Here is a 129171-nt window from a genome sequence, read left to right as displayed (position 1 = left end):
GTGTGTGTGTGTGAGCGTGATGTGTGAGTATATGTCATGCCGGGTGGAGGAAGGGAGGAACCGGGGAGGTGGTGACTGTTTAACATGATCATTGAGCAGCCATATTCCCTTCCCCCCTCCAGTCTCAATCCATCCACACTTCTGTTCTCTCTCTCTCCCGGCTCCTTATACCCCCACCACCATGGGTAGATCTATTACGTTTTTTCCCCAGTCCCCATAGTGCATTTTTAGAAGTAATTAAGCTGATATGTGAGCACACTTTTTAAAATGGCCAGGATAAAAAAGGAAGCCAATGCATGTGTAATTGCATTCACTCTTGACTAATCTGCCAGTGTTTAAACCGGCCCTCTGCCTCCTCCTTCTTCTCCTCCTTCTCTCTCTCCCTGCTCTCTTCTCTCTACACCTTTCTTCATCTTTCTCATCACCCATCTGTCTTTGAAATGTTCTTATTTTTCTTATCTCCGTCCCAGTTGTCCTTCAACTCACTCGCTCTCCCTACTCGTCTCTCTCTCTCTCGCTCTCTCTCTCTTCCTCTCTCTCTCTCTCTCTCTCTCTCTCTCTCTCTCTCCTGCTGTAATGACTGAGAGTCTGGTGGTAGAGCAGCATGGAGCAGCAGACAAGAAACACACAGTCACTCATAGTAATGCTCTGAAGGGGCTGACTGGAGCATATGCGTGTTTATGTTCATGTGTGTGTGTGTGTGTATGCGCGCAGGAGTAAGACTGATCTCCCGGGGGGCCAAGGTTGTTCCGAGGGTCACTTAGGAAGTCACCATGGGAACACAAGCCCCTCCTTGTTTTCATTGTTATAGGCCCTGTAAAAAAGGACATAACATAGGCCTATGTGTATGTGTGTGTTTGTGTGTTTTCAGTCCCAGTTGTCATTCCCTATTCTAGCTTTATGTCATATACCCCCCCTAGAATAGTTAATATCGCATGTTATGATATGCAACCGGCGTGATGCTAAAATGTTAAGGCATGCAACGGGCATAACCGGATTGGTTGCAGCTCGGGCGAACAGACGAACAGCAGAGAAACTCCCTGGTATCAATCTGAGTAAAAGTGCAACCTTCAGCCCCCTCTGCCCTTGGGAAATTAAAAGGGAAAACCCACATTAAGCGTCTTGGTAATGCGTTGGTTTCACCACGAGCCTCCAGAGCCTCTCTCTCTCTGTGACTCATCAAAAGGGATAAACAACACCAATCCGCACTAAAGATATCCCTGTGTTTTGTTAAGATATGGTGAGGCCCCACTGTGGCATGTTGCTAACATTATCTTCAGAGACACTAAGGTCCCTATGTGGAACACATCTGCACATATTGTTTCCTCTTCACTTGTTTAGTTTTTTTACTTAAATTTGTCATCCATTTGTATTTGGACGGATTTGGTTTTAAACTTTCGAGCGTAAGAAGAGAAGGTGAGGCCTTTTAAGGAGACTGGCTCAGATAAACTAAATCAAAAAGTCCAAATCATGCTGATATACACACAACAAAGCATAGTAAAGAATGATCAGTATTCCCTCCTTTGGTAGTTTAAACATAGAGTGGGCCGTGAACTGAGGTGGAAATTTGGACCGAAGCGGCACTATGGAGTTTTGATAATCTAACAGGTAGGGTATGATGTGTGATATGCAAGGTCGAGGTACAAACTATGGGGTGATCGTGCACTGCAAAAGGTAATTCGCATCACAAACTTAGTTCTTTTTAAATCTTACCTAATTTATGTAAAGCATTTTGGATACCTGCTGGTTGCTGTTAAGGGCTACATACACTGTATGAATAAATTGATTGATTGATTTTGATATTACATGGTGATTATTATTTCTGTTGCATTATTTAAAAAATAAATCTTAAGCCTTTTCCATCCACTACAACACCCAACTACCTCTTCTACAGAGAACTAAGGTTTATGCCATAACTGTTTCCCATCATAGGTGAATGATGACTCAGATTTTAATGATATTTTTATTAGGCAAGTTATTATTTTTTTGGGTCCAATTTACCACTACCCTGTGCCATTTTTCGAGAGAGCAAATATTTTGGTTTATCAAATCCACACACTGGAGAAGAGGCTGCAATTCGATCTCCTCTCGGCTACACCTTTGGGGTCACAGAAAGGTTTGGTTGGGGTATTACCTCATCTCCCCTGGTGTGTTTCCAAAACACTCAGTAGGTTGCATCCTGTTTGATTCCTATTCTGAAACACTTTACCCATTTTACCCACATTCATCAGGACTGCCTTCACGTTGCACGGCCCCAGGGCTGTTTTAGATGCATTTCCACCCTGCCTCACAATATCTGGAGCAAACAGTTCAGATATGACCATGGCTAACAGCTGGTGACAGTAGCAGTGGCTCACAAGCCATGCTGTTTTGTCAGCATGTGAGCAAGCCGGGGCCAGCCAGCCAGTCTGTCATACACAGCCCCCGAACCTCTCCTCCTCATCTATCTTTCAGCCTGTTTGTCTATCTACATAATATCTGCTAAATTCTAAACTACTGTATCTTGGCCAAACGTTCATTCAGGCCTCTAGAAACACACTCTGCTTCCTGAAACATTTTACTGAATGTTGGGTATACGCAATATTATGAATTATAAATGTTCCGGGTGAAATAAGGAGAAGAAAGGCAGGATCCAGTTTGGTGCTGTCCATGGTCCTGAAATGAGAAACTCATGAAGCACACTGCCCCCAGCGCAAGCATCTATCTATCTATCTATCTATCTATCTATCTATCTATCTATCTATCTATCTATCTATCTATCTATCTATCTATCTATCTATCTATCTATCTATCTATCTATCTATCTATCTATCTATCTATCTATCAACCATATCCATTTTGTTACAAGCAGCAACAGTTAACTTCTTAATTGCATGCATAACTCAACATGCAGATGTGTCAGTTTTTCCGCCATTAAAAAAGAAAGAAAACAAAAAATAGTGGATTTCCCAGAAGGTGAAACCAACTCTCTATTGGGTTGGGGGGGGGGGGGGGGGGGGGGATCTTACCTTCACAGATAAGAGGAATTCACAGGGTCACATCTAGGGTGGTGGTGGCTCCTTGGAACTCAGGTTCCAGAACTCTGCTGGTTGTAGTCTGTGTCGATCTCAGTCACTGAAAAACTAGCCCAATATCGAAAACAAACAAAACCAAAATAAAGGAAAAAAAGCCCCCAATGTATAGGCAAAGTAATCAGCAAAACACTGAAGTGCCCGCTATCGAAGTAGAGATGGAGGTGGACCCGCTGGGCTTGATCCTGTGTAGTTTTTCATTAGAAAAAAAAAATCAAATAGCAGATGCGTCCTTGGAAAAAAAAATCTAATAAAAAATGTCCACGCTTGTATTCTTATTTTTCGTTCCTATAGATTACTTTTCCGGAAACATTCGGTGTCAACCGCGTGCAAAACATTCCAGACTCACTGAAAGAAAGAGGGGAAAAAAATACACACTCCAAAGACGAAAAAAAAAAGCTGGGGCTCCAACAATGATAACAATTCTTACATTAAAAATAAAATATCTGGAAAAAGATGCGTTTGGAGCAAGCAGCTATATAGCCTCACACTCATCAGTTCCCTCCACCGCTTGCCTGGAGTTGTTTGAACAGTCGAGAGGGCTGCTTTAGTCAACGCTTTAGGTCCGCGAAATAAAGCACTCCTACGCAAACATCATCACCAGCCTCAGCAGCAGCGTGCGTGTTGGAAGAAGAGGAGGAGGAGACGAGAGGACGGAAGAAAAAATCTCGACATCTCCATTTCAACGACCAGTTTTTCCCACCGTTCGAGGAGGTCGAGGTCAGATATTTGTCTCCGGATTCCTCGGCCAATGTATGCGGGGCTCCTTCTTCTCTCTCTCTCTCTCTCTCTCTCTCTCTCTCTCTCTCTCTCTCTCTCTCTCTCTCTCTTCCCCTCCTTCTTGCCTATTATCTCTATCAATCTATTTCTCTATCTACTCCTCCCTCCCTGCAGGCAGCACGTTTCTCTCTTTTTCAATCCCATGTTTGTTGTGCCGAAAAGCAGGCTTGCCAGTCGCTCAACTACGGCTTCAATGTGTTTGCAGCTTAGCCCCAAAGAATATACTACTGTACAGTATATTTGACGCACGGCAGTTTGTGGGTTTCCGTATAGCCTGTATTTTTCGCTGACGTCCAGCGCTGCATGCATGCGCGCGGAGACGAGTGAATTGCGCTTTTAATTCCGAGGGGGCTCTTTGGTGACTGCAGACAGTGAGTGAACGCAGCCCTGGAGTGTGCAGCGTGAGATATGCCGCTTTAGTCACAGCAGGCTCAGATTTGCTGTCGGGGGCTATGGGGAGACGAGAAAAAAAGAGTGGGGCATGAGGATGAAAGAAAGAAAAAAGGTCAGAATGCTGGATTAGGTCCACTTTGACTACCGAGCAGAAGTCTGTGAGCTGTGATGCAATGGGTGCTGAGTTTTTATTCGGGGTGATGTGGCTGGAAATATGCAGAGGTGAAGAGCTCTTGGCTTGCACAAACAATGAAAAATGAGTTGGGTCAAACAGTCACCATCACAAGTCTGGAGAAAACGGTGCAAGAAAGTGTGTGTCCTCAGGGACTCTTCAACTGTGTCTCTCTCACAGCCAAACTGAAGTAAACAAGTCAACATGTCCAAACTGAAGAAGCCCCTGCGGCATTAAAAGAGGGAATTTCCAGTAATCTTTCCCACTTAAAGAGTTGATCACCCGGGCTTATATACATACTGTGTGTGACACAGCAGCCAACCTCTATAAAGATACATTTAAACAAAAAATACACCTGTCCTCTATGCCCAAGGTTCAGCCAAGGTGGAAAAACAAACTAGCTCTCTGACCGTCTGGAACAAAACGTTTCATCAAATTCCATTAAGGATGACGGACACAACTCTCCCCGGATGGGATCATTTTTCTCCCCCAGTGTCTGTCTCCTGTCCCTTTTACTCACTGTCTCTGTCGCTCTATATACCTCTGACTACAGGACATGTTAGGAATAGGGCTGGGTATTGGCAAGAACTTCACAATATTATACTTCATACATCACATTACATGGATCACAATATGACATATTGCGACATTACACATAGTTCGCTGAAAATGTAAAAACAGATCTGAAATACAAGTTGTGTGTACAATCTGGGTGGTCTTAATACATTACATCGCATTATGTAGATAATTCAGCGTACAAATTGAGTCAAAACTATTTAATTCAAGACTTTATTTCAAATTTAAAGCCGGCGGTTCGAGTCACCTACTGTACACTACAACTACAAGTACCGCAACATCTACATCTAGGAGCGGAGGGGATGGTGGTTCACAACCCGTTAAGAACTAGATTTTTCTCCCCCAAAATATCATTATTTGGAGCTGACGATATTCGATGAAGATATGACAAAAACAAACATCGCGATATATTGCCGTATCGTTCTTTTAGGCACATTGTAGTTAGGAACCCATCCATGGATGGATGTGAAAGCCTCTTTACCCTCTTGTACTTGTTACTCTCTCTCTCTCTCTCTCTCTCTCTCTCTCTCTAGTGTCATGTGACCCATGTACCTCTCTGTGGGCCACAGTACTCCCCCACTGTAAGCTTCTGAACCCGACTTCTCTCAACACCTTGTTTTTTTAAAATCTTCCTCCACCTTTCCACCTCTCTTTTTTTACTCCTCCGTATCCAAACCCTTCGCTCATGCTCTCCACTAATTACCCAGTTCAACCCCTACCACGGCTCACCGTCTCCCATTCAGATTATACGAGGGGCAGTTTGAGGCTATGCTAAGAGCAGCAGTGTGAGTTTTTATTGCATTCATTATTCAAACTCGCAGAAGTGGAGATTAGTGCACTTTGAGAGTGTGCGACGTTGAAATATTAATATTGGCAAGAGAATGAGATGGTCGGATTGGGCATGTCGAGGTGAATTTCTGCTTTTATCCATTCCTCTCTCTCTAGCTCTTTCTCTCAGAGCGTGTGTGAGACGGCCTTGGAGGCAGCAGCTCACCTCTTTATTCACAGCTTTCACTCCCTCCTTTTTGGCTCAAAATAAAATCTGATTCCGTGGCAGAGTTTTGAATAAAGCTTATGTCTTATTATCAGTGAACACGAGTGTGTGCAATGACATCAACCCGCGCAACCGAGTGCAATCTTTTTTGGCCTAGACCCTCAGGGGCTGCGAATGTCCAATTATACTGTAGTTGTTTGAGTATTCTCAAACTTGTAAGGAATTTGCACCAATTAGAGTGAGACTATGCAGCTGTACAAAGAAATACAATTTACATTTATATCTTTCTCTTCTGTAATAGAAATGTTTTCATGGGAATTCACGAGCAGTAAAATCACCCATGCTCATTTTTCTTACAGTTACAGCCTTACTTGGCCTGGAGCTCATGGTGACTAATGCTAGCTAATGTTAGCAAACTGTTGATAGATATCGCTGTGTAACCGACACTACTGAGTCAGTTTGCTGACGTTATAACTCTACTACTTGTGCTTCTGTTGCACTAGATCAAGTGTTTATCACAGTCTTGTAATTGTTCAGTAAATATTAGATGAACTTGGTTTTAGAACAGAACCAACTAAGACAGACCATGTATTATTAACTAACAATGGGGCTTTGTGTACACATTGTTGCAGGGTGTATATTTCTAAATAAAGTTGTGTTTGAATACATTACCAATGATGTCATATCTAATTTGTTTGAATTGGTGCCAACCAGGAAATGTTGTCTTTGACCCCTCCATGTTCCTATCACTAAAACATGAACATTTCCCAGGACTAATTAGATAGGCTTATATATTATGCATGTTATTCAATCGGATTCTAAATTCAATGCATATTCACAAGTATAACAGAGAAAAAATTGCCACAAAACAAATCTTTGTTCATAAGCAAAGGATTATTTTCTGCAAAGATTCCTTATTATTTTGGCTGTGTGTGTCCATGCATGAGCTCCTCCAAAAAACTGAAAGCAAAGTATGATGGGAATGTTTTGGGGGCAATTGCTGGATTGTTGTAGGCAGGAGAATGTCAGATAGACCCCTTGGCTTTTTGCATTCACACACGCACACACACACACAAACACACGCACACACACACACGCACACACACACACACACACGCACACGCACACACACGTGATTACACAGAGGTTCGTCATTCTCTCCCTAAATCTTCCCCATCCAACCACCCTCCCCCACACCGTCTCTGTCTCCCCTCTTTTTCTTCCGTAGCCTCCGGGTGGCAATCGACTTTACGGTGTCTTGTCTCGTTCGTGTTTGCTGACACATCAGTGGCGGCAGCAAAAAGAGAGATAGAGTGCATGCAGGAGAAATAAGAAGAGGTAGAAGAAGTGCAATGGTGCTACAAGATGGAGTGAAGCAAAATACAAGAAAAAACAAACACAAGTGAAAGAAAAGATTGTTGAACGTCACATGAAGGCCAGAGAGACGTGAGAAGGACACACACACACATCTGTCTGTTTGTGCCTCGGGGACTAACGGTCTTTATTACATTAAGCAACACAATCAGCCTGTGTGTCTTTTCTGTTCTGTTCTCTCCGTCTGCCTGCTGCTCTCTACTCACACCCAAACCTCTCCCTTTACGAGCCTCTTCCAGAAAAACATGCTTCAACGGTTTGACGTCATGCACAAAAACATAATGCAACACATGCAGCGCCACACACACACACACACACAAACACACACACACACACACACACACACGCGCGCGCACACACAAACACACAAACAGAACTTTGGAGTTCATTGAATTACAACGGAACATGAACACAGAGACGTGTCCAACTTGTGTTTCACAGCACGCCCTAGCTGAAGGTTTCAAGGCTGCTTCACTTAAGTGTTTGTTGGTCAGAAGTGGGCTTAGTTGCTTGTGTAATTACACACATCTGTGATGTCATCAGCTCCTGGATCTGTACATCATGAGAAGGTGAGCCACTGATGGTGAGCAAAAACAAGATTTCTAAGAGTATTAAGTGTCTCTTTAAAGAAGAATTAAACACACAAAAATTATTTGAGCTGTTAGCCCATAGCACCCAGCCTTTGTGCAGACCGAAGCCCTCTGGCAGTAACCAATGTGGCCGGTTTCCATGAGTCGAATCAATAACCTTCCTTAAATCTCTTCTTAAAACTCATTTGTATTGATTGATATTTCAGAGAGGGAAAGAACTTATCAGTAAAATCACATGGAATAGCCTATTTCTCAAAGCAGACATTTGCAATTGTCACAGTAGGTACTGCACAGATGTTCCAATAACATTAATGATAGCTCTGTTCTGTTCTTTTCAAGCCTCCCAGGAAGCCATAGCAGTGTGAAAGTGTGGCGGCATACATCTTACCAAGGACCTGAAACCAATACAGCTAAATGGAATTCAGACTGTTTTTTATTTTATTTTGAGACACGTCAAAATGTCGTGTGTGACAAGGGGCCAGCTGACACCTCCTCAGCACATTGTTGGCGACCACTGAGCTATACAGTATACACGTTACATACTGTATATACAGACTTCTTCTTTTATGAGGATGTTTTTTCCAATTTATTGATTTAGTAAAAAAAAGAGTATTTTCTTGTTTATTCAAAGCATACATTTAAGGCACTTTGTGACTTTTTTTTCAAAAAGAGTGCCACAGTTGAAGCATATATACCTGTCATTTTAAAGTTGGCACTAAAACACGTAAAGATAATTAATATGCTTGATTCCTGAAACCACAAGGATGTAGCCTTAAAAGGGTACCTAACTATGTGGCACAATGCAAAATTCTCTCCCAGGACACTCAAGAAGAAACAAGAGTACCAACATCAGCTCTCATGTCGGCCACTCTCTGGAGGTTTTGCAAATTTTCGGTTGGATTCTGAGGAATTAAAAGAGTTTACACATGTCTAAATCTCCAATAAATGTACATTTGGCAAATTAATTGGAATATCAACCACATAGAGGCTAACACAATGGTTTCATTGTCATGAATGGCAATCATGTTACACACTTGTCATACGACAGTTAGTGTGCATCTGTATATGTGCATAAGTGGGCCTTCCAGCTTACTCAGTAGGTGAAGGCCCATGTCCTGCATAAAATAAATTGGCTAGTTGTCAATACACTTTCCATCAGTGTCATCTTTGGGTTTTGTGTGGAAGACGTTGTACTACTCAAAGGTCATATGGAAAAGGAAATCTCTCTCTTTTCTGAATGAAAGATGCTACACAGTAAACAAACAACCGCTACGATGATGAAACACACTATGGAGAGTTCAATATTATTTATTATTTGAGTAATTGAAGCCAGTTTCTTCATACACTCACACCCATCTGAGTAAATTCTATTGTATTAATTATTATTATACATGGGCAAATAATGTTTACACCCCCAAAGGCATGTAACACACTCCATGCTGTGGAATCAACTCTTTACATCAGTAACATGTTTTGTCATTATCTCTTTTTAAATCTATTTATATGTATAATGTTCATAACACTTTGTACAAGTGACTGGGCCTTCAGAACCTTATTTTTCATTTTGATTCTTAGAGTTGATTCGGCTTTTTTACACACACACACACACACACACACACACACACACACACACACACACACCTTCGCACATAGGAGCTTGACTAACCTTTGAAACCAAGCTGAATGTGTCTGTCTTGCTTTTAAACCCATAATTGACAGTTTGATTAGGTCTCCATCAGCCTGAGGCAGCAGCTTAGCTTAGTGAAAGGGTCTAATGCATTAATGCCTTGTTTACGCCTCCACCAGAGTCCTCTTCCACTTTGAATCCAATATTCAACAAGCCAAGTGAGAAGTATAGTGTGTAGAATACTTTTTGTCAGGAAATGTACCAGAGAATATATGATATACCAATGCAAAAAAAAAGACAAAGATGGAGCGAGCAATTTAGTTTAGTTCGTCTAAGGAGATTGTCGTTGATAATGTCCATGGTTGAATTTGGATCAATTAGGGTCTGGCAGATGTGCAGAATCATGGTTGACCCCAGGGCTTAAAGGATGCCAATCCAATTTTCCTCAACAAATGTAATACCATTAGGCCGGATAAAAACAGGCAACTCACAAGGGAGGAGTCTCTTAAAAAGCAGTGAGGAGGATGAGACGGAACAGTTGCTCAGAGGAAAGAGACACTACCCACAAGTGCTTGGAAACAAAGAAAACCTAAAAAAAATAAAGAACTGGATAGATAGTGATGCTATTCTCTAAAAATGAGGGCCTGAGAAGATAGAAAACACGAGGAGAGAATAATTAACCATTTCACTTGGTTATTGCGGGGGAAGATGCTGAGTATACTGTGGTCAGAAGGGAGTGCAGAGCTCAGGTAGGCTAACAAAACCAGTGAGTGTTTGAATGTGGATAGCTTGAGCGCTCACAGAACTACAACAGCATTGAGAAGAAAAAAGAAAACTCTCCTCACACAACTTTGTGGATTGGACTCCAAATCAACTCTGGCCCAAGGAAGATTGAAAGACCAAAACTGATGTAAAAAAAAGAAGAAGAAGAGGGAAAAAAAGCAAATCCACCCTGACAAAAAATTAATTGAAATCCATCACCGGGACACCAATGAGGATCTTCAGTAAGAACCTTCGCCTTCAAGACGTCACCATCATGTACTTCACAGCCCTGGCTGCTCTCATGGTCATCTTGGTGGCTTCGTATCAGGCGCCCACCAATGCCGTGGAAGTGTCCAGCCTTAAGTCGAACCCCTCCGGCCCCCTACCGCCTCTGCCCATGCCCTTTAGCGTGCCCCTTGACCCGCGCGGGGACCTCCGGCTGGCCTGGAACATCAGCTATGCCCAGCAGGAGCTTTACATGGAGCTGAGGGTGGCCCAGCTCAAACACGGTGTGGTGCTAGGCATGTCTGACCGCGGGGAGCTGACCAACGCAGACCTAGTGGTGCTGTGGGACTCTGGCACTAATAGCTACTTTGGGGTAAGCAAGCAAGCAAGCAAGCAATCCACTGCAAATGTGTGTCTCTCTGTACAGGTGTATGTACTGTATGTATCTCAAGAATATCATTTAAAAGTCCATATAAAAATGAAACTTTCTAATACTGTATTCTTAAGTCTTGATTTATTACAGTGAGATATGTGAGGATTTTCTGATTACGGCTTAAAGCTCATGGAATATACAAAATCCAGTAACAGAAAATATTCAAATATTACATAAAACCAATTTAAAAAAAAAAGGTTTTCTAATACAGAAATGTCAGCCTTCTGAAAAGTACCTTTATTCTAGATTAATTTCACTTATTAAGGTGTCACTTTTTTAATTAAATCACAAAAACAAATTCATTGACATTAAAATAGTTTTAAAAACAATTAGAATTTGGGGTGTTGAGTTTATAAGAAGTCCGAATGACACAGGTCTTGAATAAAAAACAGAATATGTAAAAATCCAATCATTCTCACATTCTCGTACAACGTTTCTCCCTGTGTTCACTTGTTCTATTCCTAAATGAAACAGGGATTACACATAAAACCTTGAGGAGCCCAGGTTTTCCTCTTTTCTTAGCCTTCCTCGTCAGTCTGTGGTCCCCGGGGCGTGAGATTGGGCTTTTTGCACGAGGAGCCGGCGGATTGGCTTGCTGCTTCGTGATCACATAGTCACAAAAGGATGTTATCGGCCCCTGCTAATTGGAAATCACTCAAACTGCACTAATAGCTGAAGTTCATCTGGGAATCATTAGCAAGATATTAGCATATCAAAATTAAATCCTGTGTTGATTAAGATGTGTTAAATGTCTTATTTTTTTCCACTTTGCCACACACAAGATTTTTTTCTTTCTGAAAAATGTGCTGATAAATTCTTCGGAAAAGCAATTCATCTCGCCATGAAAATCCCATTTACCTTCCTTTTAATTTTCCTTTGTACCCGTAGAGTTATTGTGTAAATGTTAATGAGAAACAGGAAGCAAGGTGAATACCAATTACAGTTCAAAATGATTTACTATCAATTCGGATTCTTCTTCCTGGGAAAAACCTTTTCTTACTACGTTATCTGTGTCCCATAATATTTACATATTAACTTAAACGGTATCTACCAACATCTGATTGGTTGGTAAATGCACGACATACATTGAGAACTAGAGCAACCGATTTAAACATACAAAGGCATGGTGAAAGTCGGTAGCCATCACAAATAATGCTGTTTCCTTCTCATGGAATATGACCTCAGAATACATGAAGGGGCTACATTACATTTATTTTTTGCTTCTCATCTGTTTGTTGCCATAGTAATTGAAAATGGGGTCATACAAAGTATATACACCATGCAATATATTATTTTATGCTTTTTTATTGATTTTTTTTGGGCAGTTTTATTGACTTATTCAACACAGATAAAACACTAAATGTAATCTCTGTTGGGAATCGTTCAGAGGATTCGATCTGATGCCGGAGGGACTCCAGAGTCTGCAGGCACAGACAGGAATGCTATTGGATATTGCACATTAGGGTTATGCACGTAGTTGTGTCTCATGCTACTGTAACATCTGGACCCTTTATACTGTTTGTACTTAAAGTTACTTTTGTTACATCTACTTACGGTTTGCATCAATTGATATACAGTATGTTATATTCTACCGTGTGTTTTATTTAACTGTATTCTCTTTTATATATGCTTAATATAACACAAAAGATTATTTCTATATATGTTAACTTTGAACTATTATGTGTAGTGTACATCTTTTCCACTTGCGGATTTTCTTTAAACATTCCTAATCTCTACAACAAGAATGATTAGAATTCCATTGCCATTCAATCATTTTTGTGATGACAAAGACAAAACATTATGTTATTAAATGTAATGTAGTTAAATAGATGTATGAAGTGTTGTGACAAATCAAACCTCTTGATAGTAGGTACATAAAGGAGGAGGTTGGAAACAAATTGCACACATTAAAATGAACAGAAGCTTTGACCCTCTGACCTCAGTCTAGTTGGCCTTTAAAGTTACCCAAATCTCAGAGTAGCCCGCAGTGTAAGATCACACCATCATAAAGTAACTATCCAATCTTTGGAAAAGTTTTTCTTGCTAAAACAGATCTCCTCACTCTTATCAGACTGTCATCCTCCCCTTCCTCTATCTATCTGCCTTCCCTCAGGAGCAGAAGAAAGGTCACTGCTAAGCTACAGTGCTCTCTCTCTCTCTCTCTCTCTCTCTCTCTCTCTCTCTCTCACACACACACACCAACCTGGTATCACGCCGAGGCGTCTAATAGACACGCATGGACCGGCGTCTAACTCACACGCCTTGCCTGACAAGGGCGTCTCTATTACACGCGCACCTCCCGCCGTCTAAATGAATGGAGGAATAGTCTAAATGAACGGAGGAATAGCACCAACAGGGGCCGACATGTTGTCCCAGGAATAGCACCACATGTTCCCCCAGCATTTCAATACTATCTAGCTGCAGCCCCCTCGGTGGTTAGGGTTAGGGCAAGGGGACAGGGAGAGGTTATAATATAGACAAAAACAACCGCGGCCGCCATCTTGACTACGGAGGTGCGCGTGTAATAGAGACGCCCTGGTCAGGCAAGGCGTGTGAGTTAGACGCCGGTCCATGCGTGTGTATCTCACGCCTCGGCGTGAGATCGGGTTGCACACACACACACACACACACACACACACACACACACACACACACACACACACACACACACACACACACACACACACACACACATGCACACACACATTGCTTATCACAAAGCCAGGCATAATTCAGATATGCTTCAAGTTCTTGGAATCCTAAAATCCCTTCTTAAATCAATGTATTCAAATCAGGCCACGGATTCTTGGATTTATAGATTATGTCCCAACCAACGTATCATACTGGAGATATGGAGACAGAAGATTATTTTCTTTTCTCTTTCTTAACTTTTGGTCAGATGTGACTTTAAGTCCTAAGGTAGACAGTAAAATAGGAGACATACGGGCAATTTACAGTGAGCGATATAGATCACTAATAGGCCTAAATACTGTATGATGAACCCTTAATGGACAGGTTTAATGGAAGTACCCGCATTTGGAAACAGCAACTCCCCACTGAGACCTCAACAATGATACGTAGACCAGTAAATCCTTTGAAAAATAAGTGACCAAAAACTATGTAAGTGTACAAATGGATATGTGGGTAGTGCTATAAGACAGAATGGAAAACCTAGCCTTCAAACCAAAATATTTTAAGCAGACTTTTAAGCAGAGTCCATCAGAGGTTTCTCACTCCACCAAAAACTGACCTCTTCCAACCTTAAACTAAACATGACTTGTGTAACCAACACATTCTACATCATAATGTTTCAAGCTTTAATATTTTTTTTAAATGAAACAGACGAGATATGAGTCAGTCTCTGAGCCATCTGCAGAGGTGGTAGCCGGTATATTCTGAACGCAGACATGTAACACACATGACACATACGGTGAGCTGCCCACGTTACTTCTTTAGATCAATGCACATGCAATACATTTTCAAAACCGTTGCATTAAAAAATCTTTGTGTGGAACGGTTATGCAAGAGGGTCAGAGAGGGAGAAGGAAAATAAAGGGAGAGATCTCTTAGGTGCTATTCTAGACAGATATGAATGTGAGAAACATAACAGAAGCGGATAGACAGAGCTGTTGCAGAGCCTGCTGCTGGCACAGAAGAGGAATCTTGCCATGGACAGTTTCAGCGATTTCTTCCTATCAACTGCATCATAATCCACTGCTAAACTGTCCACTAGAAACCGTGTAGGTTTGGGTTAATGTTCAAATCGACAAAAACCACATTAGTTTTTCCCTCCGTTAATGAAAATGAGGTGACATTTCAGTACAACTTTGCTTTTTTTTCTGCAAAATTCAATATGGTTTACTTTTTCCACAGCTTAGGTTAAGAAAAGGTTATCTAAACTCCCTTATCCCCTTTTGAACCATGCCATGGACGACACCAATGAGCTTTTCAATATCCTCTAGTGTTTGTTTGGTTTTTAATGAATGAATAGCTCCATAGCAAAGTTACAGTGTGTGCCTTCTCCTGCAGGATGCTTGGAGCGACGGCGAGGGACGCGTTTCATTGGACAGCCAACAAGACTACGAGTTGATGGAAGCCAAACAGAAACCTGACGGGTTCTACCTGCTCTTCAAAAGACCATTCAGTACCTGTGATCCCAGGGACTACCTCATCGAGGTGTGAAAAATCTTTCTTTCACAGTGTGTGTGTGTGTGTGTGTGTGTGTGCGTGTGTGTGTGTGTGTGTGTGTGTGTGTGTGTGTGTGTGTGTGTGTGTGTGCGTGTGCATGTGTGTGTGTGTGTGTGCGTGTGTGTGTGTGTGTGTGTGTGTGTGTGTATGTGTGTGTGTTCATGCCAGGGGGAGCAGAACGTGGCGTGGTTTTCAAGTGGGATTGTGAATTGTGGATTTGTTTTCAAGCTGCTAGGTTCTTTACTACTGGGTATTCATAGAGGCCTTTTCTTTGGTTGGTTGGTTTATTTATGCGTTTAGTTTTAGTTTTTTAGTGTGTACTTCTTTGAGAGAAATTTGGTTTGGCTTCTGTCTCACTCTTTTGTGTAGAATCTTCTGTTGTCCTGCATCTGTTTTACCATGGTAGCAGCACTCCCCCTGTCAGAAGTCTCCCATTGTTTTACTGTTTCTTTTCTTACCTTTGAAATAATGTATCATCTCTAACACACAGAGAACTGCAGAAGGCTTTGTTATAAGTGCTGTAAAAACATTGGTTTGACTGACGCTTAGCAGGATTTTCTCCTCAACATTCATGTCACCCTTCCAGTCTACCTGAGTGCATGTTAAAGGAAAGGACACTTGTTGCTTTATACGTTGCATACATGCACCTAAAAGCAAAAATGTCTGTCAATACTGAACATACTGAATTGGACAGCTTAACAGGTGACACACACACACACACACGCGCACACACACACCGTGCCCATATGTGTGTGCTTGTGTGTGTGTGCGCGCGCACGTTTTTTTGTACGATTTTTTTTATTGCCATCTTTAGTGAAGAAAAGACGACGAGACTGATAATCATGGAGAGCTTGTGGTTTCATAAAAAAAAGTAAGAATGATCAGCACAATTTCTCACTGAATCAGTATAACGATCACGGTTTCCATGGTACCAAAAAGCTTGCAGACACAAAACCAATGCTCATCACTATGACAACACAATAAGAAGTTATATGTGTTTGCTTGAGGAGACCTTTCAGGAAAAAATCATGATCATGAGAGGCTAAATCCTTGCTGTTACTTGCTGCATGTATACTGTTTGCAGCAAGACCTTCAGACATGCTTTATTTTCTCTATTTTTAATAAGGAGGGAACTGTGCACGTCATATATGGATTCTTGGATGGACCACTTGCCTCTCTGGATCAGCTGAACCTCTCCCGCATCCACACAGGCGTACAGAGAGTGTTGATGCTGCGCCCCGACACGCCTTCGCCAACTCTGCCTCCGGATGTGTCCACGCTGGAAGTGCTGGCGCCAAATGTCATCATACCCAACCAGGAGACCACCTACTGGTGCTTTATACAGAAGCTGCCTGAAAACATGCCCAAGAGCCACATTGTTATGGTATAAGTGCTTCTAAAAATGGAAACACTTAAAAAACAGCTTGAGTTTCTTGACACACGGTAGAGTGTGTGTGTGTGTGTGGGGGGGGGGGGGGGGGGGTTGAGATGGGAGATGTCGCACAGGCAGGTCATTATTGCTGCTTGTTTACCACAAAACAAGGGGTCATATTGTAATGGTTAAAGCTTTAGTGCGTAACTTCTGTTGCCCCCCATGAGGAATTATGAGTAATTACAACAACACTGTAGGCTCCCATGAGGTCATTCTTCGGTGATGGCGCATGACACTTTTATTTTTCTGGTGTACATGCAGGTTTTTCTTAGCAGTAGAAACGTTTCGTGGTCGCTACTTTAGCTCCTGCACCAGTGTCGTTTTTAAACACTGCCATATACAGAGAGAGTTTTGTGGAGCTGATTGGCTTAATCCACTTTGTGTCAACTCATTTTACAATGGCTTGAATGTAACGACATACATTTATATGGAAAAAATGTACGCACTATAGCTTTAAGGAAGGGAAGGGATATCAACACAACAAACTTAGCACCTCATATCCTGATTTATAGATCTATAAATACATGCGATAAATGAGGAACAGATCCTCCACAAAAACTGTTTTACTATGGTAGCATACGATATGTGGCTATTGCAAAGTAGTACCATTAAACTAATTCAATGTTTTTATTAAAGGTGCACTATGTAACTTTCGGTGTGTCAGATAATTTAACATTTTCTAAGGTATATTTTCATAACTAAATAAACAAAGTTGCCTTACAGGAAAATGTGAACCCCGGAACACTGTTTGAAGTAAGAAAGCTACCTGAAAAGTTACTGTTGTTTACAGCAGCAGGGCCCACAGTTTGGTTTATAGACATATTCTAGTCTTACGTTTGGTCCCAGGTTCCTCAAAATAATTTAGTTTTGATTTATGAAGATATAATTATTCAATAGTTTGTATTTCATGTAGAGAACATATGTTTTGTAAACTAACTGCAGGCTCTGCAAATGTAAACAAATCCCCCTCCACTAAAGCCGCATAATGCACCTTTAACGTACCTGTCTGCTTTAAGTAGTAAAACCCCATAACACCTCACAACTCTCTTCTTCACTCTTTTCTTTTCGCGCCTCCCTGTGTTTCTGTCAGTACGAGTCAGTGGTAACTCCGGGTAACGAGGCCATCGTGCATCACATGGAAGTGTTTGAATGCGCTCCGGAACTTCGCGACGTCCCCGACTACAGCGGCTCCTGTGATGACAAGATGAAGCCGGGCAAGCTGGACTCCTGCCGCCACGTGCTGGCAGCATGGGCCATGGGTGCTGAGGTATGAACGGAGACATACACCTACGCTACCATTCTCTAACTTCTATCCTTATGAGGACCTTTCCTCTGACTATATTAACTCACAGTTCCCTAAACAAAACTAATTAAAACAACAACAACAACTCTGCCATAAACAAATCCTCAACACTTACCTGAATATAACTTTATGATACAAATAAAATAAAATGTAGCCGAATATTATATTATATTATATTATATTATATTATATTATATTATATTATATTATATTATATTATATTATATTATATTATATTATATTATATTATTTTATATTATATTATATTATATTATATTATATTATATTATATTATATTATATTATATTATATTATATTATATTATATTATATTATATTATATTATATTATATTATATTTAAGACTCAAATTTACCCCGAAAACAGCAACAGCAACCTGCACAAACACCATCAGATAAAGGAGAATAGGCTAAACATTTCTATATTGACAATTTTTTTTATATACACATAACAGGTGTCTAATTGAGAGTTAGAGTAAAGCTCGACTATATGATCCAGTCCTTGACTATGGTCCAGTCCTCCTTTCCCCATTATGAGAGATAGACAAAAAAAACTCCTACGCGAGCAATTTTCCGAATTTGCCTGGAACTGCAAGCAGAAAAACCTTGGAAAGATAATCCCACACGCAGCACAAGTCTATTATGAGCTCGGAGACAGTCTTCATGTGGGAAGCACACACTTGCATGCAAATATTCAAAAACTTTCTTACATGGAGACAACAAAAAACACAAATGAAAGCCACAGATTTACATACATTGGTAGCGCATAAAGAGGTGTCCTCAGTCGACTGAATGAATCTACCAACTAGCACATACTGTACATATGAGGAATATTTCACAGACTATCCATTTACTGGATCAGAAATTCCCTCAGCTCTACAAAGAGTTTTCACCACTTTTAGCTTATGTTTTAGTTTCCATCCCACCACCTCCTATTTCATCAGTGCATGGTTATAACGTGATATGTCAGTGTTGTATAACAATGAGTCCTGCTGCCATAAAGCGGCCTTAAAAAATGTAAAGGCCAGTGAAATGAAAATAGAATGACTTAGTATGTCGTCTCCACCACCACTGCATTCCCTAAAGTATTACTAAATCCTCGCTACAGCCCCGAAAACTCGACAACTACTCAGCCAGCCAAAAAATGGCATTCCAGCAGTTACTTTTTTTTGTTCTCCTACTCATAGAACCCACTGCCAGCACTGGAGTTCCACGTTTGTCCCCATTTCTTTTGAAAACTAGACCACTCACTGCAGTTCATTTCTAAAGGCACCAGCAGCTCCTGCCAGAAATATTCAGTGCAGGTGAAAACGCACCTGTTTCCTCTGCCAACAAGTCATTCATTGAGTCAGTCAGCCAGTCCTGTATCAGGCATTGCATCACTCCACTTATGTACTACAGCCACATAGCCAGCCGGGCTGATCAATCAAGCAAGCGGCTTGCTCGTCACATAAAGCAGAGAGGACAGGGAACTGTGGAGCCTGTCACCATATTTCTCCGCTCTGCTCCCCACTGTATCACACAGCCTGCCTGTCCCCCCCCCCCCCCCCCCTGATTGGATTATCTGCCGGCCAAACAAAAACACGCAGGATGCCTTCTGTGAGCCATGAGCTGCCGAGACAAGATTAGGTGGGAAGTATTCAGCCTCTTTCATCACCTCCTAATAGCGGTGTTTCGTTCTCCCCCCCTCCGGCATCGCCTTCAGATAGGGAAAAGCGTGCCATTGCAAAAATACACAAAACAAGAGGTATAAGGAAGGTAGAGAGAGAGAGAGAGAGAGAGAGAGAGTGTGTGTGTGTTTGTGAAACAATAATGTATGACACTATCAGAATGCGTGAGAGGACAGCAACCGAGGGAAAAACTGTGTGTGTGTGTGTGTGTGTGTGTGTGTGTGTGTGTGTGTGTGTGTGTGTGTGTGTGTGTGTGTGTGTGTGTGTGTGTGTGTGTGTGTGTGTGTGTGGCCGAAGCAGACGTGGCCGAAGGTGTGGGCCTTCCTTCCCAAACAGATACTGCTGATGAATCCAGATTAAATCAAGATTCCATTCCATTTCATAATAGCGTGGAGTTTTGGTGCACATGGGGCCAGCAGTGAGTAAAACAAATAATACAAAACAATAAGCAGAAAAAGAGTGAAAGAGGACGAAAAAAGAACAACCTTTCTTCGGTTTAGAAATAAGCAATTAACATTCTTTGACATTTGAAGGAACATAGTTGAGGCAAAGTCTGAAATGATTTAAATCAGTTTTTATCAGTTTTCTGAGTAGTCATAAAGAGATTAAAAACACCCTTTCACAATCTATAGCTGTTACATTTTTAGCTCTGGTGGGTTGTCGGGAGTTCGTGAGTAGGCGTCCCTTTATTTTTAGAGACCACAGTGAGAAGTGGAAGAGAGAACCACAAACTAGAATAGCTAGAGAGGATATGTTTTTATCACTGGTGAAAGGGCAATAAGGTGTAATTATTTAAGTGTGAGTGATGATCCCTAAGATGTGCCTCTTTGACATCTCACAGAGGTTGGACGACAGGTTTGAGGTGGATGGGGAAAAGCCTGAGATTGAATTTTAAGAGGTCCTACTGTGTGTGAAATGAGAACTTCAAAGCAGCCGTGCGTACATGATAGAGATAATTAATTGTGTGTGTGTGTGTGTGTGTGTGTGTGTGTGTGTGTGTGTGTGTGTGTGTGTGTGTGTGTGTGTTTGCTTGCAGGCTTTTTACTATCCTCCAGACGCAGGGCTGCCTATGGGTGGAGCAGGTTCCTCAAGGTTCCTTCGTCTTGAGGTCCATTACCACAACCCTCTGCTATTATCTGGTACACACCAAAACACACACACACACACACACACTCACACACACACACACACACACACACACACACACACACTTAAAAGGAGCATATACTTTCACACTTGCATTCTTCTTGTATCTCACACATAGAAGGATTCACAGTATCTCTCCCGATAAGTGCTAGGCTTATCTTCAACAGAGCGAATTATTTAAATTACTCAGGCACCTTTTGATCTTGCAAGTACTCTCACTACAGACTTTGCCTTCTTTGCCCTGATCTGATCTCACATATCCTACATAAATATCTCCCAATGCCCAACATATCACATTTTGTTTAGTGTTGGTTTTCTTTTTTGTCACGATTGTGTCACATTGTTAAACTATATGGAGCATTTTAGGCAATTGACAATAGAAAAAAATACTAGAAAATAAGACAAGATAGAGAGATTTCAGGAAGAGATTTATCTAAATATCCCAAGCAAAGATGAGATGTAGCAAATCAAACCCCTAGGCCACCTCCTTGGTTTGAATTTTTAAACACATTTTCAGAAATAACCACCAGAGCTTCCCTTAACATCTAAAGAATATTGGCAAGCTCCAGTTTTATTTAATAAATGTTTTTCTTTACCAGCAAGCTCTTTCCTGAGTGGGGCTTATTTTAAACTCAAAATGGGATGCATTTGTGTTTACTTAAAAAATTGACCAGATGTTACATATATCATACATAATATTCCATGATTTCCTCATGCAGGCCGGCGTGACACATCAGGGATCCGGTTGCACTACACCCCTAGTCTGAGGCGGTATGACGCAGGGATCATGGAGCTGGGCCTGGTTTATACTCCGGTCATGGCTATCCCACCCAGACAACACGCCTTCTACCTCAGTGGATACTGCAACTCCAAGTGTACCAAGACTGTGTGTATACAAAAGTCTCTATCTTTTAAAGGCGCTCCGGGGAACTTTCAGTTTGTGTTCATTCTAGCGCCCCCTTGGGACAAAACTGGTAGTGTTTTAACCACGCCAGCCGTTGTTCCTGGGTGAGCGTACCCATGACAAAGGCATTAAGAACAACATCATTTATGATCAACAGAGGAAAAACTTGAAAAGACTGATTCAGAAATACTTAAAAGTTCCTCGTAGCAGCTTTGAACGCATCACTGATGGTGCAAACGTTCCTAATAACGGCGTGCCACATATTTCGGTCCCTGAGGCACAGTAGTTTTAATTGGAACTCAAACTTCACAAAGTCTTGTTTCTCAGTCTGTCTGTCTGCCTTTGTGCCTGTAGGCTTTGCCTCCTGGAGGAATCTATATTTTCGCGTCCCAGCTGCACACCCACCTGGCGGGCCGTGGGGTGAGGACGGTGTTGGTGAGGGGAGGCAGAGAGCTGGAGGTGGTGCAAGAGGACCAGCACTTCAGTACACACTACCAGGTGAGGCTTACTTCACCCTGCCAGGGATCCATGCTTTGTGCCTTTGCATCTTACATTGTATTAAGTTGGATATACGTCTGTTTCACTGCATTTCTCTTCACTGAGCTATGTGCCACAGGGACAAGAATATCATCAACACATATCAGAGGAATGCATGTTTCTACTGAACCTTCTAAAACAAAAGCATACATATTGAACCTATTTGTTGCTTTTTGACAACTATGGGCATCTCAGGCTTTGTTAACACATACACATATTCAGCTGTATTATTTTATGCTTTTGATAAGTAAAAATAACCTTGACCTCTTAACAAGGAGTAGACAGTAAAAGCAGCATACACGCTTGTACTATATTATCCACTGAACACTTTAAAAGCTGACGAATCAGCTGAGCCTTTATCTGAGCTCTTATGCCTGATGGTATTCTATGGGAGTTATAACCCTTGTGAGATAAGCAGTCATAATTATATCAGCCTTTCATAGCATAAATTAAGGCCTCACACTATATAATCCCCATCCACAAGACTTTTAATCTCCCTGGCCCTCAACTCAACATCAGAACGGACAAACGGCAACACTTACATTGTTGAGAGACAGCAGACCATGTGATGTGTTATTTTAAATGCAATATCCTGAGGCAGGTACAGACACAGGCACAGACACAGACACACACACGAGAAGGACATCTGTTAGAGCGCCTGATACAATCTCCAGTTGCTGTTGATGTCAGACTAATCTGAGTGTACCTGTGTGGCGGTGTTGTTTCAAACCCTGCAGCCTCATTAGTTGTACAAAGACTTTATCAAACCGTTCTCTGCAAAGCTAATAGCTTTTTTTTTCTAATACACGTGCGCACCCCCAAAAAAACATCCATACACAAAACACTATGAAAAACCGCTTTGAAAAAAATCCAGTGGTAACAAGAAATTCTAATTAGACAAATAACTGTTCTGGTAAATCCATGGATCAAAGGATCACTATCAGTGTTTTGGAAATTAAGAATCAATTATTTACTCCTCCATCTTAAATTCAAGCCTTATTTCTAGTCAAACTATACGGATAGAAAAACACAAACCAATGAATTTTCTGTGGATTATTCTTTTAAATTACAGTATTTGTTTTTTTGTCCTCTTCCTTATAGACCATCCGGGTTCTTCGGAAAATGGTGAACGTTTTACCCGTAAGTATAAAGCTGATCACTGTGTGGCCGTGTTTGAAATTACCCAAGGTTGTGGTTTAGCCTTCCGCTTGTGCAGATATTACAATCGGGAGAGAATTCTTATACCATTCTGCAAGATCAGCCAACTGCTTCCGAATGCCAGCAGCCGTAGATGTATTTTTTCCCCCTCCTTTGCATTTCAAGTGTTGAATCACAATACGTCTGTCTCTACTGTATTACGGGGCTAAAATTCGAGTGGAAACAGGGACAGGCTGTAAAAAATCTTTGCTCTGACAGGAAGTTCCTTTGGTGAGACGGAGCAGCCGAGCTCCGGAAAAAGCCAAAAAAATACAATGTGCTCAACAAACAATTGGCTTGTCTAGAATACTAAACTAATGTTCCGTCGGTAACCTTAAATTGTCTTCAGTTCCCCTCAAAAAAAGTTTGGGTGAAACTTGAAAGCTGTAGTGTGTTTGTGTGCTTGATCCTGCAGGGCGACGTCCTCATAACAAAGTGCACCTATAACACAGAGGATAGGAGCAAGCCTACAGTGGTGAGCATCAAATATACTCATATACACACACAACTATGTTTCACGCTGTAAAAAGTTCAACTTCAGCTGTGTCAACAACAGAATAACCTTAAATATTGCCTTCTCACTCTCTCTCTCTCTCACCATCTTTCTCCTAATCCTTCCATCGCCACCCTTTAATACCTGCGTCTGCTGGGTGTACCATACATGATACCTCCTTTGAAATGCTAATACCAACATCTGCTCAGTGCTATATATATGTGCGTCAATCTCCTTTTCAAAATGTCTCTGTCTCCTCAGGGAGGCTTTGGCATCATGGAAGAAATGTGCGTCAACTACGTGCACTACTACCCTCGAACCAAGCTGGAGCTCTGCAAGACACACGTGGACCCGGCATACCTGCAGAAGTACTTCAACTTCATCAACAGGTATAATAGCACACACACGCCCGAAAAAAACTTATTCTGCCTCTACCTAACAAATCATTGGCTTGTTCCCCCCTCATCCTTCATTCTCACTCTTTTCTTTCTTGTTTTGCATCTCCCTCTCCATCTCCCACATTCCCCTCTGTGTGACTAAGCAATTTTGGATTCCAGCATTCATCCTTCCTTCGCTCCCGGCGGGAACTATAGTGTGATTACCTCCTTTTTTTAATCTCCAAAAACCCAGATGCTTTGTCTCCTTTTTAAAGTCAATCTGTGTTCTCTCCCGACACCAATTCTAACTTCTCCTTCCCCCCTCCCTTTTCCAATCTCTCTTCCTCCTTTTTCTCAATCTCACTCTGCCTCCCTCTTTTATCGACTTGCTTTCAACCTCTCTCTCTCTCTCACTCCTTCTCTCCTTCCCTCCAGGTTCCATGGAAATGACATGTGCGTGTGTGGTGAGGTTAGTGTGACGGAGCAGTATTCTCAGCTGCAGTGGGACGCGTTCACCGGAGAAGTGCTGGATTCCCTTTATAACACGGCCCCAGTCTCCATGCACTGCAACCAGTCCACCGCACGCCTCTTTCCTGTAAGTCCACCCAAACACTCGCTCCCATACAATGGATTTCAAAGCCACCCATTAAGACAGTTCAAAAGGCAGACTTCAGTTGGACAGAGTATGGTCAGACCAGCTGAATGGGGCCACTTGTTAACCTGTATTACAAACAGAGACATGAGATGTTTGGATCAGAACAAATGAATCAAATTCAAAAAAAAGTTCAATAGTGTTTAAAGGCCTTGCTCAAGTTCTCAAAAGCTTTCGCGTTGATTCACTAACAGTGCCACAGCTGGAAGTCAGTTGAAATCCTGTATGAAATATTCTCAGAGTAATTCAGCAGTCAGGCTGATAAGTCCGACTCCCACATAGTTAAGCCTTTGTAAGAGTCCATAATCTATATAAAAAGGGGCAGCAGATTGTCTGGCACTACTAGAATACCATCACATGACAGAGTCCAGTCACCGCCCATTGATTGGAGGGCCTTTTGATGCACACCCATTTTCCCTTTCAGTGATAGAGGACACACCACAAGCAGAAAGGAGTTGACAGATGTACTTACAAAAAACTGAACTGTAATCAGTCATTCCACACAAAAACAACAGTTGGGGAACTGGACCTTGAGCGAAAAAGATAAGAACCTGGCTTTTCTTAAAGCTGTCTGGCTGAAATAACCTCCAGACCACAGTGGATTTTTTTGGGGGGGAGATTAATCTTGTTTGAAACATTGTACCTCATAAAACCTGCCGTCTAAACATCAAGGACGCTACCGTTTCTATGCCAAACAACTCCTCACAAACATCCTATATCTGTTTCTCTAGGGAGAGTGGGACAAACAGTCTGTTCCCGTGGTCACCTCCATGCTGGAGAAACCTCGCTACCCCTGTGAGGGAGGGGCATCTCCTACCAGCCAACCCCTAACACCCCCGGTCTGAACGAAGGGGCCATCATGACACACCAACAGTCAAAAGAGCTCCTGTGACATTGCAGAATTTAAAAGATGGCGTCCTCCATTCATTTGGTTTTCTGGCCCCCCCTACTGTATTTATTTACCTTTATAAACACCCAATTACTGTGTTATTGTAAGTACACACACATTGACTTTTACACTGGGATGGGATGTCATGTAAAAAACAAAAATCAATTCCACTATTTAATTGGTTCTGGGGACCAAAATGTTGTGAAACAGTCCTATAGTGAAATGACTTGATGCCAAAAAATTCAAAATTTCAAAAGAATATTTAATGAATTTCAGTCATCACTTTTATAGTTTATCACTGTATGTGTAAGTGTGTCTTTGCATTGACCAAAATGATGGCAAGAAATGTATTAAAACAGGAAAGTATTAATAGGACAGAATAAGTGTCAAATCCTTTATTGTTCTTTCAACTGGCCAAAGACCCCAATAAGACATTAATAACAAGAATATATACTTTTACAATCGCATTAAAACATTTACACTTTTTTATCTTTAATTAAGACTTGTCCAATATTCCCATCACACTATGGAAGGAAGAGTAATTGTATGTATGAACTGAATTAGAAGAAAAAGAAGAAGAAGAAGAAAAAAACCTTCGAGGACCAGGGGCAGAATCAATGAATCACTTCACATTAGTAAACATTTTGTGCTGAACGTACAGCGACACACATCTGAGAGGCCAGTCGTAGCTATACACATTAATGCCTTGTCCTATTTCGCACATAGCATTTCAGGCTGCTGGTCACACAGGGTGTTTCCATGAACTTTGGTTACGGTTTGGCCGAAACTGTGTCCTTTTAAGTGGAAGTAAAGAGAGACGGAGAATATAACTCATAACCAAATTCAGTTTTTAGTGTCAAGACAAAAAAATATGTAACTACTCCTTCAGTAGCTCCACCAATTAGCAAAACATGTAATTACTTTAACACACATGCACCTCATTAAAGGCATTAATCATCAGTTATCAACGTGCTAAATTAGTGATTTCTCTTCTTGCTGTTTAGGTCACAGCGCAGTCACAATTTCATCTGAACAACCATGAATTCCCGACAAAGGAGCAAGCAAACATGTTAGCAGTCTTAGTTTTTTTTATGTATACATACACAGTACACAGTGTACACATGTAAAGGCACCATACAATTTAATTGTATATAGACTCAGTGAATTGTCAAGTTAAGACTCGTATCAAAAGAACCTGTAAGGACTCTGGTAGCTGATTCAGCATAATTTACTTTTTTAATTACACAAGTACTACGATACAGTACTGCCACATACTCACCACTGCATGCTTCATATTTTGAATAAAAATGTAATGAGGCCACAAGCCATTTCGTAATGTGCCGCTGCCCAATGCCTCGTTAAGATGCTTCACAGTTTAAAAGTTGGAAAAAAAGGGCGAAGCGGTTATGCCCCCCTGAACAGCTGGGCAAAACAGCAAAACAAAACAAAAGAGCGCTCTGAAGAATTAAAGGTGCACTATGCCACATTGGGTGTGTCAGAGAAGTGAACATTTTCTAAGGTATTTTTCTCATAACTGAATAAACATACTGTAGGCTCTGCAAATGCAAACAAATCCCGTCCCCTGAAACTGCATAGTGCACGGTTAAATTAAGAGTGCTCCGTTTATAAAAAAAAAAGGGTAAATTACGCTTTCAATCAGCAGTGATGGCAGACAAACCGGGGGACAGTTCCAAAAACAAGGGGCTTCTACAGTATCTGTACCAGCTGCTTTCTGATAACACTGTCTAGTTCTGTCATTTTTCTCCTGCAGTGTTTTGTCCCTGGCTGATACAATGTGCCTCAGGGTGCTTTTTTTGTTTCCCCCTTCCCTCCTCCCAAACTTTTGATAAGCACTCAGGCTGACTTAGATACCACACAAGAAATGAAAAACTCTGTTATTCAATTAGTAATATCTGCCCAAACATCAGGCACTGTAATCTGACTCAAACTGTCTGTAGGGCTGGTGGTGTATTTGAGATTCTCTTGAGACAGCACTATGCGGCCTCATAGGATGAATTACCCTACACTTTAGTGTAGAGCACTATATGAATTGACTTAAATATTATTTTTTTTCTAATAAAGGTCTGCAGTAGCTCTCTCATTAGTCTCTCTTAAAGCACACACAGGCCGTAGTAAGTAAGATAAATTCTCACTAAGTGATCTAGGCCTTTGTTGTTGTTATTTACTTTGAGCAAAAACACACATTTTTTAGCCCCGTTATTAGTATTTTGGTTAGGGTAATAGCTGTTTGGGTTCCATTAGAAATACTTAGCCTCACACCTATACTTCTGTTTATATTGTCCTCAGGTTCACTGCTAACCGGATGCTAGTTCTTAGATAGATTTTAAGACTTCCTGAGTTATCTAGTGTTATGACTTAGCACCGGTTTCAGTCGAGGCATTATAATTATACATCATCAATCACACAGTACCATGTAACATTTACAGAGATTGTTTGAGTTAGTTTAGACTTCTAAAACTGACAGAAATGTTGATAGCATGGGGTCAAGTCCTTAAAGACTGAATTTGACTTAAATTTGCTTCAAAAGGTGAACACTTTTACTGTCTAACCCAGAGCGGGTAGCAAAATGTGTGGTCGAAATTCATGTCAGCAGCACCTCTTCGATATCTTTGATACAGATTGTAAACCATTCTTACAAAGAAACATTGTAAAAATTTATCCATGACAGCTATTTCCATTAAAATCACAGTTATAATATGAATACAATTGTTATTTGATTTGATTGGAGATACCTTTCAAGCAGTTCGTGCTTAAACAGCTGCACCTGTATGTAAAAAGAAAAGCCTAATTCTCCAACCAGTGTTTTTTCCGCTCTGTTTTCACGCGTGTGGTCCTTCTCAATCGTAGATGCCCTTGATGCGTTTGTTCTGGGGGTCAAATGGAGTTTTGAGGTGGGCCGTGGCCTTGAACGTCTCTCCCATCCTCTCCAGGGTGAAGTCGCCGGTCTTTATGAAATCGGCACTCACCTGATGGAAGACAAGAAAGAAAGAAAAAATGAGAAAAGGACAAGAGAATGATAAGCAAACAGAAGAGAGCGGGGGGGGGAGGGGGATTAAAACAGAGAGTGGAAATGAGATGACCAATTAATCCACAGTCTTTGTTTAAAAAAATAGAAAATAGAGGTCTGAACTGGGACGTCACTTCACAACGGACAATTTCATATCTGACAGACGAGGACGGCGCAGGAGTTATAAAACACTGAGAGCAATTAAATCACTCATGAGTCAATGTCAGCTCCTGCCTAACCCACAGGGGCTGACTTCCACTGAGTGACTGACTGCCCTGTTCCCTCCCTGCAGCTTTGCCACACTGATCTGTCACTCTCTGTCTCAGTTTCCCTCTGTCACACACACAGAGCTCTCTCTCTATCTCTCACTATCTCTCTCCAACACTTACTATTTTCGACATCCTTGTTGATAGCTTTAGAGGTAACAATGCTGTGGTCAAAGGCTCTATCCAAATGACAACCGGTACAAAGCTGCCTTTACTCAGGTCAGAATGCCTTCAGCCATACAAAGTTGCAACAAAGGAACACTGTAGACAACATTTTAGGTAGGATGGACACGTTATAACACCTTGACGTTGACCGAAGGCCATGTACCGAAAAAAAGGCTTCATAATCAACCTGAATGCGATTCTAAAGAACACTTGTTGTCAAAATCACTTTGTCAAAATCGTTGAAGATCTCCTCACGATCCGCTACCTGTCTGTACCTGTGCCTCAAATGACAGGAGATTAAAAGTCTATAGCTGCTGTTTCACTGTGACTTGAATAAGGAAAATAAACCGATCATGCTGTGTAAAAAATACAGAAATACACAAAAAGGAAAGGAAGAAAAAGGAAGACAATTCTCACTCACTCACTCACTGACAGACAGACTTCTGCTGAAGCCTGTGATGTGATTGAAGGGGATGTGCTCTAAAACATTGAGTGACAGGAGACTAGATGCCATTGACCTGTGTGTGCCTGTGTGTGTCTTTGTGTGCACATGTGTCCGTATTAGTGCGAGTGCATTTCCGAACTGCAGTGCTCCACAAAGCCAAAGGGTCAGTGTGCTTTGTTTTGTAAGTCCTCACTCTGTGATGGATGTTAAACAAATGAACGCACATACACAAGCCACCACACACACACACACACACTTAGACAGTATGCGTGTATATCGAGCGAATACACTCATCAATACGGATCTAAATCACAAAAGCTTGGTTTCTATCTTTAAGAATCTAAAAAAAGTGGTCTCTGCCTTGGAGCACGCCACTTCAACCAATGACATTTTGTTGTGTCTGTCTGGCTGCTTCAGTCATCCCGTTTGATGTTCCATCTGTTTTTTCGGAGTGCGTCTGTGTTATTATCAGAGAGCCACACACAGAAAAAGCTAAATGCTAGCCAACAAAACCTATTATCCATTGTTTATTTCAAATTTCAATTCTGAAAGATAGAAACCAAGCTTTTGTGATTTAGATTCATATTGATGAGTGTATTCGCTCGTTATACATGCATACTGTCTGAGTGTGTGTGTGTGTGTGGTGGCTTGTGTGTGTGCGTTCATTTGTTTAACATCCATCACAGAGTGAGGACTTACAAAACAAAGCACACTGACCCTTTATGGAGCACTGCAGTTCGGAAATGTCAATTTTGAGTATTGGGACCTCAAAAGGTATAAAGAGACCTACTGTATGTACCTACTGGGGCTCACATTCATGGATGCAAAAACACAACCACACAAATGCAGAAACAAATTGTAGATTCAAAATGTTTTCATAAAGGCGCATTATGCGGTTTCAGGGGAGGAGTATTTGTTTTCATTTGCAGAGCTTGTAGTTAGTTTACAAAGCATCTTCTGCACATGTAATTCTTAGTATTGAATAATTTTATCATAAATCAAAACTAAATTATTTTGAGGCACAGGGAACCAAACGTAAGAATAGAATATATTTGTACACAAAACTTTGGGCCCTGTTGCTGTAAACAACGACAGTGAAACAGTTACTTTTCAGGTAGCTTTCTAACTTAAAACAGTGTTCCAGGGATCCAAATTTCCTCTTAGGAAAGTTGCTTTACTCAGATATGGGAATGCACGTTATTTTTCACTTCTCTGATACACCCGAAGTTACAAAGTGCTCCTTTAAGTTTTACAGAAGTCTCAAATTGAATATGAGTGGAATTAAACACAAAATGTTTCAGAATATGCGACAAAAGGGACAATATGACGACCGACTATAAGTGTTAAGTGTTTTATAAGGCCATTACCACTCCTCCATCAGGGTTGCGGATGTATCCATAGCCGATAGTTTTGTCAATGAAGAAGCCATACTCAGAACGTCGTAGGTGACCCACGGGAACACCGTTACGGTAAACGGCCTCCAGACCAAACATGGGTACTTTCCTGGTGGAGGGAGGGGGGAGAGAGAGAAAGAGACATAGAGAGAGCGACAGAGAGAGAGAGAGAGAGTAGTGTTTAACTACATTCAAACAACCGACATGCATGCACACACACACACAGCACAATCTACTTTTTTCTTCTTCTTTACAACCCAGAGCATATTTAAGAAGCATAGAAGTCTGCCAGCAAACTAACACACAAGATTCAATTAGAAACACAAACGCATGAATACACCACTACACAGACTCACATGGCTCTCGGGCCAAAACAGAATGTGCTGACTTTGAGGACATTTTCTCTTTCACATAAAAAAGCAGTGTTTTCAAATTTGCCGTGTTGGGCGCTTGTATCTCAAATACGTAAGCAGGCTAAGCAAAAATATTTGAAGTTTGACCATTATGCATTTTTTGGAGGATGGAAATAAGGAGTAAACATTAATAATTAGCAAACCACGCGTTCAGACAAAAATCTAGTAGAAAGAAATCAGCAAAATTTCCAAAGATTGAGTTTAAGCCTGTATTTCAAAAGGAGAATTCAATTAATATTCCATTTAACCACTTTACCATACATGGTTACTCTGTTGTCTGTGTAAGACCATTCTCTAAGTAATTGTGATATATGGTTAGGAATCTTTTTTGTTGAAGAAGTGGTCCAAGCTGTATTTTTCCGAGAACTGTTTTCTGTGTCTTCTCAGAAATGTACTGCAATGTTCCAAATCTTCTGTTGTAAAGAAAACGTGTTCATTTCTGGAATTGTTTCTCTGACTAGCTTCTTATCTCAGGCTTTACTGACTCGTCAATGGTGAAGCAGACAATGCGCCTCCTCAGTCCCTCCTGTTTCTGCTGCTCCAGCCTATCACGGCCCTGGAACGGGATGGAACTCTTCAGTTTACAGGTGAAGCCAAGCCCCGACTCCAAGGGGGTGTCATCTGGGCGCAGGTCAGCATGCCAATGTCTGTACCCTGATGACCAAGAGAGGAAGAGCGAAGACATTAGAAAAGAGGAGAAACATATAGATTGATATACTGTATATTAACAGGTGATATGTGCAGTATTCCTAAAAAGCCTGATGCAAAGTTAAAGCTGTACTAATCAATGATTAAAAATGAACAATGGGAAAAGAAGTGTGTGACAAACTCGATTTCTCAGTCACTCGCTGCTAATCGGCAAATAAACTTTTCGGGGATCCCATTACTGATAACCAATCAGAAGAGAGAACGCTACAAACCGGCACCCGTCTCACTGCCGGTGCACGACTGCACGTGCAGAGCGACAGATGGGTGAATGTGTATGCGCCTACAATGGCGGAGCAGGTAAAAATCGTTCCCAATGTCTGTTTTGATGGTTTTTATCATGTTTTATCACACTTATGGATCTAAGATGATACTAGATAACTCGCTGCTTGAAGACCGCAGTGCATTAATGTGGTGACATGGGGACGAGGGAGGGGACTGCTAACTGCAGTCACTGACAGGAAGTTAGCTAAACTGACCATTCCACTTACTGAACCTTAAAGAAAAACTATATACAAATAGCATTCTCTGCACTGATGGTCTCATTTGTTTTTACACGTCATTTAGATCATCAGAGGAAAAATTTGACTATTTCAGAAATATTTAAAAGTTCCTCGTAGCACCTTTTAATGTACTTATGACCTCTTGTTAAAAGTCACCTTTCTCTATGCTGAGTGAGTCGATGGCCCTGTAGCCTGAGTTGATGATGCCGTGCTTTGCGCCGGCTGCCATCACAGCATGGTAGACTGGGAGGCAGGAGTCTTTGGGAATGTGCAGCTCCCAGCCCAGCTCTCCCACAAACGACAGACGCATGGCTCGAACCTGGACCAGAGCGAGTAAGAAAGGGGGGGATTAGAGAAATGGAGAGTACACACACACAAACACACACACACACACACACACACACACACACACACACACAAATAAAACACGAAAACATCAGTAGAAGAATTGGAATAGGAGAGATGCAAGGGTAAGATAAAAGGTGCACAAAGAGGGAAACAGGGAAATTGTAATCTCCCTTTAGAAATGAATGTTTAAGTATCAAAAAGCGTTGAGGCCTGAAAGAGATTAAAAAACGCCTCTAGGCTTTAAAGATGTGGGAATGATGGAAGGTGAGTGTGGAGGGCGCGAGGCGACAGAATAGAGAAACAGTTGAGAGAAGTAGAAAGAGACAGGGGTGAAATGTACAAGAATGATTGAAAAGAAAATTGAGGAGAACAGGACTGGCCAAAAGCTAAGGAACAATTACCTGCAACTAGAATCAGTTTATCTCACAGTGGCAGTCCATGAAAACTGACAAGTGCATGTACTGAACAGTATGTATGCTGTCCAGTTTTCGCAGTTCCGAAACTTGCTTCTTTCTTTTTCTCCTAAATCTCTAGGATGCACAGACGTTAAACCCATAGCATGCTGCAGCCTCACTGTAATGTCCGGACACTGACTGGTGCACCTTTTAGTATGGCCGGACAAGTCACCCACCAATGCAGTTGCAATGCACCAGTCATGCAATGCAGTTTGCAACAACATATACTGTATATTCCCATTGGACATGCTTCATAGTTTTAATTTCATCAAACTTAAAGTGTTTGATATGATTACTGCTGAATTTTGATTATTTTTCCTTTCCACTTGCAGAATAGCACCCAGGTTGACAAGTAACAGTAGAGGAGAATGCATATTAGTATATACATAGTTCAACAAAGGAGGAAAGCCATGGAGAAAATAGTTTAAAGAGAGTTAAAAGAGTGAAAAATGATGGGATAAAACTCTCTCCAACAGTTCCCCCAGTGTGTACTGTGTGACAGCCAGGCCATCTGCTCTGCTAGGGCTCACCCTGGGCCCCATATGTACACCAAGAAACTCTGGGGAGGACAGCACATGTAGGCCTGCACTAATTCACCCCCCCCCCCACCATCCACACACACACACACACACACACACACACACACACACACCCAGACAGCACTGTCACTCATAAACTTACCAGGCAAATATCTAACGCAGACACACACCGAACAGACACAAGTACTAAAGGGCATATACATGAATTTATACGACATAACGGGCATGCCAGCACACCCGCTTTAACTGGTGAGGTGGGAGGGAGAGAGCGGGGGGTGTAATGAGCTACGAGGGGAGCAGAGGGCAGAGAGAGTGCTCTGTTCTCGCAGCAGTGCAGCCATTAAAATGTCACCCAGACAAGGCCAGCAACCAGCTGGAACAGCACAACACACACACACACACACACACACACACGCGCACACGCACACGCACACAGACACTGCACAAACACTGCTGCAGAGCTGTGAGAAGATACAGACCGCAATCACCAGGGCATTGCATAATTCATGCAAGAGTGGCTAAGATGAAGCGAGTGTGTGTGTGCTGTGGACATATGTGTCGCTGCGTGTGTGCCGGTGGTGCAACATGCTCTTCTTGATCGGAGGCCAGGGACAAGTGTAGAGGTCAAACCCTGAGAGGCCGAGGTGACGTCACCGTACTAACAGCATCACTGTTTGAGGACTGAGTGAAAACTACAGCTAGCTATGTTTGAATATATGGGCTCCCCAGTGCTTGAAGACAACAGGCAGCGCTATACACTTTGTTTTGAGCTTGGTGGTGTTAGACCTCATGGGAAAGAAGCAGAAAGGGAGAGAAGGTAGAAAGGAGGTAGAGGCCCTGAGGCGTGCCATCTTACCGAAACAAAGATCTACAATCTCTGTTGACTGAACCTTAAAATAATAAACGGGTTGCATTCCACAACATGTGGTTTGCATATGCTCTATTTAAATGACCTGCATTTTTTATTTATCTAGCACTGACAGGGTTATTTTGAGGCTCGCAAATGTACCACATCCAATTACTGCAGTTGAAGCACCAAGTCTGTATGTAAGTGTGTGTGTGTGTGTGTGTGTGTGTGTGTGTGTGTGTGTGTGTGTGTGTGCGTGCGTGTGTGTTCACCTGATGCCCTGCTGCGTTGACAACTTTGTGGGTAGAGAAGGGGAAAGCTTCGTTGCTCAGGTCTGTGTCCAACACCTCCTGCAGAACCTCCCGACTGCACATCAAGAGGAACACACAGAGACGTCACACACAGTGAAACGTGGGTCCATATATACAGTATATTTTGTATTCGCACATGTGCTACCGGTGTGGTTAAAAGGTACTGAATATGTTGAGAAAAGGGAAAAGAAATAATAAAAAAAGACCATATATGTTTCCATTTGCTGTAGAAATGCATCTGTCCTTCTCCCCACACACACACACACACTGTAAATCAATATTACATAAAGATGAGTCACCAGAGGACTAAGGACTAAGTTAAGCTTTGTTTTCTACGTGAATGTGTGTGAGTGGGCATGTAGAGGCCTTTTCTGAGAGATATTTTTGTCAACAGCGTGGCATGAAGCCAGCGTTTGAAGATATTTGTGGAAAGGTGCAGGTTACCTATTTGTGTACTGTACATGTTCATGCATCTATGTTTGTGTCTTCTTTTTTTCACTAAAAAGCAATTGATGTGGTCATAGTTGAATGTGTGTGCATTCTGGTATGGCAGCATGGGAGTAAAACTCTTCTAGCATATACAGTACATTTGTGCATGTCTGTGCTAGTATGATGCACAGGCTGATATTTTTCTTTTAGGCTGTCCTCCAATTTCTGTCCTCCCTTAAGCAGGGCTGTGTTCACTGAACTCCAGCACCCAAGAGCAAGGCCAATTAGCTATATATAATCAGTGAATGTGTGTGTGTGTGTGTGTGTGTGTGTGTGTGTGTGTGTGTGTGTGTGTGTGTGTGTGTGTGTGTGTGTGTGTGTGTGTGTATGAGGGAATCTTACAACTGCCAATTTGTACCCCTGACTTGCTACTTAAGTGTGGCTGTCAGCCGTGGATTAGAACACACACACACACACACACACACACACACACACACACACACACACACACACACACACACACACACACACACACACACACACACACACACGGTGGAGCATCTGCTTCCCCCTTCGGACCACGCTGTCAAGCCTTGTGAGAGAAAAGCAGCAAGTTTACCCCCCCGCCCCCATCTTTGGGATGGAAAAAAACTTGAGAAAAATGCATTTCCATAAATCGCTGTCATTTTCTCCTCCTCGAGCTTTAAAGAGATCCATGTGCTTCTTAAGAAAACAATAACCTAAACATTGGAGGGTCGATTTTTGGCAATTTCTCACTTGAGGCAGAAACAATGAGGAGTTCACAATCATTATGATGCTGTGCAGAGAGAGGCAACGAAGACGGCACACACACACACACACACGCACGCACGCACGCACGCGCACACACACACACACACACACACACACAGTCTGAGTTCACTTTGGATGCTCAAGAAAACTCAATGAGCTCTGTAATCAACAACATCCTATTGTGCGTTTGTGTGCCTGTGTGTTTGTTTGTATCAGAAAAAACACACACACACACACACACCCACACCCACACACACACACACACACATTAGGCCACACTGCTGCTAGTGACGCACTGATTCCTGGTTTGACGTAAGCTTTTAAAAGCGTAGAGGAACAGAACAATCTGAGAAAGAACGGGATAAGATCTACAGAGACACGGGGACTTAAGAGACAAGAAAGCCTCAAGGAGATGAAATTGACACAGCAGCCCACACAGAGAACCCCGCTGCTGCTGCTGCTCGCTAAGAAGCAAGAACAAAAGATGGAGGGAGCGGTGAGGCTGGGGAGGAGAGGAGGAGAGAGGGGGAAGAAAAAGATAGGTGGTGATGGTGGTGGGGAAGTTCAGAGAGAGAGAGAGACAGAGAGAGAGAGAGAGAGAGAGAGAGAGAGAGAGAGAGAGAGAGACAGAGACAGAGAAAGACAGAGAGAGAGAGAGAGAGAGAGAGAAAGGAGCTAAAGGTGGCCCATCTCTCTCTTTCTTTGAGCTAAAAGATCAAAGCAACAACGTAGGAAGCTAAGAAGAAAAGTGACAGGCTCCGACTACATCCAATGTCCTTAGAGGGATACAAATCAATGGAAGATAGATAGGTGTGATGGATGAATGGATGAGGTTAAAAATTAAACAAAAAAACATATACTGTGGCATTTTCCAGTTTCGGTTTCAGTTAGTGATTTTCAGAAAATTAACAAAAAATACCCTGAAGTTAGAAGGGAGAACACCATATGTATGAGGTAAAGCATATCCTTCAAATGGTACCATCAATGCAAAACGTGTGTGTGTGTGTGTGTGTGTGTGTGTGTGTGTGTGTGTGTGTGTGTTTTCAGAAGGCCTACATTACAAATCCAATACAAAGTCTAAATGGCCTACATTTTAGAATAACCCTTTGAGTAATCTAGTATTTGACAAGTCTACTAATAGTATAACTCAGTAATATCAGATCAACCAAACCAGGTCCAGACTTTTCCATTCAACCAGACAGAAACCATTCAGAGATATTGAATTGGACAATCTAGACTGTAATATAATGTTGAGCTTTGAGACTGAACCAAATTGTATGGCAAACTATCCAATTGTTGCATTAGAGGAAAAATAGCATGGTAGCAGGACCCCCAAAGTCAGAGGGTATAATAATCGTCTGGGTAACATTGACTGTCCGAACAAAATGTCTGTAACCCAAATCCATCCAAATAGATGTCGTGATTTGAGATGTTCAGAGACTTTTATGGTAAATATAAGGATCTCATCAGACTCTCTCTATTGGCAGATACTAGACAGGACTGGATGCAGGCCAACAATCATTTCATCAGGACATCATCTAGAGTCATTCCTAATATTTTTTTTACAAGATAAATTAAAACTTTGACCTGCCAAAGGAAAAGTCTGCAGATGTCCAAAGTCATAGGGACCATGATATATCTGTAAGTGTTGAAACGACCTACAGACTGACATTGCCACCCAATTCCATCCATTCAATCATAGGTTCATTTGAAACCATGTTGCAGGCATGAAGACAGCTTCAATGATCATGACCAAAGTATACAGCACAGTTTAAAGGTGCTGTAAGCGGAATGGTTCTTTTAGCTAACTTCCTGTCAGTTACTGCAGTTAGCAGTCCCCTCGCTCGTCCCTACGTCACCACATTAAAGCAGCAAGTTATCTAGCATCATCTCAGATCCATAAGTGTGATAAAACATGATAAAAACCTTCAAAACAGACATTGGGAAGGATTTTTACCTGCTCCGCCATTGTAGGTGCACACACATTCAACCATCTGTTGCTCTGGCGTGCACCGGCAGTGAGACCATGGAGTGTATATACTATATATGAGTGAGACGAGTGTCAGTTTGTAGCGTTCTCTCTTCTGATTGGATAAAAATTTCGGGATACTCCAATAAGTTTATTTGCCGATTACATGACTGACTGAGAGATCGGTTTTATGAAACGCGCACATTATGTAAGTGATCACTGTATGAATAAAGAGCGATTTAACACTTATATTAACATAAATAAACCGCTTACTTCACCTTTAAGGCCAGTCTTCATCATTATCACTCACTCAGATGAAAGATAGATTTGAATTGACTTTATAGCATCATGAATCAGCCGAGGGCTACTCTGAAGCTTAGCTGAAAGATTACCCTTGAACGTCCCTGCTTCTGTAAACTGTTTTTCAATCCGTCCCCACACCCTCACTACCCTCAGGCATATGGCCACATCTTGACAATAGGCTCTTAACCTGCTAACGCTCTCTTATTGATCGAAACAGCTCGTCTTTTCAGTTTGAATGTGTCTTGGATGTGAACCTGCCTTTAGACCAATCGTTAAGCCCCTTTTTTATTCCTCTCCTCTTCACCTCTCCATGCCCTCTCTCTCACTCTCTTTTTTCTCCTTTTCTGACCTGCACACATACATCATGACAGTGACTACGTTTACATGCACAGTAATGCGCCGTTATTAACCCGGTCATAAACAGTGTTGGGAATAACGCCGTTATTTTAAACGGCGTTAGGTAACACCGTTCTTTTTTCAGTAACGGGGTAATAATTACTTTTTCCATCGTTACAACGCCGCTATCGTTACCGAACGTTAAATGCGGTGCGTTACTATGAATTGATTGAATAAACTGTGTAATCCGAACGCACCCCTGGCTCCATACTACACAAACTGCTAGTGAGGAGACCAGTGTGTTTTAAGTTGTGTTTTATTCAGTGTGGATGACATTATAACTGTCAGTTAGCGCCGTCACGTCAGTCAGCCGGAGCGCCTGTTTAGTGAAGTTTCTTTTTCTTTCTCTCTCTGTTGTGTGAGCGTGCAAGTTGCCGCAGTAACCACTTATCAATCCACGGTTGAAACGTGCTTTCCCTGAGTTTGTTTGAATCGCCCTTGTGAGTAAGTGCATGGAGTTTCCCGATCTCTATAAATTATAATTTATGCACGTTATTAAACGGCCGTGATTCGCCGGTTGCAACAGCTGTTTAGCGTGTCATCACGAGCCAAATATTGCTATTGTTCTTTTCCTGGGATCTGTATGCTGCTGTGCATGTTAAAGAAGGAAATAACCATAGGATAAATCCTTACTCCTCCTCCCATGCTTCATAGTCTGACGTTTTTGGCCTTAAGTGGTGTTTTAGCCGACACCCCTGAAGTGAATCCAGTGATATAGCAGATCAGCACGGTACATTCAGCAGTTTCCTCTACCACTTTTGTTGAGAACAAAATACTTGAAGTGCAGGATAAACCTCTTGCTGTCTGTTGATGTGCAATACATATTGAAGGTTATGTAGCCTACAAGTAGGCCTACCTGTCTCTTCTACTCATTTCAACTGACTTGTGAAAACTGCTCAGAAAAATCAAAATTGACAACTTTTATTTTTTTTACAGTAGGCTAACCCAAATAGTTACTTTCCCTGGTAACTAGTTACTTCTATTATAAAGTAATTCAGTTACTAACTCAGTTACTTTTTGGAACAAGTAGTGAGTAACTATAACTAATTACTTTTTCAAAGTAACGTTCCCAACACTGGTCATAAGGTCTTATTCCGACTAAGATATCGCCATGTAAACAGCAGTTCTTGCTCACCTTAACCAGAATAAGGTCATATTCCGAGTAAGCCTTAATCAATCATAAGACAGCTGGAGTATTACGAACTTACACCTTAATCATAATAAATATTCCGACCAGAGTAATTGCTGCATTTTTCGGCATTTGCCGCAGTTTGCGACCCATGCCCTGGTTTATGGCTGTTAAACTAGAGTGTGTAAGCATGCAAGAAGGCTCATGCAAGGCAAAGATAGTGACATAAAGAATGTTAATTTTCCTTGGTTGGGATGGGAATTGTTACAGAGAAACAAAATGCGCTGACGTCAGACGCTGATGACGCTTCTACCACATAATTTTATAGACAGAATATTCAGAACATGCTGATTGACATGTAAATGTGAATATCCCTGAAACTGGTGCGCATGTAAACACCTTATTTGGAATATTGTCTTAACTGGAGTATGGACCTTAATAAAAAAAAATGCTGTGCATGTCAACGTGGTCAATGTCTGCATTCTTTCATAGCCCTCAGTTTGTTCTGTAACCCACCTCTTGGGTCCCTGGATGCTGATCATCCCCATGTCTTCAGAATGGTCCGTCATGTTGCAGCTGAAGCCTTGGTCCTGGAGAACTGTTTTAATGTGGTTCCAGTTGTGTTCTGCCACCCCGCCTCCGATGGCCAGGTAGTAAGCATCACCTGGGAGGGGGAAGAAAAGAAGCAAACCGGTGATTACTACGAGAGAATACCTTCACTTAGAACATCAAATTGACAACCATAGAACATACATTGACGACGTACAACAAAAGAAAGGATGACAGGGAGGTAAGTTAAGTTGAATCAGTCCTGTTACCTTGGACTACAGGTGTGCAGATATATTTAAAAGAAGTGGTTGCACATTCTATCGAGCACGGGTAACTTTTATACATCACACATGGCCACTTAATTGCTGCTTCAAACTGGAGACTCTGAGGTTCTGAACTTCCCCACAACCTTGCTCTCTTCATTCATTATTTTCTGGAGAAGTTTTCACTTTCTTAATGCATATTATAAATGAGGAAAAACCTGGTTGATGAGGACACACATAGAAAAAGTAGGTTAAATGGCTGAACAACTGAGACACACTATAGATCAGTATATAGATGATTTATACTCAAAAGAAGAAATGAATAGCAACAAGTAGCCGAGTAGGTTGATAGATAATAGATTTCAAAACAAATATAAGGACATTCTAAATTGAAAACAAAATAATTATAGATAAGAATTGAATGATAGGTAGACAGGGAGACAGAAAATAAATAGAACAGAGCACAACATTAATACATCTATTATAAGATGCAACAGAATGACAGATATATCCAGAGGCAGATAAACTTAAAAGGATAAACAGAGAGAGAGAGAGACAGCAATACATACATATAAAAACAGCACACACACACACAAACACACACTCTGTCTCTTTAGTTTTCTCACCGTTGGACTCCGGCGCCAGGGGCAGGTTGGCAGCACCAGGCTCCAGTCTGCTCACAGTCAGGTCGGCCTCCGCCCCTCCTCTCTTATTCAGCATGCAGGTGTACACAGTGGAGCCTGAACACACAAACACATTTCACATTAACAATTCATTCTCGTGGCAGACTTTGTGGGCCAATTTAATGTGTGCAGTCTCTTGGAACGGATAAAAAAAAAATGAACCCGAAAACATGAGGTCACTCTACTGTTTGTAACCGACTCTTTTGATACTAATCCAGCTTGTGAGCTTTTGTGTGTGTGTGTGTGTGTGTGTGTGTGTGCCCTGCCCCGCATGAATACAAAGTAATTTTTAATTACACTCAGACAACTTTCAAAAAAGGGTCAACCACTATCATTCCCTGCCTCCAGGGAATAGACTCGCCCCGACGACATGTGAACAACAGCTTTTTGTAAAGTAGTTGTTTAAATATAAGCCCACAGAAAACGATTGCAGAGAAGGTCACTTAAGAATATCCATTACGAGAACCCCATTAGAATAATTTAAAGTCTGTATCTTAACGCAGATGACAAAATAATAACAGTTCCGCCATTCTTCTTGTTGGCTGCAGTTGGCAAGGGAATATATGAAGCTGTCCCCTCCCGTCATCTCTCATATGACTGATGTTAAAGTCTCATTCTGTCACTGGCATTAAAGTAAAGTGTGTGTGTAAATGTGTTAGCCAAGCATCAATCGGCCCTGCCAAGTCGTTTAAATATTTGTCAGAGCAAGTGTGGGATCGCTGTAATTGCTGTATATTGAGAACCGGGAGCAAGAAAAAGGGAGAGCGAGTCTTTAGCAAAAGCAATGTTGAAGGATGATGTGTCATATGCCAAAGTCAAGAAAAAAGGAAAGCTTTTGAAAATGCTACCTTTTCGTAGGTGGGGTGAGATTTGGCTGTCATACAGAGCGGAGGAGAGGAGGAGAGTGGAAGTAGATGTTAGAAGAGAAAAAGCAATCAATCAAGCGGCCCACAGAAAATCTAAGGGTATCACACACAGGTAAACACATTTCCCTGGTGTGTGTTATTGCAGTGATTCAGGATTGCACTTCAATTGGATGGTCTAACAAGAGACGGACTAAAAAAAAAGAAGAAAAAGACTATTACCTTGCAGTCCCTAAGCAGGAGTCAGGCTTACATCTTTAGTGACATCATTACCTAGCCTAGTCTGAAGACTTTTCTGTTTCCATTTTAACCTGTACTTTTTATTCTATTTAAATGTTTTGCTTCTTTTCATTCGCTTTTAAATGTCTTCTAATGTGTTTTATGTATTTTAATCTTGCCCCTGTAAAGCACTTTGAATGGCCTTGTGTTTGAATTGTGCTATATAAATAAACTTGCCTTGCCTTGCCTTGCCTATACTGTATAATTGCTTGTATGGAAGGCTAGTCTACCACATATTATCTTCAGATTGCCCCCTAGGATCTACTGTATATGTACACTATGGTTTGAGAAGCGATCTGTATACAAACAATATGTGTTATATTAATAAATTGATTGATTGATATTCCGCTTAACTTTGATAATCATGCATATTTCACAAGGTAGTTATGCCTATTAATAACTCTTGTTGCCCCATAGTGTCAACCTACAGCACCCAACTATTTACTTAAATCAGTGTTTGATCATTTTGTTATATCTTCTGTGAAGTTAGTTTGTCTATGTCTAATGTCTATTTATATAAAAAAATGTCAGTTCCTTCCCGCGGGTATTTGCTTGAGGAAGACATAACGTTGTCAAAAGTGACGCTAATAAAACTAAAGGGAACTTTGATTCAAGTGAAATCTTTGTATTGCAATGGATCCTAAACATCCCATAATTCAAACAATAGGCCTGGTAAAATCCTCTCCACACATCCAGTTAAGTAACACGTGTGACACTATACTACAGTTTAACAGTCTTCGTGGCACTCCCAACAGACAAGTAAAGCTGCCTTCATTGGACCTCTGCCCCATTTTTACATCTGTACAACACCTGAAAGAAAGCAATGATGCCGGTTCGCATATAAGTTAACCTCGTCACCACCATCCAACAGAGCATCAGAGAGACTATATAAGCGTTAGTGGTATTTTGAGATTTTTAGTGCCCATGTCTCGGTATCTTGTTTGTTCGCTCTGTATCTGCCCTCTTCATTCTGCCAGTCTTCTCTCCCGTCTGTCTTTGTCTGGGCATTCATGTACATGTGTGTGCAAGTGTGTGTGTGTGTATGTGTGTGTGTGTGTGTGTGTGTGTGTGTGTGTGTGTGTGCGTGCCCATGTTGCGGCAGACTGACCTGGCTTCTTGTTGACATCAGCGGTGAACAGCCAATCAGCCGCCTTCTTGGCATCTGGTCCAGTCAGATAGAACTTTCCGAAGTAGGACATGTTAAACACGGCTACACCGTGTCTACACGAGAGGCACTCGCTCTTGAGCTGGATAAAAGAAAAAGAAAAACACACGCACAATACACCCATCCAATTAACACAGTCCCTGACATTAAATAAACGTGTCTTTTTTTGTCTCTCTGCCAAACATGGCACAGTGACTGTATTTTATTTGGAGCCAGATCATCATACATCACAAACTGTGAGATTGAAGGGAGAACTAATAGAGAGATTTTTGACGTCAAGGTTGGCAATTCTCCCCGAGTGACTTTGGCGCGCACTTTATGCACCATGAACCTCCCTGGCTGTCCTATCATCACTCTCAGTTATCCATAATCGTTATTTCTCACGAGGACACGTGTTCCCTATCCTCATGGGAGCCCTCAGATAGCATTCCAACACATCTGGTGAGCATGAGGGTTTTTTTTAGGCCCATAGCTGTTTGACAAAAATAGTAAGTTGCATGTAATATAATAGCAAAGTCCTACTAAAATAACACACATAAACAGTTCTAATAAATTCACACATACACACTTTTACATTTGGTTTCTTACCGCCTCATGATGTGGAGGGAAGCCAAAGGTGTACTCTTCGCCCAGCAGTTCCTGGTATTTGTAGTTCACGTTCTTTTTAGTGTCGTAAGCCCCGTAGTAATCGTAGTCTTTAACCTTTGAGAGAATAAAAAGACAAAATGAATAGTTACAGGCCAATTGATTGAATTGGACAAAGAAGTGATGGGCCAGACACTGTATCAATGTTGTCCATGATTGCCAGTGTAACTGTTCCAATAGTCTCTATCCAAAGAATTAGCATCATAATTGTTTACGACTTTCCAGGCTTGCCTTTTGTCGATACTTGAATGTAAATAAATCATTGGTGTGTGTGTGTGTGCTTGTGTACAGGATATAAGTGTTGTGCGTGCGTGTGTGTGTGTGTGTGTGTGTGTGTGTGCGTGCGTGTGTGTGTGTGTGTGTGTGTGCGTGCGGGTGTGTGTGTGTGTGTGTGTGTCTTACAGGAGCGGGCCCAGTAGTGTTGAACCAGCCGGGTCTTTCCCAGCCATGTCTCTCCTGGAACACACAGCCCTGCTCTGTCAGCACCTGCGACAAACGATCACACAAACACAAACCAAGAGATCATTCACTGTTTGTTGTTCACTTTGACATTGTTGCATGTAAACATACAGAGAAATATATAAGACATCTGGATGTTTTTGATGAGTGTTACTCAGGGGCATTTTGGATTGCATTTAAACAGCACTACTTTATGTTTTGTGGCCAGGAGAACACGCTCCAAGTAAAACCCTGACATATTTTCACTATATAAAGTTGTTATGTGGATTATTGCTTGCAAATGATAAAGTGCAAGGCAATCGTAGATGGAAGGAATTGATTCAAAGTGATGGCAAAAACCTGCTTGTGGCACATTTCTTGACCAGTGTAAGAAAATAAGATATTTCAGTGCTCACCATTCTCCCTATCAAATCTGACAGTGGCGTAGGTATGATCTGCTAAGCTATCCTCCTAGCGGGCAGTTAGCCGTCTCTTGCCAAAGCTTCCCACAACGAGCTATATTTACCATCTGCGCTACTGGGGTGGAGAAAGCGTGTGAGTGTCAGAGATGGCCTGTTTGAGATAATCCCTTCTTGCCTCCTGGAGAAGACAGTCTCATTATTTGCACAGGGACAGTTTCCTTGGCGGATCAAACCCCTTAAGTACCTCCGAGCCGTAACACATGCAGTTCTGATGAGGAGTAAGAGCCTGTATTGTGACCAGAAGCCCATTTAAAAAATAATAATTAGACTATTTCAGGTTTTTCCACACCTCTTCTCTCTGCCAGCCCTACATTTATCTGAGGCTCCCCAACAGTAGGAAGTTGCTAGGTGATGGCCCTCCATGAACAATTAGCAGGGGTCTAATGGGCTTGCAGACGAGGGTTGGACCACGCAGTCTCACAGGGACTATGCTCTCCTTCCAGCTGCACTCTGTCTTACCTGAGAGCAGCTATTTGTGTCTTTTCAGTGCTCCATAGGGTAGCTGGCTATCACTAAATCTGGTAACATAATTACATAGAACATACCATGAAAAGAAAATAATCTGGGGGCGCCCTTAGCTCAGTTGGTAGGGCGTCCACCCCCCCCCCCGGGCTGGGCCCAGCAGCAGACCCGGGTTCGATTCCCGCCCGCGGTCGTACTCTGCATGAGAACGACCGCTGCCCCATTTCACCTTTGTCTCTTTGCACTATCAAATGAAGCATAAAAATGCCCAAAAAAAAATCTTAGAAAAAAAAAATCTGCGCTTGTTATCATGCAGATGAGGGAATGTTGTGCAAGCTGTAATAATGGAATTGAGTCTCGGTACTGTTTTGTAGACAAGGACACTAGATCTGAAAATAACACTGCCATGATGAAGCAATATATTAGTTCTAGCATCAAATATGTTTTATATCAGTTAAGATAGATTTTCCCTTAAAATGGTAAAGTGAATATTCTAGACTGAAGTCTCAAGTTGCAAGCGTTCTATAAATATTTGTGGGGAGAGAGTTGTGCACTGCACTGGAACACAGAAGTGCAGCGAAATCTGGCCTTGTTGAGAATTTATGCAGACAGTGGCGTATATGAAAGAAAAGGTGTTCTGATGCACATCACACTTCACTGGTGTGCTCTCTTAAGAGAGGTATAGCTCTATTTATACGACCTATAGTGATACACTGGGAAAGCGGTATCTGCATTTTGTTATGCTTTAAAATTTTCACCATATAATTTGTGGATTAAATTTGACACTTTACACTTATTTTCCTTAGAATAGAAAACAAATTGGGAAGTGTCTGCAAATGCTAACACATCAAGAAATGTATCACCATGACAGTAACCAAGGTTTTTGTGTGATGTGCATAGTGCAGAAAGAAATCCGGTAATAGTAAGTAAGGAGAAAAATGCAGTGTCCTACTGATGATGCACGTTAAAGTATCAAAAAAGAATAAGTTGAATTACATTGTTGGCATAACAAAATTCCTTTTTTAAATCTGATTTTCAAATAATATTCTTCTTTTGGCGAGATGTTTCTATATTTCTTCATAATGTGAAAAATTATTTTGAGGACATAAACCACTGACTGAAAAACATTTAATAAGTTAACATCCCTTCGTGCCTTTGCTCATTGAATACAACATATTTTTAAAAGAAGCACTTTGTGATTTCTGTTTAATTGAGCATGAAAGGGTTCCAGGGAAGCTGAATGAAACAAGCTTTTAAAAAGCAGTGATGACATGATCTAACAAAATACACTGACGACATAGTAGTTAAAGCAATTTATGTGAGCGTAATCTGTTCTGAAAGAATGCCTGCACGCGTGAGCAGGGCTAGAAATGACAACATGTAAAAAGGTAAATGAAGTCTGAAACAGAAAGCAAGACTAAGTGGCTCATTAATGCATAAAATATGGTGACCATTAAGACTTTGTGTCGGAGAGAGAAAGAGCAAGCTGAGAGAGAGAGATCCGAGACCAGAATACCGAAGCTAAGTGTATCATTTATAGTCATGCTGGCAAGGATCATATTAATAAATGTTGCTGCTGTGCTGGGGATAAGTTTCACACGCAAACAGCTGTCTGCATGAGACTGAATCAGCTATTTGCCTCTTGATTTGAGCAGAGAAGACAATCAGAGACAATCAGAGAAGACATTGAGGGTGACAAAGCATGTTTGTCTCTCTGTCACCCTCTCATTTAGGGTGACAAACATAAACTGAAGCTGTGTTCCAAATAGCATACTCTTTCTTTTTTCTATTCTACATACTACCATACAAATAAACTAGTTTGCATGCAGTAGGCATACAATTGGGAGATACTTTTACTTATTTATTTCATCATAAGATTGCGCCTTGATCTTGCCTCTTGCTTTTACATCCGTCGCATCCCCGGTTGTTTTCATACGAAGGCTCCGTCAATGTGACGTCAATTCCGGTGCGCACTGGATTGTGGGGCAGGATTGCCCAAATAGCATGCTGATTTCAACACTATAAATCTCGGCCGGATGTAGTAGACATCTGGGTATTTTCAAGCATACTCAATCTGACCACAAAAATTGGGACATCCTAAACCTTTTTATACCATACTAAATAGCAGAAAGTAAGTAAGAGATGGGGTCAGAGTTTGACAAATAATTTCTTTCCAAACACCTCTATGAGCAATTCTTGGCAAAAATAATAAATTACAGATCTGAAATCACACACAGTTGGTTCTACATCTCTATGTGCAGCAGGAAATCAGATTTTTATGCATCACGAGCACTCCATTCAAGGTCTACTCTCCGTACATTCAGGCACACGCAGATGTTCAAGCCTGTGTAGCGTAGGGGATTCAGCGGAATCATTATGTTGTTTTGCTCTGTCCTCAAATTACTGTCTCAATTATCCAATCAGACGCTGAGGTGACAGAGGTTAATAGAGGGAAAGCAACTGCGGCGGCGCTTCTTTCTCTCACACAAAACACAGATTGTAAACGAGAACGAAGACAGTGGCAAACCACAGGAACACTGAAAGGGAGAAAAGGACATTTGAGTATGAATAGCAGGATGAATAGAAGAGGAAATTGTGTTGGGGAGGACGTCTAACGGAGAGAATAGCAGATGAAAGACGGTTGAGTGAAGGCCATGAAAAAAAAAAAAAAAAAAAAAAGTGTAACGAAAGATTGAAGAAGAAAAAAAGAGAAAATCAGTGAGTCATATAACCTCTTAAAATATTAGAAAAGGCAGAGGTGAACTGGTTTCATCTATGTTAGGAAAGTCTGTCTGTCTAAACCCCTCCAGAGATGAACACACAACTCCGCCTACTCTTTTTTTCTTTCTTTTTTCACAAAATAAAAGCCCTGCTTAGCCGAAAGCATTTGAATGAAGCCGAGGTCCTGCTTAATATTTATCAGATCTAGGAACAATGCGTATGAAAGTGGTCGGGTTACATCTCAGGGAGAGGCTCAGGATAAAGAGATATATATATATATTTTGCTTTTGTTCGACTTATCGTACTTCACTTGTTGAATGAAAAATAGAAAAATGTGTCCTGATTTTTGGATCTATATTTATGCTGTATAACCGAATAACTCCACAAAGGTTTTTTTTCTTTTTTTGTGTTTTTTTGGCTCATTTTAACTTTTCCTTAAATGTGAAAATGTCTCTATTTTTTTTTTTTTTTTTTTTAGATAATTTTTTGGGCATTTTTTTGCTTTATTAGACAGCTTGGGGAGACAGTGTTGAAAATTATACAAGAAAATTATACTTGTAACATGTACAGACCATAGGGTACAGACACATAAAAAAGAAAGAAAAAGGATTAATCTCCTCGATAAACCTGTGGCGCCTCCATTGAAACGACTTATCACAGTATAGGAGTGGGACTAATTCATGCCAGAACGATGCTTATTTAGATCGTGAACATTGCAACTCATGATGCATTAGTTAGTACATTATTATAATTTTTTTTTAAATGTTACATCTATTATGAACCTATTATTGGCATATATGCCATGGACAATAATGAACAATATAGCAGAGGTCAAGAAAGGTCACTAGTTATATATAATTTGCAATGCAGTGTGACACAAATAATGTTGAGACGATCTGTCTTTGCATGATTGTGTAGGTGTGTTTATGTGTGTGTTATTGTATAGTTGTTGGGACTGTAATACGACACTGTATCTGTTAAAAAAGGTAGAAAATCAGAGTTTAAAATAATAATTGCTCATTTGGGGTTGTCTCTTTAATAAACTCCCTATATAAACGTGTGCACCGGACATCAAACCGCCCATGTACCTGATGGAAAGGGTCCTTCCTCATGTTTCGGCTGGCCAGTGGCTCATCAAAGGGGAACACTACGGAGTAGTTCTTAGCGTAGGACTCGTGGCTCCTCTCTCTGATCCAGCTCTGGTTGCTTGTCAGAGAGTTGTGGAATCGCCTGAGACAGGAGAGAGAGGAAATCAAACAGATTAAAGCTCATTACAACTCACAGTCACAACCATCCAGACTTTCCAAAAAATAAAAAATAAAATTGCCTCATTATTCTGGCTCCTGCTGGTCTTTGATAAAATGCCAATCGGAGGCTCAGAGCTGTGCCTTTGAAGAGAGGCACCATACCTATGATACTTCCTGTGATAACTGCCACTGCTAAAATAGCCCACTTTTGGCTTTCACCTTTTCATGTCTTTATACAGTATTACGCCCATTCAGACAGAATATCTTTCTCTAGGGGACGAGGAGTAATTTGGTTCTAACTTTTGCAATTCAGTCATTTCGATCCAGTCCGGAAGAGAAATATGGGTGTTTTTGCATTGCTGCATTTCTTGTGTGCGCAATTTCAGCACTGGAAACTTGAGAGCGGCTTCTGACTTTGGAGTGGTTTGGATGACAAACAAACATGGCAGCCCATTGAAAAATAAAATCCATAAGGACAGCACAAACAATTTCAACGGGCCATTGTAATGTCAGCTACAGGTAAGCAATAGCTGGCCAGGACCCATTTTATTTGCACATAATGTCAGGCGGTAGGCCATTGTCTATGAAATTGCCTAACCAGAAGAAGTATAAAGGTGTATAAAATATTGATATGCTCTCCTAGTAGCTAGTGGAAAGGAGCGAAGTGAGTGAGTGATGTGTAAATACAGGGAATATTTAATCTGATCTCCTGTAATTTCATATTTGGTAAACAATAAAAAAAACACAGAAGCATGGTTTAATTGTCAATTTCGCCCATGATGTATCCCTCGAGTACCTGATGTCGTAACCATACATGTCCTTCTCAGGGCGGCCATGTATGATCCAGTGAGCAAGCTCTCTACCACAACCACCTCCCAGCATCATGCCTGTCAAAAACAACACACAAACACACAAAGAAAAAGAAAGGAGAACATTAATAAATATGAACTACATCTCATTATCACATTCAATTTCTAACAGAGAACACATAATATACATCCTTTTTAACAATTCATGAATCACTTCATTTATTTATTTGCCAAAAATACTAAACTTGCAGGTTCTATACATATCTAATTTGAGGGTTTTGCTCCATGTCTATCTTTATATCATTATTCGAAATATTATGCCTCTAACGATTATACTCCTTATAAATACGCCTGTCTTTGATTCATTGTTTAGTCGATGAAATGTCACAACAAAAGAGACAAATGCCCGTCGCAAATTCTCCAGAACCCAAGGTGACAGCAATATTATAAATTGATGGCCAGACAGTCGGAAGATGGGAATGATTCACACCCTTTTCTGAAATCAAAACGCAACCCGACGGATTCATTGATAATAAAATTGATTCATTAGTGAAAACTTAAGCTCTTATCCACTTCTCGCAGACCACTTGGCCCACAGTTCTCCCAAGCACAATGAAATGAGAGTAGACAATCTGAACAAACAAGAACAACAACAACAAACGGATCTCTGTTCTCTCTCGCTCTTTGGAAAAGAGAGACAAGTTTGTATCCATTGCTGCAGCCTCGATATGTCACGTGACATACAGAGGATTGTTGTGGCCTTTCTTCCATCATTTGACCCCTTGCTCCCAGCTGCCTCTGAGCAATCTGACCTCATCAGCTGCAACCCGACGGCTGCACCGTTCCCATTGCTTCATCTCCACTGACAAATAAACACTGGCAATTCAATGTTTTATCCAACCAGTACCAAAACCGATGGGTTAATGAGCAGCTCCCTTTCAGCAACCCCTTTCTTGTGTTGTGTTGCTATAGTGTGTGTGTGTGTGTGTGTGTGTGTGTGTGTGTGTGTGTGTGTGTGTGTGTGCGTACTTGTATAACTGTTTTTGTGAGAACCAATTTGAGTTTTAGACCTTAAGAGTGAGGACAACCTTGGAAAGGGAGAACATTTTGTCCGGTTCTCACTTTAGGACAGGCTTTTAAAAAGGGCTGTCTGAGGGTTAACAGTAGATGTTAAGGTTCAGGTAAAAACAAGGTTTAGGTTAGTTTGAGGGTTGGGGTTAGGCAAACAATTTTGATGGTAAGAGGAACAAGCTAGACTAGAGAATGCATTATGTCAATGACTGACCTCACAAGTATAGCCATACGAAACATGTGTGCGTGTGTGTGTGTGTGTGTGTGTGTAATGTGTGTGTGTGTGTGCATGTATAAACACTATTGCGTGTGTTGAATGCAGCATGGTTATGCAGCAGCACGACAAGTGTGTCCTTGCATCTCTCCATCACCAGCTCTCAGCAATTCACTCATCTGCGGGCACTGTCAGTCCGGGTCAAGCCTTGGAGGATGGGTGGATGGATGGATGGATGGATGGATGGATGGATGGATGGATGGATGGATGGATGGGAGCAGGGACAGAGACATTGAAAGAGGAGGTTGACAGGGGGGAAGATGGAGTTTTCCCAAGACAATGTGGAGACAAACCGGCAAGGCAAGAGGCACCGATTAAAAATGTGACCCCAGATAACTGTGCTCTATCTGTGTGTGAACCCTCGCGCTGGTGCACACACTCTTCTCATCATCGACTCTTCTCTGCCTTTGTACTTCCCCTACTTTCTTCACCGCTATCCCCATCTTGCTCTATTATGGTTCGTTTATGCAGTTCAAACAGTTTCTTTCCCCTTTCTTTGTAATTTTCTATCACTGCCTCTCTTCTGCTCTGCTCTCACATTCATTTGAGTTATTTCCCATCTGCCTCTCTCCTGACATTTGCAGTGACGCCGCTAGCAATTCAAAAAAAGGTTTTCAAAAGGAGAAGTGAGAGGATGTGCGTAATTGAATGAATCTTTCTCCGCAACAGAAGCCCATTAAGCAACTTGATTTACAACGGAAAAGATATAGAGACTATTTAAGGCTACATTTGCATGCATTGCAAATAAACAGAAATGTAAAAACTATAAGTGGATTCAGGGGAATGCTTGGAGTTATTTCTTGACTTACAACAAAAGTTTATCTGTCTGCTTAGCACTTATGTACAGAATCTCGAGCAGTGGCGGAAGGTGCCAGATGTTGTTGGTAAATCACAACTTCCTTCTCTGTACCATAATGGTACTAAACATGACAAACTCATTTTGACAAGAAAGACATTTTCGATTCTCTGTGCGTCCAGTCTTCATCCTAAGATAGCCATGATGACACGTTCTTCTGACGTCTATCTCTACACTTGAAATAAATTGCTTGACATTTGGGAAATACACCAAGAGTGAAATGACAATATGGACGGATACTGCTTTCATGTTTTCTAATATGAACTACAGCCAGAAGACTGGAAACTGGAAATGGCCTGTCTATTTCAAAGATAACAAAACCAGTGTCTCTACCAAGTGCTCTCCCAAGTTAACACCCCCCCCCCCCACCCTATTTATTTATTATCAACGTTGTCACCTTATTCTAGGAAAGAAAAGCAAACACCATGTTTCCTCAACCGTCAAACATGATTAACTTAACTGGTTCGACAGCGTTTTTATTGAATGCATCTCAATTTGAATCTCTTGAGTCTCAACTTGACATGAAAAATGTTTCAGGCACTAGCCACTTTTTCAAACCATCTCCTCTTTAGGGCTTCCATCATTAAACACACTTCCATGTATCTCTCTATCCCCCGGCAAAGTACAAGCTGTCGGGGAATGCAATTTGCGTCATTAACTATCCTAGCAAAAAGCTTTATGCAACATAAACCCCAAGGTTTTCTCTGCCTTCGCTGATCACAGTCCTTAACATATAGGCTATTTTCTCTGTTTTATAATATGATAAACAGCACCCAGCTATAGCCACATGTACATGGGTAGGTGCTTATTGTTGTTATTGTTTAGCAGGTAAAAGCTATACAATACGCCTAATAACAAGAAATACAGTTCAGCATGGTGTTTTTGAGACTAAAAATAAGTTATTTAAGGTTGCTAGATAACAAATACAACAGAGAAAAGCAAACAGAGTTACTGGTGCTGGGAACCCAAAAGTATAGCCAGCAAGTAGAATAAAACCACTGGGCGACTACGAAAAGTCCTTGTTTATTAAACAAAATATATGTACCGGTACTGTATGTTTTGTTTGTGTGTGTGTGTGTGTGTGTGTGTGTGTGTGTGTGTGTGTGTGTGTGTGTGTGTGTGTGTGTGTGTGTGTGTGTGTGTGTGTGTGTGTGTGTGTGTGTGTGTATGTGTGTGTGTGTGTGTGTGTGTGTGTGTGTGTGTGTGTGTGTGTGTGTGTGTGTGTGTGAATGTTGAGTCTAGCCTGTGTGTCTCAGGCAGGTGGCAAAGCATATGAGGACCATCCTTACTGTGCATGGCCAGTAGAATCTCCCCTATTTATCAAGTTACTGTGACCAGCTGTGATATATTGTATTGGTGACGCTGGACCCATTTCAATGAGCTTGGTCCCTGCAGCAACAATTTAAGACTGGCTAGAGGACAAGTGGAGAGCCATATTTTATCCACCTCTGTTGATATAAAGAATGCTAAATATGTTTTTTTTTTGCATCAAGTAGAAGTCATTATAAAAGATTTACAATGTGGTTTGAAGAACAAAAGAAAAACAGCATAATTTCATTAAATATATTATACACAAGTCCATTATTATCATTTTGATTAATCATTTAGTCATAACCAACCAAAGCTGTGAGATTTTCTTCACAATGTCCAAAAATCAAAATATATTCAATTAATAACAAAAAATAAAAAAAGACCACAAAATGTAACAATTGAGACCATATAGAACCAGGGTATATACGCTTTTTTGCTTAAATATCAAATATTTTTTTAAGTACAATATAAAACCATAAGTAACACGGGTCTATTTATAAAAGATATAAGGCATTATGTTTGAGATATTAAAGCAAGCAAAAGCTCAGGGACAGGAGTGTATGAGCCTTCCTTAACCCTACATTGGATAACATGATCCTTACTAAAAAAAACACCAACTTACCCTTAAAAAGAAATGACAGAAGGAATGTGTGTGCGTTGCGTTTGAGTTTTCGTAACACCGTATGCCCCCTCATTACAGTGCCACGTCTATGCGCCTCCCCATCAACTTAAGAGCTCAACCCTGTAGTCTTTTGCTTTTAGACAGTTGAGGGAAAGCTTTTTTTTCTGCATTTAAACGCAGAGGGAGATTGCTTTACCCTTTACGCCATGTTTTTCAGTTTGCTCACACTCCTCCTTGTCTACTGTCAGAGGTTATAGCTAAAGGACTAAGTAAGTAAGTCATGGAGATACATGGGTTGTTGTTTGTGTGTGTGTGTGTGTGTGTGTGTGTGTGTGTGTGTGTGTGTGTGTGTGTGTGTGTGTGTGTGTGTGTGTGTGTGTGTGTGTGTGTGTGTGTGTGTGTGTGTGTGTGTGTGTGTGTGTGTGTGTGTGTGTGTGTGTGTGTGTGTGTGTGTGTGTGTGTGTTCTCCATGAAAAGCACTCCATTATTCATTCGTCCTTTGAGAGTGTGTCCACAAGAGGTTGGGGGGGGGGGGTTCTGGGTCACAAAAACACTCATCGGCAATTTCTCCTGGTTTGTTTCCTTCGTTTTTATATTGCCATATACAGTATGTTCTTCGAAAGGTTCCTTGGACCATTATAGCTCTACCACTTTCATGGTTCCCTGAAGGCAAAAAGGTCTACTACGCCATGAAGTATTTAAAAGTATACACATTTAAGTGATATGTTTCGTATATTAAAGTTTATGACACTGACAATCTGACTGGAGGTGGCTTTACACTCCCCATATCTCTCCCTTTCTTTTCGTTTATTCCCTTGGAAGTCTTCTCCCATTCTTTTCTCAATCATTCCCAGTCCCCCGCAGCACTTACCAGCACTGTTGAAGCCGCAGCCGAGGAAGAAACCTCTGACCTCCGGCGCCTCTCCCATCAGCGGCTTGTGGTCGGCTGTGAAGGATTCTGAAAGCAGACAACGAAAGACACTTTTGCTAGGTGAAATTGGCAACACAACTATACCAAACTCCCCTCTGAGGTGATAAACTTTCCCCCATAACACTTTTACTTTGTGCAAAAACAATCTGTGACTATTAAAAAAAACATTTCAGCTTCTAGCTACGGTACTTTCTGCTGTCATTTTGGCTAGGACTCTTCAATGACTTCAAATGCACTTCGGATTTCCTGGTTGAATGGCTGAATAATGATAAGAGTGGTTGTTTGTGGAGGGTTGACGTCAACCTTGATAAAGTTACACAGAGAGAGAGAGAGAGAGAGAGAGAGAGAGAGAGAGAGAGAGCACATTGGGCACATACATATGTATATGCATCAAGGTTATCCTTCAATTGAAATGAAAGAAAGGGAGATCCAAGGTCAAGAATGTCACTCACTGAGGTGGAAAATACACATGTGAATTAATTTTCCCTTACACACACACACACACACGTGCGTCGGTGCATGTATATAGGGATACAAATGAAGATGCTCATCAGCTACAGTCCATTGCCTGCTAAATATGCCAAAAAGAAAACATGTCTAACCTTTAACTGAGGCTGATTGTAATTCAGACCTTAATCCTAAACCAACCTATTGCATTACCAGAGCGAGTGCATTAACCTTCTTTGCTCTCAATTTTCTATCCTCCAAAGGACATAGGTATTCATGGAACTCATAATGCTCTTTTCATCCTGCTCTGTCCCCAAGAACCCATTAGGCTGGCTATTATAAAAAGAAGTAAGGTGAAGTAAGCGGTTTATTTATGCTATTATAAGTGTTAAATCGCTCTTTATTCATACAGTGATCACTTACATAATGTGCGCGTTTCATAAAGCCGATTTCTCAGTCAGCTGCTCTGCATGTAATCGGCAAATAAACTTATTGGAGGATCCTGAAATTTTTATCCAATCACAAGAGAGAACACTACAAACCAACACCCGTCTCACTCATGGTTTCACTGCCGATGCACGCTAGAGCAACAGATGGGTGAATGTTTATGCGCCTACAATGGCGGAACAGGTAAAAATCCTTCCCAATGACCGCAGTGCATCAATGTGGTGATGTAGGGACGAGCGAGGGGACTGCTAACTGCAGTAACTGACAGGAAGTTAGCTAAAAGTACCATTCCACTTACAGCACATTTAATACAAACAACCCTTGAAATGAAAGAATAGCTAGCCTTAGAGCTAGGTTCACGGCAGATGATATGCACTTCAACAACAGGGCTCTTATAGAATCCCCCTTTTAATCTTCACTATTTTTTATTTAATTTATTTTCTTATTTTTTTCCTATTCGTACTCTCTATCAATATTTACAATTGTACTTTTCTCTGTCCATGCTTCGCTGTCCTTTCATTCATGGCTGTTCAACCATAACTGTTTATATTTATGTCAATGTGCGCTTGTGCTGTCACTTGTTTCACCGTAGTAAATTATTCAGATTGTCCGAACAGCGGCAACACACTGTGATGATGAAAAATGCAATTTATTACCGTTACGTTTCGGGGCTCCATGACAGCTCATCATTTTAGCAACGTCATATTGCCTGGACGGGAAGTCAGGCTCGAGCTGAGCAAACTATCTCTGCCAAATACTGTATATGACACATAGCTGTCTGCTGGTTTAGGAATTCATGAGCAAATTCAATATGGGAGCGCTGCATACGATGGTCCACAGAGGGAGACATTTCACTTTTAAATGAGAATGTGTCCGATTGAACAAGCGTCATGAAAGCTGGCTGTCCCCTGTTTCAATGCATGATGTGCAAGAAGGGCTTGCAGGATTTTATCAAAAATTGTACGCTTATGTGATATTTGGTGTGTGTGAGTGAGTGTGTGTGTGTGTGTGTGCGCATGTGTGTGTGAGCGTGTGTGTAAGCGTGTGTGTGTGTGCGTGTGCGTGTTTGTGTGTGAGTTTGTGTGTGTTTGTGTTTGTGTGTGATTACCTGGTCCACAGACAGTAGACTTGATGCCAGTCTGCTCCAGCGCAGGAACTCTGTTGATTGCCCCCTCAATATGTTGCATGAATACATCCCAGTCCAGGTCAAACAGACTGAAGGCAAACTTGTCAGACACCTGGGAAATAAAAACACACAAACAATATGACTTAATCATTTCCTGTGATCTTCAAAGCAGACACATTTCTGCAACACATTCTTTTTTAACTCACTTTTACAGAGACTTCATGTACCAAGTAAATGATGTAGTAATAACACCTTGATCTTCATACATAAGTGGCATATCTTCCGTAGTGGAAAAAAATTGAGAAAAAAACATTTTGAGAGAAAGCAAACCAGCTCATTATGAACCCACGAGTAAGCAAATGATTACTAAATATTTTTTACTTTAATAATTCAATAATTCCAGGATAAAAAAAAAAAAAACTGCAACAACTGATTTCTTAGGCCACTTGGGGGCAGCGGAAACAAGTTGGAAACACAACAATGGCACACCCTTTACTATTTAAGTTGATATGATAATTACTAATTAAGGATCAACATAAAAAATTAATAAAAAAAGGTGTGTCTCAGGATATTTGGCAAATGCAATTCCAATCCTCTGTATCTTTAAGCTGCGGTTTTCCATCTCCAACAACCCATGAGGGAAAGTTTATCTCTGCAGTAGATTGTTGATAAGAACACTAGTACCTTCAGTTCAAGTCATCACAGTTAAATGTAGACAGCAAAATCACACACCGCAGCCACGACATATTCCAGCAGCATCTCTTCAACCCTACCCACTCTCACCTAGGATTGGGTGCTCAAATTGAAAAGTCCACCATATCAGCTTGTGCTCTATGAAGTAGATTTCTTTTTCTTATTTTTTTTTCCAGCCATGTATTTATCCCTTTATCCTGGCAATGATCTGGTCCAACCTAGACTATTGTCCATTCTGGCTCCTGATAGAAAAGAAGTCATCTTCTAACTTTCAGAGGGGTAATTGCTTTTTCGGAGTCATCACAGACCTATCATGCTAGATAAAAGCATGAGCCGAAAAATACAAGTGATTCAGGTAGAAGTAGGGAGAAATGAGTTTGTTTGCCTTTACAATTAAAAGGTGCAGTCAGCGATTCTGGAGAATGCTTGTAGTCAAAATCACTTTTTCATCAAAATTGGCTTACTATAACTACTGTGTGTGCGCTGGAACGTGCGTTAGTGTTATTACACAGCCTGGGATCTGTAAACGGGCATGCTTCTTGCTAAAGTAGGCTCCCTTTGATTACATTCCTTTTGTGTACAAAGCAGTTTACAGAGAGGTAGCGTATCGTGAGGAGATATTCACAGATTTTGACAAAAAGTGATTTAGACTCCATCTTTAACGTCAGTGGTGGCCCTTTCAGTCTTGTTGAAGACTTAATGTCAAAGGGATATGCAAGCTGACGGTTACAGAAGCTGAGGCTTTTATGTGAACAAAGAGTTTCTGCATTAATACCGAGCAGCAGTGACACTCTACTGGAGTATGTGACGAGCTAGTGTTCTTTGTCCGTGACACCACACTTCAGTCACTCTCTCAATCCCTACCAAGCCATCGATTCCTCATCTTCACTCAGAAGGCATCCTCCTCTATTCTCTCTCTCTCTCTCTCTGCTAATTCTCCTTTCTCTATCTCCTTCTTTCTTCTTCCGTCCGCCTCTAGACATCAAAGCAAATGCTCGGCTGCAAAGCCAGAACAAAAGAAGCTGCTTCTGCACAAAGAAATCCTCTAAAATGTAAAACCACTGAGAGGTCTGTAGGCAGGCAGACAGCCAGACAGAGAGACAAGAAGTCATGGAGTCAGCACGACAGGGGGCGGGACCCGATAAGCCTTTGGCTTCTCCTGCTTCCCTTCGGACGATAACACAAAGTAATATGTATGAATATGCAATGAGAAAATTATGTATTATGTGTAATTGTCCGGAAGAAGAATGAATAAATAAATAAATAAATAAATAAATAAATAAATAAATAAATAAATAAATAAATAAATAAATAAATAAATAAATAAATATTATCAGTTTCCTATACAAAAAAAATTGTTTAATGCCTTTCATAAAGACTAAGACTGACTATTTAAAATGGTATTTTATTCCTTTTTTTAGGGGGGGGGGGGGGTTAATTACTATTATTTAAGAATATCTTCTGTTTGGATTGTTTTCTTCAAGTTCTACAACTTAAGTGCATTTTCATTGCAGTAACTTCAATGCCTCCAAAAGAGTTGGTCTGCTGGCTTGGCTTAGTGCACAATAACCCCTTAGTTAAACCGCTTACACGTTAGTTTTTGTATTTTGTATCAAACCAACGAGTTAAAATTTGCTAGCTAGCTAGCTGGCTTTAGGAGGTTTTGGTATACTGTAAGGGAATTTCTGCAAGAGCTATTTCAAGCTGGGATGACCCCTGGCCCCCTGACTACAGACATGTGAATGGAATCAACCTTGGCATCCAACTCCAAGCAAGAAAGCAAATCTTCCCCAAAATATATAAAAAAAATATATACTGTATATATATGTACTTTTACTAGAAAGTTTCTCGTGCCGCCGTATGGATTGTGATACACTTCCATTCACACCCTTTGTTCTACACGACCGCTGATCAAAACAACTTCACATTCCTTGAGTCTTTAACAACACACCTGCTAAGAATATAAGCAATGGATGAACTGCAGGTATATAATATTCGAAGGACAGACAGTACTTATCTGAATGCACCTTCATAGCACTTAAAATATCAATGAAGAGAACACACAAATCAATACTGTTATGAATTAGTTTTGACCTCCGAGTAACAAATTCAAGGCAAGGCAAAGCAAATAAAAATTAAATAAGAGATGAGGTCAAGCTGACACAAGATATTTGTATCCAACTTACATATTGAAGTATTTCATTTTAAGGCAAACATGACATACAGTATATTGCGTCATGCCACTCGCTCAGGTACACAGTCAATAACAGAGAATGAGACAATGTAAACTTACATCATCCCAGAAGACGGGGTTCTGTTCATAACCACCCACAGACAGGGCGTCACCTTGGAGACGCAGGTACACTGATGCATCATGGTCCCTGACGTTTGGCATGTTCTGTGAAGAGTTCAGATGAAATGGTTCAACATTAAAAATGAGAAATAGTCCAAAACACATTGTGTTGTCAGATGTATCACCACAAAAAACAGGAGGATGACTTGTGTTCAGTTTCATTGGTTCATTTATTAATGAATTATTTTGTACTTAAAGTGTCAAATGTAAAAGTTAAAAGGGACTCAATAAATATATATATATAAGAATATTGGTACCTAGCAATGTAAAATACGTATTACTAATGACAAAATAGGCAAGTGGATGATATAATTTACTGTTACAGCTTCAAATGAGTTATGTATTTTTACCAAATTGTAGACTTAAGTGATACCATTTTATTCAATCAAAATGGTATTATTCTATGTCAATCAACATACCGAATAATTATTTAATATTTATTTTAATCAATTTAGGCAAACTTTTTTTTGCAAGAAAATCAAAACTAATACCATGATAAACATGTGCTGACGCAAAAGAGAATCCATGCTGTATCCCTTTTTCTTTACTCCTCCCAGATTCTCACACAGCATTCAATACTTTTTGGTCCTTTACACAGAAGCATATGTACAGGACAGAATATAAAATACGGGACTTAACCATAGACTGTATATAAAATACGACATGACAACCATAAAAACCTTTACAGCACCAGTGGCGCATACCATGACATATCTTAACAAACCATAGCGCTTCTTTTTGTACGGCAAGGCAGCTACTGACATACCATGAAATGTTCATTCAAAACACAGCAGCCAGAAAGCATTCATCCCCTTGAGATGCAGTAAATATTCTTGTCGGGGGTGTCTAATGAATAGTTACACTTTAAAGTATGTTGTGTCATTTGTATTTGTTCTGTCACTTCTCGAATGCTAAAGTCAATTGTCCAAATCAAAATACCAGTAAACAAGCTTGTTATTTGGAAAACAGCACACTACTACATGCAATAAAAGCCAGGGCGGCTTCTTGCTTCCTCTCTGTTCTGTGCCGAGTACCGTCGGGTAGCTCACTCCATTGGATCAATACTAGAGCACCGCACTTCAATACACTCTGTCCTTCATGAACTCACGCAGAGAAAACATACACCTGCTCCCGTCAGCAAGATTGGCACCCTTTTAAATTAAAACCCACCACACACACAGCCTCTGATCTATTCACACGTTGACATGTGGTGGTCGGCATGAGATTGTTTGGCCTGACAAATCGCACAACGTGGATTTTTCTGACAGCATCCTGAGTGTGCGAGTGTGCGAGTATGTCACTTGGTGTGTAGGCTGATGTCTGTGTACATGGTGTGGCAGTAATGCCGGTTAAGCGGCTCTTAAACTACATAACGCGGGGAAGGCTCTGACAGCTCGCCTAAAAACCAACAGCCTCCAGAGGACTAGCACAGTTATGGAATGTGTACACTCACTAAATCTTACGCACACAAGATCCACAATCACAGAGTTATAGTGGATCAATGAATAGAAAGCATGTGAGACGTGTTATATTGTTACACATACACAAGTCATTGGCATTAAAAAAAGATACATACAAAACCATCCCCCCTTCTTTCATAAACAAATAACTACACACATCACCTTCCAACATTGACTAAAAGCAGTCTGGACCATTGCACAGGGACATTTATAATGTCACAGTGCCCCCTGTTGGCCATATAGACTTAATACAGCCATATGAAGGAATTTCTCCTTCCCTAATGAATTGTAACATCCAGTATCATAGTTAATTATGAACAAAAATAAGTTAATAATGAAAAAAAAGATGTATAAAACAATGTAACAAAACAAATAATTAACTAGTCTCATTTTGAGGAATAAACACAAACAAATAAAATAAATAACACTACAGTATATTATAAATACATGTCATTAGGAGCCACTTCCATTTTTGAAGCATAGGTCTATTATTTTCCCCTCACAATATGAGGCTCCAAAAGCAATACAATTAAATACAAACATCCCACCAGCCTTTTGCCACCATGCTATCAGGGCCTACAGAACAGTGCGTCAATAGCGGATTTTATTTGAAGTAGGCCTATGTTTATACGTAGCCTACTGTATAAAATAAAATAAATACATCAGGAACTACTGTCAAGTTGTTCAGTAGCATATGAAACATGCAGATCCTACCTGTATGCCCTCAATTCTCTCTGTCACCACATAGGCGTGATGCATCGCCACAAGAGGCACCTTGACTCCCGCCATATCCCCCAGTTTGGTGGCCCACACACCTGCAAGGAACACAAGACAGAAACATCTCATACAAACGCCGCCTTTAAATGGTAAATAAATGCAATTTCGGCAAAAGTGATCAAGACAGTGAAGAGATGGAGGCCTGATAAACAGGTTTTTCCTCACACAACCCTGAGTCAGTGTGGAGAGACAACTCTAGAAGCATTATCTGAACCTGAACCTGAACAAGTTGTACTGGCACTACAGGCCTTCTTTGACTGCACTGATTTCAGGGGTTTTGACGCTGCACCTATGGACTCTGACAACTTCTATCAGCTTTTGAGAAGCCTGCAGGACTTTACCGGTTATAGTAAAAAATACTGTGGATAACCATGAACTGGCCTGGCCTGACATGAATGTGTTCAAGTATAGGTATGACTGATAAGCCATTCTTCACAGCTCTCACCTGCTCCAACTGATATGTCACACAACTAATGGCCTCAGGAGCTGCCGATCCAATTCTACACTGGAATGATCTGTTCTCGGTTCAAACAGGATGGGAACAGATGACTACTATGACTAAATAACCACCCACTTCATAAATATCCGCTCAATATTTGTTTCTTTGCAATATTTGTATTTGTTCCTCCTACTTGTATGTATATAATAGTTTCATGTTTATTTTACCTTTCTCGCATTCCTTCTATGTTGTTTCCTTATTTTGCATTAAGAAACAAACCTCTTTGCAATCTCACTTTTACAAAACATATTTTCAGCTGTAGGGAGTTGATCCTAATATCTCCCTGAGTAATATCCAGAATACCTCACACAGTCACAAAATGAGCACGGCACAATGGTCATTTTGAACAGTTTTTGATGGTCTTTTGGGTGATTAGTTAGCAGTTTGCCGTCTCACCTGCACAGTTCACCACACAAGAGGTTTCGATGGTCCCATGTGCGGTCTCCACTGCCTTCACCCTCTTCACACCGAGGTGATCTGTCCCCACTTGGATGCCAGTCACAGGGCAGTTCTCGATCACCTGATTTAAGAAGGTGAGAGTGTGCAGTTTTTTCACATGCAACATAGAGATAATATAAATGCTCTCCCACACACCGTTGCATGAGACCCCATATGAAATGTGCAGAGGAGTTGTATAGTAAACCAATAGAATATTATTAGGGCCCTTTTAATGTCCGAGGATGTGAAAAGATTTTAAAAAATTTCATGTTGCTTAAGCATTGTAATACTTTGTAGGATAACGTAGGAAGGCTTATGACATCTTTGTTTAAGAAAGAACGATGTTATGGTTTTTTACTTATTTTTAGTTTAGTGTGTTTGGGTATGAGAGCTAACGCGCCCCACACACATCCTGCGTCTACCTCTGGAGCGCGTCGCGTTACCTTACTGCTGCCTCTCTCTGACTTTTCTCGGACACACATGCAACGTCTCAGCACCTGCTGCTGCAGCGCTGCTTCTAAAAGCCCTATCTTTCTACATAGAGTTTTCATAGATAATTCCCATTAAAAATGAAGTTCTTTCATGTCATCTATGATGCATATGATTTATATTGAGTCTGGACAGTAATCCGTGCGTCCCATTGCCATTTTTTTAATTTTTTTTTAAGGGGACACACCAGGAAATGGTGAAACTACAGCGAAAGCTGCCAGTATGAAGTCAATATGACTCAGCAGAGTATTTCAAAAATCACTTTACTGATTTAAACGGGAGAGAGAGGGGGGGGGTGTGGTCGGGGAAGAAGAAGGCCGTAGACACAGATAGAGCAACGGAAAACTGTTGCGCTCATCATGATCTTTTTTATTTCTTCACTATATTGGATCTCTATATGTGTCATTTATCCAAAAATGAAATGCCAGAACTAATTGAAAATTAGGTTTTAAATCCCTCGGATTTTGATTGCACAATTAAATCGTGAAATAAAGGGATTATTCGCGTATACGACTGAGGGATGTTTTATTTTGAAATAAACACACCGGGTAAACGTGTAACTAGAGTGAATGCTGCTGGTATGACTGTCAACAGAGTATTTCTCTATCAGTTAAAGCACAGAGACGCGAGAGAGACGCGCTGCTCTCAGAAAAAAATAGGCGAGCCTCCTGAGGTGAAAGGGAGCGTCGCTGCAGACGTGCCTCCGACGCGCCTCAGCAGTGCGTCTGAGGTTGGATGTGTGCTCGCTCTACGTTGATTTCACAGTCTGTGACCAAAAGTCAGACGCAGACGCGAGGTAGACGCGCAGTAGAGGTAGGATGTGTGTGGGGCGCGTTAGCCTGCTTTCTAGCAGCTGTGCAGTCTCAGTTACCATGGTGAACTACCCAAAAAGAAGCTAACTTCATGTGTTCTCATATGTGTGAAACCTATTTTGTTTGTCTTTCTCAGTTATGACCCCACTGAACATCATAAATAGGCAGTTTTTAAACAAGCGCAGTTAAAGATAAGTCTAGAAAGTATGGAGTTCTATATTTAGTCATTGCTATGGCAAGAAACAGCATTTCATTTAGCTAACTAGTTGTAGTGGCAGGTAGAAAAATTATCCAAAAAGAAAAGTTAAACCTTATTTAAATGACAAGCATTTCTTTGTAAGCTATTTTGCAGTGTTTCAAAAGGGGGTGGGGATCAAATGTGTTACTATCACTAGTCTATTTGTATAACTGGGCAATGACATAATGTAAAGCTATAACAAAAACGTATGCAAAACTAAACCATAACTTCATAAAATCACATGCACACAATCTTGCGTGCATTACCTTGGCTCCCCTGGCGGTGGCAGCTCTGGACAGGGTGGTGCAGGTGCCGGCTGGGTCCATGGTTCCATCTTTAGGTACGTACAGGGTTCCATACAGATCATCAACGTTCATTAGAGGGTACAGGTCTTTGGTCTCGGCAGGTGACAGCACGTAGGACTCGATACCATAAACTTTACCCAGCTAGAAATGAAGAGAATGTGGTTTATTTGGTTATAGTCTTGCCTGAAAGAGATTTTTTTTTTATAATTAATTTTTTTCTACCTTTTAAAACCTTTCCAAAACTCTAAAAGCAAAGATCTCACTAACTTTTCTTGCCGATAAGCATATACAGGAAGGAGTTGAGTTACAGTCACTAGTGGTGGCATATCATTAATTAAAGCTCCCATATTATACACTTTTCGGTTCTATTATACACCATATTATATGGTCTTAGTGGTCCCTAATACGTTTTTCTTTAATTGTTTGCTGAAAAAAACTTTCAGATAATTTATTGTACTATGCTGATGTTCAGCTAATCTCACAATGGCCTATTTTTTAAAAAGAGCTGCAGCTCCCCTCGTAAATATACAATCTTTGAGCTCCCCCCGCCCCCTGTCAGTTAGCATAATATGTGACCTTTAAGTTGTAAATGAGGGCTGTGTCCTAAGATTTCCTTACCGGGTCAGTTTTTTCACGTTGCATTGGTGAGGTGCATTGTCAGGTGAACTTTGAAACCTCCAGCAACCTCCAGGTTCAAACAAACTTTCTTTTACTTGGTTATGTGCCACCATCCTGTTAAGCAAACAGTTACAAACCCGCAATTCAACTCTGTATTTGTATAAAACCCCGAAGAGGGGAGAAAAAGTATTTTACCCCATTCACATATATTTATTAAAAAATAAAAATAAAATAAATCTATTTCTGTGTGGTGTACGTACGCACACTATACGTTCCTATTAGGTGTCCTTCTTTGGTGATTTTAACACAGAGGTCAATTCGTCAATATATAATTATTTATTAGCCATTACTCGTTGGCAGCCGTATAACTGTCAGAAGCAATCTCTACAGTATATGCACACACAGGGACAAGGGTTACTTGGATTGCAAGATATTATATGATGCACTGTAGTGGTCAGGTTTTTGGCTACTGCTTGTAATGTATTTGGAACCATGGTCTTATTTGATGGAGACTTTAGATGTAGCACACTTGAAGTGGTTGAGATCAAACAGCTCTTTCCTTTGCAGTCCAAATGTGCATGAATCAACTTTCCAAAACGCCTTTATGCTCAGCTGGTTTATTAAGACTTCTAGAACCCGGACAATTATTCAGAACTCAAGGATTAATCTTTGTGCATGATTTTCCGCGGGAGTCCTGTTAGCTTTAGCCGCCATCTACTTTGTAGCGGCCTCAGTGACACCTGCTGTTGCTATGGAAACCATTTAAAAGCTTGTATCCCATTATATGACATGAATACCTCCATCTACCAACACAACCGTATTTTCCTCACAGCTGTCCAAAAAACAGCGAGCCATCTCCAATCTTACCGACATGAGACGCTTGTACTCGTCCAGCCTCTGCTTGTTGGAGGCAATGAAGAGTCCTCCATTTTGGATCCAGCCAGTGTCGAGACCAGTTTCCTCCTCCAGGTCTTTGCTGATCACATTCCTGGTGTGGGCCAAGAGCTCCACCTCAACGTCACTGGGCCGGAGCTGCCACAGCAGGCCTGGCCAACAGACAAACACACACACACACACACAATGACAAGGACTGGCACAATTTCTTTAGCATAGAATAGACATACAGTACAGTGTGAACTTACAAACGCATAACTGCGAGCACATTATCTACACAGCACCCGCCTTATCAGGACTTAATATTATACAGAAGATAATGAAGGTACTCTAGATAAGTAAAGGAGTCATCAGCATGTTTTATGAAACCATGCTATTAATGTGGTATTGAAAAATATTTATGAAAAAACAGGTTCCTCAAGATTTCAGCATTCATAATCACATGCGTGTACACACTCCTTACACCTGCCCATGTTCTCATAGATGACTTTGTTTGTTACCTGCAGTGTGCCAGGTGGTGCCAGCAGTTAGTCTGTCTCTCTCCAGCAGAACTACGTTGGTCATTCCCATTTTTGCCAGGTGATAGATGGTCTGACAGCCCAGACTGCCCCCTCCGATCACCACCGCATCCGCTGACCTGAGGCCAGAGGCAGGGAACCACACGTGAGCTCAGAAAAAGACTTTCATAGTGTGATACATAAGGAGGATTTCTGCACAAAACCAGTGAGACTATTTCCCTGAGTCTATCCAAGTCAAAGACAGAAAGCGTCCTTTCAGTTTCTCAAAGAAACTGTTTGACATTTTGGGAAATGCACATATTTCCTTTCTCGTCAAGAGTTAGATGAGAAGATCAATGTAAACCACTGTCATATCTGTCTTCTAAACATAAAGATACAGCCCACAGCCACATCAGCTAAGCTGAGCAGAACAAAACAAAATCTACAAACATGCATCTCCAAAACTTATGAAATGACACGTTGTATCTTCCTTGTGAGGATGACCAATGTCACTACTTATAACCATAGTTGACATAATTTCAAACTGATGGACAAAAGCAGTTGTGTATTTTTACTACGCCAGCTGTAGTTCCTGGGTGAGTATACCGATGACAAAGGCATTAAGAAAAACTGTATAAAAATAGCGCTGATGGTCTTGTTTGCTCCTACATGTCATTTACGATCATCAGAGGAAAAATTAGACAGTTTCCTCGTAGCACCTTTAAACAATCTTTTCTGGTCTTGTAGAGGTCATCGTGAGCACTATTCTACCATCATCAACTGGTCCCAATTCACAACTTTGTATGGATCCATTCACAAACCCTCAGCTTACCAAGATACGTGCATATTACTCATCATCAATCATCTTATCATGATGTGAGAATTAAAAACAGGAGCTGGCTTTAAACTACTTCAACAACACAGTACACTTAACACAGTAAACCTAACACACTGCAGCTAACCTGGGCAAAGGCTTAGTGGGTCCAGAAGTGGATCCTTCCTGCTGTTTGAGTGTCTTCTCATAGGGAACACTTTTCTCCTGGGTGGGCTCAGAGCTGTAGGAGCGAGTGGTTGTGCGACACAGGGGAGAGAGAGGAGACCGCACCGCTGACACGACCCGCCGAACTGCGCTCCCTAGGAAGGCCATGGCCCCTGTGTGTGGAGACAAGAGGACACAATACATGATGATGACATGACACACACATATTCTGAGTTGGCAGGCACGGGACCATAACCTGTTTGAAGGTACACCACGGCATGAAAAAGTGTCAAGGTTTCAATACCGCCATCATCTCTGTCATACCGGTCTAAGGTACTAGAACACACAGGATGTTAACATACAAGTTTATTAATGTTCAGAAGTGAAGGAGAAATGTGTAGAAGGTGAGCATGTCTCTAAAAAACATTTTTGAGCTGCTCATTTAAGGGACTGCTGTTATTTGACTTTTGTTTAATATTATTCAATTATTGTTATCATACAAGTTTGTTAAGGTTCAGAGTATTCATTAGGTTTAAAACAATAAAAAGATTGTGTTCAGGCTACATACAATTGTTGTTATTTGCCTTCCAAGTACGCTGTGTATATCCGCTTTTTTATAGCATTTTAATTTACAGTATTTAACCCAAACATCGGTGTGCCGTTGCACCGTGTGGAATTGTGCATTATTATACATGATGGTGGAAAAGATTCAAGAAAAAAGTCCCAGACAACAGGTGCATGGTTTGAGATAACGTTATTAACCTCCAGTTGGAGTCAGCAAACTCCTACTTTGATCAGTTACATTTCAAGGTAGTAATCTACATCTATGGACATCTATGGAGATCAAGGTTCACATGAGGTCACATTATCACACACACAACAGATCAAGCTGCCACTTGCACATGGTCAATGCCAGTATTGTTTCTTCTTTTGTTTAAAGCATAGATAGTATATAAAAAAAGCAATAGTGGGTGACTTTGGTTAACACTCTCTCAGCCCAATGGCTGATGTGAGAGGAGGGTTCAAAGGTTTTTTTTTATTTTTTTTCATTTATACATATGTTTTTTTTTTTGTGTGTGTGTGCGCGCTTGTGTGCTGATCTGCTAATATTAATATGTAAATGTATTTTGGGTGTGGCTCTATAAGCCTGTACAGGTTTCTGCCACACCCACACATGTATTTTTAATTTTTTTTACTACATGTTTTTTTAAATCTATTTTGTATGTGGAATAAAATAAACATAAACATAAAAGCAGGCCATGATAAAAGGGAACATTAGTTCAGTAGTAACTCAGCTAACCATGTTTGTTTAGCTGGTTTGTGAACTGCACCCTAACAAAAAACATTGACATTCAACTAGCTGTGATGACATGCCATGCATGTCTGGACATTTCTCAACTAAGAATGATCACAAACACGTTTAGGGAGATATTTGCAGATTGATCTGAATAACTTTATCCCATTTCTAGCTCATTCACCAGCGGCTGAGGTAGGAGCAGACACCGCTTGGTGCTGTGCTGCTCAAGTTTCAATGGAATGTGGCACAACACACAGCGTAGCAAGACTTTGCGTAATAAACAATAATATGCAAATTAAAGTGCATAACAGGACGTAGGCCTACCGTCTACCCTACGCGTAATCGCCACGTCCCAAAATAACGGAAAGTGAAAACAACCCGAGCAGTTGCAGGCATATAACGTGGCACACACACCGCGTGTGAGCTCCTCTCACGCCAACAAAAACTGTACACAACGTCCCTCCCTACAGTAACTTTGATCAGCCACAGCAGTATGTTTTCAGTTCCACATGTGCACTTACACTCAGCTGCGGCTGTCCCGGCAAATGCACTTGAAGCTCCAAAAAAATGGGCAGATTAGCCGTTCCACAACAGCGTCAGACGGCGCGCTGTAAAGTGTGTCCCTGAAGCAACAGTTCAGAATCAGTGGCTGTCACATAATGTGAGAGTGACTGTAGTAGTTCCTGTGTTAACCACTCCCCTCCCCGCGCGAAGCTGTCAACCCAGTAGACCTAATACAGTAACCAACATGTTAAGACTCTTAGCTCAGTCAAACACTGCATATTAAATATTAGGAGGACACAACACATAGTTTCACAAACGGTAGCCCATAGCCTGCACTGCAGAAGTGGTCAGTAAAAAGGTCAATAGTGCATGACCCATAGAGCTAAAAACTGCAGTAGCATGACCTGGAAAGTCCAGGTGTCAGAACTCAGCAAAGCATGGGGTTGCGCTGCTGGGGATCAAATGCTCTTTTTATGCCTTAAATAATCTAACAGGGAAATTTGTTTTGGTTTGCTGGCATGGATCTACCTAGCCTACCAACAAAAATGGTGTTGGTTAAGTCTGCACAATATTTGATATCTAGGCTATAAAATAACATGTTTCTTGCAAAAAAAAAAAAAATCTTATTTCCCTCCCCCAAATTTGTCGAATAACTAACGACACATGCGATGATGATGTAAAGGAGAAACAGGCAGCTATGGTGTTTGCTTAATTTAGATTCACACCGTGTGTGTGTGTGTGTGTGTGTGTGTGTGTGTGTGTGTGTGTGTGTGTGTGTGTGTGTGTGTGTGTGTGTGTGTGTGTGTGTTGGGGGGATGATGTCAGGAGCAGCAGCTGTGGTTTAAAGTCCTCCAGGTCTAGAGACCAACCCAAGCAGAAGTATATAGGATCAGCATTCGACTTCTTAATGAATGAATGAGTTTGTGTCATCTGTGACTATAAGTCTTGAATATACTTTTATACGAACACTACCCATAAATGCTCTTGCATGCGTAACTGCGTTATGAAACCTTAGGCCCTGTGGCTCCAGTCCCTAAAACTGACCTCATGAATCCCCACCTCTGAGCAGGCAGCCAATGAGGTGCTGAGTGTAGGTACCCTCCTTTAACGGGAGGTTCTCTCCAGTTCATACAGCCCTAAGCAGGACAAGGGCTGAGTCCAGGAGCTGCAGCCAATCCCTCGATTTTATCAGTGTGTGTGTGTGTGTGTGTGTGTGTGTGTGTGTGTGTGTGTGTGTGTGTGTGTGTGTGTGTGTGTGTGTGTGTGTGTGTGTGTGTGTGTGTGTGGTTGAATAATGTGTGCCTGTGCAAACCTATAGTGTGTATTATTTGTGTGTCATTGATTCTCATCTTAGACAGGTTGTGCCAGAGTGAGAGGCTGTCATGTAAAAAAAAATCGTGTTAAGCAGAAAGATTTGTATTGATCACTGCAGACAGCTGTGGTATGCACAGGGTTAAATGTGGGCACTTCCATACATTGCTGTATCTGTGTCATGGTGTGTGTGTGTGTGTGTGTGTGTGTGTGTGTGTGTGTGTGTGTGTGTGTGTGTGTCTAGAAGAAGAAACTCACCAATCTCTTAAAATGGCTTGAAAGGTTGTTAAAGTTCTATTCTGACGTATTACGTCACTAGGAGGACTGTTCTTATGATATTATCTGTGAACATAAGTCTGGAATATTCACTTAAGATGTTGAATTTGACTTGTGCAACCAACATGACATAACTAACACGGTTAGAGTTACTGTGACATATGGCATAACATTCAGAGCATTCCACTAATAGATCCGCACTTGGTTTTTAGATTCCTTCCTTTTTCTTTCTCCTGAACTACTGCCCATTTTCTTAGTACATTAATTGGCAGATTGAAGCAATGTTTTATGTTACATTTAAGGGTAAGTATTACAAAAGTTTATAAATGAAACCATTCTTATGCAAAAGTATCTTTTTACCATTTTGTGACAGCTCCTGGTACCTCCTGATTGGCAGGCTGCCAGGAGCAAGAATGTCAACGGATTGTGGTCAGTGTACACCACCAGCGGCGCACCGGCTCCAATGTATACATCAAAATGTTCAAAGAAACAACAACGAAAAATAAAGGGTTACAAATCCCAGACACAAAAATGAAAATGTGTTTCCAAAAGACTCTCATAAAATCCAGGAACTGGTACCATGCTTATGGCATAAATACTCGTTTTAATACCCTCTTGTGGTGAGTTGTTGCCAGTACAACATCTGGTAGTACTCAAGTACTTGAGATAATTCTCTATCCATGGAAGATTTGGTAAATGGACTTAACAAAGTACATAACCACATTCAGAACACATTTTATTCAAGTTTGAAGAGTTTTCAATACAGTTATGTAACATTTGCATACTAATATTCTGCTCAAAGGCAACTCAGAGAGAGCACTTTGATTGTTTGCTTGACATTATGTTGTGTGACTCACCCATCAGCCACATCAGGAAAGACTGGAAAAATAAATTAAGACATATACAGGGAAAAGCAACACTCGTAATAACAGATGTATAATGGATACATGAACTGCATAGTAAATGCTTATGGATGATTGTAATATGGGTTGAGTGTAACTTGACCACCGTCATTTAAAAACCTATTGTCAGCACATTCCAAGACTTGAAGATCCCAGCGAAACTATACCAAAAAAGGTGATCAAAGGCTGTGTTTCAAAATGGCTTTACCAGATTTTTTGCTACATGTGCTGGATCAGTCTTCGGGCCATAAGATATATCTCAGGAAAGTAGATGGTTCTCTTCCAAAAAAGTAGCAGCACGCACCCGCAAAAAAAAAAAAAACTGGATGGAAGCTAAACTGCACATGAACCAAAGTGAACCTTTCTTGAGTTCACAATCATTGTAAACTGCGTCAATTCTTAAGCAAATACTATTTTATGAATGATAATACATAAAATGTGTCCACTGGCTCAAAGAATTGTGCAGCATTATCGTGCCAACTGCCAAGCATATCTTCTGTCAATTCAAACCACATACAGGCATTTGGTTTTAAATGCTTTGATGGGAAAAAAAACAACATGGTTGCAGCAGTAGATTTGACAGTGCCACCAGGTAACAATTACACCATCTGACCTTAAAAATACAATTTCTTAGGCACACTGTGAAATATAAAATATATTCAAACCCGGACATAGAGAAGACTATGGTCTAATGAGTCAATGCTATTTCAGCTTCTCTATTTATGACATCATACTTTTTGTACAAAGGCAAACATTCAATGTGTTAGTTTCACTAGAAAAATATACTTCCTGAATACAATCTGGTACCAATGAAACAATCCTATACAGTCCCTAGAAACCACAAGGTACATCATCTTTAGAACTGGGAAAATTACTATTAAGAGTTAGTTGGCTTTGTGTCGAATACAACTGCATCCCTCAACAGTTCCGATTGAAGACTTGCACAAGTGGAGACATGGCTGGACAGATGGATACACCAACACAGAAAGGAATATAAGAAATGATAGAGAGCAAATATCAAACCTTTGTCCAGATTTGTGCAGCCACTGGAGCCTCAGTCAGCTCTCAACACATAAAAAGAGAAAAGTCCTTGTAAAGCCGCCTCCTCTGGCTTCCTTGTAAAAGCTTGAAATGAGCATTATTAACATGCAATCATCACCAGCATTCATTCAAACCAAAATGCTATTGACCTCAGCCACACACAATTGCACAAACTCTCGTAACATTAACAAGGTCTGAATAAAGTTAAAAGTTAAGAAACACTTAAGGATGGATTGTCCTCGCAAAGTTCAAGCCATTGAGTTGCTAAGGCATCTGTACAACTATTAAAAACACCCATTATTTTTTACACATCTTTACAAACAGCCCCAAGAAAAATGGTCCCTTATATTGCTTTCAAAAAGCATCTTGTGCCATTCATTTGCTAACATGCTTTAAAACAAAAACAAAACGTAGTCCTGTTTCAGTGGCAATGAGCATGTCATTGGCATAAGGAGGAGTGGAGACTGAAGTATAGTCTGAGAACTCTTCACCCCTCTTCTCAGCATATGGCTCTCTGACCTCCGGGCCTTTTTTTTTTGACCTGCGGCTGTCTCTGCGGCAACATCTGCCCCCGCGCTAGAGTTCATCCCTGTAGTTAGCCGACAGTATATCCGTTGGCGGTGCAGAGCCTTTCTGGGTCTTGTGGGAACCCCTCCAATCGGTGCGCACAGAGTCATCGTCCCACTGAGTGGACACCTCAGTGTCGCTCACCCACTGGGCGTCACCGGCGTAGTGACACGGCTGCACCAGAAGGGGGCGTGTGCTGTAGGCCTGTAGGTTTCTGTTTTGAAAATGGGATTTGTAGTCCTCACTGCAGAGAGCGAGAGAGAGAGAGAGAGCGAGAGAGAGAGAGAGAGAGAACAGGGATAGAGAATATATATATATATATAGATTTTATTACATTCATTTGAGGCTTTATCCCATATTCAGTAGTTCACAATAAATACTAAAAAAGCATATAAACTGCAACACAGATTACATTTTTCCTACAATCCAGTGTTAATGATTCTCATCAGTGATATTTTGTGGAATACATCGATTTGACTAGAGATGCAGACTATTGCTGATTTTCAAACCCAGTTCAGTTACTCTTTGCATGAGGGGCGACAGCAGGACCAATGTGTGCTGTGCGGCCGTTGTGCATTCTTAGCAGACCAGTCAAGCATATCGAATTAGAATCCCAGAGGTGAGAGAGAGAGAGAGAAAGAGAGAGAGAGAGGACAGAGAAAAGTGGGTTGGCTATAAGCCAGTTTTCCACACATGATAGAGCACACAGACACTGCCAAGCCTTCTGGTTTGCAGGCCTCTTTAGCCCAAGGTGCATTTCATCTCTAACAGTCAGCAGACACTCATATGTGTCTCAGTAACTCTGCTAGAACATAACTGTGGGATGATGAGTAAAAGTTGTTTGGTTAGGGCTAATGTCAGGGGTATAAGATTTAGAACAGCCATGCTGGCAGCTATGTTAGGCCATACTTAGGCAAAGCAATACTACGAGGAGAAATGCTAACAATAGCGCACATCACATTGACGATGCTGATGTTTACAAGTTCACTGTCTGGTTCAACTAATTAACATTAAACACGACGGTGATGAGAATCGCATTCCATCCAATAGGTGTTAAGACATTTCACTAGAAAACAAAAAAGTGAACCTCATGGTGGCACCAGGGGGAAAAGTTCCATGGGCCAATCTTGGGGATTCAACCGCAGGGCACAAAGGTTTTTTTCCCCCGTCCCTCAAACTGTACCAATAGCGTTGCTAAAAAAAACATCTGAACTGTTTAAGTCTATCTGGAAACTACAAAGTGACAATCCACACTGCCCAAAATCCAGACAATCAATCCCAGAAAGAGATGCTGCCATAAAAGCTGTACACCATGAGAAGATAAATGTTGAGAGAGATTAAAGAACTACTATGAAGTGTGGTGTTCCATTGAGCTCGACAAGCACACCATACTTAACTGACAAAAATAGAGATATTGGCCAAAGCAGCGTGAAGTAAAGTTAACAACAGACCCCATTATAGATCTGTAATCTACTATGTTTTTCTAGAATGTGTACAAGTTTGGGCGACTATGGGAAAGCATGTTTTTAGCAATTACGAAGTCAGTTTAGCTTTTATGGAGATTGTAGAATGCTGAAAGACTAATTTAATCATCAAGTCAAGGAATGTGAAAATTATCTATATCATTTCCCCAAAGTACTCATCAAGTCAAAAGTAGGGTCAAGAAAAGTACGAGGCATGCATGCATAAGTCAAACAAATGAGCACTTTCATACTTACTTGGGATGTTTGTCATACATGATGGGGAGGAATTCATCCACAGGCAGCATCTTGGAGAGTGGCTCAGCGTTGAGCAGTTTCTGGGCTCCCTGCAGGGAGATGGCATAGGACAGGGTCCAGTAGGAGTAGTCTGCAAACACCAAGTCGTGAACATTCTCCACCGGCTCTTCCTTTGAGGGATTCACCTGCTTCCTGCCAAAGTATCTGTAGCGTAGAGTATAGCCATAAAGAGAAAATAAAGAGAGTGAAGAAGGACAATGTCCAAAACCTATGGTCACTGGAATCTGTTGCAATATTGCTGTTCTTTGTTGCCGAGTGGCTTGGAATTAATTTTATGAAGCATTGTCCTTTTGCAGCATTTGTCCTGCATGTATTGTAGCGGTTTGTCTGTATTTTTGGGTTGCCAGACGTAGTCCGGTCCGACAATTTTATGTGTTTTAGCGTTTCAGGTCAACCCCCCCCCAAATTGATACATAATCTAAACATTGCACATTTGGTCATGAACCCATATCTACCATAAGCAGCTAGTATGTCAAACCATTTTCAGGATGCTAACCGCAACAATAAACTCACAAAAATGAAACACACTTTCAAAATTCTTCATCTTCTGTCTTAAGGTTCTGATTATTGATCTGGCACGATTGGAAGGCATTCGCAAGTGATCCTGGCCTTCAAACCAGGTACACTGAGGAAGTCAGGAATCGTTTCCAGCAGCTGGATAAGGGAGCGCAGCCCAGCAGCGAATATATGAGATTTGTTGCTGCGAACGAGGAGGCAACCAGGATGTGTGTGCCTGTGTTGGACAGAGCCAGAACCTCCCTGAGGTCCAAACATCCGGAGGTTGTAGCAGCACGAGGAAGTGTGGAGGAAGCACGCCTCAACTTTGAGCGTGAACCAACCCAGCAGAGACGTGGGGAACTGAGAGAAGCCAAGCAGCTTCTGTTCAGTACCTACGACAACATCAAGGGGGAGGAACTGATGGAGAAGGTGCGAAGGGTGCAGGCTGCGCAAGGCGAAAAACAGTATGGGGAAGCCTGGAGGGTCATCAACGAAATGACTGGGCGGAAAAGGACAAAGGAGGGACAGGTTGAAGGTCACAGCCCTGAGGAGAGGACGGCAACCTGGTTCAACCACTTCTGAAGCCTTCTGGGCTCAACCGCAGATGGGGCAGAGGAAGAAATTCCACCAGTCCTCCAGAACCTAGACATCAAGGATGGTCCATTCACTGTCACTGAGCTAGCCCGGGCGAAAGCCACAGTGAGAGCTGGAAAAAGTGCTGGGCCAGATGGCATACCCCCAGAGGTTTTAAAGAACTGTGACCTCGATGACATCATGCTGGAGTTTTCCAACCTAGCGCTACTGCAAAACAAACTGCCTGAAGTATGGTCTCTCTCCAACATCATCCCAGTGCCTAAATCAGGAGACCTCTCAAAGCCAGACAACTACCGGGGCATCAGCCTGACATGTATCACGGCAAAAATATACAACCGTATGATACTAAACAGGATCAGGAACAGGATCAGGAGCGCCATCGACCCTCACCTGAGGGAGAACCAAAATGGCTTTCGCGAGGGGAGAACCACCACAGCCCAGATCCTGGCACTAAGGAGAATGATCGAGGAGGTGAAGAAGGATAACCTGACAGCTGTACTATGCTTTATCGACTTCAAAAAGGCATTTGATTCGATCCACAGAGGCACGATGGTGAAGATCCTTAAGGCCTACGGTGTTCCTCCCAACCTACTCCGGGCTATTGAGACCATGCACGCAGGAACAAGGTCCAAGGTGGTTACCCCAGACGGCAACACTGAGGAGTTTGATATCCTAGCTGGAGTAATGCAAGGGGATACACTAGCCCCCTTCCTCTTCATCATAGTCCTGGATTACGCGCTCAGAAAAGCCATCAGTGGGCGGGAGCAGGACCTCGGCTTCACCCTAACCCCAAGGAGGTCAAAGCGACACCCTGCAGTTGTCCTGACAGACCTGGACTACGTGGATGACATCAGCCTGCTCTCCAACAACGTGGAGCAAGCACAGGAACTCCTGAACAGAGTGGAGCTGGAGTGCGCCAAGGTTGGCCTTAGGCTAAACGCCAAGAAAACAGAGGTCATCACCTACAACATCTCACCGGAGCATCAACCGCTGACAACATCTGGTGGCTCTGTGCTGAAGAAAGTCGAGGACTTCAAGTATCTGGGCTCATGGATCAACTCAACCGAGCAGGACCTAAAGGTGAGGAAGGCACTCGCATGGAGGGCCCTGAACGGAATGACCTGTGTTTGGAACTCTAACCTCCCCCGTCAAACCAAACTCAGCTTCTTCTATGCAACGGTAGAGTCTGTACTCCTCTACGGCAGCGAATGCTGGTCCCTGAAGCCAACCTTGCAGAAGTCTCTAGACGGGTGCTACACCAGGATGCTGGGTGCAAAACTTAAGATCAGCAAGAGTACTCATGTTACCAACAGTATCCTGTATGAAGGAATACCAAGGGTTAGCGAGAAAGTAGCTTCTAGAAGAATGAGACTGGCGGGACACTGCCAAAGACACCAAGAGCTGCCAGCCAGCAAATTGGTACAATGGGAACCAAATCATGGTCATCGGTCTCGAGGACGTCCTACACTAACATACATGGATATACTCAAGAAGGATGCAGGAGCGCAAAGTACCAATGAACTGGCCAGATGTATGGAGAATAGGGATGACTGGAAGCAACGATGGAGGGCTCGTCTGAGGACGACCTAGAGAGATTGCAGTAGGATTTCAATGAAAGACATTTGCTTCTATACGTTCTGTGGAAAGCTTTGTCTTACATGATGTCCCAGTCCAGCTCCACCTGCTCCACCTCCTCCATCAGTCTGAGGACGCGCCGTTTGAAGTCGGCCTGGAAACGAACGTCGTCTTCAAAGACCAGCGCCTTGTCCAACTGCATGTCCACCATCTAATGAGGAGGAGAGGGAGAGGGATGGGGTTAAGGAATACAGAGATTTTATTTCATCAAAAACTGACGAAGAAAGAAAATATTGGGACAGGGACACATAGTAGGTGTGTGCATTGATAGCTACTTTCATTTTTGGTAAGTTTCCAAATTGTTAAAAGCCCTTTTTATTTTCTCTTATATCGAAAGCAAAGAACACATTACAAATCATAGGGTTAGGATTTGGTACCAGGTACCAGACACACAAATAATCCTTTGGAATCCCAACCCCAGACCACAGTGCCATCCTTAGTCACCCTTATATTAGCTGTATTGTTCTCTGCAAACTGTTGTCAGTTAAGCCAATAAGGACTTTCCTGTACAATGACTGAGTGTGTCTTGGTTCTAACCTCTTTCCAGATGTAGAAGTGGCTGAGGAAGCAGCCCACCTCTCCTTTGGTCAGGGTGCGTCCAGAGAAAGGGTCATAGTAGCCAGGCAGCAGGTCCACACCCAGGATCTTAATGTCGCTGCTGTTCAGTGCACTGCACACACATCTCAGTGTTAACACCATCACGTTAAGACCATCACGTGAATTACTCCAGCAATACCTACTACTAAATGAGCTGTCCCTGTACATACACATGTAAAGTTTACACTGAAGCAAAATAACATTATTTAAGTCATACATTTCTTTGTTAAGATTTCTTTGAGGATTTATCTAAAAATTGGATTAAAAATGAACCGCTAGTAAGATCAAGGACCATCAGCTCAATGAAGATATCGTTAGATCTCTGGAGGCAGATAATAGGAGGGAACTGAGGCAGCGACAGGAAGAGGGAAAGAGGAAAAGAGAAAGTGAGAAAGGAGAATGAAAATAAATGAAAATAATGAGGCCGTGTCGATGACTTGGAGGCTGAGACTTTTAAAATGTTAATCTTGCACATATTATAATTGAATGTTCTATTTCCACCGTGAGCGCGAGAGATGGAGGTAAGAAGAAGCTGAGAGTTCACTCACTTCCCGTCCACAGCGTCCACCACCTTCACATCAATCTCCAGCTCATTCAGAGAGTGCAACATTCGGTCTCTACGGTCGCTACGCCGACGCAGATTGACCAGGTAGATCTGTAGGAGAGGAGAAGAGTGGGTGTTTAACTGCTACAACGGCATAACTGAAATGTGTACCAAATATCTTATTCTCTTACTCTTACTACTGAAAGATTGAATCAGCCCAAAAAATCCTCAAACAAAGTTGAATTCCTTTTTATCCAGTCATAATTTCCTAGACCACTGTGTGTGAATAATAAAATGTATTAAAAGCAGATGTCAACACAGGCAGGACACAAACGAGCATAAATAACACCAGCATTTGGATTAATACCATTCAAGCATCAGGGAAATTATGTTATAAAATATATTTCTTAGAAATATTTTAACCTTGAAAGTTAAGTAGTTATGGGTACAATTTTTTCTTCTCATGCATGCCGAGACCGCCATGTTGGTTGAGTATGTACGTATACAGCAGTGTTGTGGTACTCAATCTCAGTCTCGCCCCCTCAAAGTCTTGAAACACTCTGGTATCGGTCATGACTGGTTCTCAGTTTGGGTGGCCTTGACGACAACACTAGTAAACAGTGTATTACTATATCAGTAATGATTGTGACTCTTACCTCATCAAATCCCATTAGGTCTCTCTGTCTTTGGAACATATGGACGTAGCGTGAGGGGTGCATCGGAGGTCCAGCAACTGGTTGACAAAAAGGAGGAACACAAGTTTAGGACAGGAGAACATCATTCGATGAACAAAATATAAAGCTGAATCTGCACAACATGAGGATCCTGCTAAGACACGGTGAAAATTCATATATTTTTCAGTGTGTGCATGAACTTTTTAAAAAAATTCTTTGCAAGTGTTTGTCTTTATTAATATTCATAAATGGTGAACTGTGTTGTTCACCATTTATGTCAGTAAGTCAGTTCTTACTCATGGACTCAAGGTGGACATGTACAAAGTTGAGGCGATCGTCTTCCAATGTCTGATGAGGTTTGGGAGGGATGTTGAGGTAGCCGTAGCGATCCTTGTTACTCAGGTACATCTGTATAGCTGGACAGAATCAAAATATTAATGAATAAATGAGAGGTTCAGTGGGTCTAATTCTTCCCATTTTTCTCCCTTTCTTCAAATAAAAAAACTAATGAGCAAACAACAAGCTAAACTAACCTGCAGCCCGGCACGAGAAGGCGAAGACAATGATATCATCGTAGGGCCAGGAGTAATCCTCGTGAGGGGGGAAGAAGGCCAGTTTCCTCATGCCTTCTTTCCTTAGGTCCAGCAGCATGGTGGAGTGCACCATGGGAACAGGGAAACAGCCCAGTCTGTGGCGGTGACGGGTGGGGAAATACTCCGCTGTTCGACGGTAGTATCCCTGAGAGAGCCATGGATTAGGATGTCCAGTAAGAAACATACAGGACAGTATACTGTATGTTTTTGAGGGATGCGGACGGCCCAATCTAGTATCGGTATAGATTCTAATATGGCTGCAATCTACTTATCGGATATTGGACTGATGCCAAAGATCAATGTACTGATCCAGATAACATCGTCTGTTATTTTTTTTTGTTAAAATCCTTATAACATTCTGTGTTATTCTGAATACATTCAAACCTTTTTGTATTTTTGTATATTTTTGCTCTTTTAAATTAGAATTGCTGTGTTGCTAAATCCTTTATTACCATACAGTGGATCTTGAACGTTTATTTTTATTTTTTATTTGGTTATTTTGAACATAGCTCCCAATCTCTCTTCTGTCCCTTCACTGCCACGGGGGGGAGCGATCACCATAGAGATCACACTCACCTGTGGAGTGATACCGCACCAGTAGTTTGAGTACGCTCCCTGAGACTCCAGCATGGGAGCAATGACAGACTTGTTCTCAGCTATCAGCAGGTTGAGAGACTCCGGGTTGGTGAGGATATTGTCTGTGTCGGCGTACTGAAACAGAGGAGACGAAGGAGAGCGGGAGAGAGAGAGAGAGAGAGAGAGAGAGAGAGAGAGAGAGAAGGGGAACAATCTTTGGGCAAACTATTTTCCTCTTGGATGAAACAACAGTGGCAAAGGAGGGAACAAATGTCATCAGATAAATCAAGAGTGGACTGTCATTAATCTTCCAACTGCTGTCACAAGATGTTTTATTTATGTACCAGGATGTAGTCGGCCCAGCGTTTCCTGGCAAAGTTGAGTGCGGCCTGCTTCAGCTTCATCACTTGCTGATATCTGGTGTTGGGCCAATGCTTTGGACCCAACTCTCCTGCATAGGACCTAAGAAGGGACGGAAAAAAACAATATTGGAGTTTAGGAAGCCACTTGTCCATATAGACTTTCTATACTACTGGGGTGTAGTTCTATTTGAGTGGATTGCCCAAATAAATTATATACATGTCTGTACACCGCTTTAAATTACAGCCATACAACTGACAGCTTAAAGTATAAAGTCCAGGGACTGTAAGTAGATTAACAAACTTCAATCAGCCTGTATCACTGACACGCACACATTATTTCCTCTAATGGCCTCTTCAGCTTCGACAGCTGTCCACGCAGAGTTACGCGTATGGACAAGCACAGGCATGCTGCATCCTTCCTCATTATGCAAAGTGAAAATGAGGGTTATCTATAGGCAACACAATGGCTCCACTGTGACAAATAAATAGGTGAACTAGGGACTTACAGTAGAGGCTGCAGAAGTATGTTATTAATACACGTTCACCATGCGTCCATCGGATATAAAGACAGAGTGAGCAGATATGTGCTTGAATGTGGATTTGGCGATTCTGGAGAACCCTTGTTGTCAATTTTCTGTTGTTGTCAAAATCAGTGAATATCTAATCCACTTCCTGTTCCAGTGTTAATACACAGCCTAGACTCTGTAAACGGGCATGTAGCTACGGCTTTGTTAACATACCAGTTTACAGATCCTAGACTGGTAGGGGATCATTTGGAAATATTCAGTGATTTTGACAAAAAGTGATTTTGCTAACAAGCCTTCTCAAGAATTGCTGACTCCACCTTTAAAGCGCAGTTTTTTGGGGTTTCTCTCAGTTGATACGTTCAAATGATCACCAACAGAATGGAATGTCAAGGATTGTGATCAAAAAATTAGAGAACGTAGGTTAACTCCTTTCTTAGCCTTCATATTAAAGCTATAGTGCTTACATTTTTCATATTGAATGTCAGTTACATTCAAGCCATCACCAAGCGAGTTGACACAAAGTTGATTAAGCCTATCAGCTCCACAAAACTCTGTACTTCTCAGTATGGCAAGTGCAACGTTTACAAACTGGTGTCGCCCCCTGACACGGGCGCAGGAGCTCAGAAACATGCAGAGAAGCGCCTGAGAAATGTTTGAGTTGTTGATTCAACTACTAAGAAAAAACCCTGGACGTACAGCAGAAGGTATACAATCCATACGCGATCACAGAAGGGTTACCTCATTTAGATGCACAGACAGTGTTGTTGTTATGACTCAGAATTCCTCATGGGGGCAACATAAGTTACACACTATAGCTTTAATGCATCTACTGAAGTGTTCTGCATTTGACCTCCGGAATCCTTATCCCCAGATCACTATGCAAAAACTGTTCAATACATTCATAGATTCTGGACTTACACTGGCAGCTCCATCGGCCTCCATTCCACATAATGGTAAAACTGCTGCATGTGAGTCAGCCACTCTTTCAGTATGGCGGTGGTGTTGTCCGCGTTGTGATCCGTGGCGGCCCTGAGGTAACCCAGAGAAAGCAGAGTGTGAAATGAATGCCTTGGACATAATTACTAGTCTCTTCTCTGTGAATGAGATTCATTAATATTTTCATGTTGTTAATATATTCCCCTTGAAATACACGGTGGACCTCTTTGACCTCAAAAGAGTTTCTGAGTACGACTCTATTTGGGGGAGGCAATAAAAGTTAGTGGAAGGCGTTATCAATCAGGATGTCACATTGTCTATGCTATGATATTTCAGCGTATGTAACTTTGTAAGTAACTGTGTGTGTTCTTAAAGTGTTCATTTTGGACTAGCATACAATTCAACACCAGTAGTATTACTTCTACTTCAAAACTGGAATATATTGTAAACTTGATGGATAACAGCAGTGAGCAATATATCAAGACATACACCCTGAGTCATAATGAATTCAGTGCATCTGTCATTTTGTGTATTGGGCCATTTTGGGCTCAAATGTAAATCATCAATAAGCAAAACTTCTCTAGTGCAATACTGGATCGATGAGGGGAAGTATAATACATCAGCTATTTCATTTGCTGGATTATTATTAGTTATTTAACACATTTAAAATGTTTTTCATATCCCCACCCCAGCTCAAATATCCTGCACACAGGATGCTGTGAACTCATCGCCCACGGTATATATACCTATACCATTATCAACTTTTACACACAATACATAACACACCATTTTCAATGTTACTCCATAATTATTCTAAATAGTTGGTGTTACTCATGTGAGCAGCTCTGTTGTGTACTGCCAGGCAACCCAGCAACAGCTCATGTTACTTCACTGATCCAAGTTCATGAAATCAGACTAGAAGTGTAATAGAACAACTTCTTCAATGTTTATTTGATGATGCATACAGTACCCCACAGAGGAATACAGTATCTAGGCCTATGCCAAACCCCCTTTGAGGACAGCTCAGTTTGTAGTGTTTAATCATTAGTGTTAGAAATATTTTATTTAACAAAACTAATTTACAGACAGCATGTCAGTAAGAGGAAGAAGCCCTACGTATTATAAAATGTCGTGCAATCCACAGTAGGAAATAAATGTGAGAGCAGCTTTGACTGGTGAAAGGCGAAGAGAGGGGATAGGGGAGGGGGGTGAGTTGGTTAGGACGCTGCTGCATTCACAAACTCATTTAAATGCCATTGACCTTTTGAACAGGCTGTTGTTGTAGACTTATAAAGAGAAAAGCAGCAGCAGACCCCCTTTATAAAACAGCCTGGCAATGCGCATACATGCATGCAATTCAACCCACCACACAGTGATGCGATCTTTAGGGTAGTTGAGCCTCTCCAGCGCTCCGAGGTAGTAGGGCAGCGAGTGAGCAGTGTTTCTGGCTAGGATCGCGACCACTACGGTAGGAGGCTGCAATTTCGACTCCTCCGGGAACTTCTCTTCCGAAAAGTAACATTCGGAGCGGTAAACCAAGGCCCCCAAAAAGAGAAAGTGGAGGAGCAACATGGTGGATGGTTGGTATCCACGGCGCTTCTCGGCACAGGACGCGTCAGCAGTCCAAGGAAAAGAAGAAGGGGGAAAAAGGGCTTTCCCAAATGTTCAACAACCAACCCCCCTTCCCTCCCTTGACTCCTTCTTCCTTCCCACCCTCTAAGCCCACACTACAGCATACTTCTTTTTTTTTCAACAAGCTGGCTCGCTTTTTCCAGTGAACAAATCCAAAACCAGCCACCTCACCAGTAGAGGGTTAAAATGACAACTTCCGCTTCACTTCAGGCCCACCAGTTCGTGGCATAAGAAAAGTCTGAGACCCAAAAGACAGAGGAGGCGTGATTTTGGCCAGATGGTAGTCCTTCTTCATAAATCTGCCTGCAGACAATGGTGACATAACGGGGAAGATATGTTAAGCGCGAGGAAAACATCCCTAGCCTATAAATCCGTGTATGACCTGTCACTGTAGATTAAGTGCGCAGGAAATATTACAAATAAGGAAGTGCATGTATTGTAACACGTTGAAGTGACAGCAGCTCATTTACTTTGAGTCAACTATACTTTTTTTTATATAGTTTATCTCTTTTTAGTCAGCAGATGCATTTTGATCATTCAGACGTAATACATGTCTCGGTGTTTACGTTCATCTGTACATTATTAACAATACACATATCCGGTTATGAATAGGCTATACATATAATAAGAGAGATATTGGATAAAGCTGTAGTCTCAAGTGAAGGCTCATATGATGACCATGTCTTTTCTGGTGTTTATTCTAACAGCAATGTCAGCGTGTGACCAGCAGAGGGAGGTTTTGAGTCAAGAGAAGGCCAATTACTCAAGCAATGTATTGGGGCCTCTGGTCTTATGGGTTTCTTTTGTTTATTACACTAACTAATTACATTTCCTCAAGTGCTGGGACTCAGTATAATTCTGGGTCTGCTTGTATTGAATATTTTCATTCTCATCTAGTATTCCTTTACATTTATTTAGCAACAACAGCTTCTATATTGCAACGTGTCATTGTACATCCAAAATGTGTGATCAGTTCAGAACACGATACATTGTTGTACATTCAAAGTACTCAACAACACATGCAGTATAACACTTTTCAAATGAGCTACACAATTATACCACACACTAAAATGGGCCATTCTGCACTATTTGTACATTTGCTGCTTTTTAAGAACATATTCACTGATAATACTTGTCTACTTCTGCAGCGTGTTTTTTAAACTGTGGTATTTTACTTATTTCATTCTATGAATATTTCTGCCCCTGCATTTAGGCTTGTCTGTCTGCTGTGTCAAAAGCCACACTTGAGCTCTGCAAGAATTTTCTTTGGCATCTGCTGCCAATTTTGGAGGTCATTGGTTACCTCACACACCTATTTAGCAATCTGAAGGTAAAAAAAGGTAAATGTTCTTTATAAACCCATGACAGTTTCAAAAATCAAATCCAGAGTTATTTAAGATAACTGGATCAAACACTGTGTTTGTAAATGTAGGTGGATGTTTGAAACACAGAGGTGCATGTCACAAGGTGCAGCAGCTACCGTGGCGTCACTGCTGCAGTAGTGTCCTGTATGAACGGTTAAGTAAATGAGATAAAAGTAGAAAACACTGGCGGCCTGATCAGCAAAACAAAGAAGTCTACTCATGATCGATGGGCTGACTAATGTTCAACCTAATATTCATTGCAGTCATTCCCGATTTGAATGAGCAAGCAGCAGAGAAAGGCGACTGATCACTGAATCAGTGGAGTCATGGCAGCATTTCTTAACAACGACAGCAAAAAAAAGTTTCTGGTATATAGCCAAGAGAGGTCCTTTAAAAAAAGAAAATATTTATTGCGGCACTATAGCTCCTGAGTGAACTGCTGAGAAGAGAAGGCTGTAGGCTGCAGTGCTCTCACAGAGTCCATAGTGGAGAAAGGGCTTAATAAAACACAGATTAGTTCCTCAGTAAATAAAAGGGTTCAAAGATGTGTTGTTTTAATGCATTGGGTGGCTTGTGTGTATAGGCAGGGCATCAGACGACCTATAGAGTTAAGGTGTAGGGCGAGTTTCAAAGTAGCCAACAGATGAAGCGTAGAGATTTAAAATTAGTGTTATATCACCAATTGAGAAAAAATTATAATATGTCAACAAGAAATGAATGGAAATGGGACTGTCGATAGAAAGCTCCCGTTACTCACTTAAATAAATGGCCGCAGGTATTTTTGTCAATCCCATATAGTCAACAAGTTCCTCTTCAATAGTCTCAGAGGTCATTACTGGTATATACTTGCATCTCCAGTCCCCACTATCTTATTCACTAAGCAGGGTCGACAAAATTGTTCAGCTCGGGTTCACTGCAGAGGACCACCTTGAACCTCCTGAATGACCTACCGGAGGGTCCCCGGGTCCTAGATTGAGAAACACATTTGAAAGCTGATGTCAGGACTATTTTCTAAAGACACTATGCCCAGATAATCAGTGGTTATAGCCAGCAAGATGAAATTATCGCTTTAGTTTGAAGAGAACATTTAAAAATAACAATTGATAAATAACATATGTGTTTCAACATAACCTGAACCTATAATATCTAAATTAAATTGGCTCAGCAGCATCCCTAAATTATGTAAATTGTATAATAAAATATAGAAAACGTTTTTTATCTGGAATGTTCAGTGTACTCACAATGCGCATACTGTATGTATTCACATACACACACAGTTAAATCTTCAAGGAAATCTTACTTAAGTCTGAAGAGGAATGCTCATTGTATAGGTAAAGTGTGTAATACAGCAGTGTTTTTGCATCATCCAATGATCCGTGTCTACCCCTCTCGTTCAGATCATTTACAGAAGCTACGGTGGCCTTCAAGGACGAGAAGCTTACTAAAGATGGCATCATCCACCACTGCCTCAAGTCTTTCCACAATGTCAAGTGAAGAGGTGAAGATGAAGTGATTTATTCAATGGTATATTCCGTGTCTCCCAACAGGTGCAGACACACACCCATAGGTGCTAGAAGCATGGCAGTGCAACATATCAGAGTCCTCTCCTATGTAGATATAAAGCGTTCATCCTAATGTAATAAAAGAAAGAATCTTTATTTTCAAGCGATTATATACTGATTAAAACATATTATATTCCATTTCTACCAAGTCTGTTCTGAAAACACCAATTGCCTTTACACACTGTGCCTTTATGTGAAAAAGGATTTTAAAAATTTATATTTTTTTAAAAGATGTGGTGTTAAATGATGAGTTATTGATCTAAGGTGTGGGATTATACATTAGTAGTTAAGAATTGACTAAGGCTAATGCTAAACCCATAGCGAATTCAATGTGTATATTTCAGCTCTACTGCTTAATCTGCTCTCAAGTCTGAGTTTGACCGAGGAGCAGAAAGAGGAGTGATGAAAAAAGAAAAAAGAGAACGTGCAGGTGGAAAATAATAAGCAAAGTGGTATATAATGCATTTTGACTCTTCTGGTGTGGGCTCTGTGAATAAAAACCAAGGCAGGCACCGGCTGACAAAAGCGTTTGGTTGGGGTTAAAGGGGGGGCCGTTTGTGTGGACAGGGTCAGATGGGGTTGAGGGTCAAAATCTCTGCTATTCATGACAGACCAAGTGTTGCCACACTCACACGCAAACACACACACACACATCATGCACGTATGGTCAGGGCCACTTTCCCAGCGCTGTAGTGGCCCAAGCGGATCTGGGAGAGTTCAACCTCGGCCGCACTAACTCTTCACAGGGAGGTCAAGGGTGGACGTGGCGTTTGTGTGAGGGGGTGTGTGAAGGAGAAAGTAAAGAAAGACAAAAAAAAAGAATATATCTATTGTTTTGACCAGATTGCAGGACATAGGGTGAAAAAAGCGGTTAAACCGCAGTTAATGATGTTTGTTTACTTGTTGTAGTTGGCTTTGGTTGGGTTATTTTCTCACTTAGGCCTACATCTAGTGGTATTTACTCATTCAGATAGTTTTGGTTACTATTTGTACAGGTATCCAACTCTCAGATGTGTGATGCCTTCCTGATACAAATGGCAGTGAAATACATTTTGTTTTTGGCACTCAAATTCCTAAAATTGTCTCTTCACAGACACTTCTCCAGTTGTCCTTTATAAAACACAGTCATTGCTATGACAAATTAGTGAAACAAACTTTCATTTTCCATTGCTGGGGAAGCACCATTGATGAATTTCCATGACAAATATCTGAAGATAAACGGGGCAAATATGTTTTTTTTTGGAGCTACTCATGCATGTGCACTATACACTTTTCACACTCTCACACAAATGCACATCTTAGGCTCCAGTCACCACCAGGCCACCAATCTCACTTTCATCAATTCTTTTGCCAACCAGTCAAAGCAGCCTTTGGTTAACGTGAGAGAGAGTGAGTGGCTATAGGTTATAGGACTTGTCAGAGGGGTAAAGGGGTTTCTGTCCTTTGTGTTTGTGTATTGGGGGACAGGGGTGCTGGTAAAGGCAAGCAGAGAGTGGTGACATTCTCACAAGCTCCCGGGACCTTTATTGCTGTGGCAATAATCAATAGCGTTCCCACAGAGACGTCTTTTGGCTGCGTGGGTCAATAGCCGTCAGTCAGGGTCTGAGCCGTGGCACACATACCCTCTTACTCAGCAGCTCCGGGCAGGCAGGCAGCCTCCCTCCCCTGTCTGCTACCCGTCCTCCCCATGTCATCATATGTCATGTTTTCACAATCACAAGGAGTCATGTGTTTGATGTGAACTCATATCCAATGTATTGAGCTGAATGTCTATAGTAAAAGTCCATAGTAACTCCACTTGGGACTACAACTAATTATGGGTTTGGGATGATTGTTTTTTTTAATAATCAATTTCTCCAAAACTATATGATTCCAGATGCAGATCTTTGAATTTCATACAGAGAAGCTGGAGCCAGAAGAATGATTTAGCTTATTTTGAGAAGAATGACCTAACTAGTCGTCAGTTGGTCATCAAAATTGTTATCAATGAATTTTCTGTCAATTACACTAATCAGATCATCTTTTTCAGCAGTGTATTCCAGTTTGTTTAAATGTTAACTTTTACAATCACACAATCATGTGTTGGTTCAGAGGATTCCACAAACACTACAGCCTGTCAAACAATAAAATAAAACAAATCTTTTGGAATCAAACATTACATGCCATTTTTTTTAGCTACTGAGCAGCTGATATTTGAGAAACCTAATAATTTCTTCTAAAAATGACAGAGGGTTACTATGCAGTTGGTTGCGAAGGAGGTTGTTGGTAGGGTTGGTTTAGTAACATTGTGTATTGTAAATCTTTTTTTTTGTTGTGGTACCATCCAATCCCTCTACTAGGCTACTACTGTTTTTGCACATGTAAGGAAGCAACAAGTCAATGTATCATTTGTATATGTGTGTTCAAATCCCAAATACTAAACCCATACAGACGTCATGTTTCTGTTCACAATGCAAAAGTGTGCAGAGGAGGATGTTGTGGAGCCGACAGCAGCATTATAGATACATTGACTGGCAGGCCAATGGGCTATTTTTTTTTACCCAGGTGGCCAATACTGCTGTTTGACTCAAGCACTTAAACAGAATTGCATCAGTAAAAAAAAAAAAAATCTGACCTGTGTACATCAAGGCCAGTCTTTTACACAGCAGCACTTTAGTCAGCGCTGAACACTCCGGCGATGGCTGAAATAATGAGATTATAAGGGTCAGTGATTCAGGTATGATTGCATTATCTGTTCTCATGAATATGAAACGGATCATAAGCAAAACATTTGCAATTTTTTTTTAGTATTTTCTATAAGGCTTTATTTATTTATCTTATAAAAAATGGATTTCATTTTAACATCAGATTCTATAAAAAAAACCTTCCCAGGTCAATTGATTTTACAGCAGATGATGAAAAACTAACTTTACAGTCAATCTGTGGATAATTTGACGTAATGATTTGGCTCGTCATTTATCTGCATGCTGCAACAGCTTGGAGTCAATTCAAAGATTTCAATTGAGAAGTTGCCTGATAAAGTGATTTTGCCTTTTTCAACTTTAAATTCTCAGAGAAATCTCAAACCTTGCACACTTACTCAAAGTTTGGTCTATTTTTTGTGTCTTTTAGTCTTGCGTACATCGACACACAATAGCAAATGACAGGATATTTGTGAACCCCCTTGAGCCCCCGTGATCTCTATACAAAGTAATGGTGGGGATTAGTGGAGACCTCTGTGCTTCCTATATCTGCTCTGTAGTGACTCCCTGGATGACGCTGTCCGTCGCCTTGTTGCCAAGCAACAGCGCAGCCACTGTCAAAGAATTCTGGGGGAGATGTGTGTGTGTGTGTGTGTGTGTGTGTGTGTGTGTGTGTGTGTGTGTGTGTGTGTGTGTGTGTGTGTGTGTGTGTGTGTGTGTGTGTGTGTGTCTGTGTGTTTGTGTGTGTGTGTGGTTGTGGTGGTGGTGGTGGCACGGGAAAAGAGCATGAGTGTGTGTTGGTCTGAATAGAAGAGTAGCAAGACAAACTCAGTTGTGCATTTATATGAGAATTTTCTTTTAATCTTTTAATCTCGGCCATTATGCCACTCGTCGATTCCTTAAGATCTATTCCACAATCCAGGCTTTCACCAATGTTAGGCCTATAAAGAACAAACCCTGAATCTCTGACGAGTCAACTTCTGAAACACTTCACACAGGTTTTGGATGTATGAGTTGTGTTTTCATTGATTTAGCCTGGTGGTCACACAAGGTCAAATTGTTGATCCCTGACAACACATATGAAGCAAGCTCCTGTCATTTACAACTGGAAGTTAAAACAACTGGGATATGAGATTTGGTTTCTTCAGAATGTCCCCCATAAGCAACTTTACAGCTTGGCAACACTGCACCAGAGAAGTAAATTGGCACAAAGAAAGGGCAAAACTGCACGTTCCTATGAGAATGTGGGACATTCTAATGAAAGCTAAAAGTGTCTCTCTTGTGTGTCATGGCCTTAAGACTTCAATGCATCTCTGTAATTGGCTTCCTGCACTAGCTGTCCGTCTCCTTTTAATGCCCCTGGTTCTCTGCTAAATATTGCAAGCTGCCAGAACAGATGAACAAGTCCCACTTTTTAGCTTGGGTCGCTGGATGAAATGAGTTAAGTGCGGCTCCCGTAATGAAAGAATGAATAGTGCTCCAGCAGGTAGATGTATGGACAGAGGACCTGTGTTTGTCCATTGTTTAGAGACTCTCTCCTCCCCAGTGTACCCCTTTGTCCATTTGGCTATATGGCTGCATTCCAAATCAAATACTATTTTTTTTTTATAGTCTACATACTAGCGCTGACCATAAAAAAGTATTTAGTTAGCATGCAGGAGGCATACAATTGGGACTTTTACTTTTACGTATTTACATCGCGCCTTGAACTTTCCTATTGCTTATATACCTATCTGTTGCATTGCTGGTTGTTTTCACTCAGAGGCTCCATCGATGTGAGGTAACCTTCGGTTGCGCATTGGATTGTGGGTCAGAATCGCCCAAAGCATGCTGATTCCCACACTGAAAATCTCGACTGGATGTTGTAAGACATCCTGGTGTTTCTAAGCATACTGTATCTGGCCACAAGAATTGGGACATCCTAAATCTTTTTCTACCATACTTAACAGCAGGGAATAATGTGTATTGGAACGCAGGGTGTATAGTTAGTCCTCTCTTGCTTCAACATGCTCTCTGCCATTTATTTCAATGACATTCCCTGCCACTGCATTGCCTCTATACTCTGCTATAGCTGTGCCCTATAGCAGCAGGGAATAGATGCCTTCACCAGAGGAGGTTTATTTTAAGGATTCCCCTGTTCCCTTTGTCCTCTCTCTCTCTCTTCTCTCCATCTCTCCACGGGATGGTTGCATAGCCCACCCCAACCGACCGCTGCCTGGGCCCCTCTCTCTCCTGCCAGGCCTTTTAGCCAGTGGGTTAAACATTGATTTGTGAATGGAAGGGAGGCACAGTGGCCCCTGCAAAGAGTGCAGCGGTCCCCTACTGTTTCTGTGTACACACACACACACCCCGACTATACACCACCAAGACTAACAGCCTACATGAAAGCAGCCCAGCTAAAAGGCCTTAATTCAACAACTGAAGGAGATTTGTTTTTTGGGTTGCCAATAAGCCCTTTAAAAGTGTTGATTATATATTTGTTTTGCAATTGCAGTTAAACAATTTCCACACAAAGAACTTTAAGATGAAGAACTAAAGAGGGAACATTTGTTTCAGTGCTTGACCTTACAGTTGTTCCTATAACCCAAAGAAAATCTAATATTGACGTCTGAAAAACTAATTTGCAGATTTAAAGTTTTTCTATGCACACGCTAAACAAGTGCATCACTTGTGGAGAAATATATTCTCACCAGGTAGAAAATATATCTTTGCACACTGTGTGTAAAAACTTCAGATCCGTAAGCCTGAAGTGTAAAGTGAAGAAGGATGTCAAGGTGAGAGTGAAAGTGGACCCTCTTGACTTGACTTCTTACTGGGATTCCCGCCTCTGGAAGAGAGGCATGGCATGAAAAGGCACAGAGGAGAGAGAGAGAGAGAGAAAGAGAGGAGTGGAGATGGAGGAGTTTGCTTTTCACCACTCCCAAAAAAAAGAGCAATGAATGAGTGACTGGCTGAATGAATGAGAGGCGGCCTGGGCCTGAGAGGGGCTCTGGCCCCGTGGATCAGCAGAGGTTAACTCGGCTTCTTCACAGGGATGAAAAGGGAAAAACGGATTGAGCTTTAAAGAGGAGGACCCCCTGCGCCCGGGGCGGGATCGCAGACAGGATGATTTATTAGAGAGAGAGAGAGAGAGAGAGAGAGAGAGAGAGAGAGAGAGAGAGAGAGAGAGAGAGAGAGAGAGAGAGAGAGAGAGAGAGAGAGAGAGAGAGAGGGGGGGGTGAGGTGGCGTTCGTAAGCATCAAAAAGCTGCAGCGCGCAAACGCAGCATTCAAAAGTGCTGATATGTACGACATGAGGATAGGCTCAGACTGAATCAGACTCTAGCTTCCTGTGTGTGTGTGTGTGTGTGTGTGTGTGTGTGAGTGTGTGTGTGTGTGAGACGCACCTTTCCTCTTGAATTATACTTACATACTATTGGTCTATTCATTTATAACCGTTTTACGCATGATGGATGCAAAAACGTGCCAACTCCCTTGAGATGATGTGTTCAGTCGGTGTGCCTGAAATGGAGTTAACAAATTGCTTAATTTGTTTCTTTTGTTTTAAGTGCTTGCGAAAACATTTTAAATGCTTACAGCAAGTGTAATTAGCCTAGTTAGTGTCCGTCCATAATTTACCCACGTATCATACGCTTGAGGGCTGAAAGATATAACCTTGGCGTAAAGAGGGACAAATTAAACATATAGGCTAAGTAGTTTATGTAGGCTATACAATTATTGTCATTCAAGTTTTTGTTGCACCATTTCTGATTATTATCGCGTGGTTTTGAATGAAATGTGTTACATAAATTAAGATGTCTCGTGAATTAAAATATAAGATAACGCAGGCTCTGTCGCGCGTCGCACGAGCATCACATAATCCACTCATTTTTGCTGTCACCCAGCACGGAAAACACTTGCCACATATAGGCCCACTACAGTGTTCTGCCTCTTTCTGCAGCAGAATGGCTGCATATGGCGCTGAAGGCACCGCTTTATGTCCAAGTGCCTGGTTACAGCGTTGCACTATAGTTTGCTCACACAAGAGAGAGAGAGGTGGCCACAAGACAAACACTAAACGTCATGCAGTGCGGTCAGAGAGTAAACAGTGTCGGGATTGTAATCTCTTTTGGGGTAGAAAATAGGGCTGTTGTGTCTTTAAGAGGGGCTTGCTGGTCCCTCATCGCAGCTGCTGGCGCGTGTGTGAGTTTGTGTGTGTGTGTGTGTGTGTGTGTGTGTGTGTGTGTGTGTGTGTGTGTGTGTGTGTGTGTGTGTGTGTGACAGAGGACAGCGAAGATTCATTACTTAAGCAGTACAATGGACATTTATCACCCCGTGGTGTTATTCAAATTCAGTACCAAGCGAGGACCTTCTCCACTCCTCTCTCCGCCTCTTGCGACGCGGCCACACCGTTTTATTTGTTGGAGGGAGATGCGCGTGTAGAAAAAGCCAGGAGGGCAGAGAGGCATCCTTCCAGTCAGTCAGTCAGTGCGAGAGCGCCGTAAAGGAAGGAAGGGAGGGTGGAGGGATGGGAGGAAAGCTAGGAGCGACTGTCCGGAGTGCACGATAGCAAAAGCCCGCTTCCCTCCTGCTCCTCGTTCAGCCTCTTTTTGTCACCATCCAACGCCTCCTCGCTGGGGGGCATTTGGGCATTTGGACGGAGTGGGGACATCCAAGAGAACTGCACGTCGTGGGAAACTGAACCAAGGACGCACCACCACGGGAACTATATAAGGGGTTTCTTTTCTTTTTTTCTTTTATTCTTTAATTTTGGTTTCGTCCCCATAGCTAGCCTATAAAGCAGCAGCGGAACGAACACAGTCGCTCTTCAAATAGGAGGGTATTTTTTCTTTTTTTCTTTTAAAGGCTATAATTAACATCCGTGGAAAGCCATTGTGCATATAGAGGCACCACAACTGAACAGTCTCTCCCGAAATCGATGAAGATGGTACACAGGTGCAGAAATGGCGAAACGTTTTTTTCCCCCTGTGGCATCCTCTCCTCGGACTTTTTAAAAGGTTTTTTGCTTGTCTTTAATATCAGCCCTTTGAACACCTTTGAGACTCTTTGAAAGTAGGCCAAGACTCTCGTGGTGAACCAAAGGCGATGACATTTTACTTAAAGATGGCAATGGCCAAGGCATTCAGCCATCTTAAAGGGCCCAGAGATTCTGGACGGACTTGTGGTTATAACTTTACAACTAAAGCAACCAGTGCAAATAGGCCTACGTTATAGCAGTGGAAGAAAGTATAGGGAATAGGGCGCTTTCAAGCATGCAGGAGAGAAAGTCACAAAGTGATTGTGGCAGCAACAATACCTCCTTAGCATTATCATGGACTTCAGTCCAACATATCTACGCATTTTGGGATTTAGGCTGTATAGCTTTAGGGAAAGTTTGCAGAGAAGAGCTTATTTGAACGATTCTTATCGCACGAAAATATCTCCAGGTTTAGTTTTCTGCTGCCACAGGCTCAGTGTTTGGAAATACACAGTGAGAAGGCAGATTTTTTTTTGTCGAAGGAAAAGGCGAATGTGAAGCTATATGCTGAGCAGTGAGAATGTCAAAAATAATGCACAGTGCTGCAACTCCCTATTGAAGGGGGGAAAGCCGAGGGAAAACTGTTTTCGTTGTCGGACGCAGCTCATGCTGTCAAAGGGCATTTAGACAGGCAGCCGTAGCAGGTGCAGCCAAGGGCCTATAGCCTACAATAACTGCCCCGTGCTCACTTGTGATTTAAATAATCAAATGCTTCGTTTCCCCTTTCCTTTTAATCCAGACAGAGCATATAGAGTCTCTCGCGACTGATTGTCCAAACGCAATTCTTGAGTCAACTCAAATTCAACCCCAAGAATTGTGTATGGACATCTGTTGCTGCAGACTCACATTCATCACTGCTGTCTTTGGCCAAGCGCCACATCATGAGCGTATAGAGAGGCCTCCCAAAGCCACAAAAGAAGGCCGTGTAGAAAGGTATTTAGTTGCGTTCTACTTTGTAACTGTCTCATTCCAGGTAAGAGCCAAAGCCACATTTAGCATGCTATAGGCCTACGGGAAAGAAACAAGACCCGGGGCCAAATAAAGTGGAGGAAACCTTATTCTGCCACGTTGTAATGTGTTTTTCGGGGTGTGCGCTTTGCTCGGCCCGATTCGTGTTTACACTTTGTCGAAGATCTAATCAGGGCTGTTTGTTTTAAATGGCAAGTATCGACTGGAAGCATCGATGTATCGACTGTGTTTGTCAAACAGTAGGAAGCAGTAAGTTGAGTGGTGACAGAGGCCTTGCATGCAGCACGTTGTGTAGGAGAAAGCTAAAAACCTGGACCCTCTCTGACATGCATGAAGTCATGAAGGAGGATTGGTTAATAAATAGAAGTGAACGAGGTAGGCCTATATTGGATAAATAAATAAAACGTTCTCGTTTAAAGCAACGTTTGGCTGCACATTTTTTCCCTTAAAAATCCATAAGAATAGAGCACATTAAGGCAAAGCTAAAAGTAGGCTACATCCAACAGTTGGATGTAGCCTACTTTAAACGCAGTTACAAAATGCATTCAGTGCTTTTTAGGCAAAATCAAAGACGGTTGACTTAACCGCAAGGTGTAGCAGCAGTGCTGTAACGACAGAATACACAGAGGACAGAGGAGGCCTGATTAGCCTAGATGCTGCCAAACAGCCTCTGATGAATCACGTGGGACACTCTTTGGCCAGTTTGGCTTCATCTTTTTACCCCCCCCCCCCCCCCCCACTAAAATGTAAGGATTCTTATTCTTATTTTTAAACGATTAATTGTTAAACATTTAAACAATTATGAATCCGTTGCATAATAATAATAATAAAAAAATAATAAGTTTGCAGGTGAATGCAAAACATATTAAACTATAGGCCTAAATTTCTTCCATTTAATTAAAAACAACACCACAAACACACTGCTAACTATGGCGTGTGTTGCTGCACATTAAAGACTAACCTTTAGTAATCACAGGGAATCAGTGCATCATGTTTGCACCAATGCTGCTCTCTGCTACTTTCTCTCGTTATTAGCACATCTCACAGAGTATGAGAATTCTCTAAAATACTACTAACAATAATAGTTTTGAGGTTGCACATGTGTATGATTTGGGCTTTGTGTTTCCTCCTTTTCAAAAATAAATGAATAAAACCCCTGCGAAAGCATTCCCATTTATATCAACAGCAGGTTGTAGTGTTGCACTGGAGCTGAGTCGTGTAACATTTTGATGACAATTAGATGTAGAAAAATATCTCTAATTAACAGTTATTTGGAGGTGCAGGCTGTAAGCTTAGTTTAATAAGTTAGTGCAATTTGAGCTGCACAATGTTTCATATAGGTCTACACTACAGTCTCAGCACTGGGTACCCTACATTCCAAGGGAGAGCAAATCTTATTATTTATTGTATTTTAAACCTAAACAAAATGAAACGACAAACACAGTTGCTGTTAGCAGAAAAATAAAGCAGGCACATTATTAAAAACAATGTAAGATAACACGAGAAAGTGCACAAACATCTCTAAAGAGTAAGCCTAGTGGGTTACCCTTTTTCAACATAATCGAAATATTTTGAGTAAATTTATGTTTTGCACGAGATGCACGTTAGTTTAGCTTTTTCTTTCGTTCTAAAATAAATATGTATACACACACATACGCACAGTATATATTACATGATCATCCTGTCAGTCTGAAATGAACCACTATGTCTGTCAATGTTATGTGAAATAACGGTAAGGTAGTTTAGTTTTATTGACCAGTGTTTTGTATCCACTAAGGACACACAGTCGTTATAGGAACAGCTTACATGTCTTTGATCTGACAGGACCGCTGTCTTTCTCGCCCATCATCGTCATCAACTCTTCTGTGAAGCAGTCAGCCAATCAGTGTGCTGGCTGTGGACATGGACTTACACAACATAAACCTTGCCGGCCCGGGTAATAGTCCAAACCCTGCAGGGCCGAGACAGACCTCCACTATTCAGAGCTGAGTGCAATGTACATTACAGCAGCAGTACATAACAATGGAAGCTGAGAGGGGGATAAAATGTTGGAACAAACCTGATTCGCACACACATTATGTAGAGTCTCCTATAGGGTTTAACAGATAGGCCTACTATGAAAATCGTTTAAAGTTGATACACTTCATTATTATTTTGATTTGGTAGATATGATAATTAAAAAGTAGACCTATCCCAATGTTATAAAACAGCCTGTCTCCCTCTCTCTCTCTCTCACACACACACACACACACACACACACACACACACACACACACACACACACACACACACAGTAGCCTATACTATCACAGGCCTGGACCAGCAGACAGACACCCCGCTACATTTGATCCTCTATCTAACCCCCTTTGCAGCCTTATTAGCATTTTATTTCTACCGGCTATTATCGGCCGGTTTCCCGTTGCAAATCGGGCTCCACAACCGAGAAAAGGTTTTAGGTCGCCCCGGGCGCTCAGGGGAGGGCAGCCCGGAGGCTAGACCTCGACCTCCCGCAGTGGTCCTGTAGTTCACCCCCCCCCCCCCCCCCCCCCCCCACACACACACACACTCCTCCACCCCCAATCTATGAATATTCCAGTTGAGAGGGGCTATAGGAGGGTAAAATCTCCCCGAAGCCTCGTCTAATCAGCCTAAAACTGCAGTGTGATCACAGAGCATGGGCTTAAATCGATCAGATATAAACTATCACTAGGAATTATCGAAGCGTGCTGTAAAATCCTAATTGAGAAAGGCGTTGAGCTATAGGCCTCTCTGTGCGCGCTACAGGGTGGTTTGGATCCCCCGCTGACAACACTGAACTCTGCAGTAGAGAAACACACACAATGAGAAAAAATGTGTAAAATAATAAAATTGACATTGAATAACAAAAAAAACATACAATAACGACGGTTTAGCATTTGCAATGCTACTCGAAAATAAGAGGACATAATAACGCGTTATTATTCTATTTTCGCTATTCAGCCTAACATGCAGTGTTTAAAACCAGTGTTTGTAAAGAAACAGAAAACACATCAAACAAACACACGTTAAAACATTGTAAAATAAAATAAAAAAATTACTAAAAATAAAGTAACAGTGTGGTGTTACTACTGTAATATGGTAATTAAAGATTTAGGCACGCATTTTTTTTTAAAGCTTAATATATTTTTTATTAAGAACAAAAACATTTTTTGAAACAAACAAAAAAAATACATCTGAAATAAAATAGTATTTAAAAAAATGTAATGGGTCCAAAAAACAGGAAAAAAATTTAAAGCAAAAAATGTATTTGATAACACTTTCCAAACCTCCCTAATTAGCAATCCTACACATTATATAAACAGTAATCAATTATTTACAATTTTTTGGTAAAAAAATAATTGTAAACAGATGTATGGAAATTTCTAATTGTTTATGATTTATTAGTCATGTAACCCCATGTGTAACATCCATTACTGATTGCTGGTGTTTAAACAGATAATGATTAACAATAGTAATCTCAATTATGTATTCATAGGAGTTATGTTGACAAATACATTATGAAACACCTAAAATGTATCTTTATCTGCTACATTAGAGTGTGTTATGAACCATTTAGTTAATGGTGACATAGTAAATGTGAATTAGGGAAGGGTTTAAATTATAGTGTAACCTTTTATGTTGTATTCTTGTGATCTGTATGTCATTGTAGAGCATAAGATAAGGTCCTTTTGACTTTCATAACCATGCAGTAGCAGAGGATGCTGGGAAATAAAAGGTTTACACGCAAACCGTAGGTATTTACACTCGCACCTGTGAGTTGACCAGTATGACCAGAACTTCCTATAGAGGCTTCCCCCTTTAAACCTATTCCAGTTGAAGAAAAGGATTTTTCTTTGCTATTTAACGCAAACTACTGCAAAATTCCCTTGTCCCACATTTTTCTTAGAAAGTAGAAACCATCTCTTCATTTTTCCACTCATTCCTGCGGCCCGCCATCGATCACCTCAGATGTCACTGTGTGGGGCTGACACATCCACAGCGTCCAATAGGGTGAGGTGTTGTTGAGATGTGGGTGTAGGGTGGGGTAGATGGGGGGCGGGGGGGGTTCAAGAGTGCAGAGGATGCAGAGACAAAACAAGGGGCTGTTACAGAGCTGTCATGGATATGTTAGTGTTCCCTCAATTCATTCCCCTATCCTCCGTGTAGTGTCGAAATAAACACAACGTTGTCTTGGTCTTGTAGTTGGTAGTCCAGCTCCCCCTGAGGTTCAGAAGACAAACAAAACATTCATTGTTCAAAGGAGAAGTATTTTGTCTTTACTGATGCAAATGTGTGTATTGCTCCAAAATGTGTTCCCATTGGAATCTAAATCAATGATAAACTTTTCATTTCATAGACATCCCGTGTTGCGTCCTGTGATTGAATCAATGGATAGAAATGGAAGCGTTCAGACTGTGTGTGTGCATGTAAATATGTGTTCAGATATGAGACCCCCCCCCCCCCCAGGATCAAATAGCTGCTTTCATATTATATGAAACATGAAAACACACGCGCACACACACAGTCTTCCTCCTACTGATTTTAAAGCCCACACAAGCTTTGTTGTATAGCTATAGTGATCTATGCACTTAAGACATGAATGCAGCTACATGCCCTCCATTTATTTAACACTGTGATAGTACATCCTGAAAACTGACAACAAAGCTAAAAAGAGCTTAAAATAAAAGCTACTGAAAAAACAGACAGACAGACACACAGGCACACACACACACACACCCTTCTGACATTGACCATGGCTCCCAGTGCTCACCATTAACTCCCAGTCTGCATCGTTGATAAGCACAAGGATCCCAGGTCTCCTGTGGGAAAACACACGCATTTTTATGTCAGACATATTTCCCAGAGGTGCAGACGTATACATCTGCGTGTAGAAGATACAAACGGGTACAGCAGATAAGCCTATATTTAGGGTGTAAGAAACCACAAAAACTCTTAACACGTTACTGGAAAAAAGCTAGTTATTAAAAAAGAAGAAGAAGATAAATCTTGTAAATCCAGTGAAAGACACACTATAAAAAAAGATTAAAATTATGTTTAACAAAAGAGAAATAGAAACAATTGTTTTCTCTGGCATGACATTTTATTTCCTCTCTAAATGTAAGCCTTTCAAATTAAACAATATTTTGAAAAAAGAAACTAAAATAAAATAAAAGTAATTATTTAAGCAAAATGTTGCTCAGAAAAAAACAATTCTGGTGTTTTAACAGCTCCATCTGATATAATAGTAACATAACACTTGTATTACCAATCACAAATTCCCCAATTGTTATATGGCTTTTATTAATACTATGGTGGGTGGTTGAGGAAAAGGAGTAGGGGAAAACAAATTGTCTAAGGAAATGAATGGTGTCCAACTATAATATACAGATTAAGTCTATAAAAAATAGCACCCTTAAAAGGAGTAAAATGCTGATAATGGGGGTTGGGGGGCACCTATGGGTGTATTTGTTTTTCTGAAAGCCACACAGCAGGGAAAACTGTTTAGGTAATGTGGATGGTGAGATAATGCCTCAAACAGATACCAATGCCTCTAGCAATATTTCAAGTGGGCTTTTCTCTCCACCTTGTATAGCTCGTCTATAGTGATGTCAATGAGGAAAGGGCAATGTGAACCTGTGAGCACGACAGTGTGTCTACATGCACACACATAAAAACAGGGCTGCCATGGGAAAGAACAAAAGATTAAAAAAAAAAAGAAAAAAGGTGAAGATTGTAAAAAAAAAAAAAGAAAAAAATCACACGCAACACCCATAGATCTCTTTTTTTCTTTTCTTTTTGAAGATACGAAGAAACACCTCGACTATGAAAAAAAAAACAGTGTGTGCTGGCAACGTAAAGAAGTACACACACATCTAATCTATAAGGTTTATTAGGTAGGCCCGGACCTTTTTTTTTCTCCATTCACTGGTTAGCTGGGAGCTATAAATAGTCCGGCACAAAGGCAGCTGTAAAAGTCAGCAAGTCCTATAAGGCTACTGGGAGCCCTGAACCCACACACACACACACACATATACAGAAGTGCGTAGAAACAAACACACAAGCTCACATGCACACAGGTAATCATCTTACTGAAAACCCATAACCCTGATTTTTTTTTGTCTCCAGCCTTTCTGGAGATTTTAACTGCAAGGAAAAATACTACAGAAAGCTCCTCAATTCACGGTCTGCTTCGGATTATTTTTTTTTAGATTTTCCACCTATAAAAAAATGATGTATGGAGCACCTTCAATCAAATGTAAGTCATATTTGGTTTCGATTTTGTTCAAGTGGTGTTGTGATGTATAAAATATCCTTAAAGGTCGTGTTGTTGTACATGGATCAAGTGTGTGTCAAGTGCACACACACCACACCGTACGCACACACACACACACTCACACAGAGTCTGCCTGGACAAAGAGCTCGGGCCGTTCCTTCAGCAGGTTCTGTTGGATCCAGACCAGCAGCTGCTTCACGTCCCCTAGAAAACACACACACACACACACACATAGTTAAAGCCCGTACACACACACACAGCCCATACAAAGCCAGACAACAGAGGTCACAGGTCAGGGGTTAAGGGTCAAGGTGCATGTTTCAAGCCCCCTGGTCGATGTGACGCGACGGAAGCACCAGGCGGGACGAAGCTGTGTCCTACGTGTGTGTGTGTGTGTCTGTGTGCATGTATATTTATGAGTGTATGTGTATGTTTGGGGGGTCTGGAAATGGGGGGATGGGTGCCTGATGTCAACGACCAAGAGCGACACTGATCACCTTGATTTAAATAAATAAATAAAATGTAATGTTTTAGCGCGTATAAATCGGAAAACAAAATGAACAGATTAGAAAAATAAGAACATCTGCTTACTTGACAAGTTTAATTTGTAAGGGTTAAAGTGCTGAAGGAAAAAAAAAATTATTAAACCTAAAAAATAAAAGAATATATACACCTCTGGAAAAAATTAAGAGACCTGTCTGGATTTTTCTTCAATCTTCATCTCTACATTACTTAATGGAGATGAAAAATATAAATGCAATTCTTTCAATCTCTAGCTTTGTACTATTTTTTTTTACGCAGGACTAATAAATTGAACAGAAAAAAATCCAATTCCAGAAAAATAATGTTCTTTGTTGAGAGTGGATCATTAAATGGCCTGAGCTTGGATATCCGCGATGCTTGAATTTCTTACGAGTCTGACCTCTTGAACAATCAGATTGACCTTGTCTCAACAATGGGTTGGGCTCACACAGACAGACTGACATAAGGCAACGACAATAGGAAAGATCCCCACTAAACAACTGATAATGAATATATTACACACATACAGCGTTTTCTAACATCGAGATTCAAGGTGGCGTAGGGGCGTTTGAGCGTCTGTGTTTAATGCTTGGTGTGTTTCCTTAAAAAAAAAATCATATGTTTTTTTGGCGGAAATAGTAAAATAGTGTAATGATATGTACACCAAACGCAACAACAAAATAGACAAATGCAATACATTCTTTCCATTATTTCCTGGTTGTGTGTTGGGAGTGTGCGGCGTGTGTGTACGATCACAGCTGTTTGCATTAACGTACAGGGAGCACGACGACTCCTGATAACACTTGAGAGCAGCGCTGCATTTAATGGCAGCCATATCAGACACACACAGACACACACAGACACACACACACACACACACACACACACACACACACACACACACACACACACACACACACACACACACACACACACACACACACACACACACGCACGCACGCACGCACGTCGACAACATGAACAGTACTGGCCTACATGACCAGTACACGTGAGAATAGAGGAGAAGAGGGGCGGAGGTGGAAAGGAAAATAAGATGAGAGAGTAAATAAATAAAAAGAGAGAAAGAGCGATTGCATTAGAAGAGAGTGAGAGGAAGAGAGAGCAGCAGATACGAAGGGGAAGAGGACGAGCGTGAGTCAACCCGAGCCAGGTGTAGGGAGAGAGGGGAAGATGGAGCAGGTAGGCGGTCCAAGCACACAACGGAAGCAGGGGCTCAGCTGGATCATATGGGGCTAATATCATATTAAAGCTCATGCAGAGACAGTTCTGACATGAAACACATTCAGTAAAATGCAGGGGAAAAAATTGCTACGTTACCCTCACAGTGGAGCTACATTTGGATTTTGCTTTTAAATGAATCCATTCTGCTAGAAACTCTATACTTAAATGTTGTGTTTTTGCTGAGCGCATGTAAAAATTCCTTAGGCATTTTGGTGTCTAAAAAAATCTTCCAGAAAATAAACCAAAATACCAGCCTTTACTGGGCTTTCAGATTACGGATGGTATTCCCGGTGTTTTCAGTTTTTAAAACTGGGTGCACACATTGGACAACAATATTTTATATATATATAGTGCTTCTTACCTAATCAACCCAAGCTGATCACAAAACGGATCATTCAAACACTTGCATATTAAATCAATTATAAATTCAGAATAAAAAAAAACATATTTCACAGACTTAAACTTGTACTAATCAAATATAGTAACAGCAGGCCCACTTGCAGCATTAAGCTTGTGGCTATAAAAAGGTTTCAAGAAGTACCTGCCATGTCACTGTGGCTATGAGGGCGACAGACTGTGTAGATGATATGTGATGTATAAGGTGTGTGTGTGTGTGTGTATGTGTGTGTGTGTGTATGTGTGTGTGTGTGTGTGTGTGTGTGTGTGTGTGTGTGTGTGTGTGTGTGTGTGTGTGTGTGTGGTGTGTGTGTGTGTGTGCAGGTTAATTGCAGGGCTGTCTGCCAGGGCAGTAATATAATGATAGTGCTAGTTTTCCACGGTTCCAGGCCTTCATATATATAAAAAAAAGAAGACAAATACCCCTCTTTGCAACACACACACACACACACACACACACTGGAGTACTAGGCCAGTGGATATTGACCTGCACCTCTGACGGGGCTAAAAACAGAACTAATCACTACAGCAGTCATAACTCCTTCTTTGTAGTGACTCCTTTCTTTTCTCTCTCTCTCTCTCTCTCTCTCTCTCTCTGCCGACTCTTAGTATTTTTTCTCCACCATTAACCCTTATTCGCTCTTTCATCCTCTCTGCCATTTAGGTTTTCATTTGCTCTCTCTCTTTCTCGCCCTCCGTCACACAAAACCACACACACACACTTCAATTCTCTCATAAAAACCTGCTCTTATCTTTTTCTCTCCTTCATCCACAGTGCTAGATTTCCACGGTTCCAGGCCTTCATATATATGAAAAAAAGTAGACAAATACCCCTCTTTGCAACACACACACACACACACACACACACACACACACACACACACACACACACACACACACACACACACACACACACACACACACACACACACACACACACACACACACACACACACACACACGCAAACATGTTGCACACAGGAAGCGGATGGGCTGTCTTGGAATTATATGCAGTCATAAAAATAGTTCAAATTTTTCGTCAGTTGAGGTTTTCATAACAGAAACAGTCATCAGATGCTGCCCTTTAAATGGCTGCCTTGTTAAAGGTTACACGTAGGTCTACAAATTCAAATGATATGGTTTCAATCAAAGAGACAAGAGCTTGTAAAAATTTAACTGAGTAAAAAAAAATGGAAGACAGTGAGTGTAGAGAAATGAAGTGAGAGCAAAGAAAGACGATATAGAAACATGGAGGTATTTGCGGCCCAGGTAAAGGAGGGAAAAGCAAAGGAGGGGACGAACGAGAGAGAGGGTAAAATGCGTCACAGGCTCCTAGAGCATCTTGGGATATGTGCGCTGTGTGCGGGTGGAAAGGATATATGGAGGGAGGGGAGGCAAAAGGCGCCATTTTGACAGCAATTCAAAACCGTGCCCTGCTTTTCTATTGTGCGTGCAGCTTCTTCCCCTCCTTTCTTCTCCTTTTGCTTTTCTGTCTTTGTGCAATTATGACGGTCATGTGAGAGGGGGGGCTATCCATCTTTCTACTGATGTGTGGGGCGAAAAACTGATCCTTAGACCACGGGGGTTCAGTGTGTGTGTATGAGTGTGTGTGTATGTGAGAGAAAGAGAGAGAGAGAGAGAGAGAGAGAGAGAGAGAGAGAGAAGGAGAGAGAGTGGGGGTGGAGTCTTTCAGTCAAGGGTCATCAATCACCGGCTGGGGTCAAAGAGAAATACGAAGGATTCAGAACCAATTATATCTGCCTTCACTGCGCCCCTTCTGTACGAACACACACACACACACAGGCTGATGTGTAAAGCCAAATTAGTTCGGAGCAACATTTTCTGGATCAGCAAACCTGCCAGACACACAACCAGTACCAGGCTTTAAGATCACAATGAGCATATACCCATCCAGGAAATGTTCTGTCAAAATGTCTGAGCGATTGTGATGTTAAATATATGAACTGTGTTGCGCATGCATACACACACACACACACACGGGTTGACTGGTGTCGCCAAGGTCATATCTGGCCGACATTCCCTGTTGTGGTCAACTTTTGTCTTTTAGTTGTCGTGGTAACATCAGCACCGTGGATGAACATCCTTTGTTTAGTCAAAAAATAAAGTCACATATTTCTCTCGTTTGTCCGGACACAAAAACACACACACACACACACACACACACACACACACACACACACACACACACACACACACACACACACACACACACACACACACACACACACACACACACACACACACACACACACACACACACACACACACACACACACACCTCCTTTACCTCAGTGAATCTAGTCCTGAATATAATAAAATCAGGCTGTGGGCAGGTTTCCCCTCCCCATGTTGAGCTACAGACTCATATTGGGAGGAACCTGAATCCCTCAGCAAAATAAAATCTGATCAATTTAGATCCTGAGGTGAAAGAGTTTTTATGAATTGAGAAATGAGCCAAACTAAAGCCTGCCGAGGCCCAAATGGGCTCAGACAAAAAAATTACCCTGTCGCTCTACTGCTCTATTGCAACCCACAGACAAACAATACTTAAACTTCCCTTTTGCCCCCTTTACTAGCCCCGAAAGGATGGATTTAGGAATAGAACAGGTAACACCAATGTTAGACATGAGGATGGAAGGAGAGAAGGAAAGGGAAAGTTGATGGGAGGTTATGACAGAGAGGTAGATACGGAAATATATAGTTAACATATGGTTTATATGTACATTTGTTTTAAAGGCCGGTCAAGGGTAAATAATAGAGCTTGCATCAACACTGAATATAGAGCATTGTAGATTCTTCTGTTGTATTACTAGCAGGGCCGTGCCCACCCAAATGTGGGCTTTTTTTTTTTAAAGGTGGAAGTCCAGACCCACTATCGGACGGACATGTTCATTCGCTGTCCAAGAAAATGTCAAATAAAATTCAGACAATTAACTAATACTAAAGAATATACCATTACCATGCATTGCTTCTAATTGTACTATTGGGTGGGCAGGACAGCCTGCCTCCAAGTTACCCACCCGCTTATAGTGGTCACTGGTCAGCAGAGCCAGCCCGAGTCATAAGCAAAATGAGCGGTTGCTTAGGGTCCCGACTGCCAGGGGGGCCCCCCCAATATTTTTTTCTATTTAGTTATTTTTTTAGTTTGTGTGTTTGATATCAACATCATATTATATAAATGTAAATTATCATACAATAAAAGGAATACAATGTTTTGGTAGATAGTTAATAGCTTAATAATTGAATCAGTTCATCTTGGAGGTAATCCGAGGTTAACTGATCACGTCACGTTCAAGTCCATGGCATGCACAGTGTGTATTGAGTTTATTTAAAAATATTTGAAAATGGGGCTGCCCTCAGTTGCCCATGCACTGTGTATAGTCTATAGCCTATTTCAGCCTCGTCTGTGGAAAAAAATATAACTGGACAACAGAGTTCTTCTGCTTCGTTCCTCTCACTGCATTTAAATGAATTCATTATATTACAGAAAAATATGTCCCGTAAAAGAAAAAGAGCATCAAGCCCATCCCAGACCCTGCATAATATTTTATTTCAAATTTATATTTCTATGGAAAATCCATGTGTCTTTCTTCAATAGCTTCTAATTCATCCGACCCAGTGTCTCCAAAGTATTTGTTCACACAAAATTCCTCAGATTTAGATTTTAATTTTCCTCTCAAAGTGCACCAGATTCATGCCTCCTATATTACATTACCTGCCAGGCAGCCATTGGTTTCCATTCATCCGTGAACATAATGACAGTCAGCTTGACAAGGCTGCAAACATGATATGTCTATCCATCACACTGAGCCTCATAGATACTGTATGTTTTGTTTTATTCATTTAACATTATCACTACATGGCAAAAAGTCGGATGTTGCTAACATGATTTTAAAGTTAAATGTTGAAGTTTATGCAGTGAAAAATGGGCAAAATACCAAACAATAGCAGTCTCTGGGATTTCTTTGCGGTAAAATAGTAAAAGTGACAAGTCTAACCACCACACCCATTAAAGAACATTTCTCAACATTGGGTTTCCTGCAACTCTCCGACACTTTGTGACCACAGTCCCTCACACTGTACATACAGCATTTATTTTAAAGAAAGAAACATTGTGAGGACATTACTGCCTGTTGACACAGAGAAACAAAATATGAAAAGGTTCTGATTATGACATGCAGGTGACAAGTGATACTCACAAGGCTGGGATTGGCTCGGAAGAGTCACATGATGTTCCTTCACTCCACCAAAGAGCAGCTCTGCTCCACCGCTAGACAAAAAGAGAGATATGTACTAGATCAATGAAGTGTGTGTGTGTGTGTGTGTGTGTGTGTGTGTGTGTGTTTTCATGGCCTTTCTAGGTACTTGTGAGGGTTAATTATCTACCAATACCGTTCTGCTATGCTTGTCTAATAAATAACACCCAAATAAAAAGGAGGGCACATTGACATGACATTTAGCTGTGTTGAAAATACTGGAAAAATGACAATAGTGTTGCTGTTAATGCTAACTCTCATGAGGAGCATGTTTCTAATGTCCCCACACCACCAAGATAAAAACACCTACACACACATATGGCATTACTTAAACAACACATACATTGAAGTGGACTTAACAAGTCACAGCATTAAATATATAAACTTAAAACCATTTATCCCAGGTTTCTATTTATATTTCTAAATTGATTGACTTTAATAATTATCATTTATTTTAATATATCCTCCCAAGGAAATGTTAGGATACAATGGAACCCATAAAAAATCAATAATGAATAAAACTAATAGCCTAATAATAACACACACACACACACACACACACACACACACACACACACACACACACACACACACACACACACACACACACACACACACACACACACACACACACCTAACCTATAAAGTATATCAATATAATATATCTTGCAAGTATTTGTGTACCCCACAAATACAGGTTAAGGCTCATTTATGTTTACTGAGCAGTGAGCACTATATATCTTGAAATATAATTGTATTACATATACCATGAAAAAAGACTTCATCTGTACCCACACCTATGTGATGCTCTCTATTTATGGAATATAGGCTATTGATTGTCTAATTGTGGAATTTTACCAAATCAAAACTAAGGACTCTTCAAAGTCTCAAATCTAGTCTTGACTAGTGAAGACAAGTATCATATCAGTTCTTCCAGCGGCAAAGCCCAAGTCAAGTTTCAAGTGTTCATGAAAGTGATGGAACTCCGGTTTAGTTTAATTGTATTCCTGACATGATTGTGCATATGAGCAGCAGGAGATAATAGGGACGGCTCGGAGCGCGTGCCTTTAGGAGCAGGGAGAGTTCACGCGACAGGCTGCACAGGGAGAGGAAGGATGTCCACAGATGCTAGTTGTTTTTTGGGTTCCGATTTTCAGTAAGTATTTTTCTTTCTGCCCATTTTCTAAAAGGTGTTCAACCAACACACAGCCGCTGTGTATCCCTGGCTGTCGGTTAGAGTGAAGAGGCGACCACGCACGCGCACATGGATGTTTTATAAACAAACTGTAAACTAGCAGGCGCTAACTGGTGACACTGATGTCAGGTCCTGCTTCAATAAACGACACAAAAACACACACATACAACGGCCGACAGACGGGTTCTTTCCGCGTAACTTCTGAAAGGACATACAATATCAAACCAGGCAAACACAACTTTCATAAAGGGGTTATAAATGATATTACCCAAACTCCAGATGAATCGCTACGGGCGCTGCCATGTTGTTGTCGGCACATGCAGGAAGTAGTGGAGGGAAAAGTCGGAAGTGACGTAATGTATACCTTTTATTTATTTTTATATATTTTTCAGCTTCTTTCATTTGGATCACAGTCATACCCACTTATAAAACGTCCTATGGTTCCGAGTGACATGTACCTTTTGTCTTTATTTTTAAATTTATTTTTTCTGTAATATCATTGTTCTCTTTTTATATGCTTATACATTTGTGTCATTTCAGTAGGATAGGATTTTATATGGAGTTACACCTGAATGTTGTTATGCTACATTATCTTTTAAAAAAGTAAGAGGAGAGGTGATATGATCAGAAAACAAAAGCAAAGTCGTTATTAATAAATAAAAAGTATTTTATAGACTAAAATAGTGTTGTTTGAATGCTCTTTCCTGTTCTTTCAAAAATAAATTTCAAATTAATATTCCATTACCAAAATAATCAGGAAGTTTTGCCAAAGCATATACAAGCTTTACAACCAATATATAATTGTTTGGTTAACAACTATAGTTTATGAATTTTTCTCCAGATTTGTTGTTGATTTATATAAGAAATGTTCACTTTCAGTTATGCACCCGCTATTTTCTTATCTTGAACATGTAAACCGGTTCGACTGAGGATATGGAAACATTAACCAAAATATATTTGTATTTTTAAGACAAAGTCAGTGCAGCTACTAAGCCTTATGTTGGTACCTCCTGTTTATAGACTGCTGTTCACTTGGACTTAACTTTATTTAAGAAAAATTATTACATTGGAAAGTCATTTCATTAGTAGTAACAGCACTCCCTTTCACACTCACATGGCTTGTGCATGGTATTTGCATGTCTGTATCCGTAGCTCCATGTGTGTCTCCATGAAAGTGTGCAGACAGAGGCATGACATTAGTGTGTGAATGCACATCTGTGTGTCCACCCCCCCCCCCTCCATCTCTCTCTCCCTCATACATCCTCAATCATACTGGTGACAGTTCCAGTCGCAGTATATAGGCCTACGCAGGGCTGGGAGGAGGGTGCAGTGTGGGGGGTGGAAGAGAGGAGAGGGGCGGTCATAGGTTTGAATTGCAAATCCGCTGCCTTCTGTTGGCGTCCAAGCCTTCGCGGGCCCTTTCCCTAGTCTTCATTCATGTGTTAATGAGGAGTCAGTGCAGGGGCAGATAGACAGATCGACCAGGGGCCTGGAATGGGGTGAGGGGAAAGAGTGAGGGCGTGGACAAGGAGGCAAGCGGGAAAACGACGAGGTCTACTGATGGGTGGAGCGTGGCGTGGTTGTGGAGGTTTTTTGAAAGATAATAAAGACATGATGAGCACCATCAATTTGTGTTCACAGTGAGTCTTCCCTCCGTATAGCAGGGAGGAGCAGCAGCATCTTCACAAGTGAATGTGGTCCTGGGGAGAGCTCAGAGGGAGGTGAAAAAAAAGGGGGAAGAAGACTGGGCTTTGGGTGGGTATTGTTATGGCTGTATAAGTTTCATGAGTTGTCCAGGGATGATCATCACACCATCACATGGTGTCACGTCCCATTTTGCTAAGCTGCCTTGACGTGGCGGCGCGTGGAATTCATTGTGGTTTGTTAGGTGTACATAAATACTTGGCAATACGTTATGTTCAATAGGATTCTTACTTGTTTAACTGTAGACGTTCATATTTAATAACTGTGAGATGATGTAAAAATAGCTTTTAACATCAACATTTGTGGAGATGATCTGTTGTGTCCTTAAATCTGTTTTGTTTATTTCAATTACAGTCCAGTCCCCTGTTGAAAGGATCTGCTCTTATATTCACATATCTCTTAAATGACTTATTCTCCACCCTGGACTACCAAACTACAGATTGTGTCTGATTATTTTGAATTAAATTACGAACCCTAACCCTGTAAAGGAAAAAGTGGAAACGTCTGTCGTGAAATATATTATATCTTGTCCCTATTATCTGCACCTCAGCCTCTTACACTCAAAGTTGGATGCAAACATTTCCTACATTTTAACACCCCCATATCCAAACACACGGGAGGCAAGTTTGAATCCGCCAACTCCCTCGCCTTACCATATATGCCTGTAGATGGATGTCAAAAGTCAATGCTACGCCGCCATGCACCAGCTATATAGTAGCCAGGGTCACACATGATCAGATGACAATGACCAACACAATGGATTAGCTGTAAAAGGACTGGGGGGAGAGAGATTAGGGGTGAATTGATGACGGTTGGCTGACTGGTTGCCTGGCAGATCTTGGGTCTGTTTCAATACGGAAACATAAAGAGTTGAAATTAACATGTACCATGATACCAAGCAGAGAGAATCCTCTTATGGAGATTACATCCATAACATGTTACGCCTATGGAACTGTATGGAAAGGGGAGACAAAGAGCAGGGCGAATGATCATTTTTCTATGGTAGAAGATTATGGGGCATCCTATTCTCTTCTATACCATTGGATTTTTCTTCTAGATCGACATCTCAGCTTTTGTTGATGACATAAAAGCAGTATATCTTCTACTCTGTTTTTTTTTACCATGATCCTTTTCACCTGGTATACACTTGACCCCCACACTCAGTATAAGAGCTGACAGGCCGCACTACTGCCATTCAGCATGATGTGGGCAAGCAGCAAGAGCAACAGCACTTTCCATGCAACATCTGTGTTGTGGCGCACATCCACACATGTTGAAAAAAACATGCGATATCCAAAATAAACACGTTAACACATTAGAACACACGCTCACAAACGTATGGATATAGACACACACACACACACACACACACACACATACACAGTCACACAGTCCATCTGGCTTTGTCTCCCTCCCACTGCCGTCACCATGTGATGCTTCACACAACACGCATGCTCAGTGCGCTTCATATGATGCATTTCAGCAAATAAGAGATACATTGCACATTTCTATGTACATGAAATATTAAAAACACTAACAGAGTATAGCTGAAGTGACCAAGATCATGCATGATCCAATTAACTAGTCTACTCTGGACTAACAAGGATGTTCTTTTCTGTCTGGGGAATAACCAATAAAACTGTTCCAGCCCTTTGAACTGGACAAGGAGGAAGCAGGATGCTCATGACTGCAGCTGGCTGGTTGAAGGATACAGGTATAGAGGAAAAGGTCCAGCTTTGGTTTGACAGTTGAATGCTGCTCCCTATTGGCCACTAACGGGAATTTCAGGAGAGAGGGGTCAGGATGAGGTTATTGATAAGAAAGTTGTTTCCACAGATCTTCATCAATCACCTGCACCTTTTCTGACTATAACAATGAATGTAAAGAAAGAAGCCCCTTGGGTGTCTGCATACATCTACAAGGAAAAGCCCAGCAATATTCTATAATGATCTTATTTGTTCTTCTACTTCATCTTATTCCTTTTCATAATATACTTTTTGTCTAACAATTACTGTCCCATGGAAGGACCAAAAGAACGATAACAAAAAAAACTACATTAATCATGTTAATTGCAGTGAAAGGACATATTGCCCTCTGCAACAGTGTGGCTCATTAATGCATTTAAACAAAAAATATTTTGTTAATAACTGATTTTAGGGGGGAGGGGGGGGGGCGCCCTTAGCTCAGTTGGTAAGAGAAATACAAAATAACCATATCAACCAAATTTTCTTTTTAACTGAAACTGAAAATGTAAGATATTCCCTTTAATAACTTAAAAAAATGTCGGTGTGTTCCATTACATGGCAAGGTATTATGTTACAGTAAAAACTCTGAATCAACCTCTTTTGACACAAGCAATCATTTTATTTGAAAAAAAGTGAATTTCTATGTACAGTACGTAAAAAAATCATGAGATCAGTCCTCAAACATTACTCGTCTTTTTGCTGTTCAAGTTCATCTCATCAAGTGCAGTCCCGTTCTAAAAAAAAAAAGAAAAACAGGAGGATCCACACACTGTCAGAGCATTCCTGTACAGCATTCAACAGGACAATCAAAAACACATTACATTGTCATCATCATCATCATCATCATCACTTTAACATCAGTGTCATCAGATCACAAACCTAAACCAGTAGGTTTGACATGTGATAACATTATTTTTATAAACATCGGTCTCAAAAACACACACAATGTGTTTTCTCCCCATGTGTATACATGTCTTCCTGGTATTATCATATTACAATTTATGATTCAGTTTTTTTGTTTGTTTTTTTGCTGACTTAAGATCGCCCCCTGCTGGTACACAGTGGGAACTGGCAATGAACTGTTCCGATCTGTACAGATGATTTTAAATACGGTTCAGACTAGAGAGCAGGACAATCAAACATCCATTTAAGGATCTCTGAGAGGATATTTTGATAATATTTCTGCTTGATTGATATCTGATACATCTTTCATTCATATAGAATATAGAGATTATTCGTTTGGATGGAAGTTAGGAAGAACAAAGGGTACATCTTCCACGAAGAAAAGTTGAGGCAAAAGAACCATAAAGATTAAAACCTTGTGAATAGGGGATTTGCAAAGCTCTGAGAGGTGGCGCAGGCCCTTTCAGGCCCACGTGCTGTTAAATACAGCCATGATTTAACAACCAAAATGTAATCTGAAAAATAATGTAATGAAAAAGACATAAAAGATGACACAATTGTTTTCCTGTGGAGTCAGCATGAAGTATTCAAGTTTATCTAAAGATCTTCAGTGTATCATCTTGACATTTCCCATGTTTGACATGATGGCATATTTTAAATTAGTAGTTCAAAGCAACATTTGACTTGGTATAACATTTATAGCCGCATGCATGAACCATGGTGTATACTAGTTCAGCAAAGTTACAAACTGAAGCTGGAGTCATACCAAAGCATGTTCATAAACGTTTTAGATACAAAGTGAAACATTGCTTTAACACAAAGGAGTAAATGTTCCTGATTTTCATTGAGTTACATTTGTGCACGAGAGACACACAATATCAAATGTTTAAGTCAAACGACAACAACACACGGAGGACGCCTTGTTCCCCTAATGTTTTTTTTTTACAAGTTTTAAGTCGCAAAGCCCTCGCGTTGAAGTTGCTGCATTACGTCTGCAAATGTTTCATTTCTGATACACTTATTAATGCATGCCCGATACATTTTTAATGGGATTCAATGGGACTGCTTGATACATACTTAATGAGGTTTTATGAAGATTGTGAAAAAGCATTATCACGTTCTCGTGAGTTTAGCAAGTGAAGTCCAAGTCCAGGATGTTTAAGGTATTCTTTGACCATAACAAACCAATACAACAAAAAAAAGATGTACAAAAATGAAGGAATGTAAACAAACACACATACAGACATATGCACTCGCTCGCAAAGACAAAACATCTATATATGAGCTATGTTTGTTATTGTTACCATTTTCTGCTACAGTGTGTGACAGACAGCAGTTGTTTGAAACAAAGAGAGTGTCTGTGTGTGTTTTTTTTTTTTTTTTACTGGAGCAAAGCCAAACCCTCCCGCTCTGTTTTGGCCCTTGGGACGCACCGTACACAAAGTTACTGTTCGTATTAAGCCCAGACAGAGGAGCTGGTCACCCATCTCTCCCATCTCGCTTTTTTTTCCCACTTTCGCTTGCCTCCTCTGTTACGCCATTTAAAATATTTTAGCGCAAAGTGAGGAAGTCCACAGTGAGTGCTATTCTTGAGACGACCCTCTTTTCTCTTGTTCCTATATTGCTCACTGCACATGCTCCGTTAGCTGCCTCTTCCTTAGCCCTCGGCCCTTCCCCAGTCAGTGTTCACGATGGACTCTTCTGAATGATCCTTTAACGACGCAAAACAAAAAGATCCATATATACCACTTTGAGCGGCGAGTGCAGATGGAGGGTGTTTTGTTTTGGTGTGGTATTAGCTGCAAGTGCTATAGCTCGCTGTGGCGCACGGGAGGCTCCAGCTTGTGTGATAGGGCGGTGAGGACCTTGTCAAACTTCTCGTAGCGTTCCGATTGGCTGCCCTCGGAGCCGCGGCTGCCCCACAGCAGACGCATCTGAAACTCTGTCTGGAAGATCTCGTGGATTTCCGCTCGCTCCTGAAGTCCTGCATAGGAGAGGAGACGAGAGGAAAGGAGAGCAGAGGATGTTTAGTCTCTGTAGATGATGTTGTAATCATGTAAATCTTGTTTTACAGAAAGAAAGAAAAAACAGTTCAAGTAAAATTTTAAATTCTAAGACACCAAAACTAGACTATAGCTTATTTTGTCACTATTAAGAATAGAGAAAAAACAATACATTTGGTCTGAAAAGGTTTTATAAATTGTGAAAGCTCCTAAAAGTGTGATGTTGATGAATTTGACTTTATATTCAAAAAGAAGATATTACCATATCAACAATACTGTGACATTAAGGGACTAAATAATTCTGAAAATAAGAACATATTTGAATAATTATAAAATCAAAGATAGGATAATTAATAAATTGGTGCTGAAAATGTCAATGATTGTCAACAATCATTGTTCTTTGTGACAAAATCATCGTAACTTTTTGTTTGCCTTATTTGCCTTGCCAATTTGTCTGCCTGTATTTGTTCTATGTTTTTGTAATCTCTGTATTTTGTACCTCTGTAAAGCACTTTGAATTGCCTTGTATCTGAATTGTGCTATATAAATAAACTTGCCTTGCCTTAACTCAAAGGTCCCGCAAATACCCTCTACTACTGCTTTTTGGATCTTTTCAGCTATATGTCATTATTTTCACTATCACTGCGATCACCTATCAACCTGTGACAGGCTTTCCACAATCCAGGAAGACACGCAAGCTAGTTCCATTTGTTGATGAAGACTTGAGATGAGATGAGATTATTTTGTTACACACTCTCTTCCTAAGGTAAAGAATGACCCTCCATGCTTTAATATAACCATTCTGTTGCTCATTGTAATACAGCTACAGGTAATCTAACCTGTGTGCCTTGATGTTTATTAAGTACATTTCTCCCTAGTGTTAAATTTAAATAATTCAACTCATCTAACCCTTTCCCTATAAACATCTTGAGCTGAACAAATTCCAACAACTGTACAAAGTGAGCATCTCCACTTTGGCTCTTAGCATTGTTGATGAAGGGGGCAGACTGGGGTCAGGCTGATCGATGGCCAGATAAAACAGAAAACAGAGATGTGAGCTGATAGCTATTGACACACGGTTCAATAAAGCAGTAATGGCCACAAACTGAGAACCAATGGAGAGGTATCAGGAATCAATACAGTTAACATAGTAACCAAACACACACGCGATCGTTTCATGAAATCAGCGTGTGGTAACACACTCATCATAGTTAATGGCACAGTGTCATGAGATAACTTCTGTTATGAATTGGGGCTATACATCAAATTATGTTGAATAGAATTGTACTTAAGCACAACATTACTTTGAGGTAATGCTAAAATTAGCTGTACTTTTAAGGGTGCCGACCGAATTACAGCAAAACTACTGAGTACTAATTAATGTAAAATTAATATGCTAAATGTTGGTGTCTCAGAGCACTTCTGGGTGAGAGAGCAGAAAGAGAGTGAGACACCCATGCAACTTGTTCAATTCAGTCAGGGCAATGGCGAGTTGAGAGCGGTTACACTTCTCAAGAAATTACAGTTTTGTTATTACAGCGAGAGAGAACTGAAAACATTTTTTTTTAAATGTACACTATTTTGTGGAGTCATAGCTCTGCTGCCCCCTTGTGTATATTAATATAGTGACATCAGATTGCATTGGGAAGGGTTTAATAAAAAGTATTTTAGATATTTAAAAATGAATTTAAATGAATGAAACATAGCATGTTTTCTCTAAAGAAACAAGCCTTACCCTGCAGTTTGGTCTCGGCGTTGCTTCTATAGATGGCCCCCTGATGTGCGATGGTGCGAGCTGCCTCTAGGTGGAACATGACCACGTCTACTCCCACCTCTGCGCTCTCCCAGGGGTCCAGAGCCTCACCTAGAGCCACACCCCGCTCCAGTAAGGACAAGACAGGGATGATGTGTGGCAGGGACGTGTTGGACAGGGCACTACACTCTGTGAGCAAAAGGGAAAGTTTGGAGTTGTAAATAAATACAAGTCAAGTAAATTTTATTGTCAATGACTTTAATACACTGTATGTCAGACATACAGAGGAATCGAAAATACGTTTCTCTACGTGCCACGGTGCTAAAGTACAAACGATATAAAAAAGTAATATATCCATTAAATAAATTCTGAATAGTGCAAAAAGTAAAAGTTTTGATTTAGAAAACTAAAGACATTTTAAATGTGCAATATAAAGGAAAATACTGTACAATATGTGCAATATACAATAAACTAAATAAATTGAAAACATACACTTTTGGGCATAACAATGTGCTGAGTGACTAAGTTTAAATAGATACATGTTAAAAGCACTGATTCAATTGTAAAAAAAAGTGTCCCTGATAGTCTTTTTTTTATAAAGATGCAAGCTCCAAACCTTGGATCTCACCTTTGCCATCGTTCATATTCTTCATGAAAGGTTTGAGGCTCTTCTCGTAGAGAATAGCGCCCTCTGTGTGTCTCTGGCGTAACGTCACCCACGTCTGCTCCAGGCGGGAGATCTGAAGTAATGGGTGACACAATAGCACTCTTTAAGAATGTGTTTAAGAGGGAAACAAATGATGGCAAAACCTTTGTATTTATTCCTGTGTTTGTAATGGTGACTTTCTTTATATCTCCATCTCTTTTACCTGTGGCAGCTCCAGGGCTCTCATCACAGCAGCAAAGCCAAACATGTTGCCCAGGTTGCTCTTCAGTTCTGCAGCCAGTTGGATGGTCTTGTGTAGCAGGGCGGCCCTCTCCTCTGTGCTGCCCGTACAGCCCAGCAGGTCCACTGCCATCATGATAGACATGGTGTGGAACCTGAGGAAAGAAGAATGGGATGTGTTAGTCAATTAAAGGAACACATTCATTGTAGTTCAGTCAAGACAACTCACGTTTGAAAATGTTTTATTGTTAGCAAATTAGTTCCTGAAAATATATTTACATGGACTATTGAGGGGTGATAATTAAAAGGTGCTACGAGGAACTTTTAAATATTTCTGAAACAGTCAAATTTTTCCTATGATGATCATACATTACATGTAACAGCAAACGAGACCATCAGTACAAAGAATGCTATTTTTATATAGTCTTTCTTAATGCCTTTGTCATGGGTACGCTCACCCAGGAACAACAGCTCGCGTAATAAAAACACTTGTCCAAAGGGGTCGCAAGGATGAACACAAACTGAAAGTTCCTCGGAGCACCTTTAAATATGGTTGAAAATCAGGGAGCGATGTCAGAGCAGAGCAGCAACAGAAAATAAAGGCAGAGGAAGAGATGGGAAATATTGTAGCCTAAAGAGACCGAAAAAATTGGGAGAATTTGTTAAGCAGAGGGTGTTGAATCAAAGCCCATTCTTGAAAGCCGCTCTGGAGATTCACATTATGGCCCTGATTGTAATTTATTATTTGAGTGATGTCATCGGCCAGGGCCTTCAGATGTTGACGATATTGTCTTATCATTTTAAGTGCTCCGGCAAAGTTAATGAAGAGTAAGTCAAGCAGTTTGATGCCTCGCATTTTGTCTTTATCAAGTTTGCTTTCAGGAGCATGCTTTTACACTGACTAAGATATGTTTCTGATATTATTTGAAAAAGAAAGGGGGAAAGAAGAGGTGGAGCAGAAGATGTGAGGGAAGTAAAGGGGATGAGAGAGTTAAAGAGTGCAGAGACAAACAGAGAAGAGAAGAAAGAAAAAAGAGCACGGATAACCAATAGCTGAATTGACGGAGGAATACGAAAGTCTGTTTCCAAAATGTGAGTTTGTACCTCTCCAGTAGGTCAAGTCTTAGCTGGTGTCCATGTGGAAGTGTCAGCAACTCCAACCCTGAGGACACTCCCATCATCTTTTGCACCTCTGAGGTTATGCCTAATATTCTAGCCACCTGTCCATGAGTAAAAAAAAAAAGAAAGAATTAGTGTATCAACATGTTTACATGTTTACATTTCCGTGTGCCTACATGAATGTCTAATGCTGTTCACATGCACGTGTTTGTGAATTTAATGTCTGATTCTGTAAGTCAGCAGTGTGTGTGTGTGTGTGTGTGTGTGTGTGTGTGTGTGTACCTGGCAGTCCACCATGGTGATGTGTTTGGCCGCGGTCCTTGCATCCACCTCAGCGAGCAGCTCTTTGACTCTCTTCAGCACCGACATCTCCAGAGGTTTATTCTCTGCCGGCATAAGGCGAGACTCGTACCTGCGCAGGAGCGATTACACCCGTATTTAGAAAAAGTACCGAACCACGACCGGACATGAGCACTGGCACACACAGAACGCTTCGTAACCTAGTTGTTTTATAAAAAGACGATTAACTTTAAGCTCATCTGGAAAGGCAGGGATTTTGATATTTGAAAGGTAACAAATCTTACAATAATACATTGTGTTTCAAACATTAACAAAGAAAATTTTTCATAAGGTTCCCTAACAATTATGACAAAGGTATGTCTTGAGCAGTTGCCAACATTTCATAGGGGATGTATAGATGTCCAAAGCTGCTCCTTTCAACTCAGTGTACCATTTTCCATCAGGTGTGTCCTCCCCATGGCACTGTATGCCCAATAAAGTATCTAGTGTCTGCTGTGTCTCTGACAAGCCCTCTGGCCTTTTCCCCACAGGATTATCAGCTGTGTACCAGAGTATATTTTCCAATTTTCATAGCTGTGCCGCCGTGCCTGGTCAGAAGTGTTTCGCTCCCATCTGTGACCAAATGTCAGCAAGAGCTTTGACCTTTGAACAAACGGACACTTACATCCTGAGAGAATACGCTTCAGTGGAGTAGATGCCGAGTGACTGACAGTCAGCTACACTTGCTTCAAAAGTTGCGCAATGCCTAGTCTTTGTCATACTGGCCTTACATTTACCCCGCAGTAGTTATGAGCTTTATTGGTGTCTGTTTAACTAAAGTAGCCGGAGTGCTATACCAATCTGACACACCAGGTAAATCCAGGTAATTTTTTACTCATACTGTCTGCTATATTTTTGCCATTTTTTTTTTGCCATTTTTTCATGCTTTAGAAGACAGTGTGGAGAGACACAGATGAAATGGGGTAGACAGGGGAAAGACATTCAGAGAACAATTCGGGACTGGAGTCGAACCTGGGTCTGCTGCGACGAGGAATGTGCCTCTTTGGTTTTTGACATTGCGAATACCCTACTGGCCCACAACGCACGTCAGGCAATCCTGCATTTATTTGTTCCTGAATTTCTTTCTTTTCATAAAGTAAATTTGGTCAGACTCACTCCATCACAGAACTCCGAAAAATGTCTTTGTATGCCTTTCATAAAGTTCTCCATATCAAGTTAAAATAGGGTATGTATCCATTAGGAAACACCATAAAGTGCAAGTCTAGTCCGTGTTTGTGTGTGTCTCATACCTGGATGGCCTGAACGAGGAGGCCGTCTCCACCTGTGGGGCGCTGAATGTCCCCTCTCCCTCCTGCCTGCAGCCCTCCTGCCTCCCTTCTTCCACTCTCAGTCTCTCCACATAGCCCTTAGTGGGGGGTTTGGGAGGCCCTGCGGCCGAGGGGCAAGGCCTGAGGTCACAGTAACTGCCCCCGGCTGTTTCTGATGCTGAATCTGACCGGTAGCTGGGATGATGGGCGGGCGAGGAGTAGGCAGAGTGTGACGTGTGCGCGGGATGCTCCGGAGGATTGTTACAGGCTGAGGGGCTGAGCTGAGGGTCACTGGAACGACGAATCACAGGCGAGGGCGGGACTACAGCCAGCATGCGCCCGCCCGAGTGCGCTCTCTGCCGGGTGACTGGAGAAAGACAGAAGAGTCAACAACAATCTCTAATAATAATAATAATAATGATGATTTTATTCAGGACACAATGGATAGTTCATAATACAGTTAAAAAAAAGAAGTATACCAAAACAAGAAAAAAAAGGTCAGCAACCTCCACCCGTAGTGTAGATGTAGAAAAAACTGACCGAGCTAAGTTCAGGATGGGCTTAAGCCTGATTCATACTGTTTTCTGAAACTGACAACCTGCACATGAATCGATATATAAGATATGTTCTTATGGCAGAACAGGTAGGCACACCAACATTTACAAACATTTGGCTTGCATCAGACCATCTCTGTAGTTTAAGAAGCAGTCTCATGCCATCATTATAAGCCACACTTAGTCTCTGCATGTTGCATTTTCTGTATATATCGGGCTACAGAATGCTCGAAATAAAGCTATCTTCACATTAACTAATGTGAGTCGGACAACTTCTTTGCATCTATTCATGGATCTCTAGCACTTACTTGCACTATATGCAGGAGACAGCGGGGTTTCGCCAACAGGTGACAAGGGGCAGCGATACTCCTGAATCTGGTCCATGCTCATGGCACAGTTTCGCATGGCATCTTTGTGGTGGTGGATTGTGGACGGGCTGCAAACACACAAGTTTTAGAACGTTAAAAATCGTAGGAAAAGTTGATCAAGCACTGGGAGGGGGAACCTTACAAAGTGGGTGCAACTCAGGGTGTCACATTTGACAGGAAGGGTGTCATTACGGATGCAAATGCTAGTTATTTTAAGAGGTGAGAGAAGAGGGAGAGATTTCTATTCTTCTACTACACAACAACACACATGTCCTTGTGTTATTTATGAATTCAAACCACTTTTAAGGGCTTTAAAAGGAGGAGCAGAGAATGGATTACAACGTGGCTTAAAAGGAAATGATGGCCTGCACCAAATAAACACTCTACTAATGTGCAAGGTGCATAATAATTTTTTATAGTGCGTCAACACTGGGAAATGTTGCTTTCTACATCGCCCAGTCTGGTACTTGTTTTGTTCTTAACCGTTTTCCATACTCTTAACATTCCTTTCCACTGTGCACACCATGTTTGTCTGCTCCTTCTTTTATAGATCCAAGTTTCAAACAAGCCTTGTTCTGTTTGATACTTGAGTTATCCGGTGCAGAAGTTGACACGTTTTTTTGTTGCAACATAACTCCGAGGACACTATAAGGGGACTTGTGAATTCATCACTAGGGAAAGGTGCTATATGGTGTCTGTGAAGTGAGTGAGTGAGTGAGTGAGTGAGTGAGGGGGACTTCCAGGTAGGTGGGAGGTACAGTAGGTGCACTAGTTTAACACAAACAGCTAGTGTCACACCAACAAAACACACACACAACCTGCAGTCGGGCACAGGTTCCGGCTCTGGTTCCGGAGGCGGTGCCACTGGCGTCCTAACTGGACTGGGACTGTCTGAGTCACTGATCATTGTACATGACATGAGGCGAGAATGAAAAAAACAACCACAATTTTACGATGCAAACTGCAAAAAAAAAAAGTTAAGAGTTTCTACTATTGGCTGTCCTCTGTGCTCTCACCTGTGAGGCATCATCTTTTCAGTGGTGAGGCCGTCGTTCATGGTGACACTCCGCCTCTTGATGTACGCTCCCCTCTGACTGGATGGTGAGTAGGCGGGGCCATGCTTGCTATTGGCCAGAGCGAAGGTGGCCTCCAGGTAGCGCAGGGGGAGAGTCCTGCTGACGGGACAGTAGATGTGGACACCGCTGGACTGCGAGACCGGTTTGCGTTGGCCGATGTAAAAGCGCACCAGCTCCTGGACCGAGTCGAAACTGTCTGACTCCAACGTATACTGCACCTGAGAATGAAGACGATATAGGGTTTTGTTATTGTTGTTGTTTTCGCATACAAAACACATAATGTTGAAACACAAAATGCTGCTGGTCCGACTTAAACCATGTAATTTCCATGGAGCTTAAAAAAAACCAGTATATTGCTGACCACCTCCTCCCATATGCACCAAATCGGGCTCTCAGATCATCTGCCCAATTATTACGGGCTGTCCTTTAAATACGCTTTAAAAACGAGGGGTGAGCGTGCTTTTCACACTGTTGCCCCCAATCTGTGGAATGCACCCCCTTTACAATTTGCCAATCTCTTGAGAATCCTGTGAACACTTTATGAAGCAGCTGAAACATTTGTTATTCCCACAGGCTTTACTTACTCACTAAAACCAGTTCACACAATGCAGAGTGATCCAAAAACTGCTTTGTGTGTCATAAAAAAATAATCATAAACCAACAAGCAAGTGGGAATTGATGTTTGAAGGCAGACAGAGAGACAATAAGAGGCACAGCTGGTCAACAAAGCACACCTGTGCCAAATTAGCCCGCCTATGTAATGCACTCGGTTACAGTGCAGATCTGAAGTGGGATGAGATAGCAATACTTGCCCCGTCAGTGAAGACAAGACTCCAAACAAAGGAGTGACGCATAACATTACCAATGGCTGGGTTCCATTTAGGTGACCTAATGCCGAGGCTCTTCTGTTTGCTGACTCACTGGCAAAGCACTACTGGTACACAACCAAATGGAACAGAGCCATGGTTGACATCATCTGATAAGTTTCAGTTTAAAACACGGTATAGATACACATGGGATCTAATTTAAAAAGGCAAAAGGCGTATTTTATGTGTGCCGTTAAGAAATAAAAGCCTTAATACAAACCTTGGTTTCGTTGGATTTGACCAGGACCTTACTGATCTTGAAGTGCAGCACTTCATTATCCCACCGACAGGTCAGCACGTAGTCCCCCACGCTGGTCAGTGAGTCACGCACAAGGAAATCTCCATTACGTACAACCAGAGTCTCCGCCACCTAGACAGAGAGATACAATGTGATAGGGTTTGACGTGAGTAAAACCAGACCAAAAGGCTCCCATGTTGAATTATTAAATTTGAGAGAATGGTGATTAATTCAGAACAGTGCCTTGGGACAGTTCCTGAACAAACAGCAACTGCCTCCGCTATGCACAGAATTTGAATTGGCAATGACAGATAAAAAAAAAGAAATCCAGCTAAAGTGGCTGGAAGGACATCCCGTGGACACATTTTAATTGAAATTTAGCACTTGTGTTATTTTGAATTTATTGACAAAACGGGCAATCAAGAAAAGCAATCTCCACATTAATTGTCAATGGAACGGCTTCAGGCTGTGGGCATCTATTTTGTCTAATACCAAACACTGCTGACGTATCTCCTAGATCCCAAATATTGATCAGGCAGCTATGTAGTAAAAAGAGGAAAACTTTTAAATCAAGCAGCATTCCCTCTCAAACGTCCTGCAAAGAGACTGTTGATAGTGAGGGACGTGTAAAAGCTTTGAATTCATTCCACACAGGAAAAACATGGCGTGAGATATGCGGAGCAAAAACAGCACCAGGTAAACAGTGCTTCACAGAGGGGCACACACCAGCAGGGGGCAGTATAGACTAAGATCAAAAGCTCAACCAAGTGCAGGATCCTCTTTTTGCTCCCATTTCTTAAAGGCCTACTTCACTGGTTGGAATATGAAGGTGTCTTGAACTCGGAGATCCTATTTAGTATAAATTTGCAAAAAATAAATAAATCGGATCATCTTAGCCTGAGAAAAGGCAGAAAGAGTGTTTTATGGTCTCACTGTCTAACCCTACAGTTTCCTTCTTGTGACATCACAGTAAGGGTTAGGATTAACAGGACAGCTGGGCCAAGGGAAGACTAAGGGAAGACTAAGGGAAGAAAAACCTCATTCATTATATTATAATAGTTATTTTATAATGATAGAACGCTGGTTCCGTATGGGTGAAGTATTCCTTTAACATAATTCTATTGTTGAGTTTTTGCACCTTTTTTATTATCTGAAACATAAAAAAATATTTAAATTTTTTTCACCAAAAGTTTGGCACAATATATATAGGGGAAGGTGGGGTGATTTGTGCAACTTTTTACTCAAAGTGATTTTAAAGTGAGGCCTTGACAGTTATGTCTCCAACTCAAATATGTACATATAGTTCAGGATGTTGTGCATCCCTGGCAATAAAAACTTTGGATCTGGAATAAACTGTTTAAGAAATATAGCTTTCGGAAAAAAAGTTGTCTTGACGCACAAATCACCCCACTACGTGGGGTGATTTGTGCGTCATTGTGTCACAATGACAAAGTCACCATCATCATCTTTCTGGCCATCTGAACTCTCATCAGTGGTGTCGTTAAGTGGAATTGAGATGTCACTCTCTTCTGAGCTACTGTAGACAATCACTTTCTTTTGGTGACCAGCGTATACAGCCATGCCACTGGCACAACTCTCAGAAATGTACTTTGCACTAGTTGCTCCGTGCTTGTGGAACCAACTGCCACCTGACAAATGTGATTCCCCCTACATTTCTGCCTTTACATCAAGGCTCAAAACCCATATGTACACCCTGGTGTTTCCTCCCCATTAACTATCTTACCTCTGCACTACTATCTGTGTTTATGTGGATGTATGGGCTTTACGTCTTTTATTTTGGTTATTGTTATTGTACCTTCATTGTTTACCTACTGAATGCACTATGTACAGCACTTTGGACAGTGCAAACTGTCATAAATGTGCTTTTATAAATACATTTTACTTACTTACTTACTTATAACTCACCCAGGCCCTTGCGCACAAATCACCCCATCCCCAGAATTTTGGATAATAGGCATGATGCAGCAATTTAGGGTTGACATTGTGCTAACTATATAGACTCAAAGTGTAGCATACCAAAGCACTAAAACATGTGTCAAATGTTTTCAAACGTGTCTATAATTGTTCAGACACAATAATCAAAAAACCTTGATCATGGAAATTTTACTTTGAAAGGCAAAACACAGTTTTTTGAGCTTAAATGTGCTTATATCTTATTCCTTGTGTCTCCCTTCTTTACAGGATGAGTCAAATGGATGGCTCTTCTTAAATATGTGGTCACATTTCCAATTTCTTCCACGGTTTTCTAGAAACAAGGGGTTTTGCAACTTCCAAAACGCACAAATCACCCCACCTTCCCCTATATATATACCAATGTGAATAAAAGGAAAGTCGTGTTTGTCCATTTATGAGTTGTATGGAAGTTTTCACTTTAAATTGAAGACGAACATAGCAGAAGGAGGAAAACCAGCAGGTAGGATTAAGGGGAGCAAATGTACAGTACTACCTGCTGCACACAGGGTATGTGGGAAATGTAGTCACTAAGTAATGTTTTGGTTACCAGGGGGCTCAGGGTTTCCCCAAGTTTACACAGGGGCAAACCCATGAATAAATGAATATTTTATGCAAATGAAGAAGAGGAAAGACACACAGATGGCTGATCTGAATCTGGGTTTGTGTGTGTGTGTGTGTGTGTGTGTGTGTGTGTGTGTATGTGTGTATGTGTGTGTGTGTGTGTGTGTGTGTGTGTGTGTGACAGAGAACAGAGGTTGATCAAGAGACAGAGGCTGTGTCTATTTACAAGTTCCGTACCCTCCACATGTGCATGCAGTGTGTGTGTGTGTGTGTGTGTGGGTGACTGCAGGTCTGTTGATGTGTATCTGTGTGTATACTGTGTCTCAGCCACCAGCTGTGAAACTCAATTGCGTAGATCAGCAACACGCGCAGCTGTCTGTTTGGCTGAGTTTCCTCTCCTTCTGAGCGCTAAGGCAATTCCTACTGAGCTCTGACAGACGATGGGATTCATTAATCAGTGTCTTTCTGTGT

At 41.3% G+C, this 129171-nt stretch overlaps 5 protein-coding genes across 5 annotated transcripts in view; 1 reads left to right on the top strand and 4 right to left on the bottom strand.

The window, feature by feature from the left end:
• Positions 1-10568: 10568 nt before the first annotated feature.
• Positions 10569-25759, top strand: dbh (dopamine beta-hydroxylase (dopamine beta-monooxygenase); the record flags this gene model as incomplete). The annotated part of the gene is made up of 12 exons (XM_080047112.1): positions 10569-10937; positions 15027-15173; positions 16312-16569; positions 17708-17884; positions 20645-20747; positions 21474-21640; positions 22013-22156; positions 23297-23335; positions 23808-23867; positions 24147-24274; positions 24698-24857; positions 25646-25759. The coding sequence occupies 12 exons, from the start codon at positions 10569-10571 to the stop codon at positions 25757-25759; spliced, it is 1866 nt and encodes a 621-aa protein (XP_079903238.1).
• Positions 25760-26183: 424 nt separating this feature from the next.
• On the bottom strand, positions 26184-70920 carry sardh (sarcosine dehydrogenase). Its single transcript, XM_080046211.1, has 22 exons — positions 70802-70920; positions 68967-69156; positions 68008-68144; positions 67481-67659; positions 65957-66136; positions 64110-64233; positions 63152-63252; positions 60918-61022; positions 57914-58043; positions 55852-55938; positions 50834-50924; positions 49879-50020; positions 45090-45173; positions 44631-44744; positions 43986-44124; positions 41679-41792; positions 40757-40904; positions 35184-35277; positions 32879-33041; positions 32000-32168; positions 31075-31210; positions 26184-28790 (listed from the first exon to the last, which is right to left on the bottom strand). The coding sequence occupies exons 2-22, from the start codon at positions 69149-69151 to the stop codon at positions 28662-28664; spliced, it is 2751 nt and encodes a 916-aa protein (XP_079902337.1). The 5' UTR covers positions 69152-69156; positions 70802-70920; the 3' UTR covers positions 26184-28661.
• Positions 70921-73089: 2169 nt separating this feature from the next.
• On the bottom strand, positions 73090-85884 carry cercam (cerebral endothelial cell adhesion molecule). The gene is made up of 12 exons (XM_080047054.1): positions 85562-85884; positions 84178-84288; positions 82715-82832; positions 82371-82505; positions 81735-81939; positions 81498-81617; positions 81184-81260; positions 80532-80638; positions 79924-80056; positions 79410-79537; positions 76600-76803; positions 73090-75125 (listed from the first exon to the last, which is right to left on the bottom strand). The coding sequence occupies exons 1-12, from the start codon at positions 85765-85767 to the stop codon at positions 74891-74893; spliced, it is 1779 nt and encodes a 592-aa protein (XP_079903180.1). The 5' UTR covers positions 85768-85884; the 3' UTR covers positions 73090-74890.
• A 14689-nt stretch (positions 85885-100573) lies between these two features.
• Positions 100574-111661, bottom strand: urm1 (ubiquitin related modifier 1). The gene is made up of 5 exons (XM_080047055.1): positions 111612-111661; positions 110092-110162; positions 103834-103915; positions 102209-102257; positions 100574-101658 (listed from the first exon to the last, which is right to left on the bottom strand). The coding sequence occupies exons 1-5, from the start codon at positions 111644-111646 to the stop codon at positions 101590-101592; spliced, it is 306 nt and encodes a 101-aa protein (XP_079903181.1). The 5' UTR covers positions 111647-111661; the 3' UTR covers positions 100574-101589.
• A 5842-nt stretch (positions 111662-117503) lies between these two features.
• Positions 117504-129171, bottom strand: part of sh2d3ca (SH2 domain containing 3Ca) — a gene marked incomplete at its 3' end in the record, with an annotated part of 50200 nt that continues 38532 nt past the window's right edge. The window contains exons 4-14 of the mRNA XM_080047053.1: positions 126148-126297; positions 125002-125279; positions 124804-124884; positions 123926-124053; positions 123046-123430; positions 121739-121868; positions 121442-121557; positions 120321-120492; positions 120080-120191; positions 119434-119640; positions 117504-117679 (exon numbers count right to left, since the gene is read on the bottom strand). Coding sequence (XP_079903179.1) covers positions 117504-117679; positions 119434-119640; positions 120080-120191; positions 120321-120492; positions 121442-121557; positions 121739-121868; positions 123046-123430; positions 123926-124053; positions 124804-124884; positions 125002-125279; positions 126148-126297 — 1935 coding nt within the window. The remainder of the gene's footprint in view (positions 117680-119433; positions 119641-120079; positions 120192-120320; positions 120493-121441; positions 121558-121738; positions 121869-123045; positions 123431-123925; positions 124054-124803; positions 124885-125001; positions 125280-126147; positions 126298-129171) is intronic.

The sequence above is a fragment of the Ammodytes marinus genome, assembly GCF_949987685.1.
Source record: "Ammodytes marinus genome assembly, chromosome: 18".
NCBI classification, from domain to species: Eukaryota; Metazoa; Chordata; class Actinopteri; order Uranoscopiformes; family Ammodytidae; genus Ammodytes; species Ammodytes marinus.
This window is presented reverse-complemented; position numbering and strand designations above follow the sequence as displayed.

Coding starts and splice junctions, on each gene's coding strand:
- sardh (XM_080046211.1), bottom strand. CDS start 69,151: ATGGCCTTCCTAGGGAGCGCAGTTCGGCGGGTCGTGTCAGCGGTGCGG. Junction 44,745..45,089: donor ACACTACTGGGCCCGCTCCT/GTAAGACACACA, acceptor ATTCTCTCAAAG/GTTAAAGACTACGATTACTA. Junction 35,278..40,756: donor AGCATCCAGGGACCCAAGAG/GTGGGTTACAGA, acceptor CTTGATGTGCAG/TCGGGAGGTTCTGCAGGAGG.
- cercam (XM_080047054.1), bottom strand. CDS start 85,767: ATGTTGCTCCTCCACTTTCTCTTTTTGGGGGCCTTGGTTTACCGCTCC. Junction 80,639..81,183: donor ACCTAATGGGATTTGATGAG/GTAAGAGTCACA, acceptor CCTCTCCTACAG/ATCTACCTGGTCAATCTGCG. Junction 76,804..79,409: donor GAGCTGGACTGGGACATCAT/GTAAGACAAAGC, acceptor TCTACGCTACAG/ATACTTTGGCAGGAAGCAGG.
- urm1 (XM_080047055.1), bottom strand. CDS start 111,646: ATGGCAGCGCCCGTAGCGATTCATCTGGAGTTTGG. Junction 103,916..110,091: donor TCCGAGCCAATCCCAGCCTT/GTGAGTATCACT, acceptor TGTGTTTTCTAG/GGGACGTGAAGCAGCTGCTG. Junction 102,258..103,833: donor TTTGTCCAGGCAGACTCTGT/GTGAGTGTGTGT, acceptor GTTTTCCCACAG/GAGACCTGGGATCCTTGTGC.